Below are 144,179 nucleotides of genomic sequence, written 5' to 3'. Positions count from 1 at the left end.
AGGTGCTCTAGGTTAAGTGCCAATGTGTCAGTCATTACAGTCACACTTTACAGCCTGTGGGTCGTGACCCCTTTGGGTAGAGCAACCCCTTTGGGGAGTCACCTAAGACCATCAGTAAGCACAGCTGCTTACATTTCTGATTACTTTTTGATGACTTTTTAAAAACATTAATATTTTTTTTGTTTATTTAATGTGTGAGTACTCTGCTCTACCATGACAGAAAAGGGATCAAATCCCTTTACTGATGGTCATGTGGTTGCTGGAAATTTTACTCAGGACCTCTGGAAGAGCAGTCAGTGCCATTAACCGCCTGGCTGCATTATGATTCTTAACAGGAGCAAAATTGTGAAGTAGAAACAAAAACAATTTTATGGTTGGGGTACCCACAACATGAGCAACTGTGTTAAAGGGTCACAGCAACAGGGAGGCTGAGAACTACTACTTTATACTGTATAGCATGGCATGACTGTACACACCTGAGTAGAGAACTAAAGTTGAGTTCCAAACCAGGAACTATATAGAAAATATGAGACCAACCAGGGTTATACAGCAAAATACTGTCTCAAAATAATTAAAAATAGCCGGACAGTGGTGGCGCACGCCTTTAATCCCAGCACTTGGGAGGCAGAGGCAGGCAGATTTCTGAGTTCAAGGCCAGCCTGGTCTACAGTGAGTTCCAGGACAGGCAGAACTATGCAGAGAAACCCTGTCTCAAAACAAAACAAAACAACAACAACAACAATAATAAAAAGTTTTCTTCTTCAATTAGAACTGACCAAGGTATTAAGCTAGTATCCAGAAGTGCAGGGAAGACTGAAGAAAGGATAGGACTAAAAGAAAACTATCCACTGGAGTGTGAGAAGAAAAAAAGGTGTTTAAGAGATATTCATCCCTATTTTCTAAGTTGACACGAATATATTCACCTGATTGTTTCGGTTTTCCTGTAGTGGAGAAGTAGCATCATCAGGAAACGAGCTGACATTTCTCCTTTTCAGCATCTGGTCATCTTTTTTAGCTTTCCTAAGTTCCACATTAACTTCTATTCGGCGGCGGCGCATTTCCTGAAGAGAAGAAGACCTCATTATATCTCTCCCATCAGCTTTTTACTACCAAGTGATCTCTCTCCCTCTCACCTTTTTTAGTTTTTCAAGCCAGGGTTTCTCTGTGTAGCCCTGGCTGTCCTGTAACCCATTTTGTAGACTAGGCTGGCTCCAAACTCAGAGATCCACCTGTCTCTGACTCCTAAGTGCTGAGAGCCACTCCATCCAGCTGTGATTTCTTTTTTTAAATCCCAGCAAGAGATGGCTCATCCAATAAAGGTGCATTTGCTACCAAGTCTGAGGCCTTCAATCTTTCAGAGCCATGTAGAAGAGGGAACCAATGTCTGTAAGTTGTCCTCTCCCCTCTACACATGTGCACCAGGTGCACATAACTCCCCCCCCACACACACATACAGAAAAGTAAATAATAAAATGCAATTTTAAGAGTCCAAATACCTAAGAAGAAGCTTGGGCACAGAAAAACCCACCCAGCCTGAGCATGAAGCTCTAGATTCAATCCCCAGTACCTCACAAAGTGTTACACAAACATCTCTCCTTTCCAAGTACACACAGGAAAGCAACAGAAGTACTCACTGTACTGTCCTTCCCCTTGTTCTTGAATCGGTTAAGCCGGGCAGCTGGTGAATTAGCATTCTCGTTGGTGGACATGGTTGCAGGAACAAGGAGGAAAGCTAGTAGACAAGGAGAATAAAAAAAGAAAAAAAGCACTTTTTAATAATACAACAGAAGCTGGGTAGTAATACACGCCTTTAATTATAGCACTTGGGAGGCAGACATAGCCAGATCTCTATGAGTCTGAGGCCAGCCTGGTTTGTAGAGAGTTCTAGGCCAAATAGAGAAACCCCATCTTAATATGAAACAAAAATACACAACAGAATGTTATAATCAACTAAATTTCTACTCCATCTCTATACTGTATGAAACAAACAAAACAAGACGATGACAACGACACACGGCCTGGCGGGGGTGGCAAAGCACCCCAAGCCCTCAGGAGGCAGAAGTGGACAGATCTGAGTTTGTGGCCTGCCTAGTCTACAGAGTGAATTCCAGAACAGCCTGGACTACTCAAGAGAAACCCTGTCTCAAAAAATAAATAAAAATAAAACAAAGATAATGTAAAATTTCCACTAACCACATTTTTAATGGGCAAAAAGAAAGAATACAATTAATTTTAAGAATTTTACCCCATATAGATAAACTATTACCATTTCAGGATGTCATTAGTACAGAAAAATCGAGATGTTTTACTGTTTTCATACACCTTCAAAATCCTATGTGTAGTTTACGCACACAGGGCATCTCCACTCAGATTAGCGGCTTTCCAAGCACTCAATAGCCTTAAGCCTCTAGCCAGCACGGTATAAGTCAGGGATCTAAATTCTAGACTCCATTAGTTAATAGAACACCAAGTAGGAGAACACCGGCCGCCTTATAGTTAACAATCTACGTCCTTAAGGCAATAAACGCAGCTCTGGTTTTCTGTTGACTGATGGCCAAAACGGATCCATACCATCTTCCAGCGAGTCACATCTTTAAAGAATCGGTTTGTTACATTATAGGATCGTCAGCAGTGACATTAACGCCGCATCTTGCACACACTTCCAGCGAATGCATTCAACCAGGATGACATCAGCTGTGGTCACTGGGGCTCGATATAACACAGGTGTGGTCGTCACGGAGTGACAGTAACCACAAGTCCCCCGATAATCTGGCGGCTTTAACTGCTTTATGTCCGTCCTCGACTCTGACACAGGTGACCCGGGTCAGATGCTTAACTGGGGTGTCTAACTGCCACCATCTCCGACCCAAAGCTGCGTCTCCTCCCCAGGCAGAAGCATCAGGAAAGCGGCGGCACAACCAGGTCCGCTCGACTGTGGCCGCCCTCGGGTCCCCTAGGCGGACCCTCATGGCCGCGCCGAACCGAGCCGCGCCGCGCCCGGCACTGCCACCTCTGACCCCCGCATGGCGAAACCAACCCGCCCCGAGGCCTGGTCTGAGCAGGGAAACTCAGCTCCCGCCGGGGCGCGGCCTGCTCCCGCCCTCCGTCCCACAGCCCTCCGTCCCGCCGTTACCGCTCAAGACCGGCCTCCGTTCCCACCTGTACAGCCGGCTCAGACTTCCACGAAAGTCGGTGCGGGGCTCTCAAGCAGCGGGTCGGCGGCTGTCGAAACGTCCACTAGCCCTCAGCCCTCAGACTTTGTGCCTCGTGCTGCCGGCCGGCGCGATTTAAATTTCCCGGTGACGCCGCGTTCCGATTGGCTGGTTTGAGCCTAAGCTGTGCGTTCATTGGTAGGTTTGAAAAACACGTTAGGCGGGGTGGGGGTGGGACGCAGACATAGGGTTTAGGGGGAAAAAGGTGGGGGTGGGGCGGTAAGAAGGGAAGCATCGCGAGATGAGGGAGCGGCCGGGCAATCCCAGAGTGCCTTGCATAAGGGTGACTCCGGATCTCTGCACACTGTGCTCAGACTTGCGTTTCTTCCGTGTTTAGCAGGAACACTGAGCTTTCTCAAACCCTGTTTGCTTTCTCTGGGCCTGTCCCTAAGCAAGCACACGAAATTATTACTACACTTGTAAATTTAAAGTTAAAAAAAGGCTTAGCCTGCCGTGATTGGCGCAGGCTGTTTATCCCAGCACTAGGGAGGCAGAGAGATTCTTGAGTTCAAGGCGACCTGGTTTACACAGCGCGGCCAGCCAGGGTTACATAGTGAGACCCTGTCTCAAAAATTAATAGGCAAATAAAGCATACCATAGATATATTGACATTTGAAAAATTGTTTATGGCAGGAGCAGGTCGCTAGAAGAAAGTAAGGTGGGTCTGTGTGACTGTTAATCATTAGTTGTATTAGTATATATATAGTGTTTGTTGATTAATCTTTAGATAATCATTAGTTGTATCACTATATTATTATTTATGTTATTTACTGGTTATTTAATTTTTATTGTGGGAAGTGGGATTGAGGCAGGGTTTCACAACAGAGCCCAGGCTAGCCTTGAACCTGTTGCAATCTTTCCTCAGTGTCAGTTCTGGGAGTACAGACATGCCTCACTTTGTCCGGTTGTGTGTTAAATTTCTAGATTACTTGGAAAATAAAGACAATGGAAACAGCAAATATGGTAACAAATGACTTATTAATGCCTATTTACTTCAAAAAATTTTTAATTAATTTGTGGGGTTTTTTTGCCCCCCTCCCAAGCATTGTGCCACCACTGCCTGGCTTCAAATACTTTAAAACACAAACCTTTACCTAGACTTGCTAAATGTTAACGTTTTGTCACTTTTTTTTTATATGTAACATTATAGTGTACATACACACACACATATATTTTAGCCTTTTCTCTAATTTTTCTGGTTTTGGGTTTTTTTTTTTTTTTTTTTTTTTTTTTTTTTTTTGGTTTGGTTTGGTTTTGGTTTTGGTTTTCAAAACAAGGTTTCTCTGTATAGCCCTGGCTGTCCTGGAACTCACTCTGTAGCCTCAAACTCAGAGATCCAAAAGCCTCTACCTCCCTCTGTATTAGTCAGGGTTCTCTAGAGTCACAGAGCTTATGAGTAGTCACTATAGAGTAGGGGAATTTGTTGATGATTTACAGTCTGTAGTCCAACTCCCAACAATGGTCACAGCAGCTGTGGATGGAAGTCCAAGGAGATCAGCTCAGTCACATGAGGCAAGCAGGCAAAGGAGAGAGGGAGAGGGGGAGGGGGGGGGAGAGAGAGAGAGAGAGAGAGAGAGAGAGAATCTTCCTTCTTCCGATGTCCTTATGTAGGTCTCCAGCAGAAGGTGTGGCCCAGATTAAAGGTATGTGCCACCAAGCCTGGATCTGGGACTTGCTCTGTCCCAGATGATCTCAGATAACCTTTTACTCAGAGATCTCCCTGTCTTAATCCTCTGGGATTCACAGTCACTAAGCCTCAAGATCTCCAAGCCAAGATCCAGCCATTAAAGGAGTGTGCCACCAAATCGTGCTCTTTTTTTTTCTTTTGATAGCTTCAGAATTATCTCTTTAGCCCTAAATATTCCATAGTATATCTGCTAAGAACAAGGAGACATTTTCTTTTTTTTCCTTGTTGTCTTTTTTAAAAAATATTCTTTAATATTCTTTTGTTGTATTTAAAATATGAATACACTGTAGCTGTCTTCAGACACACCAGAAGAGGGCACTGGATCCTGTTACAGATGGTTGTGAACGACCATGTGATTGCTGGGAATTGAACTCAGGACCTCTGGTAGAGCAGTCAGTTCTCTTAACCACTGAGCCATCTCTCCAACCCCACAAGGAGACATTTTCAAGCTGAACAGCAGTGTCACACACCTTTGATCCCAATGCAAGGGAGGCAGGGGCATCCATAGCTCCGTGAGTTCAAGGCCAACCTGGTCTACAGCACGAGGACTAGGAGAGTCAGATCTATACAGTGAAACCCTCTGTGGGGGGGCACACACTTCACCCCCACCCCCGCCAAGAAAAAGAAAAAAGACATTTCTTATATAAGCACACTGCAAACCCTCAAAGAAAACTTTAACTTCCATTTTATTATCAGTACATATTCATGCTTGTGGTCTAATTATTATTTTCCAACATCAAAGATGTTTATAAGCATCAGGATCCTGAGACATTTCTTGTGCTTTTTCTGCAGTTTTTCTGGGTCCTTTACAGGAGTATTTTGGGAAAGTTGTAGTCATTTATTTTGTACCAAAAAAAAAAATGCAAGTGGGATGCTTTGTGTGCTCTTGCAGGCATTCGTGCCAATTCTCTGGTGTGGCAGAGACGTTCACAGGCAGTTGCTCCCAATCTGACCTGCTAAATGCAAGAATGTGGAAGAAATCTATTCTCAGCCAATCACTGCCAAGCATTCCCTTGGCTCCTGTGAATGGTTCAGGGGCAGACACATGACCTAAATTCATCCACTTGGGAAGCCTATGTCCTTTGTTTAGTAGTTTGAGGTAGGAACTACTTCTGAAAGGAGATTGAATCTTACAACTCTGAATAAGGAACTTGTAGAAAAGACATTGAGGGCTCTGGCCATTACCCTGCCAAATGCGCCAGTGTATCTCTGAAGTTTATGCTTAGCAATGTGTGTTAGCTACATTGTTAAATTGAGCTTCCTTCCCCTTGAAAACAGTGAGTCCTGTCTTCCCACAAGTGTTTTGGTGCTATGCATGTATTAATTGTCACAGAAAGGAAGAAGTCATAAAATCTTAAGTGATTTGCCCCAGGTTTAAAGAGACAACAAAAGACAGATGGGAACCAAGCCCACTGTACTAACCCTTGAAAAGAAACCAAAACACAAGAATAACATCAAAAGTTGCCTTGACAACTAAGGGTGGAGGGGCAGTTAATCCCAGCAATCTAGAGGCAGAGACAAGTGGATCTCTGTGTGTGCCAGGCAAGCCCGAGCTATACAGCGAGCCCCCGAGGAGGAGCCCGAGAGGTGGCTCAGCTGTTAGGCATATAGGCTGCTCTTTCAGGGGACCTGAGTTCAGATCTCAGCCATCTACATCACTGGCTCATAACCACCGCCTGTGACTCTAGCTTCCTTCTTATGCCCGAGGGAACCTGCATGTGTGTGACATACATGACCCTCCCCCACATGGACACACAAATACAAATAAATCTGATTTCCCCCAAACAAATACTTTTATTAATTTTGGGGGGAATTTCATATATCACACTCCCTTCCCATTCCTTCCAGGTCTACACTCCCATCTTTGGGTTCCCACACCCCCCCCCCAATAAATACACCAAGTCCAATTTGCGTTACCCGAATACTCGTTGGAGCATGGTCAAATTCCGAGTGAGGGGCTAGCCTGTGAAAGATATCTGAATTCTTGCTGGGCAATGATGGGGCACGCCTTTAATCCCAGCACTTGGGAGGCAGAGACAGGCAGATTTCTGAGTTCGAGGCCAGCCTGATCTACAGAGTTTGTTCCAGGACAGCCAGGGCTACACAGAGAAACACTGTCTTGAAAAACAAAAAAATAAAATAAAAAGATACCTGAATCCTCCTCCAGCCAGAAGCCACCAACTATGAAGAGCTGTCAGCATCTTTACCACACTTTTTTGTTTGGGCTTTGATTTTTGTTTGTTTGTTTTTTATTTTCAAGACAGGGTCTCTCTGTATAGCCCTGTTTCCTCTCTGTCATAGACTCTGTAAATGGTGGGAATCCTATGCTTCTGCCCAGTACCCACTCCTTCTAAGCATCTGGTAAAGGATGACTCTTAAACTTGAATAGTTAATCAAATATTTTTATGTGTATAAAACTCCCAATTACAGGGCTGGAGAGATGGCTCAGTAGTTAAGAGCACTGACTGCTCTTCCAAAGGTCCTGAGTTCAAATCCCAGCAACCACATGGTGGCTCACAACCATCCATAATGAGATCTAATGCCCTCTACAGGAGTGTCTGAAGACAGACAGCTACAGGGTACTTACATATAATAAATAAATAAATCTTTAAAAAAAAACCCTCCCAATTACATAATGTCAATTTAAAATGATAAAGTCTTATCCCAATATTTCTAACCCCTCCAAAACACCATGTCTGAAGCCATCTGGATATCCACGTCTCCCTTTCTTTCGGCTCCTGTGGTCAACCAAACCTCCCTCCCTTAGCTCCTCCTCCTCTCTCCCCTCCAATCACTGGCCTCTCACTGCCTCAATGGGAATGGATAGGAAATCTTGCAACAAGGCTGGCTCTGACTGGCTGCTTTGGCTGGCTGACTGGGCGCCCAAGTCCTGGGACTAAAGCTGTACACCATCACCACCAGACACTTCTGTCATTCCTAATCATCATGGTTTATGGATTAATCATCATGAGTTTTTAGTATTTGTTTGAGACAAATGGCTTAGCAGGTAAGAGCACTGACTGCTCTTCCAAAGGTCCTGAGTTCAAATCCCAGCAACCATATAGTGGCTCACAACCATCCATAAAGAGATCTGATGCCCTCTTCTGGTACACTTAGATATAATAATACATAAATCTTCTTTAAGCTGGAGAGAGCAGAGGGCCCAGTTGGACCTTAAATTTCTAATCTCTACCTCTATTATACTTTAAACACCATCTGCCTTGTTATGATGAAGCCAAGTAGGCCCTCGCCAGGGCAGAACAGTTGGCAGCGCTGAGTTCTTTGGGCCTCTGGAACTGTATTGTTATAGGGGCACAAAATGAACGGGAACCAAAATGAAGCCATCAGGATGTCTTTATTAGGATGAAGGATGCAAAGGACTGTTTGTTGAGACTTCTGGGTGTTGGGACAGGCATTTACCGCCCCATCCAATTTATTAGAAGTAGGATGTAACGATTTTGTGTGTGTGTGTGTGTGTGTGTGTGTGTGTAACAACCCCATCTCTCAAACTGAATGAAAACATTGGCTTTGGGGCTTAGAAGCTGGCAATCAACTCAGGGAGACTGTTCAGCTGAGCAGCAGAGATGGGGTGGAAAGGTAGGTTGGCTTTATTTAGTATCCCGATGCGGGAGGATGAGCCACACGGAACGCATCTGCTGCAAATGAACGGGTTGACTTACCCACCCAGGGAGAGGGAAACGCTGCCATTGCCACTGGAGCAAGACAAGCAGTGGATCATTTAAAGGGCAAGAAGAGTGCCGGTCTAAGCTGGTGCTGGCGAGCTCTGCTGGTGGAAAGCTGCTTGTGGTAGGCTTTCTGCGCCAAGGTGATCAGGACAGAGAGAAGTGGATGCAGGCGTGAGATACCAACCTGGGTTGGAATTCTGTCAGATGAGCATTAATGGCTCTGTCACCTCTATATGCCTTGGCCTGATGTCAGGGGCTATGGAAAGCCGAGTCAAGTGAATGGTCACCCAAAAGCTCACCCAAATGCTCACCCAAAAGCCTCCACAGTGGTGTAGGCTCCTGAGGTTCAGGTGACAATGATGGCCTCCTTGTGGGATGTCCATCACCTTCTTGCTTAATAGGACCATAAAATACCTGCCCATGGTGACAGAGACAGAAGCTAAACGTAAATTCTACAGCATTGCACTCCTTGCCACTGAGGAGGGACTGACCGCCTCTCCTGCTCGATCCCCAACTGTTGTTGACTTGGTGCCTTGAGAGGAACACTGAATCCAGACGCTAATTTTTGGACTCTTACCATGATGGAGGAGACAAGAAGAGATACTGAGTCTAGAGTGGGACACACTAAGTTTCCGAAAAGCCACTCAACTATCAACATTGCTATCTTGTCACTCTGAAAATCGTGGCTTTAAGAATATGCTTTACTTGGGTTAGTTGGCTCAATAGTTGCACTTCCTGCGTTTGAAGACGACTTGCATTCAGTTCCCAGGACCCACATGACTCAGCTCACAACCATTCCCAACTCCAGTTTCAAAAGATCCGATGCTCTTTTCTGACCTCCATGTGTACCCCACATGATACACAAACATTCATGAGGCCAAAACACTCACACGCAGAAAATAAGTACGTCTAAAAAAATTAACTGCTTATCTACTCATGCATTTGCACATGACTGGAGCCCAGAAGAGGGCGTTGGATGTCTTCCTTTCTCACTCTCTGCTTCTTCTTTTGAGGCAGGGTCTCTTCCTGAATCTGGGCTCCACATTATCTCCGCTAGGCTGGAAGGCAGCAAGTCCCAGCAATCCTCCTGTCTTCACTACCCTCAGAGTTAGGGTTCTTGGCATTTTCAAAGTTGTTCCGATTGTTATTTGGGTACTGGGCCCCAAACTCCAGAACTCACGTGCAGCAAGGGCTCTTGACTGCTGAACCACCTCATGCCTAAACACGGCATCTTTAAGGCCATGAAAATGTCTGCAAATAGAAACTACATAACAGTGTGCATTTGTAACAACTCCAGAATATACACAGAGCTAACCTTAATGCCAGTTATGAACTTCAGTTAACAATGTATTAATGCGAGTTTATCAGTTGGAACAAATTTACCACTTAATGCAAGTTATTTCTGGGAGAATTTCCAGAAGCTGAGAATGTGTGTGAGAATTCTGTACTCTGCTCATTTTTAAGGGTCTATTTATTTATGAGTGCCTGCCTCTATGTCTATGTACTATGGACTGACTGACTGCGCCTTGCAGAGCTAAGAAGAGGGAGTCAGATCTCTTGACAGTGGAGTTACAGACAGTTGGGTAAACTACCATGTGGATGCTGAGAATCAAATCCAGTTTATTCGCAAGAGCAACATGTGCTCTTAGTCACTTAACCATTTTTTTTTTTTTTTTGGTGTTTGGTAGAAGTGAGTTATGCATACTTCCCAGGTTGTCAAAATACTAGCTCAAAAGTTGAGACTTAGGCAGGCAGAATGCTAACCTAACTATTCCACCTAAAAATGGAGCAACAATAAAGACTTGAGACTTAGCCAGGTGTGATGTGATAGGCTTAAAATCCAAGCACTGGGGAGGCAGTGTTGCTGCTAACCACTCGCCTAAAGTTGCCACTGTCTACCTGTTCCAGAGGGTGGGGTTCCTCTCCTGTTCCTGGGATAGGACTCACTTCTCCCCCGACCACCAAGACCTAAGGGTTTCAAATATACTTTCAAATGTAAACCTAAGAAGAAAAAAATTCCTTCTCCCAAACACACTTAACTTTAACTTTATTCTCTACCTATGTGTGTGTGTGTGTGTTTGTGTGTGTGTGTGTGTGTGTGTGTGTGTAGCACATGCGTGCTCCAGCATCTTGTCAAGTCCAGGTAGTCACTCTATCCAGGACAACCCTATTTCTGTTCTACCATCACCTCTTTCTGATTTTTTCCTTTTTTAATTAAACCAAAATGGAGGAATGTTGGCATTTAGTCTAGGTTCCACCCCACGGTTACCTGGCAACAGCCAGGTATGCCTGACTCACTATAAAAGGGGCTGTTCACCCCTGCCTCTCTCTCTCTCTCTCTTGCCTCCTTGCTCTTGCTCTGTCCTCTTGCCCTCTCTCTCCCCATTGCCCTCCCCACCTCTCTCCACATGCTCTTGACTGGCCTCTATTCTCTCTCTCTCTTCCTTTCTCTACTCCCTCAGCTCCCCTCCCCATGCTCCGAATAAACTCTAGTCTACACTATACCATCGCGTGGCTGGTACGCCAGGTGAAGGGACGCCTCAGCACAGACCTGCAGAGGCACCCCCTTCCCCCACAACTGACTGCACATCCACCAAACACGTTCCTTCTCTCTCTTTATCTTTTTATACAACACAACACAGAGTGGGATTGTTAGGTTTGAAGCCACTTTGAGGGCAGTTTGGTCTACACAGTGATCCTCAGGCACCAAGGCCTGAAGTGACGCCAACCCTTCCCCTCTGCTGGTGGCGGGAGAGGACCAGCTCTGTAACTAGGAGACAGTCTCACCCACTACTGCGCACACTCCATCATCAAGGCAAATTAGCAACCCTCCAAATAACACTTGGTGTTTAAGAAGACCCTTTCCGAGATGCACAGGGGCTCACAGGCTACAGGTAATAAAAAAGGGAATGACCATTATTCACTCAAAGTGGGAAAAGCATGACGTTTAATTTACTAATGTGGAGCGGTAAAATGAACAGCACTTCTGACTTTCTGTTGTCTTAGTTACCCTTCCTGTTACTGTGATGAAATACCAGGAGAGAAACAATTCGGGGAGAACGGGTTTGTTTTAGCTCACAGTTCAAAGTACAGTCAGTCGGTCACCGTGGAGAAGTGATGGCATCCACACTGGTAACCAGAGGTGAGGGCGTGCCCCTGCTCCACTCTTGATCCCCTTGCTGGGTTGTTCCTGCACACAGCGGACTCAGGAGGCTCCCACACAGTCGTACGGAATCAAGATAACTTCGGCAGCCATTCTCAGAGGCCCATCTCCCAAATGATTCTAACCGGAGTCGACAAAACTAACCAGCTCATTTGAATTACCCTTATACGTGTATTCTTATATTGCAAAGAACAGGGATTTCCTACCCATGGGGCGGGGAGTTGGGTGGGGGTGGGGGAACTCTGGAACTGTTCTTTTTAAAATCTACAGTACAGTATTTTACATGCAGCAAACACATTTCATGAAACCAGAAAAGTAGACATCCGAGATCTAGCTATAGGGCGGAAAAAATAAATACTATTTTGTATTTAGAGACCCTGTCTTCATTTCCCTGTTTAATCTAGGGGGAGGGGGAGGGCTGGGAGACGGGTGTTGGGAAAGAGGCAGGTTAGACGTTCGTTGGGCAGGAAGAGCCTGTTCACCCTTGACTATGCCAAGAGTCCACAGCACATAATAGGTAACCAAGTCTATGTTTGTAGAAGGGAGAAAGGAGCCTGGAAAGTCCAGGGCGTTTAACAGAAGAGTCCCGGGACGTCGCCAGGAAGGAAAGGAAGAGGAGCGCACAGCAGGGGCTGTTTTCAAGGTTCCCTGTGGAGCCTAACGAGCCAATGTGGAGAGCTTGCTCCACAAAACAAAAAACCCTCTGAGAAGCCGGTCACACTCCCCCAACAAGGCAGCACTGTGCGGCAAAGAACCCCAAGCCCTCCGTCTCCACAGACAGTGAGCCTTGGCTGTGGCGCAGGCGCAGTGAGATTCGGGTCGGGGTGGCGGCGCGAGAGGAAGTGCGCAAGCGCAAAGAACGCAAGGCCATTGCTCAGTGGGTGGGGCTGCGATGATCAAATCACGTAAGGAGAAGGAGTGAGGACCCGGATCCTGTGGTGACCCAGTGGCCTAATGGATAAGGCATCAGCCTCCGGAGCTGGGGATTGTGGGTTCGAGTCCCATCTGGGTCGCACGGCAGTTCCTTTTCTTGAAACGGAAGAAGATTGACAAAAGTCCATTGTTTCCCTTCTCTGCCTTGATTTCGGAATCTTGTTTATATTAATAATGAACCGCTGCTGAGTATTTAAAAAGTACACTCGGTTTCTATGTAAAAAATTTGTCCTTTATTAGCGTGTTCGTTCTTTTAAAATATTTGTCTAGCTTTGAGATATAGTTAACAAAAACTCTGGATGTATATAAACATATAGATACATTTTTATTAGCTGTTTTTTTCTTCTTGATACTGATTTTTAATTATTTTATTTTCTTGCACTTCTGAGGCTTGAATTAAAAAAAAAAAACTAAAAAAAAACGTGGCGTGGTGGCGCGTGCCTTTCATCCCAGCACTCAGGCTTATCTCTGTGAGTTCAAGACCAGCCTGGTCTAAAAAGCCAGTTTCACGGCCACACAGAGAGGACTCAAAAACAAAACAAAATCACTAGCCGATCACCCTAACCCACACCACTGACAGGCCTCTTTGCTTGGAGTTTCCTACAGGCATTTGTGTTCATAACACTCCCTTCCCATCCTGACCCCAGCCAGAGCCACAGAGACCCCCACCCCCCCACCCCGGCTCAAATAAAAACAAAAAAAAGATTTATTTTTATGTGTACCACCTGTGTGCAGTGATCTTGGAAGCCAAAAGCAGCATTTCAGGAACTGGATTTTCAGGCAGTTGTGAGTATAAAAGGCGTATAAAAAGTTGGGAGATTGGTGGCACACGCCTGTAATCCCAGCACTTGGGAGGCAGAGGCAGGCGGATTTCTGAGTTCGAGGCCAGCCTGGTCTACAGAGTGAGTTCCAGGACAGCCAGGGCTACACAAAGAAACCCTGTCTCGAGAAACCCAAATCCAAACAAACAAACAAACAAACAAAAACCAACTTGACATTTCTTTTGTGCCTTCCACTGGTAGACAGCACTGGGGACAATAGTAACACTGTGTCCTGCCTGGTCACTCAAATGTGACGCCTTTAGCTCCCTCCCACTCTGCCTTCTGCAGGCTCCACAGGGCTCACCCCATCGCCTCATTCCTCTCTTTAACCTCCTTAGCCCAGCTCCTCTCTGGCAGCTGTTTGTCAGCTTGTTCACCACAGCTCATTCGGCTGAGTCACTGAGTGCCTGTGATAGCCCGGCTTGTGGTGCCAAGATGCCAGGAAGCTCTCCCCGCTCCTCCGCCACGCCCAACCCTTCCCTCGGTCTCAGAGGACAGGGTCTCCGCCCTTATGGTCAGGGCCTTTGCGATGAACTCTGTCTTCTCAGCAAACCTGGCTAGCAGTTAGCGACCCTCTTGGAAAAAGACTCGTCTTCGTCTCCCCCTCGTGCCTGGGTCTCGAGTCCCAAGCATTCCAGCAGGCATCCCTGGTCCGAACGCTCTTTCCTGACTTTGTGGCAGGCTGGTCCCCACCCCCGGGGCCTGGCACTTGTCACCTGGCCCTCTTATCTGACAGCATTTTCTCTAAATTTGCAAGCGTGTTTTCTCTTCATCCCCAAACACAGGACTCCACCACAGTTTAACTTCAAATTTCTCCTCCTTGGGCTTTAGTTGTTTGTTTATTTTTTCAAACTCATAACTATTGAAACTTAAAATTTAATTTTTTTTTTTTTTTGGTGGGTGTTGTGGTTCAAACTTTTACTTGAAGAACCCGTTAGGCAGAGGCAGGCAGATCTCTGTGAGTTTGAGGCCAGCCTGGTCTATATGATGAGTTCTAGGTCAGCCAGGGCTACATGAGAGACCCTGTCTCGAAACAAAAACAAGTATTCTTTATGTGCATGCATAACTGATTTTCCTGCATGTATATATGTGCACTACACACATCACACACATGCCTGGTGCCCTAGGAAGTCAGAAGAGGACATCAGATCCTCTGGAACTGAAATTGCAGACAGCTGTGAGCGACTATGTGAGTTCTGGGAACTGAACCTGGGTCCTCTGCAAGAGCAGTGAGTGTTCTTAACCACTGCGCCATCTCTCCGGCCCTCAATTTCATATAGAAAGTTAGATAGATGGATGGATGGATGGATGGATAGATGGATGGATGTGAACATGTAAAAGTATATTGTATTCGCCTGATGTAATTGTCATCTTGGAGGCCCACTGCCTCTGTCTGCTAACTTAGGCCTAGTCCTGGAAACTTCTAGCCTCCGTACAATCTTCATAATCCTAGAGTGTTTCCAGCCTCTGAGACTTGGTGCTGAGTAAGCTCACCCTTCCTAGTTCTTTCTGACGTCTGGCTGGCTGGTTCAACCCAGCCGTTTTGGCTCAAGCTCCTCTCCACAGTAACTGATTCCATCTGCTCTCTCTCTCTCTCTCTCTCTCTCTCTCTCTCTCTCTCTCTCTCTCTCTCTCTCTCTCTCTCTCTCTCAACCTTTGACCGAACTGCTCTGCTTGGCCTCAGACTCGCTCCAGCAGTTTGTTCCAATTCCCTCGCTCCTTCTCCTTCCGTCTATGCCTGTGGCTAGCTTGGCCTCTCTTTAGCCTGTCTCTGTAAAACTCTCCTGGTAAAACTACCTCCTTTCCCTTGCTCTCTCCTAAGCAGTCTCCTTTTCCTCTCTCTTCTCATGGAAGGTGGATATACCTTTCTCTGATTCGTCAAATTGTCTGCCACTCAATTAGAAGTCACTTTCACTTTCGCGAGGATGGAGAGATGGTTCAGTGGTTAAGACAACTGACAGTTCTTCCAGAGGCCTTGAGTTCAATTCCCAGCAACCATCTGTAATGGGGTCAGGTGCCCTCTGCTGGTGTGTCTGAAGAGAGCAATGGTGGTATACTCATATGCATAAAAAAACCAAACCAAAACAAAAAACTTTCTTTAAAAAAAACCACAATCTTGGGGTTCACAGTGCAGTCAAATATTCTGCAATGTGTGGGCAGGGGCAGGGCGGGTGCTTGCCTGTGTACATATCATGTGTAAGTAGGTGCTGTGCTTGCATGTGTGTGTGTGTGTGTGTGTGTGTGCAATAACTTTCCCTAAAATATATTTTTGCAAGGATATAATAAGTTTCTGGTGCATGAGGAAGGCATTTCCTTAGCCACTTTATAGCTTCTCTTACACCGAGAATTCATCCGTGGCTGCAACGCCCTCCTACCCCTTACCCCCCCCCCCCCCCGCCCCCAGGCAAAATGCCTGCCCTGAAAAAAAAAAAATGTGATTTCTTATTTTGGTGAGGTGTTTGAACAAAGTGGGGTTTCCTGCGTTTGTCTTTAACCAGCTACAGTCTTTTTGTTGTTGTTGTGTTTGTTTTGTTTTATTTTGTTTTGAGACAGGGGTTCTCTGTATGACTCTGGCTGTCCTGGAACTCACTCTGTAGACCAGGCTGGCCTTGAACTCAGAAATCTGCCTGCCTCTGCCTCCCAAGTGCCGGGATTAAAGGCATGCGCCACCACTGCCCAGCCACTACTGTCTTTTTTTAAACATTCAAATATTCCTTTTGCCTAATTCCTCTTTACCTCTCTGGCACTCTGAATGGATGGACAGCAGATCTATGAGACAAGATGAACGTTATCTTGCTTTGGTGCTTTGAAGCTGGGCCTTGCAATGCTAGGCAGGTTCTCTGTTCCTGAGTCAGTCCATGGCCCAGGCTGGTCCCATTTTAATATCTTCTTAATGTAGTCGGGTACAGTGGTGCACACCTTTAATCCCAGCACTAAGAGGCAAAGGCAGGTAGATCTCTGAGTTAGAGGCTAGCCTGGTGCACCAAGTGAGTTTACAGACAGCCAGAGCTATACAGAGAAACAAAAAAGATTCTCTTACCTCAGGTTGGAATTGCAGACATGATTCATCAAGCCTAGCTTATCAAATAACTGTTTATATATTCCACTTTTTTGTTTCTTTTTACCATGTGCTGAAAAAAAAAACATTTTGAAAAATGAAATTGCCAGACAGTGGTGGCGCACGCCTGTAATCCCAGCACTTGGAAGACAGAGGCAGGCAAATTTCTGAGTTCAAGGCCAGCCTGGTCTCCAGAGTGAGTTCCAGGACAGCCAGGGATACACAGAGAACCCCTGTCTCAAAAAAAAATGAAATTATGCATTTAGAGAATGTAATTAAAACCTTTTTTAAAAAGATTTGTTTTTATTTTATAATGTGCGTTTTGCTTGCATTTATGTCTAGGCCGCAAGATAATGCAGTGCCCTTGGAGGCCAGAAGAGGGCGTCAGATCCTCTTGCGCTCCAGTTAAAGATGGTCGTGAGCTGCTCTGTGGGTACTGTTCATGCTTGGGAAGGTCAGTGTCCTTACTGCCATCTGTCCAGCTCCCTATATAGCTCTGGCTGTCCTGGAGCTATGTAGAACAGGCTGGACTTTAACTCACAGAGATCCTCCTGCCTCTGCCTTCTGATGCTGGGATTAATTGCACCTTTTTTCTTTTTTTGGTGTTTTGGATTTGTTTTTTTCAAGACAGGATTTCTCTGTGTAGCCCTGGCTGTCCTGGAACTCACTCTGTAGACCAGGCTGGCCTCGAACTTAGAAACCCGCCTGCTTCTGCCTCCCAAGCGCTGGGATTACAGGCCTGCGCCACCACTGCCCAGCGTACCTTTTTTTTTTTTTTAGTGCCTTGGGAAGCCTCTCCAACCGGCGCCTCTGCCCAAGAGACCAGTGACTTCACTTGGTTTTTTGACATTTTTAAAAATTGATTGATTTCATGTGTACAGGTGTTTTGTTGGCTGGTGTGCCTGGGCCCATGTATGTGCCCAAGAGTTCAGAAAAGCGTAGGTCACTTAGGACTGAAGTTACAGATGGCTGTGAGCTGCCAACGGGGTGCTGGGAATTGAACAGGGGACCTCTGGAAGAGCAGCTAGTGCTCTTAACCACTGAGCTATCTCTGTAGAGCGCGTGTTTTGTTAGGTTGTATATGTAGTCTTATGTAGTCCAGGCTGGCTACAAGTTCAAGGACAGCCAGGGCTATACAGAGAAACCCTGTCTCACCCCCCCCAAAACAAAAAACAAAAAACAAAAGCAACCAACCAAACAACAACAAAAAACAAAAAACAAACAAAAACCCCAAATGTGCATCACCATACTAAAATAAAATTAATACTAGTTTCCAGATTGTATTTTAAGGGGCTCAGGTTATAACTTGGTTGGTATCATGCTTGCCTAGCATGCACAAAGAAAAGTTCTGTGTTTGAAACCTGCCTGCAGCACTGCATAAAGCAGACACCATTGTGCCACATGCATAAAACCCCAGCACTCAAGAGGCTGAGACAGATGGATTACTGAGAGTATGAGATCAGCCTGGGCTACATAGTGAGTTGCAGGCTAGCCTGGTGTACAGGCTGAACCATTATCTTTAAAAAAAAAAATCTAATCTCTAGCCTTACAATGACAGCAAAAATGAAAAAATGTCATTTAGCCATTTTTTTTCTTTTGCTGGATCTGATTTTCTTTTCTTCTTCAAAATGAATTGTTTTTATTTCATGTGTTTTTCATGTATGCCTGTGTGAGGGTGTCAGATCCCCTGGAACTGGAGTTACAGACAGTTGTGAGCTGCCATGTGGGTGCTGGGAATTGAACTCCGGTTCTCTGGAAGAGCAGCCTCTTAGGGCTGAGCCATCTCTCCAGCCCCCTGGTTAGGACAACAAAGGAGGGTGAAAACCTAACCACAAACATTAAACAGCAAAACATGGAAACACCTGAAAGCCTTCAAACCAAAGGAGAGACTTTGGTTTGAAGTCTTCATGAGAAGGCTTCATGAGAAACCCAGGCAGAAACAGGATTGGAGGAGGCTGGCTCGTGGCTGCAGATCTCAGAAACGAACAGCAGAGGGCGCGCCTCCAAGGTAAAGGTGTCACCGCCATCCCCACCCCTCCTCCACCCCGAACTGGATTCGATCTCCTTTGTCTGCAAGGCTTGGGCTAAATGTAGCCGTTCGTGGCACAGTGGCAAGGTGCTAGGAGATGAGCTGGGCCCACAGGAAGTGTGAATTAGAAAACACTTCCTGTTTAAGGCTGCAGAGTGTTAATATAACTTGCTATGCAGTGATAGGCGACAGAGGAAAGTCTCTAAAGACGAAACAACCCGTAGAAGAAGGTTTTCATTTGCCACTGGAAACGCAGAACTCTGAGGGTCCTGAGGCCTTCGTGTCCAAGGGAGAAATATTAAGAAGAGATAACACTGTTCTGTTAGAATCTGAAGCCATTACTCTGGTCATTCAGAGTTGCTATTGTTGCTAAGCCAACAGGCAAAGAAAGGGAGCTAGCATTGAATAAGGAGTGAACTCCACCCACTCCGGCAATTCAGAGGTGAAGGTCCTAATTCTCCAGGCGACGGCTTTCAGAGGAAGAGACAGACGCGAAGTTTAGATAAGGACTTAACCTTCCTGAAGGTATCTTCATCCGAAGAGACAGACCAGCTGTGGTACACACTTGTAATTTGATAGGCTGAAGGCTGAGGCAGGAGGATCAGAAAGGTAAAGCTGTTGTTAGGAGATACACATAACAAAAAAATTTAGACGTTACGGCTGAGCAAAAAGGAAAACACCGATTATAATGCTATCGTCTAGAACGGAGTAGCACGGATATTTCAGCGTATCGATTTCCAGATTTTTGTTATACATGCTTGTACACACATGCATAACTTATGCAAGTGTGGAACGATGTTAAACACACGTGTTTTATTACATGCTTTAAACGTTTTAAGTATGTTACTCTTTAAATTTCAATAAATACAGGAGCCCATGATCTTCTGTGGTTCGTTTCTCTGGTGCTGGGGATGGAGCCAAGGCCCCGCCCCTTTTAGGTTCTACCCCAGAGCTACATGTTCCCTTCATATTTGTTTTGATATGGGATCGCCCTTAGGAGCCCAGTTAGCCTTGAATGTGTTTTATTCATATTTCTTTATCTTTTTATTGGGGGGGGGTTGCATACACACACTACAACATCCATGTGCGTGCCAGAGTATGATCTCTGCTCCCTTTCCACTGTGTGGCCTGGTGTTTGTGTAATTGCCCTCCCTACCTGAGGTGGTTGGTTGGTCACGGACCCAGCTCTGCAGGCACAGCCCCTACAGTCTGATGCTTACTATTATAGGAGGAAGAGCCTTTTTAAATAGACAAAAAAGGGAGAATTGTTGACGCTTGGTCTATTGTTATGTATTGGAATGCATAGTTACACTGTAATGTAATGTAATCCTGGTTGCCCCAGAGATGAGAGGGTCGGTCGGCAAGAGATGCTAAGTGACCTTGACCCAAGTTATTTCTGATTGGTGAGTAAAGATGCCAACAGCCAATAGCTGGGCAGAATAGACAAAAGTGGGACTTAGGGTTGCTGGGCTTGGAACTTGGAGTCAGAGGAGAGCTTGACAGGGGTGGGGGGGGGGAGGGGTGTGGGGGGGAGGGGGATGGGGAAGTGGGGGCGTAGGGGGTGGGGGAGTGGGTGGGGGGTGGGTGGAGGTATGTGTGTGTGTGTGTGTGTGTAGAGGAGAAGCCATCATGGGGTAAGGACCTTAAAATAATGTCCATGTGAGTTAGTTAATTGGAATCCAGAGCAGCCCAGATGAAACATGGCAAACTATATGGTGAGCTTATCATCTGGAAGATAAAATAGCATAGAGGACAGATAGCTGCCCACCCAGCTCTTGTGCTAAATAAGGTGTATTATAAATATAAAGGTTGCCGGGTGTTGGTGGCTCACACCTGTAATCCCAGCACTCTGGGAGGCAGAGGCAGGCGGATTTCTGAGTTCGAGGCCAGCTTGGACTACAGAGTGAGTTCCAGGACAGTCAGGGCTACACAGAGAAATCCTGTCTTGAAAAAAACCAAATTCAAAAAACCAAAAAATAATAAATAAATAAATAAATAAATAAATAAATAAATAAATAAAGACAGGCCTGGCGGTGGTGGCACACACCTGTAATCCCAGCACTCTGGGAGGCAGAGGCAGGTGGATTTCTGAGTTCGAGGCCAGCCTGGTCTACAGAGTGAGTTCCAGCACAGTCAGGGCTACACAGAGAAATCCTGTCTCGAAAACAAAACAAAACAATAAAATAAAATAAAGACAGAGGAAAAGGAGGGAGGTGATTGGAGAATGAGTGGAGAGAAGAGGGCTTATGGGACATATGGGGAGGGGGGAACCGGGAAAGGGGAAAGCATTTGGAATGTAAACAAAGAATTTAGAAAAAAATATATATAAAGGTGTGTGTGTAGGAAAAAAATGGTCAAATGTTGGGTAGAAACCCTGGGTGGTGATTAGATATTTTTAACGACATCCTAACGCCTCCCAAATCCACCCTCTGCTCCTTGTCCCTCATCCCTGCCTTCATACTCCCTTCCCAGACTTTCCCTTGGAACATCTCCTGGAGCCCAGCTGGCCTCAGACTCACTGTAGAGCCCAAGATGACCTTTAGTTCTTACCCCTCCAGCTCTCAGTCCTCTGCTGTCTTCTGAGTGTGTGTGTGTGTGTGTGTGTGTGTGTGTGTGTGTCTCGTCACTCGTGTTGTGGAGAGTGCTGAGGACTGAATCCAGGGCTTTGTGTACGCTAGGCAAACATTCTCTCCGCTGCCACAAGCTTTTTCCATTCTGTTACCTGTAAGGACTGAGTAGGAAGTCAGTGATTTTTAGCAAAAGTGATTATTATTCTATTTTTCAGGACAGTGGCTTACCCTGTAGACCAGGCTAGCCTCAGACTCACAGAGATACACCTGCCTCTGTCTCCCAAGTGCTGGGACTAAAGGTGTGTATCACTACACCTGATGAGTAAAACTGATTTCTGCATATCAGTCACACGATTAGTTTACCTTTGGGGAGGCTTCACCGGGCTTACTACAGTCTAAAGATTTTATTGCCGTTCCATTTGGAAGGTGTGGTGACCAAGGAAATCACTGACCACGTGCGTGACTGTGCTTAATCTCAGGTTCACTTCTCCCCCTTAGAGATGCAGCCTCATCCTGGAGGTAAGGGGGTGGGTGGGGACCCTCCGAGGGCTGCCTTGTTATCATCCATGCCGGTGTGATCCAGTGAATTCAGGAAGCCTTGATGTTTCTATCTGTTGGCAAATTCTAGCAGATGAGCCACGTTCGATAAATATTTGCTAAGCAGAAGGCACACACACACACATACCAGAATTGTCAAGGGGAAGGAAAACAGGCCCCAGGGTTCTTCCAGCTAAAGGGAATACGGAGTATTATCTCGCCGGTGAAACGCGGGAAGCTTTGAGAAAGCAACAAACACTACCCTACATTCCAAGCACGGGAGTGACCGCACGGGCTCCATTACGAAACACCTTGCCTTTAGACAATGGGAGGGAAAGCTATTTTCTTTTCTTATGAAACAGAGTCTCATTACACATTCCAAGGCTCCCTTATTATGTAGCCCTGGCTGGCTGTGAACATGGGCGATTCCTTCCTCTAGCTCCTGAGCACTGGACTTCCATGCTCGCCCCACCCGTCAGCGTGACTTGTTGATAGACAGGGACTCTGCTCAAGTCAACTTCTCATTGTACATGAAGAAGCTTGATATTTGGGGGCTGGAGAGATGGCCCAGCAGTGGGGCACCTGCTGCTCTTCCAGAGGAGGCAAGGTCAAATCCCAGTTCCTACGGGGCATCTCACGACTGTAACTGGAGTTCTAAGGGGCTCCAGTACCTTGCTCTGCAGGAAGCAGGCATGCGCAAGGCGCACAGGCACTCACTCTCTCGCTCTCTAAGGCCTGCTGCTGATACAGCTGAGGACCAGCTGCCCAGGGGCGGCCCCACCCTCAGTGGGCTGGGCTCTCCTTTATCAGTCATTACTCTCGAAGATGAGCCACAGATGCCCAGAGGTCAGTCTGAAGAAGGTGGTCCTTTGAATCGAAGTTGTTTTATCCGAGGTGACTCCTCATCGTGTCAAGTTGACAAAAACTTAGCAGCACACCGGCCAAGAGCTGGCCTTGGATTGTGGGGCGTTCTCATAGTTGGAGCCATTCTGGGAGGTTCTAGGAACTCTGGAGACAGCCTAACACTTTCTTTGCCTCTATATTTCCGGATGTGGGTTGAGGGCATTCACACGTCTTACGAGGCGGAATTCCAGAAACACCCTTGAACTGGATCTAGATGATTTGAATGTAGTCTTGGGAAGGCGCATCTAAGATGTGATTGTAACCGAAAAAGCGTAAGCCTAAATCCACTCGGCGTGGGGGGAAAATCATGTGGGAGAATTATATCAGCTCCCATCTAGAATCTGGATGTTCAGAACATGAAGCTAACAGTGCTTCCCAGGCTATGTCCCAAGTTGGGAACCACTGAATTATGTACACAGGCTGGTGTGGCTGGAGAGGTTATTTTTTTTAAAATTTGTATGTATACAAGTTTTGCCCACGCCTATCTAGTATGTATCATGTGCATGCAGTACCTGTAGCGGCCATAAGGTGGCGTCAGATTCCCCCGGAACTGGAGTTATAGATGGTTGTCAGCTGACAAGCGAATGCTAGGAACGGAGTGATCTTAACCATTGGGCCATCTCTCCAATATTTCCAACTCTTCTTTCCTTGAAATAAGTGCTTGGCATAAATGTTTATGGAGGGCAGAGGGCAGAGGAGAACTTGGAGAAATCAATGCTTTCTTTTCACCGCGGTGTTCTGGGAATCAAACTGGGATTTCAGTTTGGTGGCACCTTCATCTGCTGAGCCAGATCGGCAACCTTGGGAAAGCTGTTCTCTGCGAGGAAGCAGAATTCACTCTCTACACCTTCTTTTCAGTGAGGGGAGTGTTCTTCCTTCCCTAACCTCCTTCCTTCCGCTGCATTTTCTAGGGTGCCAGGTGGTCTCACTGGTTAATAATTGTCCCCCTGAGATTTATTTATTATTACATGTAAGTACACTGTAGCTGTCCTCAGACACTCCAGAAGAGGGCGTCAGATCTCCTTACAGATGGCTGTGATCCACCATGTGGTTGCTGGGATTTGAACTCATGACCTTAGGAAGAGCAGTCGGTGCTCTTAACCATGGAGCTATCTCTCCAGCCACTCTGGGGTGGAGATTGTCACTTGTTTTTGTTAGAACTTTCCGAGAGTTGTGTCTATTGGACCAGTGCTTCATGACCGGCCTCTCAGGTAAACCTAGCTGTCTTGCTGCCTTCAGACCTCAGTAGAGCCACTTTAGGATTCCCACGTGCAGTTTCCCTTTCTGGGTCCCTCCCTGGCCAGGATCTTTTTTTAAAAATGTTTTTATTTATTCATTTTTTTTTTTTCTCGAGACAGGGTTTCTCTGTATAGCCCTGGCTGTCCTGGAACTCACTCTGTAGACCAGGCTGGCCTTGAACTCAGAAATCCACCTGCCTCTGCCGCCCAAGTGCTGGGATTAAAGGCGTGCACCACCACCGCCCGGCTTAGTCCCTTTGAAAGATGGAGACCTGCCTCTGTCCGCCCGAGTGCTCCCTCTCTGTAGTTTCTCAAGCTTCTGCTCAGTCCACCAGCACCGGCGTGTCAGGCCCCTGGATCAGTGACGCACAATCCCCGGGCTTCTGCAGGAACTCTGTGCACCTCAATGAAGCCGTTCCTATCAGTGCCTTCCAGCATTTGTTTGGGTTTCAAGCTGTGGACGGAGAGTTAGCCCTGGAGGCCTTCGGGCTTGCTCTGAAGAAGTGATACCCTAATCCTTGACAAAAGATGGTTTAATTTATCTGAGGGAAAAGGGCTTTTCGAGGTAAGATACTGTGTCAGGGAGCTCGACATAAGCAGGAAAGGAGTTTGCTTTTCTCAGACACAATAAAAACTCTGCCTGCTCCCAAGCAGTGAGATGCCCCCAGAATCGGAAAGGTGGTTTGCCAATCTTTCTGCATTCAGTATACACTTGGTGAATGTGGTCAACTGAATACTAGTTATCAATGGATGGATGGAGGGAGGAAAGAGGGAAGGAGAAGGGGAGGAGGGGGTCAGAGGAGAGGGTTGTCAAGAAAAAAAAATTTTGCTCACTCTTCCCCCCACACCCCTGTCCGGTTTCTGGTTCTAGAATATCAAGATTGCATATACAGTCAAACAGCTTTGCCAAACTTGGTTTGTCAGGCAATTGCCTCACACGTTCTGGAATGCGTTTTTTTTTTTTTTTTTTTTTTTTTTTTTTTTGTCATCCGGAGTCCCCTCCCCTCCACAAGCCCAAGCTATTCTAAGCACTAATTTATTTGTTGTTGATTTCATCACTCGCGTTCCTTCAGCCCCCTCAAAACCCTCACTCTCCCCCAGCCTGTCACCTCACCCCGAGCACACCACCCACCCAGAGCAAGAGCTCAAGGCGGTGCTTTACGCCTGGCCCCACAGATCCCAGTCCGGACCACACATCCGACCCCCCTCGGAAAGAGGGCGAGATCCCCGCCGCTCCGTTTTGTTTCAATGGTCTGTGCAGCCAGCGATGCCCGTTTCCCCAAAGGCTGCCCCTCATTAGCATGAACGGGGGTGGGGGTGTGGAGAAGGGGGGGAGAGGAAGCGAGCCAAAGCCCTCGCTGCGTTTTCCAGCCTGGGGAACCCTGTCTACAAAAATGACAGCTCGAGCCCTCTGGCTTCTCTGTTTGATCGTCGGATGGTCCCCCGAAGCCCCGGTGGCGGAGAGAAAAGGTGAGGTCGCTAAAATGCAGCGCTCCAAGGGTCGGGGAAGGGGCGAGACGCAGGGCGGGACGAGCCAAGGGTCAGAGCCTGCAGGACAGGCGACTCCGGGTCTGCGTGCGTGCCAGAGAGCAGCGACAAGGGTCTCCCAATATTTCATGTCCCTTGACAGCATTTTCGGAAGGAAAGACGGGTTCAGCTGCTGAAATGATCCCGTGGGAGCCAGGCAGGCTGGAGAAAACTTTGCATGTTAAATAGCTGCATCCCGGAGGAGGGAAAGTGTCACAAGGGGTCGCGGCGCTGTGGACAGACTCCCAGGCTTGGGATGGTGACACAGGCCAGCAATGGTGCGACAACCCTGGCATTCTACACCTCTCTCGCAGCTCTGGTATAGCCTCCGGTATTCCTGAACTGGAATTCTCTCTCTCTCTCTCTCTCTCTCTCTCTCTCTCTCTCTTACACACACACACACACACACACACACACACACACACACAATGCACAAACCAGGCAGTCTTGGCCAGGTGGTGTTTTTGTTTTGCTTCTGTTAGGATGTTTTGTTCATTTCACGGTCTCTGGGAATAATGGCAATTTATTTTAGGTCATTTGTTGTAGTTCCGCATGGAAATTGAATGACTTCAGTGGCATTTAACTCCACATCAGACCTTCTTTTCCATGACAACAGATGGTGGTCTAGTGGGGAAGCAGCCGAGGTCAACAGTTGGCGGGAGTTGGAGAGCCACCAGAACTTTCGTCAGCTGTACACGGTGTGCAGGTTTAACCTAGGGAGTCAGATCCAGAGGCTTTGCAAACACACGGACTGTGTAACTACCCATTCCTGCAGGGAGAAAGCTGATTTTTAAGATTATTCATTTGGCAAGATGCATCATTATGAACAAAGTGCTGTCAAAGCTGCAAGGGGCGGCACAAACTCTTTAATGCAAACGGAAGGAAAGTAGGTTGTGGGCAGTGCTTGGCTGGAGGGGAACTGGGAGGTGGTGAGATTGTGTCCCTGGACATGCAAAATTGCCCAGATTTCAAGCTGTGCACCAACCTGCATGCAGAGTTGAAGAAAACCATTAATAAAACTTTAAAAAATGTCATGATATTTGGGAGATTTTCTAATGGGGAGGGGTAATGGAACTAATGTATGCTTTTATAATTACCCAGGGGCCTTTGCCTCCCAGCCAAGCTTTTAAAACCCCTTCTAAGCCGTTGTTTATTACTAAGTGGTGTCCAAGAAGCCAGATAAAAATCCACTCACAAACTGAGATGACAGTGTAAACACGGATGGGAAAACCAAATAGTTCAGTCGTCAGGGGCGCTTAAACAATTAGGAGAAACCTGTAACTCAAGACGTTTCCCCTCGGGGCTTGCTCTTGATACTTTCTCAACAAACTGTAAATAGCAAAAAGGTGTGTGTGTGTGTGTGTGTATGTAAAGGGCATAGATGTTTAACCAATGTCACCCGAACTATTTAGCTCTAGAATAAATAGAAGACTGTAATTTGAAAAGCTATAGGCAAAGTTTCTTAACAATATAATGCCCTTATGCCTCTTGGTACTAATGTTGGATTTACTTGTTTATTCTTAGGATAGTTTGAGTCCGTAGGCTAGGCTGCCCTCGAACTCTCAGCCAGCCTCGTGCGGAAGCCTTGTGCTACAGGCAGTGGTTCTTCCGTGCAGGGCTCCGGCAGGTGCTCGCTCCTCCGCTGCCCCGCTCCCCTCCTGCCTACCCTGGGCGCTCACGCCTCGCTTGCTCCCGCAGCCCCGCCGCCGCACCGAAAGCCCGACGCCCGGGAGACACCGGGGCCGCGCGCGCAGCCGCTGCCCGAGTTCGCGCGCCGCCCGCGCGCCGCCTACGCAGGACCGCGCGCCTGGCCGGACCCCCGGCGCCGGAAGGCCCCGCCGCCCGCCGACAACCGTGCAGGCTTCCGGGATGCAGTGCGCGCGCCCGCGGGGCTTCCGGGCCCGCGCCTCGCGCAGGCGGAGAACCGCGCGTCCCCGCCTGAGGACTCCCCGCGACGTGCGCGCTCTCGGGCCCCGCGACCCCCGGGCGCGCGCGCCGCCAGTCCCGCCCACCCGAACCGGCCTCGCGCCGCCGCGCAGCCTTCTGGAACCCCGCAGGCGCTGTCGCCCGAGGACGGGGAGCCAGAGACCCAGTCCTGCGCGCGTGCCTGCAGCGCAGACGCGGATGAGCGGGAGGCTTACTGTGCCAGTGAATTCGGTGAGCGCGCTGCACCCTCCCGGGAACCCGCGCGCCCGTCCCCGTTCTGGCGCTTGTTGTAATGCTTTTCCTCCAAACCCTGTTTTTCCAAAGCAGCCGTGAACGGAATCGTGCACGACGTGGACGTGTTGGGCGTGGGCATGCGCCTGGTGACTCTACTGGTAGATCCCGACGGGCTGTACAAGATGAGCCGCCTGTACATCACTCCCGACGGCTTTTTCTTCCGCGTGCATATACTAGCCCTGGGCTCTTCCAGTTGCCATAAGCCGTGTCCAGAATTTAAACCCGGTATCAAAACCCCGCTCCCCGAAAAGGCCAGTTTATCCTGTCCTTTATACTGCTATTGGGGACCTGAGTGCTGCAGCCCAGCTTCTGTTGGTCACCCCAGCACCCAACCCCCTTTTCAAAGACCAGGAATTGAGCAGGGCCCCACATATGCCAGACAAGTACGCCATAAGTTACACTCCCAGAATTTGTCTTTCAGACAGGGTCTTGATAGGGAACCCAGCCTCGAATTTACTGTAACGCATGCTGGGTGGGGCTCAACCCCAGCTCCTTCGTAGGACAGCAGTTTAACCAATAGAGTTTAGATGACAGCAGCACCATTTCAGCTCTCTCAAGGTGACAACATTGATTGGCAAAGAACAGGCCAGCGGTGATGGTGCAACCCCAGCACCCAGGAGCAGTTTGGAAACATGATCAGAAGTTCAAGGTCATCCCCCCAAAAGTCAGCTTTGGCTAAAAGACCTCAAAACAAAACAAATCCCCAAACACCTACACGTTGATACCTAGGTTGACCAGAGAACACTACTTTCAAAAGGGATGCCTAGGGGCATCTATTGTCCAGCACTGAGGTGAGAAAGGCATCCTGGGGCGGTGGTAGTGTTGGGGATACCTATTCTCATTTCTTCCTAGAGACAGTCTCGAAGAACGCTTTGTTCTGAAATGTTGCCTGTCTTCAGGTTACCTGCACAGTTTTCACCTGTTGCTAATAGTTTAGCTAAGTTACCACGAGCACAGCAAGGTAACGTGATTCAAGCTCAGATCTTACTCTTTGTATTTAAATGACACTGTTTCTCTTATGTTTTTTTGTTCAGGAAGCAGGTATATTGTGATGGGCCACATCTACCATAAGAGACGGCAGCTCCCTAGTGCTCTGCTCCAGGTCCTACGGGGGCGCCTGCGGCCAGGAGACGGGCTGATCCGGGGTAGCAGCGGCTATGTGAAGAGGTTTAACCGAAAGCGGGAGTGGCAAGTTCGAGGTGCCACCCACACCCAGTGCTTTTGAACAGGCCAACTTGGCACTTGTGGTCGGTCCACATGGCGGGAGGCTTCTGTGAAACTGGGCCCACAGCTATGGACCGCTTGTGCGGTTTAGCGCCAAAGCTGTCACTTTATCTACAAAGTGCCGACAGGTGTGCTCTAGAGCACAGTGGGAAAGTTCTATAAGGGCACACAACCCAGACACTAGACCCCGAAGGTCAACAGATCACACCACTTTTGCTGTTCTTAAGTTATTTTAATTTAATACATTTCCCCAGTGGAGACAGTTCACAAAACATTTCTCGAATTTAAATATACAACTTTGAATAGTATCTATCATGTGTCAAGCCAGATTTTGTATTTAAAGCATCGAGTTTTAAATTCCAGACACCAGAGTAAGCATCCCAGTCATTTACATATGAAATGTCATGTAGATCAAATGCCAGCCAAGTTCAAAAACTATTACATTTCAAGGGCTAATTCAAGCAAAACATCATTCAAGGTGTGTTCGTGACATAACAAAATGGAAGCCCCTGTGTATTGCCACGCCCCCTTGTTCCTGATAACTCATTTTGTGCCAAACTGGCACCCATTCCAGTTTTCGGGTGTATCTGATGTCATTTTTATGTTACCTGGTAGTATCAGGATGGTGTTTGTAAAGCAGTAAATCTCGCTGTGAAATGCGAAAGTGCCTGGCTTTGCTTCGCTTGTCTTTGCTTCAGCGACCCTAAAGATTTGAAAACTGGCCTTTCTCAAACTTTCTTTCTGAACCTAGGGAGCAGTGTGCACCAGTGACAGCCTACGGGGCCAGTTTAGGGGAACCGGTTTGTTTTGTGTGGAAAATCACCAATTACTAGCTTAATGATTTTATACTGGAGTGGGCAAGGACCTACTGATTTTTCTTTCAGAGGAGCAAGCTGTATTTCTGTTAATCTAAAGTGCTGTGAATAGACATTAGGAAAGCATGACCCTTCAATCCCAGGCCTGGTGAGGTAGAGGCAGGTGGATGTTTGTGAGTTCCAGGCCAGTTAGAGCCACGGGAAGACCGGCATGCGTGCAGGCTGTCAAAGCGCAGACAAAGGAGCACAGCTGCTTGGGAAGGAAGCAGCGACAGCTTAGGACAAAGTATGTAGCCAGGCACTGTGATGTGCCTGGGAGTCTGAGGTGCATGTGTGTCAAGAGTTCAAGGCTAACCTAAGGTACATGAGACAGTCTCAAACAAGATGCTGGGTGAAGAGGCTGTCCCAGCGCTGATTTCCAGGACAGCCTGTGTCTCTCTTGGGGGTGGGTGGGGGTGTGGAGTGCATTGCAGTATGGTGACTGCTGCCTCTTTGGCTTTAGACATGGGACACGTTAGCAGATAAAGCTGAGAGGTTATATTTTGTGGTAAAGCATTACTAAGGGATTTTTTTTTTTTTTTTTTTTTGGTATCTTTTGGTTTGAGAAAAAAAAGTCACACGTAGCCTTTGGCTGCTACTTGCTACGGAGGCCTGACTGTCTCCATACCTTCGAAGCTCCTGGAATGAACTAAGGGTCTTGCAGGTTCTCTGTAACTGTATCACAAATCCCCAGTTTAAGGTCTTAAGAGAAAAATTTTCCAAAGATGAAACCTGTCCAATTTCTTTAATATAGTTTTTCTTTGGAATGCTAATAAGTATGATAGTTTAAGCCTGTAACTGCAGCACGCAGGAGGTAGAGGATGACCAAAGTCAGCCTTGGTTACACAGCTAAGGCCAGCCTGGGCTACATAAGACCCTGTCCCAGAAAGGGGTAATGGGGGCTTGAGTTGTTACGACCCCTGCCTGCTCCTTTTGCCCAGACTGGAGTCTAATTCCCCGTGTTCCCGCCAAGTAGCTCTTACCTCCCTGTACCTCTAGGGCACCTCACACCCTCTTCTGGCTCCCTTAGGGGCACCTGCCCACACACCTCCCTGAAGACAAACACCAGACCCTCAGGTTCAACACGCTCTGAGGTCAGGCCACTTGTGGCAGACAGTGCCTGGATGAAGCCATCATTCAAAGTTGGATCTGCAAGGCAAGGCTAGTGGGGCTTAGTCAAGGTCCCTTAACCATGGGCTAGAGGCTGCAAAAGGAGACAGAAAAGAACTCTGGCCATTCCAGGCTAGCAAAAAGGTGGGAACAATCTTTTTTTACCCCCAGTGTTCACACAGGACCTTTCTACTTTTATAGAAAAATTTAATGAGTAAATCATTGTTATCTCTAATCCCTTTCCCACATGATAGAGTCCCCTAACTCTACCCCCACCCCTTTCATGGGTCAGTGCTGCAAAAGACTGAAGGGCCCGGCCCTCTGTGCTGTGACTACACTCACAGTAGTCCCTCAGCAGGTCACCTTTGAGAGGAATCCAACAGCATCTGTCCTTCAAATAAAGCTGTGACTTCAGGGAGGGAAAAGGACATGTTTTTTCCTTTGGGAGGAAAAGGTCCGTAAGGCAACTCTCTGACCCCCTGTGGTGTAATACTAGCTTTTAAAAACTGTCCCTAGAATATCCTATGGCATTTTTCAAGGTTCTTCGGACATCATTTGAATGTATGTGCAGACTTCTTGCCTGCCACTTTCAGGGCACCCTGTTGACTTGAGCATGGTCTCTTCTACTCTGTAAACACAGCACTGTTAGCTGAAATTTGGTTTTGTTGGGTCAAGAGGTGTGCTGTTCTCAGAAATGCCTTTCTCAGAAGCTCATTCTGTGTACCTAAAAACTCCTCAAACTGCTCCAGATGCCAAGTGTCCTTTATGACCCCTAGCCCCCAAATTAGCCATTACTTCATTCAGGAAAGAACAGCACTTCAAGTTAAAGACACTGCCTGGAAGCCTGTCCCTGTCCCAACCAAGGAAAGAGTGAATTCTAGGAGCTGGAGAGATGGCTCAGCAGTTAAAATCACTAGCCACTCTTGCAGAGGACCTGGGTTTAGTTCCCAGCATCCACAGTATCATTAAGTAAGTATACTAACTCCGTTTCCAAAGGGTCCAGTGTTCCCTTCTGACCTCCCAAGGACTTTCAGGCATACACATGGTGCACATACATACACTCGGGTAAAACACTCACCCATAAAAATAAACAACACTTACAACAACAGCAAACAAAGGTAAGGGACATCAGTCATTCTGAGTGTACAGCCACCAAGCGGGATCCTACGTCAGAACTTCAAGAACCAAGATCTGACCTGACACAGATGGACGGAGACAGGGAAAGAAGTTTTATTTGCAGACTTAAAAGGAAGGTTACAAACAGCAGCACATTGTCAGGGTCCCTACACAGTACTCTAGGCCACTCCAAATAGAAAAAGATCATTTTTACTCTAGAAAACATCTCCAAAAGATCGCAATTTCTTTGACCTAGCATAGGACAGTAAATACAAACCCTGAAGAATTTGCACAGGAGAAAAAAAGCCTTAGCGCTATTATGAAAATATCTCTTAAGAAATGGTCTTAAATTGTGAATTTGGAGATGAGCACAGGAAATGCTAAAAAATACGTTTAGCCAAAGAAATCTGTCAAAGCAAAAAAAATACAACATATAGGCGCAGAGCCTGATCCGTACCCATATCACAAATGCGCATCGGACTACTTGGTCTGTTGAAGCAGACAGCTGAACGCTTTTATTAAGTAGCAGAAGTATGTCAAATGAGATTTGTAGAAAAGCAGCTTTTGAAATAATGTACGTTTTCCAAAAATTCCTTTTGAAAGACTAAAACTCTATAGTCTGATAAAATTATAAAATGTCTTTATATGGTGATAGAAATTGCAAAAGTCTTTATACCATTAAGTACACAAATAAGAAATTAACATCTTCCTGGTCTCAGAAATCCACAGCCCATACCCACCCCCATTCCTGTACAACTTGGCAATGCCAACAGCTTCAGAAAAGATAGCAACCATTGACCCAGTCAGCCACTGTTTCATTAGAAACTGCACAGAATCCAATGTCAAAAACATTACTTTATTTTTTTAGGATGAAATGTCCTATTACGTACAAAAAGGATTATTTAGAATTTGCTACAATTTGTTAAAAACATAGCAATCTATTGCCTACAGGTAGGAAAGCTCTTGCTGCAACAAGCTTAAGAGGTTGAGCCCATATATGCTTAGATATATGACTAGATAGAACAGGATACTGGATGTGGAGAGATGCAGAATCACTCTGTATCATTAGGATGTAGAATTCTTGCATCAGCACAGTGCTTACAACGTGGAACTTTTTTTTGAAAGGACAAAATAGCCTGAATTTATTAACTACGTCCAACTTAATAGTTTAAGCAAAAACTTTGTTATGATATTGAGCAGTTAAGTCTCTTTAGCTGTAAGCAGAGGCTAAAGTGACATTTTTATGTACAGAGCATGTGAACCCCAAGTGACCTGTACACCTGAGCCTGTCATAAGAAAGAATTGCCAACTGCTGCCACAGTTTCCTTTCCAGAAACTATGGGCTGGGGAAGGCTTTGCATAGCAGGGCGACACCAAATGCACAGAGAAGGCTTTTAAAAAACAAAAACTAGGTAGATTCTAGAACCCAGCAGGACAAGGCTAATGTGGACTAGTGCAAAATCTAGGAGAACACCTGTGAGGCGGCCTGATCAACTCTGGCTGGTGTTCACCACACAGCAGGCAGCTCCAAGGGGAGGTGAGAGCGCCCACAGGAGGAACACACAGGGCAGGGCAAGCCTGTCTGCTACCCTCCAGCCTGCTCTACTGCAACAAACAAAACCCAAAGGAGCCCAGGCAGCACACAGCCTCCGTCCCACACAAGGAGCTGCCTGTGACTGCGAGTCTGCCTACAGTTGCGGGGGAGTGAATCACAGGGGTGACCAAGTGATGCACGGGCCAGCTCCCTGGAGATTTTCTCTGATGTGGTGACAAGGGACTTGGAAAGGAAGGGCCTCTGCTATTCTGGAGAAATCCAGGTCTGCCTCTCATTCCTGGTCTCTCCCCGCCCTGTCCCCACAAAGGCTTACAGGTAATCATAGCGCACATTCAAAGAGACCTCCATCTGTGGGAGAAAAATTATCTCCATTTATTTCGATTCATATACATCCATAGTTGAATTTTAATACAAAAAGAAAAAAATTAGAATCTGACAATGTTTACAAACAAGATACCTTCAAATAGATTTTGCTCATTTAGCCTGGTGCAGAGTAAATGACAATTTGTACTGGTGGATTCAAGGCAACGAAGTCTGTAGTCCAGGACCACTCAGCCCAACCTTTCTGCAAGCTTCACTGGTGTCTCCCGTGAACAATAAACTCATTGTTGATTCCCAGTTGTGTGTGCACATGTGTACATAGCAGCTCCTTTCATAGAAAGAAAAGACACCTAGAGGTCGCCTTGTACTTCACCTAAGGAATCATGATAGGATACAGGGTGGATACACGGAACCAGGGCTGGATTCTTATAAGAAAAAATAATTAGCTCACAAATGAGGGCAGCAATAAAAAAGCGTCTTTTTTTTTTTTTTGCAACAATAAATAAATACAGTCAAAAAGTTTTCTGTGAGACTCTAAGCAGCTTCTTCACTGAAGAGCAGATGTGGCATTTCCACGGAGTTACACTTGACCCCATAGTATCTTTTTTTTTCTTGCTTTTTCTTTTTTTTTTTTTCAATAAACAAAGTTTCCTGCTTCTGCCACAATAGTAAAGCCATTTGCTCTCGACAAGACAACGGTGCTGTTGACTTTGCTTTTCCTTTGTCCGTTGGACAAAATTGGCCAAGAATACAACTGGACCGTTGTGACCAATATGAACGAGGTTACGGTCTTGTCAGGATAGCCTGACTGAAAACATCTGGCACTTTAATTTAAATAGTTCAGAGCGCCAGAGTTGCTGTGTCTAGTTTAGGCGACACGCTGAGTTCTAAGGAGCTGTAGATTGCAGCTTGTTGTTATGAGACCTACAGAATACAGAGAAAAGGGGACAATTAAGCACCCTTCGTTTGTGAAGCAATGAGACTGTGTGGATGCCAAGGCCAGCCTAGGGGAGCAGCTGTCACCCCCTCATCCTTGGCAAGCAAATAGAAGAAAGTTAACATTTAAGAAATCTTTATAGTAGTAAAACTTTTCACTGTACAGTAAACATGGTAGCTCACTGGAAAAAGCCAATGTTTAAAAATATATGTATATATAAGCAAATATATATTGTTTATTAAGATTATACCATTTTCAACAAATAGGACAAATAAGACATTTACAGAAGCAGTACTGCAGTAAAAAAGGTGTGTGCCTCTCTATTTACAACGCTGTGGAGAGGGGAGCTCTATCAGAGACAATAGTAATATTAACATTACATTTTCTGTTCAGGTCCAGAAAGTCTTCCTCCTTCACAGCTTTATTCACAGCTTTATTCTGCTGGTAACCACACTACTGTAGGGGAGCAGGCCTACTCAGCACTTTCCACGGCAGAGCGGGAAGGACAACATCCCGGGCACTCACAATTCTTTAAACATTGCCCAACACGGCTGCCAGAATAAAACTTTTATGTATCTACACATCTGTATTTAACATTAAAAAATTATATTAGCTACTTTCAACTTTTGGGAGGGGGATTTTGAATTAGGCAATCACGTGGTACAACAGTGACCCCAACATCCAGTTCTGATTCCAGTTAAAAATTCAGACTAAAGATATCACAATCTGTAAGAAAAGAAAGAACACGGATGGTATAAATGATGAATCAGAATAAAGGCATGAGAATAATGTGCACACAATCTTAAGAGATCAAAAATTAAAATGGAGGCGTGGCTAGGGTGACTGCAGGACCGAAGGAGGGCTTAAGGGTCACCTGTGCTACACTAGCCTTAACCAGGAGAGACAGAGCATAGCTCTTCAAAACTCATCACACTGAATGTACCGGGCACAGCTGAGCCAGCTTCCAAATCCAGCTCTGGTGGTCGTAATGCACACCTAGGCTACACTATACTGAGAGCCACAGGAAACTTGTTGACAAGAGGTGGTCCCTTACTCTTGGAGGTCAGTGTTACCAAGTGAGCATAGTGAAGCCCTGGGTTTGATCTCTCTCTCTCCTCTCTCTCTCTCTCTCTCTCTCTCTCTCTCTCTCTCTCTCTCTCTCTCTCTCTCTCTCTCTCTCTCTCTCTCTCACACACACACACAGCTACAAGCTCCAGGGTTGCCTTTTCTTCTCCCCCGCCCCCCACTTGGGATTCTGTCTATACTCAAAGCACCCAGATTTTCCAATTTTAAAAGGGATTTTGAAAAATCTGATCAGAGGACTAGCTGTGCAAGATGTGATGGGAAGGCACTCCTGTGAAGGGGGTGTGGCTCTGAATGGCTCCTGCGGAAGTTCCCTCCTTCTGTCACAGTAGCACTTCTTCAGGGCTCTTTCTCCATCAACTGCTTGGCTCACTGGAGCACCCCTGCTCCCCTCTTTGAGCCCCTTTATTTCCCAGGACCGAGCAGGTCAGTCTCCAGTTCCTCCTCAGGCTGCTCTGAGAAGCCAAAGCCCTTTCTCTGCAGCACCTAGGCATTTGCTGAGAAAGGGTATCTCATGCTCACTCGGTTTTTTCTGTAAGTTCACAGTGTTAGGCTTTTGGACTCTGACATCATCTAACGGCGAACCCTTTCTTTTCCCGGGCATCACTGTCTTGGGCACACCTTATTGTCTTCTGACCTGGGCCCTTGTTGCACACACTGGCTCTATAAATGTCCCTTAGGTTTCAGCCATTCTCAGTTGCTGGGACCTCCTGTTTCCTGGACCAAAGGCCTGTTTTTCCTTTTCTTCCTCGTTTGCTTTCTGAGACAAGGTCTCGCTCTGTGGCTGAGATGAAGGATGTGTGCTAGCGAGGTAGGGGCTGCCAGGCCAGGTACCCAGGCTCGTCTCTACTAAAGCAGTAGAGCAACTCCTGAAGGCCTTTCCTTGAGTCACTAAATGTCCTGTGTTCACTCTGAACTGTTTTACATCTGTACACACGGAAGCTGCCAACCATGTGTCCTGAAAAACTGGGATGTAGTCTCCCTTCCACTCAGAGTGGTCATTAGTGTGATTCTTGCTCCTCCTAGGTGTCCATTTCACCTTCCTCCCGGAAGCCTCTTTTCTTTCAGCCTTGGCACCTAGGTCTGTGTGGTGCTTGGTTCCCCTGCCCCTGACTTGGCCGGCTGCTCAGTGTCCTTTCTCCACAGGATGCGAGCTGCAGACTGGAGGCCCCCTCTCCACTGAGCAGCATCACGGCTACACAGAGGGCTTCATGCTGGCCCCGCACGGTGCACTTCCTGACAGGAACCTCATCATAAAGTCTTCTCTGCTCTTCTGGACATCTCACCAAGGACCAGGCCCAGCAATGATTGTCCTGATGTAAACGTTCAGTGCTTGCAGTTTTTCTTTCCTGATCTTTCTACCTTAGTGAGTATTGCTTATTCTTATAAGTAACATGTTCACGGGATGCAGACGCAGTGCACTCGACAGTTTCTTGGGACAAGATTCAGGGGCGAGCGCGTTGTCTGTAAAAGGTTCTTGTTCTTTCTGGTCCACCCTGGACCTCTCCTTTGCCGATGCAGACTCTCCTGCAGGCTGTGCTTGGGTATCAGCTAATCTTCAGAAGAACAGGTTACAGACTGGAGGTCCACATGGCAGGTACTGTGATGGATCCACAGCTACCTGACGGGCCGCTATTTCTCTATTTCTGAGTTCCAGATACTCTTGCTTTAGATGAAGAATGCGTTTTTTAGTGTACCGAGTGACTTTCTGGGAATGGCTCATTCTGTATCAGCAGAGGCCGGCCTGCCCGCTGTAGTAAGGCAGGCAGCCTCTTTGGCTTCCACATGCTACACGCCACCTCTATCTACAACACAGATGTCAGGATCTTAGGTTGCTTTTCTCTGGGGTTTTCTATTAAACTTTGGAATTATAAACTGTGAAGTTCTCTGGGATTAGGTCTGCACTGGCCATGTGAAATGATCTGTCCCACTGCTGATGAGATTTCAGTGTGCTCTTCACTACTATGAGCTTATCTTTTAAAAACCTGACTGTGTGTGTTCCTACACTGTGTCTAAAATACAACTCTTGCTATGGGAGAAGAAATATAATACAGACCTAAGACTTTGCTCAGAGGGGGAGTATGAGGCACAATACCGTGCCGGTGCATGTGCCCAGTCTTGAGCACATGCTAGTGCTGCCCCAAGCCTCACCTGGGCTCACACACTGGGTCTAATACTCAGTATGGAATCTTTTAAGAAATCCTTAAATGATGCGCAGAGGCCCAGGTCCCTAGCACATCAAGGTCTATGTGATCTGACTGAGCGTCTAGGGCTGACTGAGTGGGTGGGGACGTGGAGATGGTGAATGATGACGCTCAAGGCTACAAAACAGAGCACTGTTACCACCCGAGAGGCACTGAGCTCTACAAAAGGAAGAACTGGGCTTGAGATGGGAACTGAAGCTGAGAAACAGAAGGGAATGAAGGTCACAATAACAAAAGATCATGCAGAGGTGCTCAATGTTTTTATGGTTTAGAAAAACTGAGGACTTACCATCCAGCACAGCCTAGAAAAACACCTAGAAAGCCAGAATTTGAAGATTTCTAAGCTACAGACTAAATAATTCAGGAGAACACGCAAACCCTCGTGCTGCAGTTCCCCCGGGTGGCTGAGGAGAGCAGGAGCTCTCCTGCACATCACAGTCCTGCAGACAGACTCCATGGACAGCACTTCACCAAGGGACATCATTTTAACCACATTAACAGACACAAGCCTTTCTCATTACTGTCTGCTCCCATCCTCAATGCCATAGTCTGCTTGTCTTTTGTTGTGACAGAGTCTCATACTGCTGCGCTGGGATTCAAGTTGTGTACCGCCCTGCCTGGCGTATGCTGTGCTCTCCACTTTGTAGGAACAGTATCTTTTATGTGAAGAACAACTTACTATCAGTACTTCACTGGTCGATCCTTCAGGAGGATGGTGTAGAGTTTGAAGAGTGACTTAGTTCAGGGTACTGAATACTGTGCTTACCTGCTGGCCTTGAATCCTTTTAGTTTCTGTACAAAGAATGATTCAAGAACTTCTGCACACTGGTAAAAAGGGGAGTCACTGGGATTGTAGTAACGGCAGTTATCAAAAATTTTGGTCATATCTGCCACGAACTCGGTCAGCTTTTCATAATACCGTTTCTGTATTCTTTCTTCCATCGTGGCAAGGTCTTAAAAACACAAAACATAAAATATTTTCAAAGCTTAAAGTTTTCCCCATGAGATCACGGCCTGCAGCTCTCATGAAATCAACATGTGTTTGTGTTGAGTCTTTCTGAGCTGCTCCTCCGAGCCTGGAGCCTGCCGTTCATGAGGAACGCCCTGATATGGGTTCTAAGACAGTAATCCTGGCTGCTGCCAAGAAGGCTTTCATCTTTAGTTAACTACACAGAACAAAATCTAGTCATTCAGCTGCTTTACAGTAAAGAAAACCATGCCAATTGGTTCTATGCATATGAAAGTAATTTTTTATTGTTTTGTTTTGTTGTTTGTTTGTTCTGAGATACAAGGTCTCTCTATGTAGCTCTGGCTATCCTAGAACTCACTCTGTAGACCAGGCTGGCCTAGAACTCACAGAGTTCTGTCTACCAAGTGCTGGGATTAAAGGCGTGCACCACCACCGCCCGGCTGATATTTCTTAAATACCATGACTGTATACTGAGCAGGAGGCAGTGGGGAGAAAGGAGTCAGATCCTTTGTGTTACAGTGTTAACCACCATGTATCCATCTGGGTGCTAGGAAGGGAAGCCTGGTCTGTGGGCAGAGCAGCCGGCTGTCCTACCTGTTAGGCCATCTCCCCAGCTCCAGGAAACTCAACTTCTAGACCACACCAAGTCATCAGAATCATTATTCTGAAGAGACCAAGGCATCGACTATCCTGGGTCTCAAGTGTGTAAGGCACCGCAACTGTGGGGCTACTGTTCAGCCCTTAGACGGATCTAACCGAGTCTTCCCTTCCGCCTTCTCTATGTTCTCTCCTCTTTAAGAATGCTTTGCTGGCTTTAAAAATACAATTCTTCTATCAGCTAAAGAGACTGCCTCACACGTTTGGAAGGTTTTTTTGCTTTAGTTTTGGAACTTCCCCAGCTGGTACAGTATCTGAAATATGACCTCATGTAGCTACCCTCTTGGCACCTTCAGCGATAGCTGCTCTGCTGGTGTTTTTTCTCCTGAGGGAGTGAGGGCTCCACTGCCGGCCACTGGATCTGCTTGTCATCAGGCTGGCTTCACTGACTGCACTCACTGTCTGTATAGCTGCACAGCTCTCTGCTTAGACAAGGTCTGGTGCAGAGGCTCCTGGGCCGACAGCTTGTTCATTTCCAGTTTGGCCAAGACAAACACTGCTGAGGAATACACACGAGCCCCTGCGTTAAGCTCGTGGCTCACAGGCATGCACATGCTAACTTTAACAGATAGTCCCAGACGGTGGCGCCTTCCTCTAGCCTCAGCACTTGGGAGGTGTACTCCATGGTTGAGCCAGCTGGACTAAGAGGACTTAGAAAACCCAGCTTCAAAAGATACCTCAAGTAAGCATCCAAAGTGACCGACACAGTCATACTGGTGCCTGCACGTCTGAGATACTTTCATGGGCCTCATGGATGACAGAGCATTGGCGACACGTGGGAAACTTGCCTTCCCAGTCAGTTCAAGCACTTACCCATTGGCTCTTTAATAACACCGTAATAATCTGGTGCATCATTGGGATCTACTGGTTCAAGGAAAGGCCATGCCATCTTATGGGCCTACAAGAAAGAACAAGTGTATCACGGCTAACAATGGAAGCACTAAGACACACACACACACACACACACACACACACACACACACACACACACGAGAGAGAGAGACAGACACACACACACACACACACACACACACACACACACGAGAGACAGACACACACACACACACACACACACACACACGCACGCACACTGTTCCACAGAGTGTGTGTATATATATGTGTATATATGTATGTATGTATATATTTTATATAATATATATTGCTGTGTGTATATATGTATATATGTATGTATGTATATATTTTATATAATATATATTGCTGTGTGTATATATGTATATATGTATGTATATATATATTTTATATAATATATATTGCTGTGTGTGTATATATGTATATATGTATGTATTTTATATAATATATATTGCTGTGTGTGTATATATGTATGTATATATTTTATATAATATATTGCTGTGTGTGTATATATGTATATATGTATTATATATTTTATATATAATTATATATATTGCTGTTATTCAGCTGCCCCACTAGATCAACAAACCTTGAAAATTCAAGTGAGCTTTACATCTGAGAAGTGAAACTATCCATGTAAGGTGATTTGGGTGATAGTCACAGATTTTTGTAAGTGAGCATGATTTATAGTTCCAATCCTCCAAGGTAGCTCTGAGACCTTGGTGACAGGAGTGGCCCGAGCAGGAGGGTTCCCCTGTGATGGCCTGCCAGCTGGTACGGCAATCCCTTGGGCATGCTGGGAGTCCTCCCTGCTGGGTGCTGCTGCCCTGCAGGCACTGATTGGGGTTTCCTTTCCGGTTCTCCTGACTCTGAGACTGGCAACAGCACAGATTCAACATAATGTCCTATCTTGACACCCATCTCCAATACTCCCAATCTCCCCTATTCTTTCATTTCTAGTGAGAAAATAACCAGACTTGAATCAAACAGCTTTCTCATTTATTATGATACGGTTTTCTTCAAGAGCTTCAAAAGTAAAGCTGAAGTGAAAGCAATGTGTCACCTGTCTGTCAATGTGTGACAGTGTCAGATGAGCCACAGGAGGTAGCATCTTCAGTGAGCTCCCTGTCACTGGCTCGTGCCAGAGTGGACTTTGTCTGGCCTTACAGTGAGGCAGGCTGGGCCACACTGCAGACGCGGCAGTCAGCAGCCGCTCACCTGTAAGGAACGCAGCACCCGCTTTAAGCCCTCATAATCCTTCTCTGTCAGTGGCGTGAGCACTGTCATTGCGTCCTCGGTTGACTGGCACTGTGGACACACATACTCATCAATGAGCTCAGCCTCGCTCTGGAGGATGCCAACACAGCGCCCGTGGTACCAGTTCTGACACCGATCACAGCCAATATAAAATCTGCAAGATCCAAAATGGAAATGTGAGGCCGAAGAACTGGCTGCTTCTGCTCAGACTTTGTTTTTACCCATCATGCAACTGAACATAGGCTAGCCCCTGGGGTTTAAAGTAATTTTAGCATTATGGTTGTTTTCCTATTCTTGAGAGTGACATCCCAATGTATTAACCAAGTACTTTAGATGGTAAGAACAGTTGTAAACGTATTAAAAAGTACTGTGTGCTAATGGGGAACCAATCTGAAGAAAAGTGTGAAACATTTGATTGATTTTAAAGCTCAAAATAAGGCCCCAAACATCTTTCAACTAGTCCCATATTAAATGAGTGCTCAAAATCGGTGAGCTACGAACAGCCCCAGTTCTTCCCAAAGGGTGCGTCTCGAGCTGTACAGAGCACCGCTTCAGACACACAGGCTGTTTTCCTCACATTACTTTGTGTGACATATTGAAGAATCAAATCTACCATTTATAACCCATTTCCCCCAATGCAACTAGATCATTCACTAGGAAGCAACATACATTTTGAAGGAGAGGGAAAGAGGGAAAAGAGGAGAAAACCGGAAAGGCTTTGTAATGTAGGTGTATAGATACAGCAGAGAGACCCTGCTTTTCATTTTTAGGTAAGTGACCAAATGAACAATGCGGCTTCCTGAATTGTCAAACAGATGCTCTTATCAACTCACTGTGACTCATCATAAGGTGTCCTGCAGATACAGTACAATTCCTCACTGCTGCCCTCTTGTGCCCGCTTACAATCATTACAGATGTACACATCCATTTTCTTAGCCTCCTTTTCTGTGATGCCAACACATTCTCCATGATACCAGTTAGTACAAAGATCACAGCCAATATAGAACCTAAAAGCATTCACAATGAAAATGACACTGTAGTTGTCATTTTGAGCTGCATGGTACGTAACTCTGTCTTCTCTACCCTGATTCACTTCTTACAGTAGAGTTTCTGCCATGGGTCAGTGAACACCCTGAAAGCCACCAGTCTACCAGTGGCAAACAGCATCTGACACTGCACAAGGGTGGACAGTCGTCACTCACAGTCACTTCAACAAACACACTGTTTAGTGAAATATGGGTCTTAAAACATACTGGAATTTAAAAAAATAAAAATAACAACACACAGATGGTAATGGCTTCCTTTTAATGAATGTGTGTGAAATTGTAACAGGCACAGAAACCAAAGCCAAAGAATCAAAGACTTACATCTGTCAAACCTATTCTATAGAAGCCAGTTCAATACCAGGGCTATTTCTTAGATAGGTTTGAAAATGTATCTCACAAACTGAAAAAGCAGAGCGCGAACACTGAGGAGAAGTCACAGTAGAGGAGCATGCAGGCTGGCCATGGAGAGGACAATGACACGTGCTAGGAGGGAAACTAGGAGAGGTCCATGTATGTAGTCATTCCTGGTTACAGAGCTGGCGAGGGGAGTGTGTGTGGGGGGGAGGAGCACAGGCTCTGACACAGGGTCCCAGGGAAAAGCCCCAGCATTTCTCTAAAGCGTCCCTTCCCTGCTGGTGAGAGCTGTGCAGGCCTGAGTCACTCACAGACAACCAGGATGGCCTAGCCACCACTGGTACCTTCCTTCCCTTTACCAAGATGCCTCTGTTTGTTTGTTTGTTTCTTTCTTTCTTTCTTTCCTCCCTCCCTCCCCTCTTTCTTTGAGACAGGGTTTCTCTGTATAGCCCTGGCTGTCCTGGAACTCACTCTGTAGACCAGGCTGGCCTCGAACTCAGAAAGCCACCTGCCTCTGCCTCCCCAGTGCTGGGATTAAAGGCGTGCACCACCACCTTTGGTGGTGCCTCTGGTACTTTAACCTTGGGGACTGCTTCATGACTGTGAGGACATACAGTGAGGTGCTTCAACCGACTCCCGGCGACCCTTTCTTCTGAACTGTGACACCCACTCCCTGACTCAGGTGAGGACGTGTTGAGGTACTTTAAATGTTGCCTCTTTAAAGTGCTATGTGCACTGGAAGGAACTTCAGGACCAGTTTCCAATTTTTAGTAACTTCCAGTAGAAGCTAGCAACACAATGCTCAAACCAGGATGGTTTGCTCTGAGATGTCAGCAAACACCACGACAGGGGGTGAATGAACCTGCGGTGTGGAAATGTCAATGGAAAACCAAAAAAAAAAAAAAAAAAAAAAGTGAATAGCTATAAAATCATGGGCAGTTTCAGCAGTAGGAGCACATGTGTGCCTCAGTTTAAGTCATGCCAGGATCCAAAGAAGCCTGTATCATTGTTTGTGTCAGCTCAACACTGACCTTCATATAAAGTCCCTGCCCTTGGTGTGACTCCTGTGTTTCAGGAATATTCTAGGGTATTTTACTTAAAGTGAGGCACAATTATTGTACAGACTACAGGGGGATATTAGGTCATGGGGTGTCACTCTTTACACGATGGATAATCACCAATGAGGGACAAATGGAGGAACATGAAGATGGCCATGCCCTGCTGAGCTCGGTGGGGAGTTGAGTGTGTCTCCCAACAGAGCCTCTGTATGACATTAAAAAACCCCATGGTGACTTAGGACCCAGGGAGTGGTTGCCACAGAACCACATGCACAGACAGTAAGAATTTCTTTCTAACTCTCTTAAAAGCACAGTTAAACTGTTTGGCACTGTGAAATGAACTGTGACTCTCGGCAGCTTACAAATACCGACCTATATCTGCATACCCCAGACAGAAGGTAAATACATCACTGAATAATAGTAATGACTTAAAAAAAGGAAGAAAAACAAGAAAGTATCTTTATGAACTAATATCTCTAAAAATCTCATTCATGTCACCAAATACAAGTCATGACTGTCAAAAACAGCTTCCAGTTGCTATTCTCATCAAGGTTTAAGTGTGAAACGCATTAAGTGGTTAAAAGGAATACTTCATGGTTTTGTTTTTTTTTCTTTCGATTACAGATCGTGGAAATGCAGACTTAACAATACTAAGCTACAATTTCTTTCTTTCTTTCCTTTTCTTTTTTTTATTACAGGGAACTGATGATGCCGCCTGGGCCATCCATTTTAGGCCGGACTCTAGGCTCTGGCCAGGGAGAGCTGGGATGGCAGCCTTCTGCATGATGCAGTGCTGGTAGATTAGCAAAGAGGCCACAGCAAGCTTGTTTTTGACAGAAAAGGACACGGCTGAGGACAAGCAGACCCGCGAGCACATGGACCAGCACCCTTACTGCCCTCATGTCAAGCGTCAGATGGAGCCCAGCCCCACACCTGCTCGCCCTCCCGCTGCTGCCAACTGCTCCCTGACCAACGAAGCTGTGCGGGCACGTACTTGGACTCGTCGTATGGCGTCTTGCAGATGCAGTACAGCCTGGTGTCCTTCTTGGCCTCCTTGGAGGTGGTGGAGATCATTTTCTTCTTCTTGGACCTAGAGTCCTTCTCCTCCTCCCGCTTCCTCTTCTGCGAAGAGGCAGGCAGTGGTGCTGTAGGGTGGCCTGCAGATGGCAGACTGTGCGTAGAGGGAGGCGGAGAAGGAGGAGGAGCTGGAGGGGCTGCCGGTGCAGGCACTGGCACTGACGCTGGCACAGAGGGTGTGGGCACTGTGGCAGCATTGGCCTGTGCCACCTGTGCCATCTCCCTCTCTCGCTTCATTTTCAGGTCTCTCTTCAGCTCTTCCTGTGGTCAATTGAAGACAAATGAATGATCACCAGGTGATGGGGCAACCTGGACAGGACCTGGACATTACCTCCACTTGCCATATAGCTCTTTTTGTATGCTTTTTGTTTCTCAAGACCGGGTTTCTTTGTGCAGCCCTGGCTGTCTTTGAACTCAAGAGATCTGCCTGGTTCTGGACAGCAGTAAACAGAAAAAGAGACATCGTCCATGTTTACCACGCTTTGTTTAGATTTAAGACAGGAGACCGAGGCACCAAAATATATTACTTTCTAACTGGGTTCGCAGTCCCAGCACTCAAGAGATGGAAACAGGAGGATTAGAAATTAAAGTTCTTCCTCTGTAACACAATGAGTTTTAGGCTAGCCTAGTCTTCTTGAGACCCTATCTCAAAACAACTCCCCACCCCACCCCCAACACGCAACCCATCCCAAAGACACTATTTTCTTTATACAGCTTTGGCTATAACTTGAAATCCTGGGTTCGTGAGATGGTTCAGTGAGTCCACTGCTTGTGACAAAAGCCTGAGGTCAATAACCAGAACATGGCAGATGCAGCAGCTAGTCAGTGACCAAGCATCCCAGACCCACAGAACCACCAGGATCTATCCACCCTGGATGGACATGGACACATACTCACACAGACACTCTCTTACACACACACACATACACACACACACACACACACACACACACACACACACACACACTTTCTAGAGTACAGTTAACTATATTTCTCCTTAAAATAACTGAAGAAGCCAGTTGCTCTGGCACACAACTTTGGTCCCAGCACTTGGGAGGCAGAGGTTGGAGGATCCCTGTGAATTCAAGGCCAGGCTGGACTACATGGTGCGGTAATTCTCATCCTGTGGGTTGCAACCCCTTTTCACAGGGGTTGAATAGCAGATATTTACATTGTGATTCACAACAGTAGTAAGATTACAGTTATGAAGTAGCAACAAAAATAATATTATGGTTAAGGGTTACCACAAAGTAAGGAACTGTATTAAAGGGTCACAGCATTGGGAAGACTGGAACCACTGAGTTCTAAGACAATCAGGTGGGACCTATCTCCAAACCAACCAACCAACCAACCAACCAACCAACCAACCAGCCAACCATCCATCCATCCATCCATCCATCCATCCATCCATCCATCCATCCATCCAACCCACCCACCCACCCACCAACCAGCCAGCCAGCCAGCCAGCCAACTAAGCCAGCTAGCCAACCAACCAAGCCAAGCCAGTCAGCCAGCCACCCACCCACCAACCAGCCAGTCAGCCAGCCAGTCACCCACCAACCAACCCACCAGCCAGCCACCCACCTACCAACCAACCAGCCAGCCAGCCACCCAGCCACCAACCAACCAGCCAACCAACCCAACCCAACCAACCCACCCACCACCAACCAAAAGACAAAAGGACTGCTGGCTCAGTATGATTCTCTTGTGAATTCAAGGCCAGCCTGGTCCACACGGAGAGTTCCAGAACAGCTAGGACTACATAGAGAAACCCTGTCACAAAAAACCCAAAGGAAAAGACAAGAAAGCTGCTGAGTGACCACACCCTCGCTGCACATCCTATGGTGATGTGGCTGACTACCTGTTTCAGTTAGTGCTGCTTTTTACATCTCGGCCTGGACAAGCTTAAGTAAAATAGGCCCCTTCTCCCCCAACAAACACTCCGATGTGCTCCTGACCGCAGAGCCGTACTGAGCTAGACCCACTCCTTTTTTTTGTTTTGTTTTTTTGTTTGTTTGTTTTTTGGATTTGGTTTTTTGAGAGACAGGGTTTCTCTGCATAGCCCTGACTATCCTGGAACTCACTCTGTAGACCAGGCTGGCCTCGAACTCAGAAATCAGCCTGCCTCTGCCTCCCAGAGTGCTGGGATTACAGGCGCGCTACCACGCCTATGGGATGCTTTCAATACTCGGCTTCCTTTTTCAGAAAGCTGTGTAAATATGCATGAATGTATTAGCAGTGGCTACTGGATCATGTTAGGTTAGGAAAAATTGTCTTTATAAATGGATGCTTGTTTGCCTACATTCACACACAATCTTCCTCCCCCGGCACAGAAGGACAGCTCAGGCCTCTGGACTTGACGCAGGAAGACACAAAGAACTGCCCCACTCAAAGCCACGCACGTCCTTTACTCTCCAAGCTACAAGCACAAATGTAAACTCTAGAAAGCAAGCTGGAACTTAGCACTAGGCGAGGATGGCGGGGAGGGGTGTGTCGGGTGTGTTGGGCGTGTCGCACCTGCACTTGGATCTGGAGCTCCTTGTCCAGGAGCGCTCGCTTTCTCAGGATCTCGGCCTTCAGCTGCTCCTTGTGTTTGAACAGCAGAGCAGAGAGCTTGCTGGCATTCTGCTTGCTCCGCTTCTGCTCCACGCTCTCCTCCCGCTTGCGTTTCTTGGCCGCCTGTTTTTCTTCTTTATCTATCTTATCCAGAATATACTTCATCACCTGGTTACAGACAATCATTCTAGAGAAAAACACACAACCTCTGTAACGCCGTCTCCTCCACCCTGAAAAGTAAGGCTCGGTCTGTCTACGTCCCTAGATGGTGTACAAACTGAGTGCAGAATTTGAGAAAGCAAAGGGCTGTGAGCTACTTTTGGCACTGAACGTGGGCAAGACCAAAGCAAAACCAAACTTTGCAGACTCTCAAGTGTGCCTGGGACTCTCCTACCTTTGATTTTCTTCTCTTTCAGCTGGAGTCATGGTCTTTTTCTGTCTTAAATGTTCTATTACAGCGTTATGTTTCATCACCACCTTAAGAACAGAACAAATCCATAAATGCACATTTGATAACAGGTACAGGTAAGTTAGCACACAGCAACAAATTACAACACATGCTGTTTGAACTGGTGAGACAGCTAACTAATACGACCATAATACAAGCTGCTAGGTGGTCCCAGGGTCTCACCAAGCACCAAATACTCAACTAAGCCAAATCTGGACGCTGCTTATTCTCTAAGCTAACACTGAAATATAAGAATGGTTTTTCAAACAATCACCAAGACACAAAGAAATCAAAAAAGTTGTCTGTGATTAAATGGTAAATAACAGAGCCCCAGATTTCACCCAGTGCAGGTGCTCTGTAGACCTTCACCACTATGCCAGCACCAAGTACAGACTTTGAAGGGTGCCATGCCCCATACACAGCTGTGGGAGAGAGGTATCCTGGGTTACAGCGTAAACAAGGCGAAAGAGCTGGACTTTGAACATGTCAGAGAAATAGAAATATTAACGTACACCTTCACCATCACCATCACCATCACATGCATGGCACAATCTAGTCTGAACAACGCCACACAGCCAGAAAGAGACAAGCTTTAACTCAGCTCAGGGGCAAACAGTGCTCCAGGCTCAGTAAGACCTCTGCCTGGTGCTGACTGGGGCACATGGCTGCTAACAGGACTGTCCTTAGTAAGGCTACAGGTCACCAGCTTTGTTTTGGCAAAGCTCTGGCTGTCTGAAGAGACTTACAGCACTCAGACACCACTCCAGGATGCCTCTACTATACAACGCCACCTTACATGGAACTGCAGACAAAACACCCGGATTTAAGACATTTTTACAAAGGTGTGGCACGTAATGCAAATAAACTGTCTGCTACAATTTGCTTAGTCGATACGCAAATAGAGGAATGGCACTTGCAAATCAAATGACTTCAAATGAATCGCTACACTGTGATGGTGGCCTCAGCACTCAGTTTTCTATCAGGGAAACATGGTTTCTAATAAGCACTGATGCTACACGTCTAATAAGGAGTCCCAAACCAGAATTTCTGGTTTCTGCTCTTTTAAGGTTAGCCAGCAGTGACTCTGTCTCATTCAGGAAACCTAACACAACCAAATCACTAAGTCTACTGAACAGCACAATAATTCACGCTACTGAACATGCTGCTTTGACTTAATAACTTTACCTGTTTCTGAATGATTTCACTTTGGTTAGAAGCTTGGAGGGTGTGTTCACGCTCAATTTCTATCTGCTGCTTCTTCTTTTGCTGCTGATCCCTGAGTTGCTGAACCCTCTGCAACTGCTCTTGCACACTGGCTGCCTGCACTGGGAGCACACTCTGAGTGTGCTGAGTCTGTGCAGCACTGTTTGGCTGAACTTGAATGGGCAACTGCAGTTTGATTTGCTGGGGCACAACACCTTGCTGAGCCTGTATCTGAGCCACAACCTGTGACTGGATCTGAGAGAGGACCTGGACTTGCTGGAGCGGAGGCACAGCAAGGACTTGGGGCTGTGGCTGCTGTGTCTGTAGCTGAGGACCGGATGGGGATGGAACAGTAACTTGATTTAATGTCTGTCCTGATGAAAGAGTTTGAGTTGAAGACTGTACCTGGGGCTGTGACTGAGGCTGGCCTTGGGAAGGTGCCTGCAGAGATGTGGGGGGCGGAATTGGAATCGGCTGTGAGGCTGTAGTCTGAACCTGGGGTTGCTGTCCAGGAGTCACTTGGGATGGAGTTGACGGACGTATTCGAGTCAGTGGTGGGCTCTGGACACGAACAGGAGACTGTCCTTGTACACTGCTCTGAGGCTGACACTGTGTGGCAACCAGGGGTTTAGATGACTGTGCTTGTGCGGGCTGTGTTTCAGAAGGGACATGGGATGAGACAGCTGGCTGGGGCTGGACGTCAGGCTGAGCTGGGGGCTGGGGCTGGGGCTGGGGCTGGACTGCAGGCTGAGGCTGGCCTTCTGCAGGACTCACACCAGATGACTGAGTTGGTGCCAGGGCTGTAGCTGGCTGTAGCTGGGTCTGGGGAGATAATTTACTCTGTTTTTGTTCCCCTGAGCCTGTAAAAAAAAAAAAAAAGACAAAATGGTTTCCGGATGTGACAATGGGAGACTATGGTGAAAACAGACTTTCAAAAGAACTTCCTGAAGCTGGGAATACTGCATTTCAGTAGAGATGTAAGCCTTGCATTCAGGTGCGCTTTGCTCAGCTGCAGAGCTAGGACCGTTTCCTACATGTCTTTCTCTCTCTCTCTCTCTCTCTCTCTCTCTCTCTCTCTCTCTCTCTCTCTCTCTGTGTGTGTGTGTGTGTGAGAGAGAGAGAGCGAGAGCGCGCTGAATACTTGGAAGCCCCTGTCAAGTGTCACTCTTCTGCTAGGGCACAGCTGCAGGCACTGAGAGCTTGGAGGAGGTTGATGAAGAGGTGTAGACCACAGCTCTCAAGCACAGTCTCCCTGAGGAGCCCTCATCCCCAGGGCACCACCAAGGATGGAGCAGGAATGCAGGCACAGGGACCATGGCATCCATCATTCTGCTCCTCCCACCTTCTCATTATTTTTGTTTTGTTTTGATTGGAAAGCGAATCTAGAAGTGAGGTGTAAAGCACAGAGGCTGACTCTGCCGCTATCATGCTGGCTGGAGGCAGAATGCAAACCCAGCAAGTGCTGACCCAGTGTTTCTACCTGCTGCTGTGGCATTAGTGGTAGTTGTGCTGCTGCTGCTGCTGCTGCTGGCAGCCGTGGCTGATGTTGACAATGGGGTGAAGAGGAAACGCTGAACAGTGCCATTCGGCATGGCGGCTTGCATGAGCTGCTGCCCAGGGCCTGGAAGGACCGTCATCCCCTGAGGTATCAACTGCAACTGGCCAGTAGTCTGCCCTTGCCCTTGAATCACTACAGTTAATCCTTGGTTGCCGCCCTGTGGGAAAAGCAAATGGAAATGCAGTGTTCAAATCAACAAATCTGTAAAGCACCCTTACCTGCAAGAAACCTAGGGGGAAATCTCACTCCTGCTTCCCAAGTTGGGAATAGAGAGCTACCATATTCAGGTCAAAACTCTAATTTCAATCAACCAATTAACTAGTTAACTAAACTTTCTGAATTTGGTTCTCACTGGTATCCAGGATAACCTGGAACTCACCAACACCTGAGCCATCACACCTTTTCCAAGCATCTTTACATGTAGTCTCATTCCAAGTTTACAAAGCAAGACTCAGGCTTAGCAGAGCAAATCTTACCATACTCCTAATCATTCCTTCTCGCAAGCTCAGAAGCAGCAAGGCGCAACGAGGTATGGTGGCCCACATATTAAGCCCCTGCCTCAAAAACACAAGGGCTGGGACAGTGTCTCTGCAGCAGAGAACCAGTCTGCCATCCTCATGGCCCTAAACTCAATCCTCAGAACCACAAAAAGACAAAGAGTGAACAGATGTTCTGTGGTTTGAGTTTGTTCTTGCATATTATGAACATGTCAAACATCCTATGCACTCTGTTAACTGCTCCAAACCAGCGGAATGAGGGATCTTCACTGGGAAGGCACGCTACCACCAAACTCTATCTGTTTCTTCACGGTTCAGAAACAGAATGTGAGACACAAGAGTCAGGGAAAGCACTAATGTCTAGGACTTATGAAAATGGGAAACAGAAGCCAAGGGTTCTACATGTACAGGTACTTCTGTTTAAAACCTAGTGGTCAGGCAAGCACAGGGTGGGGAAGCATAGACAGCTCTGCATGCTACAAGTCTGCACAGGCTCCATAAGTTCTGGCTTCCTTCCTACAGTATATTTTCCCTAAAAAATACATATTCTGTGCATAGCTAAATCTATATCAATGCCACATTTGAGTATTAGTTACAAAACAATGCCGTGAGGACCGTCCTGTGCCCAAGAATGTGCTATGCTCTGGCTGCATTCTTTTCCCTAGAGGAAAGGGAAAGGAAAGGGCTCTCCTTACGGTTGAAATATTCTCTTTAGACTATTACTACCTTTAGAACTATTACAATATGCTTTGTTTTGCCAGTTTCTGAATCCTATACACATGTAACCATACTTTATGTACTTGTTTTAAAATCCTGACTGTGGGGCTAGAGAGATTAGTGGTTAAGAGCACTGGATGATCGTCCAGAGGTCATGGGTTCAATTCCCATCTGTAATGGGATCTGATGCCCTTTTCTGGTATGTCTGAAGACAGCTACAGTGTATACATAAATGTATACATAAATAAAAGTTAAAAAAATAAAATAGAGAGTAACAAAAAAATCCAGACAGCAGCATTTTAATTGTGAGCCCCTTCTGTAAAGCTGTATTTAGCTCACTTCCATCCTGTAGTAATTACCACACAGACATTCGGGGGCTCTAAGTTACCGATTCTTACAAACCTACTGCTGTGCCTGCTCCAGTGCACACTGTCACTCACAGCAACAGGTTACACGCCAATCCCTAATGCACACTTCATCCCGCATAGCATCAAGGTTGCTAGAAATGGCTTAAATGACGTGGTTACTCTTTTGCTAGATATGCAAGAGCCTTCCCCATGAAGGTAATTCCTCCTTCAGATGAACATTCAGTTTAGACCAATCTCTTAGGTAGATTATATATATAATAATATAGATTATATATATATATATATATATATATATATATATATATATATATATATGTATTTATATATGTGTATTATATATAATATGTATGTATGTATGTATGTATGTATGTATATATCTTTATATATATACACACAATAAAGATTTCCTTCAAGGCCCAGTGGGATTTTCTGAGTTTTGAACACTTAAATTTCTTCCCTCTTCTTCAAGCTAACTTATCTTTTTGCTCCTGGCTTCTTCCTTTTCATGGATGTGTTTACATGTGCACTTGGCTGGAATCTGAATGAATGGCCTCATGCATGCAGGCAAATTCTCCACCACTGAGCTATATATGTTCCCAGCCTTGGACTTATCTTTTGTTGTGTTTTGTCCTTCTTGGGAAAGGGCCTGGCACAGCCCAGGCTGGCTTTGAACTTGCTACCTTTCTACTTCCTAAGTGCTGGGATTATGGGCACATGCCCGCACACATGATTTACGCAGTGATTCAGGTTTAACCCAGAGCTCCATGGCGCTACCCGCCTGTACTAGAGAACAATAGCAGCCCTCTATCAAACAAGGTGGCAGGCAGGGACTGGAACCTGAGGTTCTCACCTGAATTCCATGTGTAGGTAACCCCCTCCAGACACATGCACACTAGATTTCTTTTTTTGTTTGTTTTTTCGAGACAGGGTTTCTCTGTGTAACCCTGGCTGTCCTGGAACTCAGTCTATAAACCAGGCTGGCCTCGAGCTCAGAAATCCACCTTCCTCTGCCTCCCAAGGGCTAGGATTAAAGGCATGCGCCATCACGCTAGATTTTTTTTTTTTTAAATGCAGATCAACAAAAGATAAGTCCAAGGCTGGAAACATATATAGCTCAGTGGTGGAAAATTTTCCACCACTGAGCTATATGCCATGTGTGAGGCCATGTGTGAGGCTGTTCGTTCAGATTCCAGCTAAGTGCACGTGTAAACACATCCATGAAAAGGAAGAAGCCAGGAGCAAAAAGATAAGTGAGCTTGAAGAAGAGGGAAGAAATTTAAGTGTTCAAAACTCAGAAAATCTCACTGGATCTTGAAGGAAATCTTTATTGTATAATATATATATATATATATATATATATATATATATATATATATATATATATAATATTGTACTATATTATTATATATATAAAATCTACCTAAGAGATTGGTCTAAACTGAATGTTCATCTGAAGGAGGAATTACCTTCGTGGGAAATAAAAAGCCACAGTGCATTTTGAGGACACTGAACTGACCGCTTGTATCATTCCATATTGTTGGCTAGACTTTTCCTACCAAAACCCTAAGTTCCCAACATTCTCTTCCTATAAAAACTGCCCACAACATTTTGGAAATGGAAAGGCTTATCCCTTTCATAGTACAACATCTAACCCAAGGAGACTAAGAGCTGGACATTATGCTGTCCATGACAAGTTCAGCTCTAAGAGGCAGCCATCTCTTCTCTCTGTAGTTTTAGATTTTCTACATGTGTGGGCGTTTGCCTGAATGCACGTCTGTCCTCCATGCACAGGTCTGGCGTACATGCTATCAGAATGGGGCTTTGACAGGCTGCTGTGGGTGCTGGAACCTCAACCTGGATCCTCAGCAGGGGCAGCCAGGACTTCAGCCCCTGAGCCATCTTCTCAGCCCCACCAGCCATTTCTTAAAGTAGGTATACTTCAAATTTTACCTAAGGTCAACATCAGCAAAAATAAGGCTCCTTCTCAAGATTCAGGCTAAGTCACTTACGTGGCCCTGCGTCAGCTGCGTGAGCTGCGCCATGGTGAGCTTCACCTGCCCTTGCTGAGGGCGAGGGCTATGGGGGGCCGGAGGCTGCAGAGTCCCCGTGGCTCCTGGAGTTACGCTCTTTTGCACAGGTGCTGAAGAAGCTGTAGTTGGAGCAGAGATGGCAGTGGACACAGGCTGCCCTCGGATGATCTGAGTCACCACTTGTTGGGGTGCACCTGCACAAACAACAAGACAGCCCCATCACTCTCACACTGCTAGCATATGGAAGACAGTTTGACACTCTGGATGAACGTAGCTCACATCAATCTTCAAATAAACATTTGGATGTCGATAAACCAAGATGAGTTCAAACATAGGACCACAGCTAGACCACAGTTAAAGTTAAACAGAGACAGTGTGGCTCATGCCTATAATCACAGCACTCAGGAGGCAGAGCAGGCAGATCTCTGTGAATTCAAGGCCACCTTGGTCAACACAGTGAGTTCTAGGGCAGTTGGAGCTACACAGAGAAACTCTGTCTCAAATTTCTTTTTATCTTTTTCTTTTTTTCTAAAAAAAAAAAATATATATATTTATTTATTTGTTTGTTTGTTTGTTTGTTTATTATATGTGGGTAAGCTGTAGCTGTCTTCAGAGACTCCAGAAGAGGGCATCAGATCTTGTTACGGATGGTTGTGAGCCACCATGTGGTTGCTGGGATTTGAACTCAGGACCTTTGGAAGAGCAGTTAGTGCTCTTACCCGCTGAGCCCCTCTTTCTTTTTAAAAAAGACTTATTTATATTATGTACGTAAGTACATTCTAGCTGTCTTCAGACATGCCAGAAGAGGGCATCAGATTCCATTACAGATGGTTGTGAGCCACCATGTGGGTGCTTGGAATTGAACTCAGGACCTCTGGAAGAGCAGTCAGGACTCTTAATCTCTGAGGCATCTCTCCAGCCGAGACCCTGTCTTGAAACAAAATGCATTCTTTTGGATGTAAATTCTCTAACTGTAATGTCTTTTGGGCTGCATGCATTTGTGTGTTTTCTTGGGAACAATGTTCTTAAGGTGGTCGTCTCAGGAGACGATATAATAGCTGTAAAGGTTTTGCATTATTGCCCTTATGCCCATCTGTTCACTCCAGATGACCCACAAGACTCACTGTGAGAGCTTCAGGGGCTCAGGACCATGGCCTGTGGACTATAGCTTGGGAATTTACCATTTTAGCACAATACTGATAATTGGCGGACATAGAAAAGAGAGGAGTCCTGGCGGTGCAGGGACAGCCCCGTGGCTAAGAAGACAGCTCCTCTTGTAGAAGGTCTTAGTTCAATGCCCAGCTCCCCCGTGGTGGCTCACAACTGTACACACCTCCAACTCCAGCCATGCACATGATGCAGAACCATTTATTCAATGAAAGCACTCATACAAGTAAAATGAAATAAACCTAATAAGAGTCTGGCTCTGGTCAGTTACATGAGCACGCATGTTCTCTTTGAAATACCACTAAACTGCACATTTAAGGCATGTGTCCTTAACTTGATGAGCCATCTCTGTTTTTGGATTTTCCCTCAATCTTTTTATCTTCAACTCATTTTCCCCCTTGGTGCCAGGCCCCAGTCCATCTTTGATTTTATTGTGGTGGTCTGAAGCAGCTTACATTAACTGTGACTGACTTAGGGCCTGGCTCTGCCTTTGTAACGTACATGACAAGAGCTTGCTCTTCTCTTTAATGCGTGAATGCTTTGCTTACATTTATTAGTGGTTGAATTTACTCGCTCTGCTAGTTAACTGGAATTTATTTTGTCTTTTTTTCTCAGGGGAGAGAACACACAGTATCTATCTGTGACCCCACCTCACCATGCACATGGACTCATTCAAATCGGTATTCTCTCACACAGAGAGGCTTGCCACAGCTTCCTAGCTGTGTTGTCCGAGCTGAAGCAGTCTCACCGCATGCGCAAGAAAGTACCTGGCTGCACCACCACTGGCGTTCGAATGATTGTCTTTCCCAGTGCCGGCTGCTGGAGTGGTGTTCTAATCACGGTCATGCCAGGGCGAATCTGAGGCCCTGTGATCACCTGTTCATGAACAAAGGGCAAGGAATTAAAACCACCTCAGCAGGGCGGTGGCACTCATTTTTAATGCCAGCACTCGGGAGGCAGAGGCAGGCAGATCTCTGAGTTCCAGGCCAGCCTGGTTTACAGAGTGAGTTCCAGGATAGTGAGGGCTAAATAGAGAAACCCTGTCTTAAAAGACCAAAAAACAAAACAAAACAAAACAACAATGATAACAAAAAAATTAAATCTGCTTGAAAATTAGAACTCCAGGATTTCTCTCTTATAGTAATGGCTGTCCTGAAACTCCCAAAGATCCACTTGCCTTTTGAAATTGCATTCAGTGTTGGGATAAAGGTGGAATTTTGAAGACAGAAACTTAAGAGGTTGAGTCCTAGAACCTGGAGACTGTAGTAAGTAAACAAAAACCCAGTATCCTGGTTTAAAAAGCAGCAACAGGCACATTATACTTCAGTTTTATAATTAGAGCCAGAACATTTGGACTTTTTCCATGAAACTAGTACCAAAGAAATGCTTATCTAATGCACGCACATCGCAGCTGAAATACAGTGTATTTCAATGTTTCTTTCTTGATCAGAAAGAACACAGGTGACCTAAAAGTACAGCTGAGAGAGAACGGCTTGCCGCGGAAAGGGCTCTGAATGTCTGCGTGAGAGAGTGCAGCACATTCCTCTGCTGGCTGATAAGTCCCACACAATCTTCTCAAGGAAATATTGGCAAATAACAGTTACTTACTAACAATACCAATATGCAACTAAACCAATGCCAAAATTAATACATCATGTATCCTTTGAGTTCATTAAAAATATAAAAGAATATATGTGTGTGTGTATCCATCCATCCATATCGGCACTTCATCACAGATTAAGTCGTAGTTAAGGAAGAAGAGCTGAACTGATAGAGGAAGAGGATCCAGGAATGTCAAATGTTACCCTGACATCGACATTTCTCAACAGACAAATCCTGTTGTAAATGGAGAATGCTAACCTGTGATGTGGTAGTGGTTCCTGCAGAGGCTGAGGTACTGGGCCTAATGGTGACAGTTGCAGTCCTGGGCTGGAATGAAGTGAAGGTTTGCTGGCTTGGACCTGTGGTCGATGGAATGATTCCCAGGACCTTCTGCTGTACCTGGACCACGCCTTAAATAGAAACAAAGACATGAACCACTACCCTTCAAGGAAAGGCATTAGGTGCTGCTGGTGTCTGAGGAGGAACTACGTGTGGTGGGTTGCAGAGTGGGCTACACAGAATGTGACACCTGACGACTGAAACCAGTGAGGAGGAGATGGAGGATGGCGACAGCATGATCTGGCGAAGGTGAACTCAAACTCTGCGCGGTTGCTTCCCTTACCTCCTTGTGTTGCCGGCACATTTACAGCGACAATCTTGCTGTTTGCAGGAAGTGGCAGTTTGGTAATTACTTTTCCTGCCATACTGACGGGACTGCCTGTAATTTGGAACGTCTGACCTGTGCTGGCAATGGCGGAGGCAGAGGTGGCAGCTGTGCTGGTAGCTAATGGGGTATAAGACATTTAATAAGCTTTAGATTTTAAATAACCAGCAGCGACGTGACGCCTAGGACGGGCACCAGTGCATGAACTGCGCTCATTCTGTGGTTTAGAAGGCACTCTGCTGCGTGCACTGGCTATGTGGGTCCTGATAGTGAGGGCTGCAGAGGAGCCACAAGGAGCAGCTGCGACAAAGACTGTGCAGCCGTCTGCCTGCGCCTGCGCGCGCGGCAGCACCACTCTGTCAGCAAATGAAGGTTAGAAATGCTTTCCCCCGCAGAATACAAGCAATGCTCCGCTCATTCACCCCGCTCTACCTGAACTGGACTGGCCTTGCTTCACCCACGTGGCAAAGGTTTGATGGAAGTTCTTGTTTTGCTGGAATGTGACTGTGGCGGGAGAGCCAACTTTTGTGGCCAGCACCATCTTCGTGCCAGGGGTGACCGAGCCACTTAAGGGAGCCACCATCACCTTCTGAGCTGGAGAGACCGTGCTGCTTGTGCTGTTTGCTGGGGATGTGGTAGACGCCGCAATGACTGCAGGCTTCTGCTGCTCCAAACGTTTCTGAAAGTCAAAGAGAGGAAATGTGAACTCCAGTTCTCCATGGCAAACCCCATGCAGCAGGATTTCCCAGATGTCGAACTTCCAAAAGGAAAACATGCCTGTCGAAATTTACCCCAAATCCTCCATGAAGGCTCTAATCCCAGTATCTACATCATTATAAATTGATCATAAATAAGAAATTTAAATGATGAAAATGTTCTATCCAGTATCCAGTATTCAGAGTGAGAAGGGTACGGGAAATCTTAGTGGAGACAGGACACCTGTGAGCAGGAAGAAAGGCGCGGCCTGACAGCGCTACACGCTTAGATTATTGAGCCATAAACATCGTGAGGGTAGTTTTTATTATCACTATTCAGGTCAGCAAACTTGTCATTAAGCTAAATGGAAAACTTGAAGTAGTTCTGCTACTTTGTTACTGTTATTTATTATAGTCAGGGTCTCACTTTGTAGCCCAAGTCGGCCTGGAACTAACACCATGTGGTCTTAAACTTGGAGCAATCCTGCTTCAGCCTCCTTAGTACTGGGAATACTGCATGTACTCTGTAATTAAAAGGTAGTTTAAATGCTTTCTACAGAAAGGGAAAACCTCATCACCAGACAGACACCAGCTTACTAGGGACACCACTCAGTTGGTGGAGTGCCTGCCTGGCAAGCACAAGGCCCTGGGGTCATTACTCTGCACTGTAAAAAAATGAAAATGAAAATAAATAAAAATACAGGGTCAAACTGGGTGTGGTCGACACATGAGTAATCCCAACTCTGGGATCAGCCTAAGTTTTAGAGTAGGATCAACTCTAAAAACCAGGCCTGGCCCCGTGGTACATGCCTTTAATCCCATACTGTGATGCAGAGGGAGGGCAGCTCTATGTACAGAGCTCTGGGACAGCCAGGACTAGACAAAGAGCCACCATCTCGAACCAAATCAAACAGGTAGAAAAGACACCGTGCATGTTTTAAATAAAGACTGCTGGAATTTACCCACAGTGGTCTATAAGCTCCAGCACAGGCTTCTACACGGGAAGCACTGGAGAAGACTGGGGCCTGGGCAGTGCATCTCATTTAGCAATATTTGTAACCAAATCAGTTAGCTGGCTTTGTAAATGCTAAACATGAAGAAACTCAGGCTCAGACAGACAAGCTATGCAAGGGGCCCAAGGACACAGCACCGGCCCACAATGGAGCTGGGATTAAGCCCATTTATATCCACTCAAAAGTATGAGGCAGGAGGATTGCCTTGGATCTGAGCTGAGGATGCCTGAGTGACAGAGCACCACTGTGCCTCAAGACCACTAACAAGAGCTGGCCATGGTGGCTCATGTCTGTAACTGAAGACATGAGAGACAGAGGCAGGAGGACTACCATGAGAGTGAGGCCAGCTTGAGCTACCCACTGCGGTGTGGGAGAGCCTGAGCTACTGTGAGACCCTGTCCAGACTCTACTGCATCACCGCTCTCTCCTGGACTGCTTCTGCAGCCTGCCCATACACTTGAACAGAACTTGAAGGATTGCTTATCAATGCTTAGTTCTCAAAAGAAAAGCAGCTTTGTTCTGTGTACTTAGAACCATCATCTGATCCAATTAGTTCAAAGGAAAACAGAGGCAAAGAAATAGAATGTATAATTAGTGTATTTCACTAGGAGAAAATGCATTGAAAATGTGAAGAGCTACTTGAAAACAAATTAAGAAGTGCTGCGTTGAGCTGTGTTGAAGAGAGGACAAACCACCCATAAAAGGGGAGGGCAGAACAACTAGCCAGTTGCTATAGGATCAGATGCTTATGCTTTTCTGTACGTTTCCACAGTTGAATTCAGCACATCATCCAATAGTACTATTTCCCCAAATTTCAAGTGAATAGACAGATACATAGTAAACTGAAAGACACATCAGAGTTTATAAAACCTTAAAGCCTAAAATGTCAGTGTTTTTAAAATACATGCAGCTGGGGCTGGAGAGCTGCTTAGTCCAGGGCCTCTCTCAAAGGGACCAGGGCTTGTTCCTAGCACCTGCATAGTGGTGCAGTCATCAGTAACTCCAGTTCCAGGCATCTGACACCCTCTTCTGGACATCATCCATACCAAGAATGCACCACGGTGCTCAGACATATGCAGGAGAAACAACCATACCCATGAAATAAAAAATAAATATGTCAACAGTTCTGTCCTTAAAAGCCCTCGCTATTTTATCTATGTTCTCTAGATTTACTCTTTCAGGAGGACCAAGCACTGCCCTCCGATTTGTGGATACAGTGCACTGGTCCCCATACAGTACAGGATGTTGAAAAACCAGCAAACGAGTTTGTGACCATTGATTCCAACCAACTCAGAGCTTTGGCGAAGCTTACTTCTTCACAGGCTGCACTGGAGCTCAGCAGGAAAAGATTCTTTTTAGAAACTACTCAGGGAACTGGAACAGCAGTCATGAGGAGGACTCAACTGCCTGCAACAGTATGCTTGGTTTGTAGAACTGCAGGTTCATGTATTACTGAGATATTTTCAAGAATGAAACATGAGGCATGCTTTAATATCCCATGTGTATCCCATGTGAATACACAGTCCCTGGGCTTTTCGTGCCCCTGAATGTGCTGCACTGCCTCTCCCGAAAGCCCGCCGGCCGACCACTGACCTTGGTCTGCTGCTCCGCTGCCTGAGCCTTTTCCTTCTCTACTCTGTAGGGAAGAGGACAACTTATTAGAAACTGTTTACAAATAAAATCTGGTTAACTGGATATCACACAGAGGCATGGACTATTTCTCCTTTAAATGAATGTTTAAGATACTTTAAAAATAACAAATATATAATACTAACACACTAACAAGGCTTAAATCAACTAAGCAGAGTTATCATATACAATTAAAGGGTAGAGGGAAACTAATTAGATGGATGCAGAAGCTACACTGTGACAAGGTGTTAACTGTTACCTCTCAGCAAAAGCCCTGATCTCCCAGAGCTCCAGCTCCTCTTCTGCCACCCAGCTTTCAATGATAACAGGGCCCGTTTGCTTGGGTGTCTCTGGTCTCTTTGGCCGCAGTGCACTTGATCGAAGGCCTTTCCGCTGAGGTGTGGGTGTTTCTTAGTGAAAGAAATCACAATGTTTTCAGCAATATTGTGTCTATGGCATTCTTCTGACAACTATCTTATGAGGCATGGTGGTTGGCAAACAACATCTTTTAACTTGAGATGCACTGTTACATAGCCCAGGATGTCACCACCAGCCAAATTTTTCCCTTTAAAGTGCCAGATATTGGCAAATCCTTGAGACTACACAGGCCAGACGGTCTACACTGCAAATCTGGACCAAAGTGCCTGCAGCAGGAGCGATTAAGAGCACTGACTGGCTGCTCAAAAACCAGGGGACCCAGGTTTCAGGCAGCTCACAACTGTGACCTCAGTTTCAGAGATCTGAACAGACATACATGCAGGTAAAACACCAATGCTCATAAAATAAAGATAATCAAATCATTTAAAAAAAAAAAAGAATCAATGGAAAAAGAAACCATGTCTGAGCTCCACGTTGCCATGCTCCATCAAACTGCCTGTGAAAGCGGACAGTGGCTGCGGCTCCTGGGATGTGGCTTCCTAACCCTCGTGAACGCCCGCGAGCCTCACACAGCCTTCCTCTGTCTGGAACTCTGTTCCATATCCTCTCTGCACACATGACTAAGAGCAATTCACTGTTGAGTCTCTAACACCAATAAAATTTCTGCCAAAGATTTAGCATGTTGTCATTTTTCTAGCTGGCATTGGGGAAGAGAAGAGAGTAGCAGATCCCTGGCTATGACCCTCTCCAGGGGCCCCGGGGAAGCTGCTTCCTTGCTTCACAAGGAAGCATGGCCAGTAACCACGCGGGTGCTGGGAACTGAACCCAGGTCCTCAGCAAGAACACTAAGCGTTCTTAACTGCTGAGCCATCTCTCCAGCTCTTAGTATGTCTGTTTTTTGAAACAAGTCTCACTCTGTAGGCCAGACCAGCCTAGGATTCACAGCAATCTCTTGTCCTGGTGGTTGATCTTTATGTTCCTTACTATAGGAGCAGTCTGCAGTGTCAGGTAGGCAGCCAGACCGCAGTCAACAGAGCCCATGGCCAGTAGCCCAGCCATGGTGCATTTTCTTCCATTTCTTACCTTTGGGGGCTTCTGGAACGCCAATGGGGCAAATGATCTTCCTGATACAGTACTCAGAACGAATGCCGTAAGGGCCCACATCACGCCTCTTAATGATCTCTGTGGTTGTGATTTCAGTCTCAGACGTTTCTGTGGGAATATGATTTATACACTGTTAATAAGCACCCGAGGTCTGAGGATGTTAGGGAGATGTAGAGTTTGGTGCTTCTTTAACGACGTGAGTCTGCAATGACCGTTTGGGTCACCTGGGTCATGAGTGACCACAGGTCGCTGCCTCAGTAGAGCAGGTGAGTGAGCATCTTTGGTTCTCCGGTGGGTTACATCACGTGAGGGCTCTCTCTCACTGTGCTGCTCAGGCAGGCCATGCCTTTCCTTTTGGACACCCAACCAAGGTGGCCTAGAACTCAATATGTAAGCTCAGGCTGCCATCGAGTTTGTGGTAATCCTTCTGCCTCAGCATAAGTAGCAGGAAGAAAAACAATGGTAACTCCCAGAGGCAGCACTCCCTCAGAGCAAGGTCTGGGACTCCGGGGCTCCTGGTACCCAGCTGGGCACTCTGGATAATGACTAGCACTTGAAACTCTAGTTGGGGTATGTGAGCTGACTTACTTACAATCTGAACCTTGCCCCTTAACCTTGATTTTATGACACCCAAGGGTAAACTTCTATAAAATGAGACAAGTATTTAATAAGTCCAGGGAACAGCACGTGATTTTATTTTATTACACTGCTAGGGGTCAGATCCAGAGTCTTGCATATGCTAGGCAAGCACGACAGACACAGACACAACCCATTTTGAGTTTGTTTGTTTTTTTGAGACAGTTACTCTAGCTGGCCTTGAGCTAAGTAGCTCAAATGGGTCATTAATTAGATCCTCCTGCCTCAGCCTTCTAAGCAGACAGCATGTGCTGCCAGGTCTGCCTACCTTTTTGGCTACTCAAGTCTCATATAATCTAAGTCGGCCTTGAACTTAAGGTCACACAGCACTAGTAACCTACCCAGGTCCTTGTGTAGGAGATATGTATGCCCTTTAGCAACTAAGCTACATCCTTAGCCCAACCCTTACCTGTCCGCGTGGAGCCTCCTCCTGGAGGAGCCTTGGCCGCCATGTCATCCCACCGCAGGCTGGCCCAAAGCAGCCGCAGCATCAGGCTCACTCCCGCTAAGGACTTCACCGTCTGAAGTCTATACCTGAAAGAACAACCCAGATCAACTACATACACACACACACACACACACACACACACACACACACACACACACACACTCTCTCACTCTCTCTCTCTCTCTCTCTCTCTCTCTCTCTCTCTCTCTCTCTGACATTTTCTTCTCTTTCTCTCTGTGATACTGAAGGACACGTTTCTGGCACTAACTACGACCTCAGTACTTGTAACATGGTTTGTAAGACTGTGGCATTAACACTTTTGAGTTTCCAGGAAAATGTGCACTTAACAATTTTAAATCAATGAGACTTCCAATGCCACAGAAATAATATCTAAGGTTTATAGAGATTTATATTATTCTATAAAACATCTGCATGAAAAATACAGAGAAAACAAAATCAACTGTGTTACTAAATTTGATAGGAGTCTTGAAAAAATCATGATAAAACAGTTTTTGCTAAAATGAAACAAAAATCTGGAAATGTTTATATTTTTTCAAAGAGTAAAACAAAATTAAAACACTCTGCAAGACCTTTTCCAACTGAACAGAATTCTGAAGTTCAAGGTAGTTTTTCCAAATATGAACCACTGCTCACGAGTACCACAAATACTATGAGCCAATGCTGGCTAAGTTTGGAAACCTACGAAGAAATCCATTATCAGAAATATCCAGTCTCGTGTCAGCTACTCAGAAGAGAAGGAAACCTGGACTCGTGCTCCCCTTCAAGCAAACTGTGAAGTTGCTGAACATACTTTTCTTTTTTAAACTAACACTAAAAATGCATCTGAAAATTAATTTACTCAATTCCAATGACTATTTTATCTTCAAACAGAATTCACTGTAACATCTCTTTACAGCAGCCAGCAACTGTCAATTCCCTATTGGGGGAATTAAGTGCTCTAAAATCAAGAATAACATACATTTTTACCCATGAAACCTTCATAATCAGGTTTCAGTGAACGTTGACTGAATGCAGTGCAGAGGAAGCTTACATACTGAAAACCATCTCCCCCACTATCAGGCAGACAGTTAAATCCTGGGACAATTCTGTATGGGAAAGATGATGCTTTCTCTGTTACTATCATGTGAGAAAACAAACAACAGGAAAAGGTCAAGCTTTAGCCAAATGGTTGCTGCACCTCTGCCAACTCCTAAGTGTACCTGGGCGATGTTTGCTTCACCTTAACACCCTGTGCATCCTTGACTCTGCAGAGCCTTTAAAGTAGTGACAAGATGCTGACCAGTTAGGGATAACCCAGAAGAGAGGAAGTGTCTGTCACTCTCAGGCCACGCCCCACAGAGTCTTGTGGAAGTTTGGTATAGCAGAAGAAAAGCGAACACTTCTTTTCTTTCTTTTCCCCAAAACAAGAGTTTCTCTGTGTAGCCCTGACTGTCCTGGATTTGTAGACCAGGCTGGCCTTGAACTCTGGCCTTGGTCTGCCTGCCTCTGCCTCCCCAGTGCTGGGACTAAAGGTGTCACCACCACCCCCGGCAAGAGCAACCATCTCTTCTTCTCTCCTCCTCCTCCTCTACTTGTTCTCCAGGGTCAAATCCTCTCCCTGCCTGCCCTACCTCACACAGAAGACCCTCTTACCCACACTGCACTGCACTGAGGAGAGAACCAAGAGTCCTAATAGACATCAACAGCCTCCAAAGTCATTCTATTTTAAAATGCAGGTAATTTCAGTGGATAAACAAGTCTCACTAATTAACAGTCTGCTGATTCATTCACTACTCATTCATACAAACAAAAATGGAGTGCAACAGCGTGTCAAGACTGTGAAGGAAGCTGGGATACATACAAAGGTGTGTGTTAGAATCTACCTGCTAAGCGCTGTAAGAGAGACTTAGAGTACTTAGAGATCTAAGAGTACTTAGATCTGCCACGGGAAGGGGGTACAAAGGGCGATGCATGGAGAAGAAGACGGATGTCAGAGGGAGCCATGCCAATGGGAAGGCTTAAAGAAAAGCAGGGCAAGCTAGATATGAAGGCTTCCCGCTCTCTTAGGTTCCTCAGGCACTGCCCACTTTCCTCCCTTCCCTGCAGCAGTCACTCAGACTCAGGAGAGCCCAGCACAGACAGGCACGGTAGTGGATTATGGAAAACAACCGACAGCTCAGAATGACAGGAAAACAAGGATAAGGAATTGTATGTACAGAGGTCAGAACGTTTTTACTGGTATCAATTTTCCTTTAACAGTACATCCAAAAACATAGATCATACATGCAGCTGGGCATCCGTGTAGTCTTAACTGCTTAAAAGGCTGAGATGGGAGGGCAGGAGTTTGAGACCAGCCTGGGCTACAGAGCTAGACCCCTAAGAACTACCCCTCAACAAACAAACAAACAAACAAACAAACAAACACGAAGTCAACACAGGAAATTCAAGGGTTAGTACAAAAGTGCATTTTACATGAATCGATTTTGTAACAGCGCTTTTAAAGTGCTCTGAAATCAAGAATAACATACATTTTTACCCATGATTCCATTAATCAGAAGTAATAAATAACTTATTTCAACTTCAACAAATTAAGAATGACCAGGGAGGTATTTCTTTCCATTAAAAAATGAGAGACTGACCAAACAAACAGATCTGATGCACGCCAGCACGTCAGCACGCCAGCAAGGTGTGAGGCAAGGCACCGCAGTGGGGCCATACTCACAGGGCTCTGGGGCCCAGCTGGCCAAACTACCTCTCGCTTCAGAACACAAGGAGCAGAAAGGCCAGCCCCCCTGCCTACTGAGGGATCTTAAGTTCAGCCACTTGTATTTATACAGTAACTTTTCCAGTGGGAAAGAAGTTACCTGCAGGACTGCCAAGGATGCACTTTGGGACCGCTCTCAATGAAGAAAGCAGAAAAGTGCAGAGCAATCCTACAATTCCATGAACTGCAATGAAGAGTTCCTTGATTCCCTGCAGGATTCTGCAAATCCTTCATTGCAGGCCCTGCAGAGAAAGTGCACTTTTCAGCTGTCTCTAGTGCATGTGCATGGAGTGATGACATCTTACTTCAAACCAACGAGGAGGTATAAAAACGTGCTCATACAATGAGTGGTCACTGGACAGAATGAACTCCTTCAGGGAAAACTCGCATTTACACAGGGTATTGTGGTCTTTTCTGACCCTAGCTAGCTGACGGTAATATAAAGGACATAAAGAAGGATGATGTGAACAGAAGCTGGAAATATCAAGACATTGAAATGAAGTCTGGAGAGAGAAACGGGGTTCAATAACTTGCTGGAACCATCATGTAAAACCACCTTCAGCCAACGCCGCCCACCACAGGCCTTCGACTCGTACCGCTTACGCTCATCCCAGTCACCAGGGTCAAAGATAGAACAGAGGCACCAAAGGGACAGAACACGGACATGCAGGTGAGACGCAAACAGCACTTGAAGTGCTTGGCTGGGGTCAGGAAAAATTGGCCTCTACAGCCATAGGCAAGTTACTCCAGCCATAGAAAACCTCTGACCCCCGTCCTAGTAACCAGTGAACACAGGCTAACAACTATCAATACTATAAACTTATCGCTTGCTCCCCAAACACAGAGGGCCCAGAGCATTCTAAATAAAATTAATTCTAAATGAGACACTCCTAAGGAAATTATAGTCTATCTTTCTTTCATAAATAACCAAGAACTCAACAACATATAAATGAATGCCACCAGGAAGGTTTGACATGATGGGCTTTATGAAGTTACAGGCATGCTTTTATAACTCCCAGAAATGATAACCCATGGTTATCACGGTGCTGGGCAAACAGCATGCCATAATTGGAAGGTTAGACTTTAAAACAAGGTTGGCATGTTCCTTTGGTCTCATGGAAGTTAAAATGGACATGCATGTTAAAAAAAGAATCCCTTACATTTTTGGTAAGGCTGTGGCTGCTGGGTAATTTCAGTCCCACCCGCCGGCCAAGCTAGCAGCTTCCTGTATCTCATGCTCATCACTATCCCTGGCCATTACAGAAGTGAGTCCTTACCTGCTGACATCTCATTTTGCTTAAAGCAAACAAAGGAACAAACAAACAACTCTTTAAAAAGCTCCCCCCCATAAGATTCTAAAGTACATACCTCCACGTGATACCAAAGGTCGGTCTAGGAGAAGGATATGGCCATATATCCAAGGCAGGTTTTGCATTATAATTAAAGTAAGGGACTTCCCGGATCCCTCCTTTTCTGGCCAGCTTTTTCAAGTCATCATTAGGTAACACGAATATGCTCTTTTTGCTGCTCTTGGTAACGAACTTCCTGTAGGACGGCAGGGCTGTTCCCGAACGGGTCTTCTTGGGCCTTGAGAACTTCATCAGCTTCACTCTGTCTCTTGTGGAGTACTCTTTGCTCACTGTCATCGATGTCACCAGTGTGCTTCCTGCAGTGGTCAGGGAGTCCGTCACTGTCGTGGTGACCACGGTTTTACTCTGCTCCTTTACAGAGATGGTATCCACACCGCTGTCTGCAGAGGGGGTGGAGAGCTTTGTCACAGTGGTAGTGGTAGTTGTGACAGTGGATCTGGCACAATTTTCTGTGGAAGAAACCACAGTTTGCTTGTCCCCTTTTGCTACCTTAATGACAGTTTTTGACTCTGTGGCAACAGTGGATGTCATTGTGGTGACTTCTGTGATGACTGTCTTTCTTTGGGATTCTCCATTGACATTCTCTTCTTTGCTGGAAGGTAGACCATTTTCATCCACGAAGTCCTTGCTAAGGCTAGAGTCCTCTCCAGTCATAACAGGAGATGGGATAACTTTCTTAACCTCTGGACTTTCAGTTTCCATATCTTCTACCTGATTAAGTGAGTTCCGGTCTGGACAAGGGGCTGGGGGTATGATTACCTGGGTACTGGCAGACTCTTTGGTGGATGGTAGGGTATGGAGGCCATCTTGGTGATTACCTTTGGCATCTGAAGAACTCAGTGAATACGAGTTGCTTTCTGAAGTGTTTTGCTCACTGAACTCTTCCATAATGATGTCACCATTAACAAATGGCTTCACAGCGGATTCCTTTCCAGCCAGTGACTTGATATTGCCCGAGATGACTTTATTGATATTATTGACCTTTGGTTCAACAGTACCACTCGCAACTTTTCCATCAGCGCCATCCTTCATGCCTGGCCCCTTCAGATACCCCTTAGCTTTACTATCTTTGCCATTTATTTGAAATTTATTTGCTTTCTGTCCTTTCTTTTCAGACTCTCGCGCATCACTGTTCTTTCTGTCAGTGCTGTGTCTTCGGCTGACTTGGTCAATGCATCTGTTAACAGCTCTCTCCTCTGGCTTTGGATGCTGGCCCAGTTTCTTACCATTTGCTTCAGTTATCTTACCCTGTAGTTTGTCTTCACAATTTTCAGTGGTCTTAGAAGAAACTAACTGACATTTTGCTGGCTCCACACTTTCCACGCCTTGGTCTGGAGTTACGAGCCGTTTAGAGGTGGCTTCACTGATCTGAACTAGCATCTCTTCTTCAGCACTCTCCCGAACAGACATGGTATCAGAGCTATTTTCCAAAGTGCTACTATATTCAGAGTCACCACCTAGTCTCCCATCAGAGTCCATTGCTTTTGGGAAGGCCCGGGCATCTCTGTCACAGGGACTCTTAGGGACCGACGCAGGTGAAGTACTCTTGGAAGAAGACACAAAGGTGCTGCTATCGTCCTGTGGAAGCAGCTTCTTGCTCTTACAGGTCAAAGTGCCAGCATCGTCTGCACTGGTGGGTTTAGAGTTGTCAGTCAAAGAGTCAGTCACTTTTGTTTTAGTCTGACTTAGTTCCAGTCCCTTACTTGCAGGTTCGGAAATCCTGGCATCTAGGTCGAGTTCAACAGAGTTCTGCCTCTGACAGTTTGGCCCTGGACTCTGAACGGAGACATCATCTAACACTTGATCTTTTGGATCAGGTTTGTGCATGCTGAGACTAGGAGGACTGATGCCCCCCAGCCCCAAATCCGCAGGGCTGGCCTGACTCTGACTGGGGCTGTGTTCCTGCCTAAGCAAGTCCCCATGATGCACTTCGTTTGCTTTTGTGGACCCTGGAGCCTCGGAGGAACCTGTCAGAGCGCCTGTGGAGGGCATGCCCACCCCCTTTGCCCCACCCTCCAGCTTTAACTTCTCCAGGCGCTGTTTCTCCTCCAGTGTGAATTGTCGGATCCTGCGTTCCAGAAGCCCATCTAGCTTAGAGGACCTGGCTTTCTTTTTGTAACTAGTCCTTAGGTGGAAGCCCTCGCTGACATTGACCACGTCCACCTGCTCACTTTCCAGACTGTTCTCGTGGGGCTCTGTTTTCACGTTGTCATCGATCTCCATTGGTTCTTCCTTGAAGGATTTGTCATTATCAGAATCTAAAAGTTCTTTTAAATCTGTAAATTAAAGACATTGACATTGATAAAAATGTAATTTTTACTCTGAAATGAAGAATTCATGAAGACTATTTTTATTTCCAAAAGTATCTACTTTGTGTTATGTTCATACTTGCATCACGGACACTGCTAAACTTTAAATGTGACTAAAAAATAGATACATTTCAAATACTGTTTTGGTTCCTAAAATGATGGGTTGTTATAGTGAGAACTGACAGCCTATGACAGGCCACTGAGCACATTATGCCTGTAGGTGCGGTCAGTTTATCAATTATGTTGAACTTGAGGCGTGTCACCCAGGCTGAGGAAACAGAGGCAATAGTAGTATGAGTTTGGCATCCTGGGCTGCAACAGCAAAACCAATCTCAACAAACAAGCTGTGAAATGACTCTATCTTATTCTGTAGGACTAGGTGTCTCAGTTGAACCCAAAACTCACCAGTACAGCTAGCTAGTCTAGCTAACAAGGCTATGGCTTTAGGTGCTGGAATTACAGGCAGGCCACCAAATCCCAACCAGAATGCACAGGCATTCTGGGAATATAAACACTCAGTCTTCATATTTAAACATCACATTATCCAGTATGCTATCTCTCTAGTTTACTTATGTGCTTAAAAAAAAAAGTTTAAAACTATTTTTATTTCTATATCTTACTGGCCCTAAAGTTTCTCAAAAGCTTAGATACAGTGTTCTGCAAGATCTAGCAGTTCCATTCCTTGGTGTAGCACTGAGAAGTGAAAATCTGTTTCTCAGGATGGAGAGATGGCTCAACAGTTAAGAGCACGGTCTGCTCTTCCAAAGGTCCTGAGTTCAAATCCCAGCAACTATGTGGTGGCTCAAAACCATCCTTAATAAGATCTGACGCCCTCTCCTGAAGTGTGTGAAGGTAGCTACAGTGTACCCACATATAATAAAAGAATGAATGAATGAATGAATGAATAAATAGATCTTTTTTGGGGGGCAGGGGGAAGAAAATCTGTTTCTCCAGGATTCTGTACTCAGAGTTGTCCAGCACATAAAGCTCTGAGTTTGATCTCTGGAACCCACAAGACAAATAAACTGAATGCTTTTATAACATGCAGAAGAGAAGCTGGTTATGGTGGCATTGTTATCCCAGTATTCAAGAGGTACAAGCAGATCGCTGTATACTCCAAACCAGGCTGGCCCATACAATGGGTTTCAGGCCATTCAGACCTAAAAACTTAGTGTTAATGTTCATAACAGCTAAAAAGCAGAAAAGCTGAATTATTCACTGGCTAATGACTGGACAGGTGAACTGTGGCCGACCAAACGACACAGTGGAGTACTCTTTGGAACATGCCACGATGTGGAGGAACCTCGAGAACATGGTGTTGGATAAAGGAGGGTAGCAGACTGCCTCTGCTCAGTGAAATCAACTGTCTAAAACAGACAGATCCACAGAGAACAGACCAACAGGGAGGGGCAGGACCAGAAAGCAACTGCCTTCAGCATGACGAAAATGCTGTCACTTGTCATAATGCTGAGCAAGTCCGTGACCATCTACAGCACTGCAGCTTGGCAGGTGAGGTGCGCTGTGGTGAGAGGCTGTGTGAGAGGCTGTGGTGCTCTCCAGTGGGAGCCCGACCCTGGCACTCACCCCTGCCTGCCCCTGCCCCTGCCCCTGCCACTGCATACCTTGGTCCTTCCTCTCAGGCACCTTGGACAGCTCCACTGCCCCTGCAGCGGCTCCAGCTGTGGCGTCTGCATCTCTCACCTCACCTTTCTCAGAATCACATTCTGTCTTCATTTTTTTTGGACTTCGTGGACTTTTTCTTTTATCTGACTCATCCTTATTTTCATCCACATTATTTTTGGCTAAAAAAGAATCACATGTATGGCCACAGATATTTAATATCAGAATTTTAAAAAAATTTTGAAATGCATGTGTCTTGTGTCTATATACATAATATATAGTTGTGCAGGTGTCCTGAGAGGTGAGAAAGGACAAAGTCCCCACAGTTAACAGGGTTTTGAGCTCCTGAATGTGGGAGCTAAGAACTAAACTATGGTCTCTACAAAATGCTCTTAATGCCACCACTATTAGTATTTTGAAAATAATATTGTAATTACACAGCTTAATATTTTTAAAAACTATTTTTTCTCATCTTTCTTTAACTAAAATCCTATCTATTGAAGACGTATAAATAAAGGTAATTGAAAAATCTTTAGAGTTCATGGGACTGAAGAACTTGCTAGACTGGTTAAGGGCACCTGTGGGTTTTGCAGAAGAGCTGGGCTCAGTTGCCAACACTCATAACTAACAGTGGCTTAAAGTCCTTTCTAACTCAAAGGCCAGGAGATTCAATGTCCCTTTTCTGGTCTCTGAGGGCACCAGGTATAAACATGAAGGGAAAACACTCACATACACAAAATATAAATCATCTTAAATTTAAAAAAATTAGAACATCTAACTAGTAAATCAAAACAGTAATTTTCTACATACTATTAAAAACATCATAAGAATATACTTATCTAAAATAAGGCCAATATACTATGAAATCTTAAGAAGTGACCATATTAATAATAAATAAATAAATATCCCACTGGGTGGTGGTGGTGACACCTTTAACGACAGCACTGGGGAGGCAGAGGCAGGTGGATCTCTATGAGTTTGAGGCCAGCCAGGTCTACAGAACAAGTGCTACAACAGGGCTACATGGAAAAACCGCTTTGAAAAAACAAAAACAAATAAAAGTCCCCCAAACCATAAGAATTGGAAATAGTAAAGATTTCATATTAGCTGTATGTATTAAAATAGTTGATTACTAACCCCCATCAAAGGGCTTTCTGTAGTTTACATTCGTATTGCCTGGTAATTTGGGAAGAAACCTGTAAACGTGTGTCTTGCTAATCCAGCTCCAGCCACCATACCCCGTCACTCTGTACTCCTCGCCTTTCTGTTTCCAAACCTGGTAACAATGAAAATACAACGGTTAAAGAAATACATGGAGTATGAGAAGAATCTGTCAAACACAAGCTACGGATCAGGCACACTGGCCCAAAGAAGTGCAGTGGGGAAGGACAAACGGGCACAATATGCCTGACCCTCATGGACCCACATGGAGGAAGCAGGAGAACCAAGTCCTATGAACTCTGCTGTGACGTGTGTGTGTGTGTGTGTGTGTGTGTGTGTGTGTGTGTGTGTGCGCGCGCACTTTCTCCCTCCCTCACACATACAATCTCACATAAATAAAATTATAATAAAAGGGGTCTGGAGAGATGGCTCAGCAGTTAAGAGCACTGACTGTTCTTCCAGAGGTCCTGAGTTCAATTCCCAGCAACCACATGGTGGCTCACAACCATCTGTACTGGGAGCTTATGCCCTCTTCTGGGGTGTCTGAAGACAGTGCAGTGTAAACACTCACATACATAAAATAAATAATTCAAAAAATTATAATAAAAGATTCGTGCAAATTAATTAAATTTATCAAATAATTATTTTTATTAGTAATCTAAAGATCTGTGAAAGAACTTAACACTCTTATTAAATTTAACAATGATTTTATTTTTATTACTAATTTCGACAAATTGGTCTCAAATTCTGAGATAAACAGGATTACATGTGTTCATATCCTCTCATTAATTCAAGATCATGACAAAGTAATTGAACACATTCAGAACCCCATGTGCACCTCGGGCGACCACAGTGACAGTTACCTGGTGTTTCACTGGAAATGTGTATTTTACCCATGTGGCCTGCTGCATTGTCTCCTCCTCCTCTTGTTTTTTCTCCTTTTTTTTAACTTTCTCCTTTTCTTCCCTTTCAATTGATGTCATCCTATGTAACCTGAGAATACACAGATTAAAAAAACTAATCACATTTAATTTTGAAAAATAAACAAAAAAAAGATATGAAAACTGAAAATTAGGAAGAAAACCAGATTACTTAGTTACAACCCTACACCCAAGACGCTCCCGACAGACAGAAACAAGCAGATTACCATCCCCTGAGAGGAGTGGCCTTTCCAAGCACCTCACCAAACAAGTGCTAGTGCTTCACTCTTGGAAAGACCCACGCACAAGCCCATACTCACGGCCCACAAGGGCCTGCCATAAACAGGACTGATGCCGCACAAGCGACTCCTGCGGCCGAGGGGCCACCAACCAGAGTCATCCTACTGCCTCAGACCTTCTCTGATCATGAGTTATCACACTTCCAAACTGTTAGCCAAACTGGGAGGGAATACGGTCCCTAGTGGAAGAATCCACCACTGTCTGTCTGCCAGCCTTTCACATCTCTTCCCCAGCACAGCCACCTGTCTGGGTCTTTTCACTTAGAAAAGGTCTTTGCCAATTAAGCAAAGTTTCCATTTGTGGAACAAATGCTCCCCCAGCTTGCTATCTATCTTTTGAGTTTGATTACAATAATGGTTTTCCACTCAGAATTTTAAATACGTATAACCAATTTCCTTCTCTATGGCACCTGGGTTTTATATCTGTTTACAAGGAAAGTATCAGAACAAAACTATAAATTAATTCACCCTTTGCCTTTCTTCCATTAGCATGGGGGTTTGTCCCTCAGTTTCTGAGTTCTCTTCCTGACACATGCCCTCTTTTGTTAATGATGTGGTGTTGCATGACCAGCTTGCATGGATTCCAGGCCAATTTACGGACTGCCAAGAGCATTGGTCACTTCTTCAGACCAGGAGGTATGTGGACAACTTTAGACATGTTTTTATATTTGTTGAAACAAGGTTTATGTATACATGGCTATATGTAGCTCGGAATGGCCTCAATCTTAATTGTCCAAACTCTACTACATAAAGATGAAAGTAAAGGTTGTATACCTTAACTTCATACCTATTCTTTAAATGAATAATTACTATTTAATGTGTAGATGTAAGAGACTACATGGAAGACAGAAAAAAATACATCAGATCCTCTGGGACTGGAGTCACAGACAGTTACCACGTGCGTGCTAGGAGCTGAGCTCAGGTCTTCTGAGGAGCAACGAGTGCTCTTTCCACTGAGCGGGCTCTCTCACACACTGCTTTACTGTTGGTTATTTCCTCAGACATGACCTCGTGTATCCCATGATTGCCGAACGCCTTGCTCCCATGTCCTAAGCACTGGGATTGAACGCACATGCCACCATGTCTGGCTTGTTACTTTCTGAGATAGGACCTTACCAAGCTCAGATCCGCAGGCTTGGCAGCAGGAGCCTCTACCTACCAGACCCAAGACCCAATGTCAGTGCCTGGGTGTAGGTGAAAGGTGAGCTCTCAGACCCCATCAAGGAAGCATCTTTGTGCTCTACATGAGGGTGTCTAACTCAGACATTCACAGCGGTCACAGACAGAAAGCAGTCTGTGGATTACTCAGTCACAAATGGAACATCTGCATCCCTTCACTTCCTCTGAGGCTCAGGACCTATCTCAAAAAGGCTTTTCACTTGTAATATCGCTTGTAAGATGGCTCAAGGGGCAAAGACACCTGTCAAGAATAAACCATCTGCTCACACCCATGGCACGCACAAGTAAAAACACACACACACTTTAAAACAACAAAACCATATTTGGTCACTTCTCATCTTCAATACAGTTCTGCACCCTATGAATTACTGTAGAGCAGGAAGAGACAGTCTTGACTGCACTCACCTGGTATGTCCTAAAGACTCCCGCCATATTGGCAGCATCACAACCGGCTTAACTGCACACTCCAAAATTGCGAGAGCCAATGCAAACTCTCTGGGTTTACTACACATCTGAACGGCCTTGATCCAATTAGCCCTGTATTTCAGAAGGAAGAAATCACGTCACTCGGTTGTTCATAAGAAGATTTTATACGCTCTTCAGAAGACCTGAGATTTTATATGAAGTGAGACAGACTGAGCAGCACCAGGCATCACTCAGTCTTCTCAATTCCTCGACCTATACCCTCGGGATGAAATTCTGATACTTGAAGTTATCCAGATGTGAGCGCTGCACTGGAACTTCTGACCCACACGCATCTTCAGCTTCCTGCCCACTGTGAACTCACTGAACTCATTGGTGCTAACATTTTAAGGGGCACACCTCTAAGGATCAATTTATAGGTAGTCCACATTCTTTTTTTTTTTTTTTTTTTGGATTTGGTTTTTTCGAGACAGGGTTTCTCTGTATGGCCCTGGCTGTCCTCGAACTCAGAAATGCGTCTGCATCTGCCTTCCCAGAGTGCTGGGATTATAGGCGTGCACCATCACTGCCTGGCTGATAGTCCACATTCTTAAAGCACCCCTACCTGTGTGAAGCCCAGTTGGGGTGGAGAAAGGACGAAGGGATGTTGCTTTCCAGTTGCGTGATGGTGAGTCTCAGTGTCGAGATGGTAAGGACTTTGGAGCCGTGAACAGACCCATTCCATTTGAACTCCCCAGCTGGAGTCAGACAGAATTTATGTGCAAGGTGCCTCCTCTTATCATGGTCTTCTCTGTGCTGGTGCTTATTGAGAGCAAATGAATTGGTCGAGTACTGATTGTGGTAGACTCGATACTTCCCTTCTTGTCCCAGCTTAAAATAATTGTTGATGTTCCCTTTCATGACCACCTCCTTTTTGGTGCTCAGCCGGGACACCTCTCCTTGGGAGTTAACCACCAGCACCTGAGGAGGAAAATAAGACATCATTACTTGTGTCAAGGATGCAAATGTTGTCTGGCCAACTGTCTTTCAATAACTGTAATCGACCATTCCAAATAGGTGACATCTTATGACTAAGAGATTGAAGTTTAAAAGCTAAATCTGGGGGAGTATGAGGTTATTAAAAAAAAGAAGCAGTAGCTACATTCCGTGAGGTTGGAGCTGGCCTGGTGGTCAGCCTATAGTCGGGACACTCAGAAGGCTGAGGTGGGAGGTGCACGGACTCGAGCCTAGTCAGAGCTTCAGAGCAAAACTGTCTTAGGGTGGGGACCACAAAGGGCCTGTGAAATAGCTCAGTGGGTACAGGTACTTGACACATAAGTCTGGTGACCAACTTTAATCCCTAGATACCACAAGAAGGTGGAAAGAAAGACTAACCCCACAAAACTGTCTGGATAGCCCCTCATAAATCTGGTGCTTGTGTGCACGCCCGCACACTAATGAAATATAAGTTAAACAAACAAAAAGGCAACGGCATGCACCTTTAATCCTGGCACTCGGGAGGCAGAGGCTGGCCTGGTCAACAGCCTGAGTTCCAGGACAGGTGTCTGTCTGTTTGTCTGCTGTCTCTCTCTCTCTCTCTCTCTCTCTCTCTCTCTCTCTCTCTCTCTCACACACACACACACACACACACACACACACACACACACACACTCTCTCACACTAGCTAATGATTTACACACACAAGGAAAGCACGGCTGCAGAAGGAAAGCGGAGGTCTTGGTGATGTGATGATCAGGCTGTACAATCACTGTGCATTTCATGGTTCTCAGAAATGAGACCATCTGCCACCCTGGAAAGATTCTAACACATAGCTCAGTGAAATAGGAAAGCATTACACACAGTAACCCCTAAAAAATAAATAAACGACTATGAAAATCCTTTCCTGCTGCTCTGCTCATTGTTCCAAGTTCAGCTGCCACAGGCCCCGGGGTCTTTAAAATGTTTCCAAAAACTTGGGTTCTGTCTTTCAGAGGACCATAAAATCAGTACTTGCTCATTCTCCCCTCCCTCAGTGTGGAGGTGCCAGGGAGGTGGTCAGTCAGGGGTTTGGACAGGGCCTTGCCATCCAGCCCGAGTCGGCCTGGTACTCAACAGTAGTCCAGGCTTTCCTCAAGCTGGCTACATTCTTGCTCCAGCCTTCTAAGAGTTCTGTCCTGCTTACAGCCCCGTATATAATCATCTAAGATGATGGTTCTGTGCCCACAGCCAGGCACGAGTACAGACATTCAATGTTGGTTCTGAGAGTGCTCATCAGGCAGGGCTACTGCAGACAGCTCCCTCTGCCCCACCAAGAACGACAAGTTAGGGTTCTGAAGTGGTCACAGAAAATGGTGACAGACAGGCATGGTGACATGTCTTTAATCTGAACACTCATGAGGCAGAGGTCCATGAATCTGAGTTTGAGGCCAGCCTATTCTACATACCAAGTGCCCCAGGTTAGCCAGGCTACACAGTAAAAGAGTAGCTTAAAAAATAAGACAAAACAAAAACCTAACAAAGGAGAAATGTATGCAATCAAAGCAGACTCTGTAATATCTCCTGCTCACTGAATTTCTAATAAATGGACTAAATTCGGGTGTATAAATGTATTTATCATAACATAAGCCTGACAATGTTGCTTTTGGAACTCACTACAAGAAAGAAAATACAATTCAAACAAGATCTATAAATTTCCTATCTATTTTAAAGACTCAAGGGTCCAGTCCACATGTTTGTGCCCGTGGGAACTGACACGTAGGTACATGTGCCCCTGAAGGCCCCAGGCTTCAGGTCCCTTGGAGCTGGAGTTGGGAGTTGACCATTGGAAGAACAGTCAGTCTCTCCAGGCCATCTCTCCAATGCACAATTGTAACCATTCACAGTGCACAGAATTTTGTTTTAAACAGAACATACCTCTTTGCCCTCCTTAAACAATTTATTTGCTTCATGGGCTGCAGCTGCCACCTGCTGACTCTTCAGCTGACTGAGTTTGCTTTCTGGGTTCCTCAGTCTGGTGATGATGCGAGTGGACCCAGACGTTCCTTTCCCAGCTCCAGGGGACTCAGAAACTTCTCCGTTGGACTTCTCCGATCTGAAATCACCTATTATCAAATGAAAAGGTCACGAAGTGATGTGGACAGGAAGTGAGTAACTGTGATCGCTGCATTTAACCAACACTCATGCCATCTGTATTTAAAGTCCAAGAAGCAGGCAGATGATGTCCTTCCACAGGCAAGGCAAATGTCACCAATCCTTGGTTTCCTCCACAGCAAACACCAAAAGCAAAAATACCATGACTTGTTTATCATTTTACTGAAAACAGAGGTACCTGTTTTGAAACTCATCTACTGGAAAAGAGGGGCCCCCAGAAACTTGCAAATAACAAACATAACAACTTAAATGCATAGAAAGACGTTGCCTTGCATATCTAATATAATAGGATTTGCATGTTAAAAGGAGAGTTAATTTTAGAAAGATTCCCCACTGAGCTTAAATAGTAATAATCTTGAATTTTAAAGGTTAGTGACAACTTAATTTTTCTCGAGAAGTTATACAATTATCTATGAAAACTCATTACAACAACTTTTCTTTTAACATAATAAGGATCTCTCAACATCTGCTTTGATGGTGAAAGACTAAAATGCCCAGAAGCAATTTCTGCTTTCTATATGCACAGATCTCATGTTGGGTAATGAACATACATATCCAGCTATTCATCACAGTACATTTCCCATTGGACAGAAAACTGAACAAGACCTGATTTTTAATTTAAAGCTTAAAAAAAGAAATTAAACAGTATAGCATTGGTAAATCTAAGGATGGGAATTTACCACATTTGTAGATGGTGTTATTTTAGGCAAGCAAAGACAGATGCAAATGGGGAACTGTTTGCCATCAGTAGGCTCAGCACTCCCTTCCAGCCTGCCCTCTAGAGGGGCTCGCCTATGCATTTTAACTGTGTAGAAGGACCATGGGTCCTGCCTGTGGAAACAACTACAGCACCCAGACAGCACTGAACAGAGCAGCCCCCACCTCACAAGGTCACTCCCCCAGGCAGGCAGCACCCTATTCCACGGTTCAGTTTTTAATTCTGGCGTCTCCTCTCGGCCCCTCTCCCTTTTCCTTTCTCTCGGGGACTGAACAGAGCACCTCCATGATGCACAAGCGCTCTAGCCCCAGCTGAGGCCCAGTTTCTGTTATTGAGGATATAAATTAGAGGCTGGTTGGTCACTTACACCTCTATGGGAGAAAAACTGTAGCTTGCAGGAAACAATACTCCATAATACCCTGATGCAGAAGAAAAAATCCTGGGTAAGATGCTGATAATCTTGCTTAGCTTCCTGAACCTGACAATTCACCTGAGGCTGTAGACAGTCCTTGATGTTCCTGTCACCTCCACTAATAACATTTCATTTATGTTTTAAACATGGTATATTTCTATTGACAGCAATAAATCCTAAATAATCCAGAAAGTATTTTTAAGTCTTTGTCGACAAAATATGCCACTGATTAAATCAAGCTAGAGCAGAGGGTAAATATCTTGCCATGCTAGGCCGGACAGCCAGTAATCCTGGACACATTAGCTTCTCTTTGACTCTGTGTGTTGGAGCTAAGCTCTTGGGACCACTTATAACATCCTACAATCAACTTTATGTTATATTTATGTTATAATCAACTTAATGCTGTCTGGGTTTAGGCTGGACTTCCTAAAAACAGAAGGAATAGCAAAGGCTTTTTGGACAAAGCCTCTCAGTATACAGCTACAATTCAATGCTGCTCAAAATTAACCACCTGATAGTTAGCTAGTTTAAGGATCAGAGTTGAAGACACGGAGAGAGGAGAGGCCTTCACAGGAATACATATTACTCAAGGGCCACATTTCTGCTACTAAGAAGCCAATCTCTGCTTGGTGGCAAAGCAGATACCTGTTCTACTGCAGCCTCTCTGGCAGGCAAAGGCAAAGGGCAGAGACTACTGACCCACCAAACAAAGTCAGGAAGTAGAGGGCTCATATCCATGGAGCCTGGGGCCAGTTACTAAGCATTAGGTACCAGTCAGAATTTCTACAAATCTATAAGGAGAGATCATACTGGCACGGGGAGTGAAGGTGGGGGACTCTCTGAATCTGCCTAACTGTATGCATGATCTGTCGTTCACCCAACAGCAATTCCCAATAGTCCATATTGTGTATAGCAGCAAAACTAGGTTGCCAAAAAAGAATGGCCCTAGAAGAACCTTTCTCACACGCTTCTCACTTCTCACCCATTGTTATCATCCCAAGTCTACCAAAGTAGACCCTCCGCTATCAGGACAGCATATTACACACACACACACACACACACACACAACTTCGCTTGGGTTATAAGATAAGCCATATCCTACCAAACATAATGCACAGCATACAGAGATCTGAGCAGGGGGCCTAGATATAATTACAGTTATTGGATGCAATTGTGACCCAAGGGTTTTCGGAATTCCTCAGGTGAGAGTGAGGTCTATGCTATGCAACCTATTAGCCAGAGTTGCTGTGAGCTGGATGTTGTGAACAGACATGTGTGACATGTGTGACCCTGCTATACTAAACTATCAAAGGATGGAACGGCAGTTACTGCTGGGGCCTACCTTCGAAGCAGCCCTTGCTCTTTGCAAAAGCATTCCAACCCCATTTTAATCAGAGTTTTGGTGGAGCCATTGATAATACCTTGCCTGCCCTGGCCACAGGTGTGGGACAATATGGTCCAAGATAAGCCACTCAAATTCCTTCCTCAAAGACTTTTGATATGGAGCAGGAGGAGGGCCTTTGCCTTTGGGCCACAGACCTTGGAAAGACATGAAAACAAATTGCTGGCGCCATCTTACCTGACTTAGAAAAGGCCTGTCTGTATTAGGAGAGAACGAAATTATCACACAAATATAAGGCAGTTCAAAAAGGAGGGGGAGGTAGAGAAGGGAGGGAGAGGGGTTGGCGCAGGGCTTGGGGAGAAGACAGAAGCAGCTGTTAGCGGATACCGCTAGGTACACCTACACCCAAGAGTGCTTGGGCTCCTCAGTTATACGAGCTAACCAAATATCCTCTGCATTTGCACTATTTTAAGTCTGGTAACTTGCAATAGAAAAAAAAACAAAAAAAAACAAAAAACAACAACAAAAAAACAACCTTAAGTCATATATCAAATTATATTCAAGATAAACTTAAAACAGTACTACAGACTTGTTATGAGAAATTACTTCAACTATATGTATATTTGTGAGATTATCTTCCTTAATAAGACACAATGTAACATACAGAGAAACCCTGCAGAAAAAGATGAATAAATTTAAGGACATAAAAATGTAAACATTTCAGACACAGAGAACTGAACACAAGAAAATAATATATAAGAACTTATGTAAAGCAGAAATTAATGACCATAATACATAAGGCAATCCTAAATATCCAAATTCCTATAGGAAAAAGTAAGCAGAAACAAGAATCATCAAACACAGGATATTAAACACATAAAAACAGCAGCCACATTCATAAGCAAGGATATGCAAAATTTCCCATGAATACCTTCTTACCAGTGGCAAAAAGATAAATGGTGCTAAATGTAGGTGTGTGACCAGGGACCATGCAAGTCTGGAGCTGAGCAGGCAGGACTGTTAGGCAGGGCCCTCTGCTCTCTGTAAAAGGCACCTACCGTTTAACCAGCCGGGCTTTCCAGTCACTGCTTCCTACCCTGCCAGAATACTTGCAGAATACAGAGAGATGTGGGGGCTGGAAGGAAGAACCACCATGGTAATGGCCAAACACTATGCAGCAGCCAAAGAAAAAAATGTGTTTACCTCTCACACGAAGAGTCCCTACCATGTGTCACTGAGTGGAAAAACAGAAAACCAAAACAAGATGGAGACTAACACATGCAGAATGATCCCATGTATATATTCAAAACAAACAAACAAAAAAGTAAAAAAAAAAAAAAAAAACAAAAACAAAAAAAACAAAAAAACCTGTAAACATACATATATGAATGTAATAGAAAATACAAAATACTGATGGTGGTTATGCTTCAGGAGAGTAAAAAGGGGCTCCATTCTCTCCTCTTATAGGATTTTATTTATGTGAAACAAAAGCAGTGAGCGCATGTTAATTAAAAAACAAAAAACCAAAACAAAACACTAATTCTTCCCAACCTACTGAACTACTGTTTAAAAAAATTGAAAATGTTTGAAGAAAAAAGAAAAAAAGAAAAAAAATCTCCTCGAATGGCTGAGAGCGCTCTTACCTATCTCTTCGTGAACAGAGACAGGTGTGTGGGAGTCTCCTTCTCCAATGTCAGGATCATCCGCTGCCTTAGCAGAGTCACTCTGGGAGGAAGTGAGCTCGCTGCTGCTGCTGCAGTTCTCCAGATTAGGCTGGCTGGAGGCAGTGGTGGCACTAGTGTTACTGCTGTCACATGTCTTGTTAGAGTCTTCTAGAAAAATAAAATACCTGATTTTTACACTGAAAATCACATCAACATCTAAATGTCAGAAAAGCACTCAATGGCTGTAGGACTCCGCCCCCGACACTCCGTGAGGAAGCCAAGCCAACCACTGCGGGACAGTGACACACAGTCAGTCTCCTATCAGCTCACAGGCTCATTACCATCTAGCACAAGGCAGACAATCTTTCAACATTCTAGAGTTGAAGAAAAAGCAACCAACACAACTACGGCACACAACGCAGAGCAAGCACATCAGATATGGAGGAAGGGGTCTCGCCGAGAAAAGCACCCACAGCAGGAAGTTTATATCCTCACATTTCTAAAGTGTTCAAATATCTCTACTAGAAATAGATTTGGGGCGAATTCTCTAGCTCTGAAGCCCCCCACCTAGGTGTGGTCACCTTTTCTGGGTGATTTTACAGCATCACCAGCAATCTATTCCTCACCAGTAACAGAAAGTAGTACTGGGAAAAACCAACAGCCACAGGAGTTCAGAAACTCCCTGTCTGCATTTCTCAGTCACTGAAAAGGTACTATTCCCAACGCTAAGCAATGCCGGATGCGGTGTGGCGAAGAGCGAACAGTGCCCACAGGAAGTGGTTTAGATCTCTGACTGCACCCAGCATGATGGCTACCACAGCATACAGAATACACAACGATACAGGAGTAATCACAAAAGGAATGAAGACCACCTTGAAACACATGGAAAGATGACCACTTAACTCAAGCCAAGAGAAATGCCAACTTAGGTCTACAGAGAGAGCACGGTGGCACACACCTGTGATCCCTAAGACAGGAAGACTGTCGAGTTTGACACTAACTTAGGCTCAAATAGACAATAAAACAAAACAGAAAGGGCCTTACAGAAATGACATCAATGCTACCTACTACTCGCACTTGCCAAGTTCCAGGCATACAGTAAATAAAATAAATGCTGTCTTTCAAAATAACCCCCCACCCCCGTACCATCCTGCAGTCCAACCTTCTGTCATCTGAGCCACGGGAAACATTCTGGATCCCTGGCTGCACCTACTATGATGGCTGCCTAAGATCTGTCCAGTTTAGTATTTGAATCCTTCATTTTTGGGAATAACACTGTCATTTATCAAACCCCCTCAAAGTGATAGTGCTTGCTGTTGGAACATTATTTATGTTATTTTAACATTATTTAGTAAATTTTGAAAATGGATGCATTTTTAGATTTTAAATTTTCATAGATGGGCAGTGGTGGCGCACGCCTTTAATCCCAGCACTTGGGAGGCAGAGGCAGGCGGATTTCTGAGTTCGAGGCCAGCCTGGTCTACAGAGTGAGTTTCAGGACTCTACAGAGAAACCCCGTCTCAAAAAACAAAAACAAAACAAAAATTTGACTTGACTGTCTGATACTGTACCCAACAAATGTGTGTGTGTGTGTGTGTTGTTTATGCTCATCAGAGCATGAGACATTTACTAAAGTCAAACTGGTGCTGGGGCTATCACTCCATGGTAGAGTACTTGCTGCTTCTTCTTTTTTTTTTTTTTTTAAAGATTTATTTATTATATGTAAGTACACTGTATAGCTGTCTTCAGACACGGCAGAAAAGGGCGTCAGATCTCATTAGGGATGGTTGTGAGCCACCATGTGGTTGCTGGGATTTGAACTCAGGACCTTAGGAAGAGCAGCCAGTGCTCTTATCCAACCTGAGTGCTTGCTTCTTGACCATGGGCCCTGGGTCCCACACCCAGCATCACCCAAAAATAATCAATTATAAAGGTAACATGTCAGCCAAAACAAATTGTAAGCTGCAGCTACAGTAGTGCGGAGGAAAACTGGCAGCAAACCTAGGAGAAAGCTGACATGAAAGGTCTTCAGAAGCTGGGCCATGGGGAACAAAAAGCAAAGGAAATCTAAGGGAAAAAATAAGAAAGGTCAGGATGCAATGGTTGGGTGTGGAGACCAGAGGAAGGTGCTGGAGGCAGGTCTCTCCTCTGCTTCTATGTGACTTCTGCAGCCTCAACTCACATGTCAGCCTTGTCCATCAAGAGCCACTGAGCCATCTCACCAGCCCCAACATGATCTGAGACAAGCTCCTCACTGGCGTGGGACTCGGTAAGTAGGCTAGACTGACTTACCAGTCTTCCCAGTACTGAAATTATCCATCATCACACGTGACTTACACAGATTCTGGGGCAAGAACTTGGAATCAATGGCTGAACTATCGCCCCAGCTCAAGGCCACTGCTACTGTTTAAAGTGTATTACTATCAGTGTGGGGAGGGTGCGTGTGCAGGCATGCATGTGCCACAGCATACATGTGCAGTAGATGACAGCCCTCAGGAGCTAGCTATCGAGTTCCACCATGGCTGAGTTCCCAGGCCTGAACTCAGCCTTGTATGGAAAGTGCTTTACACACTGAGCCATCTTTCCAGCCCCGAGATTATGCTTATAAAGATAAAACAATCTCATTTCGAGAAACAGATAAGGACATCAGAAGAAAATATAAGCTAATCTCACTTATGAATGTATGTGTGAAGTCCTAACCAAAATACTAAGAAATCTGATGCAGTGATGTACGAGGACAATGATCACACCCGAACTGCGCTCAATCAAGTATCATGAGATTGGAACATTCAAAACAGTACAGGAATTTCTTTAGTGAAGACAGCCTTAGGGGAAAAAGATTTATGCTCTCTAGCAAAACAAACAAAAACAGAAAGTATATAAAGAAAAGGACAGACACTTCACAGAAAAGGAAAACCACACACACACACCACACTTGTGTGTATCTATTTGGTACAGGTTACGTATGAAGGTAAGCACAGATAATATTAAAGACCATGGGACCCATGATTAGGTTGATGCCTCTAAAAATATATGTGCATATGTAAAAGATAAAGGAATAACCATTGTTCACGATGGCTCCACACCGAAACTATTTTTTTGACAACTGTCATTGGAAGCTGGGGAGATGACAGCACACAAGTGTGCTTGTTCTTGCAGAGGACCCAGGTTCAGTTCTCGCTACTCCCATGATGGCTGACAACAGCCTGTAACTCCAGCTCCAGAGGATCCATCTAATACTGTCTTCTGGCCTCTTATTACACACACACAGTATACATACACACTTGGAAGCACTTACAGAGACACAGAAAAGTACATAAATGGTTAGATGAGCATCAATCAAACTACATCTACATAGTGGGGGTCAGCAGAGGATGATGTTCTACATGACACTGGACATTACTGTCCTTACTGGTATTTTATTAAGTATAAAAGAATTGTTAAAATCAGATACCAGCTATACATGGTGACCCATACCTTTAATCCTAGCTCTTGGGAAGCAGAGGTGAATAGATATCTGTGAGTTCAAGACCAGCCTGGTATACACATAGCAAGTTCCAGGCCAATGAAGGCTATATAGTAAGACCCTGTTCTCAAAGGAAAAAAAAACAAAAAACAAAAATTTAAAACCAGACATTAAGGCTGGGCAGTGGTGGTGCACGCCTTTAATCCCAGCACTTGGGAGGCAGAGGCAGGCAGGGTCTCTGAGTTTGAGGGCAGCCTGGGCTACAGAGTGAGTTTTAGGATAAGCAGGATTACATAGAAGGATCCTGCCTAATAATAATAATAATAATAATAACAAGAACAACAACAGCAACAGCAACAACAACAACAACAACAAAACAAAACAAAACACATACGCACATGGTATTATGATTCACTTTTCCCCCCCTCTTTTTAAAGCAAAATCAGAGGCTGGAGAGGTGGCTCAGCAGTCAAAAGCACTTGCCTATAGTTTCAGATCTTTTCAAATCCTACTTTTAATATCAGTTCTTAAATACTTTAACCTCCCTTCTAGCCCACCACCCAGCCCACCACCCACCAGAGGTAGTGGAAAAGAAAGGTTATTAGGATAAGGATTAAGAAACTGTTCTTTGCCCCGGTCCTGGGCACACGGCCCGGTGGGGCTGGGAATGTCCCAGGCGGAGGCTATCAGACTAGATCATAGCACAACCCTGCACAGCTGTGTTGCAGGGTCCAGAAGCTCACTGTTCTGAGATGGCCGGGCAGTCAGACAAGGATGTGAAGTACTACACCCTGGAAGAGATTCAGAAGCACAAAGACAGTAAGAGCACCTGGGTGATCCTGCATCATAAGGTGTACAATCTGACCAAGTTTCTCCTTGGTGGGGAAGAAGTCCTAACAGAGCAAGCTGGGGGCGATGCTACCGAGAACTTTGAGGACGTTGGGCACTCTACGGATGCGCGAGATCGGGGAACTCCATCCGGATGACAGAGCAAAGATAGCCAAGCCTTCGGATACTCTTAACACTACTGTGGAGTCCAATTCCAGTTGGGTGGACCCCCGCCATCTCAGCCCTGGCTGTAGCTCTGATATACCGTCTCTACATGGCAGAAGATTAACTTGTCTCTCCACAGCCGAGGAAGGAAAAGACTGCCCCAGAGAGGGGAGAAAGAAGCCAGTGTTAATCACGTCCACTGACAGAAGCCTCCCCCCCCAACCCCCAAGAACGTAATTATAATATATGTTTCCCTTTCCTCCTGTGCTAGCAGAACAAACAAGGGACTCTTTGTATTCTTCAACTTTTCAAATGTGCCTTTTTACTCAACTTCATTTTGATGTTTTTTCACTACATAATTTACTTATTGTAAACATGATCTTTTAAAATATATCTGGCTTGTAAAGTAAAAAAAAAAAAAAAAACTGTTCTTTGCAATAAATCCCGTATGTTGTCAGGAAATCAACAGTTCCGTTCACATGATTCAAGAGCAGCAGCTTGATCCGCGAATATACCAGCAGTCCAGTTCAGCAGTGTCAAGACAGCAAACATAAACCAGCAGCAGGGGCCCGGCCTGACCTAACAGAATCAGCCAGGCCTCAGCAGACTCGGCATGAGTCAGCAGCAGGAAAGCAGGGACACCAGGAGAAGTTCTTCCCTGTGCCTCTCTCAATCAAGCGAAGACAGTAAAGACCAAGAAGCGTGGCACAGCTAGCTATTCGAGGCCCCTCACTGTCCAGGAGGTCCTATTCATACTCCCTCCCAACATGGCGTGTCCTCCATGGTCTTGCCTCACTACATGTCTTGCCTCAGCACTTGAGTCTGTATCAGCTGACATCACTCTGCCAACTGTCCCAAGTCCACAGAGACAGCAAGAAGCCCCCAGCACACCACCAGAAGTTTTTTTGTGCATTTCCTCTCTATGGAGTCATGACAAATGGAGCTCAACAACGCAATGCAAAGAGAACCAATACAAGCAGGTTGTTGGCAAAGAATGCTCATCAGGTGCCCCTTTCACATGCTTACTTTAGAAAACATCCCTTCACCCCTGTCCGCCTCAGGAAAATATTCCTTCACATGTTTGCCCCAGCAAAATACCATCCAACACAACTGACTTTCTAAAGAAACCATAACTTCACTTGTCCCTTTTGCAGAGGTCTCACGTTTGATTCCCACGCCCACATGATGGCAAACAACCAACAGTAACTCCAGTTCCAGGGATCTGTGCTCTCCTCTGACCTCCTCAGGCACCGGGCATGCTCATGACACACAGATAAACATGCAAGCAAAGCACTCATACATTCATACATATGAAGGAAAATAAATCTAAAAATTATAAAAACAAAAGGACAAAAAAGGCAAAGTGCTCTGTGGCACTGGAAGACATTCTCGGCGGGCAGCTGTGCGACTGGTTCCACTTCCTAATCATCCATCATCTACACTTAAGAAAATGTAACCAACCCGGAACATCTCTTCACCCAATCTGACAGTATTATCCTATCAAAAGGCTTTATTTGGTAAATATTATGTCTAAACATATTCCGTAAGTCTAAGGAAATAAAACAAGTGAGCAGTTCCATACCAGGGCCGCCATTTTTAATCTGTTGGGACAATTCTCCCACCCCAAATCCCAACAGCCAGCTCACCCACTGACCAGAGCAGGTGCCAGCAGTGAGATTGGTTCAGGCAATCACAAAGCACACAGCGCCCTCCCCAGGCACAGAAAAGCAACGGTTACTTGCTGGATAGTAAGAACACAGAGAAGCAGAGCTTTGGAAAACACAGGAACCTCCTCCCTCAGGGAGAACGGTTATTACCTATGTCTGATATCCACCAAAGTGCAGTTGGCAAGGACTGGCACTCTACTTTGGTCAGGGATGTATATTTAGACTACTGAGTCTAAAACATATTAACTACTTGATAAAAATACAAAATGCAGGCTGGCAAGATGGCTTATGAGGGAAAGGTTCAGGCCCCAGGAAGGAGCAAACTGACTCCAGCAAGCTGTCTGTGGATCTCTGCCTACATTTGCTGTCACATGGGCACAGGCATACATGTGCATGTGTTTGCCATACCCACTCAAAATAAATACATGTAAAATAACAGCATACAAAGACTAGAATAGAGGGATCTAAGTGATCAAACTCAATCAAATTTGGTTTAAAAACAGGTCACTCTTTAGGTCATATTTAAAGCCACCAGTACATCTAAGATTTACATTAATTATTGATCAATCCAAAAGGATGAAAATTATATTTAAAAAGTAACAAACACGGAAGGGTTTTTTTTTTTTTAACATTATTTCATCAACAGTTCTCCACCTTCAAAACTTTTAGTCCCAAATATTTGAAATGAGAATAAAACTGACCAAAACCCTAGAACTCAGTCAGCTCTAGAGCCAACGCCCTGTCTTTGACAAGCCCCTTGAGAAAACAGTCCCTGGGAAATACTACCCTCTCACTGACAGTCCTATCTTCTAAACAATTCTAATTTTAAGAAAGTTAATATTCAGTCAATATTCCACTATAGTCCACATCTCAGCAAGAATAATCTCTATTGTCTTCCTGGCTGAGTGCCCCAAATACTAACCAACTGCCAAACCTAGTTTCCTTTTTATGTTTTGACATAGGGTCTCCCCATATAACCCTGAGGAGCTTGGAGCTCACTGTGCAAGGCTTGACTTTCTGGCTGCCTCACCGGCACCAACACTGCATACGGCTAAGGCACCACACCAGCCAAATGCTCTGTGCTTCACTGATTATAGCTTCCAGATTTTCTACACTTTAATGAGCACACTGCCCTCAATGTCAACTGTTTGTAGACATTCTGCTGACAGCTGGGGCTCACGTGGAACCTATAGGTAACCTAAGCTTCCCCTGTGGTTTTCAGCAACGCTCAAAGCTGGTTGCCAAATCGCCTTCCCATGCCAATCACACAGAGGCCCTTACAAGCTTGGACAGCGTGAGCTCAGGGGCTGAAGCAGCCCAGACAGCACCTTTCCTATACAACAGTGCTTCCAGCACACCGGGCACATCCCAGTATCATTGACACACAGCAATACACCAAACTCAAAGCTTGCAAACAGGAATCTGTTTATATTCACAACAAGGACCTTTAAGAATTCCCTCCAGCTATGACTTTGAGATTGTTGATGCTTATTTTCTGACTTTTAGTCACCTGAATAACATATGTATAATTATATATGCTATGATAAAAATACCATTGGACTTTTTGAAAAGCAAAAGGTCATAATCACATTCTTAGTATGATAACTTACTCCAAGTCAAATGTCAAGGTTATGAAGGTTAAAATGGAATTATTGGTTAACATATCAATGCACCTTGCAAAAATGTTGGTGATGATGGATTATCTACTAATATTATGATCTGACATGTAGCACTACATGAGCATGCAAACAGAAAATTAATATGTTAGTATAACTAGAGCCACAAGGGCCAAGTCACTCAACATGGAGACACACATTACCATGTGAGTAACTCAGATCAAAATCTCCGTCAGGATGTCTAGTGACCAGGCATACAAACCATCTAATAAACACAAGCATGACGACTACGAGGGAGTTCCAGGCACTAACTGCGGGATATCTGCCAAACATCAAATGTTAGGTGACAGTTTAGCAATCAGGAATGGCACTGTGAGCAAGCGGCATGAATGAATGCAGACTGTCAGGTGACATGCAGGTCTGACTGCAAAGGGAAGGGTCCCCATTACAGAGGCATTAATATGTGCCCTCTGTACCTGCTACATCCGGGGGGAGCTCAGATGCCACCTTCTTCTCTGCCATGCTGCTGCTATCATGGGTTTCTGAGAGACCGCCCTCGGGGCTCCTCCCTTCACAGGGACTAGTCTCTTCTGAAGAAGCATTGCTTGTGTTGTCGCCAAGATTTGCTGGCACAGAGTTACCTTTATCCCCAACTTCTGTTGGCTCTACAGCAAAACGCACAACAAAACTTTAAAGATATGCTTTAAAATTGCTTTCGGACAAGTGGCCACAACTACTAAAAACCATCAATCACCAAAAACCCTGCTCCTCTTTGATGGCCATTTTAAAAAAAGTCAGGCTCTGGAAGAGCTTTGTAATGAGCCATCCAAAAATACAGAGTAAGATATTAAGAATGTTTTAGAATTAATTTTTTAAAAGAACATATTTTGGCATATGCCATATATAATCTGGTATAAAAACAGTAAATTTTCATCAACACATTTTATAGGGATGTCAATTTCCAACTTCTTAGAATATAGTATTGCATTATTGCAAATCCATCAATTCATAAAACTCATTACAACAGTTGTGATGTTACATGGGAGAGACTCTCTTAAACATCTTTAGGAATCAAAAATAGCTGTTTGAAGTAAAAATTCTTACTTTCATTTGGCAAGTAAAATTGGAGATCACGAATAGCATTAACAAACTATTTCTTTTGAACCAAGTAATTCTTTACCCTCAGGTTTTCCTGGCCCGGGCTCTTCCTCCAGAACTTTGCTGTCAGCGTCCTTGTCCTTGTCTGGGGACGGGTCCTCCGCCTCCTCCCTGCTTTTCTCAGCATCCCTGGAGCCGTCACTCTCGCCCTCACGCTTGTCCTTTTCTGTGTCTTCTGGGCTCTGATCACAGTCAATATCTTCCCCTCGTTTGATTCTTAAGGAGTCCAAAATTTCCTCTGTAATAAACAACAAATGTAATTGTTCTCTTTCCATATCTAAATATAAAATTACTAACAAATGCCACTTAGGAATTTTACTGTTTGCTGGGCTTGTTGGTACACACCTTTAACCTAAGCACTCAGAGCAAGGGCAAGGGAACCCTCGAGTACAAGGCCAGCATGGTCTACATAGCATGTTCCAGGATAGCCAAGGGCTACACAGTGAGACCTTGTCCCAAAGAGGGCTGTGGGGAGGAAGAGGTAGGGAGGGAAGGAGGGAGGGAGGGAGTGGGTTACTATCCAATATTTTTAAGTTTTTAAGAAAGAAAAATACACCAGCTGAATTCAGTTTCCAGCACTCATGTCACGAGGCTCTCAGATCGCCCGTAACTCCAGCAGATCTAATTCTGGTCTCCAGAGGCACTCATGCACACATAGATAATACATGCTCAAGCGCGCACACAAACACTTACATTAATTAAATAATTTTAAGATCTTTAAGGCTCCATGCAGTGGTGCAGCCCTTTAAACTCAGCACTCGGAAAGGAGATGCAAGTAAATAAGCTATGAATTTGACACCAGCCTGATCTACACATTGAGTTCCAGGCCAGCCAGGGCTACATAGTAAGATAAGACCTAACCGAAGGGGGTGAGGGTAGGAGGAGAACATATAAAACATACTTCATTTACAATTAGCCTATAGTGATTTAGAGAATATGTCCTAGTTATAAAACTCAACTTTCTGTTAAAGATAAAATGGCAAAAGCAGAGTACAGCTATCACACCTACGAGCCAGGCACACCCATGCTATATATACAGCAGTACCCAGCCCCAGTGAAAGACTTTAAATGAAAGTGGATGTATATATCACTGTCATATGCCCTGCTATGAGCACACTCCAAACTGACCTAGACTCAGCCTATACGTGCAACCCAGTAAAGACCCGCGGTGACTCTGCTCACTGGGCCTGAGGAAGCTCCCAGACCCGCAAACCTCTGCTTCCCCTGTACAGAGACACGCCCACATGGAAACATTTCCTTCTGAAGCTCTGTAACCATTCTGAAAGCCACTAGGGCCGAGCTAAGGGCGTCCTCTTTCAACCTGGGTTGGGTGCCACCATGGAATGGAAACAACATAAGAGAAACGGCCATGGACACACGGTACTAAACAGACTCTTTGGGTTATAATAAAATACATCCTTAGAGATGAGTTCTTGTTATGAGGCCCAGGCTGGGCTGAAATTTGTAATCCTCCTGCCTCAGCATCCTAAGTAGCTGGGATATGCTACCACGACAAAATTAAGCATCTTTTCTTGTTAGTTCGTCTGTTTGGTTGTTTGCTTGGGGTGGAATGCCATGAGGCTCAGACAGGACAGAGGGGGCAGGCGGTAGTGGCATGTGCCTTTAATTCTAGTACTTGAGGGGCAGAGGCAGGAGGATCTCTGTGGGCAGAGGCAGGAGGATCTCTGTGCCTAATCTGCAGTGCGAGTTCTAGGCCAGCCAGGATCACACACAGAAACCCTGTCTTGAAAAACAAATAAAACAAAACATTCATTTTAGTGTGTGTGTGTGTGTGGCCTGCATATATTTAATGTGTGCTACATGTATGCTTGGAGGCCAGAAGACAGCATTAGAAGTAGAGCTATGAATAGTTGTAAGCCACCACGTGGTTTCTGGGAACTGAACCTGGGTCATCTGTAAGCATGTGCTCCGGTGGCTGAGCCACCTCTCTAGCCCCTAGCCTTCATCTCTTCCCACCGTGCTCTCACCAAGGCCAGGCCTACAGGCATGCGCACCATCTGACTCTCAAACCTTAAGTTATTGCTCAAGCTGTGCCATCTCTGACCTTTGAGAACTTTTTCAAAGTTCCTTGTCCTCTGCATGTGTCTAATCCATACACCAATTCAACTCACCCTTACAATCCAACTCTTTGGTTTTCTGATACAGAGTCTGTGAAGCCCTAGCCGTGAACTCCCTCTATAGACCAGGCTGGCCTCAAACTCAGAGGTCCACTTGCCTCTGCCTCCTGAGTGCCGGGTCTAAAGGTGTGTGTTACTATACCTGGCTGAATTTTGGTTCTTTTATGATTAGAAAATGTTTGGCAGCTGTACAATCTGGGTCATGGGAATGTCTGCAAGTGATTGACTGGCTCTGCTCCCTCCTCAGCATGCCCCGGGTTCATTTTGGTTTTATTTCTTAAATTATAGTTATCTTGTCCATTTGTCCAGAATTAGAAAAACTGCAAGGGACTGAGAGCAAGTCTCAGTAATAGAGTACTTGTCGAGCCTGTGATCCCTAACATTAGTGAGACAAACAATACAAAACACCTTTTGGGGAGTTGTCTAAAACAAGATACACTGAAAGCTGAGGACACGGGAAACAAGAACTGTGTCCCGTGTGACGGCGTGTAGGTGGCAGTAATCTGGCTGAAATAAACCTAGTGTCCTCTCCAGGTGTCCACAGTGTGGAAGGGACAGAGTGAGGACACAGATGAGCTAGACAAGGTGGACTACCCCTCGCAGTCCCAATCCCCTGATGGCCGACACAGGAGGACCGTGAGGAGTTCAAGGCCCACCTAGGCTATAGAATAACTTGAACTCAGCCTGAGCTACACAGACCCTGTCATTAAACAGACAAGAACCATATGACTCGTGGGTGCAGGGCCCCATCAGGGACTCACACAGTCCTGACTTACTATGGCTACGATCCCTGCAGAGAGACAATGAGAGAGTCAAAGCAAGCATCAAAGCATCAGCCTGGCCATCTCCAAGCTTTAGAGCACTCCCACTGAGGGCTTGCCTCACCATTAGCTGCCGCTAGGAAGGACTTGTTGCTGCCACGAGCCTTGTTGGTCAGGTCTTCAGTTACATCCATATGCTGCTGCATCTCCTCCCGAATGTCCTCCAGAACTCTGCACAGTTCTGCTTCCCAGTAATCTTTGTCTAGACAGTCTATTAATTCTGCAAGCTGGACCTTTGTACTGTAGTACCAAACTTTCTTCTCGTTTTCATTTTCTGTGTCTTCTTCTCTGTTGTGAAATCAGGGAAGGAAAATATCAGACACAAGAGCGCTCGCGCAACAAACATCTACCCACCAAGTTCAGCTGTGTAACATCAAGACTACGCTAACATCCACTTACTGTTCATCTAGCCAAACCTAAACAACCTCTAATAACTTGGATTTCTGAGCCCACAATTCTTAGGTCAAAATAATTTTCAGTGTTAATGAATAGAAGAGGTTACTTGCAAATACCTAAACATATAACAATAATAACATGGCTCCAGAGTCGTGATCAGAAAGTTCCATGAAGAACAGCCCAGACCTCAAGCAACTCCACTGCAGCAGCAGGGTGAGGGAGAGCCTTAAGCCCTGAGCCTCAGAAAGTCTTCCAGCTTAGGACACCACAAGCAGAGAGCACATTCACACTAACCTAAGCCCAGACACACACACACACACACACACACACACACACACACACACACACACAGAGGCTCTGAATGGCTTGGTGCCCTGATGTGGACCAATGGCCACGACAAGCTCCCTCCAAGCCACTTATGCAGCTCACTTGGGCAGTGAGGACACTGGCCCCTGCCGTCAGGCCGCTGCAAGCTGTTAAGATATTAGACAAGAGTGCCTATCAGAGTGGATAGGAACATCATTAGTGATTAACATACACATAAACTATTATTATTAAGACAGTGAAAAGTTAGAGGAATTCCAGGAATGCATTACTCAGTAATTCTGAGGGGATATATTAATGATGTATTAATTACCAAAAATTTAGAAAACATTTACGCGGTATTTTTTCTTTTTCAGCATATGTGTAAACATGGGTGCAAGTATGTACACCCCATGTATACAGAGGCCAGAGGTGAATGCTAAGTTCTGTATGCTATACCTCGTCTGAGGAGACAGGAGGTGAATGCTAAGCTCTGTATGCTATACCTCATCTGAGGAGACAGGAGGTGAATGCTAAGCTCTGTATGCTATACCTCGTCTGAGAAGACAGGAGCTCTCAGCTGGATCTGAAAGCTCAGCGATCCTGTGGCTGCCCACAGTTCACTGGCTGCAGCACAGCTCTTGGTGCTGGGATCCAGAGCCTCGGGGCTGTGTAAATGTGTTCTTCCACACTGAGCCATCTCCCCGGCTCCCACCTACACTGGTTTTTCTTTTGGTTTTTGTCATAAATATAAAACTTTTTAAAACATTTTTTAAAAATCTGCTCTACATGTCACGCTAACAGATACTTCTAAGTTCTTGTTCTTTCTCTTTTCTCTCTCCTCGACTTCCTCCCTCCCTTCCTTCCAATGAGTCCTGGTGAAGTTTCATGAACGACAACCTCCCCTGCTTTCCTTTCCCCGGTCTGCTCTGGCGTGCTCTGATATCAGTATACCCAAGTCAGCGACGGGCAGTATTTTCCACACGCTTTACCCACTTCGGTGTGACTGCCGTGGAAATGATAGACACCAGTTTCGGCCAACACAGCAAAACGTCCTATTTCAGACAGCGTCCAGGCTAAGCCCTTGTTGGCAAGGATAACTGATTTGCTTTGCACTGTCAGATCATCTTCAGAGTATGTTTTTCCCGGAGCATAACTTTCCATTTTTCATAACAAGCAAGTCTAAAACTGACCAGCTCCAGAGGCCTCTTCATCTTTGTAGCCATCATCTTCCTGCCTTAGATGCAGGACAGCGTCCAACCAGGAGCAGCTGCTGAGCTGATGACCAGGAGCGAGTGTACTGAGCTCTTATGACTAGCATGACAATGATCTTACTAATCTAATTTCCAAAGCTAATGACGTCAGTCTTCTCAGCAAAAAGATTGATTAAAAGCTCTTAAACACAATGCTGTGTGAAAACTTGACAGTTTCAAGTGCTTAGTGGGTTCTGACTTAAGCTAAGTGCCAAGAAGTTATCCATAACCCCGCCTGTCCCGTGACCTGTGACCTGGCTGACCCTGAACTCCTTTTCACTTCCAGCTGGAAGTGCTGGAATTCAGCTATGCACCACTATGCCTGCCCCAGGACACTCTGAGGAGAGACCCAGGGCTTCATTCTAGACAGGCATGCGGGCCCTTTACCAACTGAGTTACACCCTTGTAGTTATTTAAGTGTTTCATTCTTCTTTATTCAGAAACATGGTCATACACCACACGATGGCATTTCGAGTCCACTGGTGGAACCCGGACGGTGGAGGTCTTACACAGTGGCATTAGCTTAGTAAGTACATTCTATAAGGTTCACACTAATGAAGACAAGCTTACCTATGATGCTTTTGTCGAAACATATCCCCACTGACAAGTAATATGTGGCTTGCAGCTACACATTTCAAGTGAAAAACAACAAAAATATGCATAACACCTGTTATAGGGGTGGTGCTGGAGAGAGGGCTCAGAGGCTAACTGCTCATGTGGAGCACCCACCTGCCAGCACCTACACCAGACAGCTCACACCGCCACCTGCAGCTCCAGTTCCAAGGGAGCTGATGGCCTCCATGAGCACTGTACTCCTGTGTACACACACACACACACACACACACACACACACACAATGGAGGAGGCAATTAGATAGTACAGACACTTGTCCCCAAGCATGGTACCTGAGTCTGAGCCTCTGAATCTATGGTGATAACTCTCCCAAGTTATCTTCTGAGTACAGAAGACATATACACAGACAAACTCATAAAAAGAATGAAAGCACATGAGTGTAAGAGTTGATTGTGTTGGTGGAGCACCATTCAAGAACGAAACTCAAGAAAATGAAAGGAGTTTTATGACCTCAGTTTCTTCAAAAGTGGAATTGTCCTTGGGATACACTCCCGTGTCCTTGCAGGGGTAGCAGATGGGGGGGGCGTGCGAGGGGGGGGAGTGTACTTCAGATTAGTCATCATAACTAGTTATTGTTATTTGTTTATATTCCTCTATGGAAAAGCATGTGCACAATGCCCACCACACAAGGCTTATGCCTGTGATTGGACACTTTACTCCTGTGACTCTAACACTCTGGATAATGCAGGCTTTAGTCTGTGTCAACTTTAGGCTCCATGCACCCAGGTTCACACTGCTAACTAGTGGTAAACAATTATGAAATATGATATTATAAAAATAAGATAGTACAATAGGAACAAATTCAACTAAATGGATGGTCTGCTGATTTCTTAGGTTATTTTTATTATTTATGGCGCGCGCATGTGTGTGTGTGTGTGTGTGTGTGTGTGTGTGTGTTGTTTTGGGTTTTGTTTTTTTTTTTTTTGTGAAGGCCAGAGGGTGTGTGTGTGTGTGTGTGTGTGTATGTGTTTTGTTTTGTTGGTGAAGGCCAGAAGACAGGACTGCATCCTGGAGCTTGAGTGACAAGAGCTCTGAGCACCTAGAACGGGTGCTCAGAACCAAATCAGGGCCCTTTTTAGTCGGCAGCAAACTCTAAACCAATGTGCCATCTCTCCAGCTCCCCATTCTGACAACTTCCTCAAGCAACCCACAAACTACTGAACGTGTCCCTAACAGCTACAGATCTATTCTGGCCTCTGAGGAATTTCTCCTCGACAACAAACTCAATGCTTCAGGCAGAAGTCCATTCCACACTCAGATGCTTTCAGTAAGTTTTTAACTTATAATGAAATTACTCAAACCTGTAGTAGCTGCACCACTTGGCTCTGGTTCTGTCTGCTGGCAGGATGTGGCTATCTGTGACACCTCCTCCCTCACGCCCTCCAATCTGCTCACAGCAGCCATAGTTCTCTCAGTTCTCCTCTCAGGCACAAGTGCTCACACGCCTGCACCACGCCTCACCCAAGTGCTCTGCGCCCCTCACTCCCTATTAAAACTCCTCTAAAAACAGGGGGACAACTACCTCTTATTCTGCTCATCAACAATACGTACTATTCACACTGACGTTTTTTTTTTTCTGGAAGTAGAATAAATTCATTACTAACATAGTAGCAAAATAATAAGCACACTGGCTGGGGCTGTCAGAACAGATTACCTTCCACACTGATGTAACGGGGTCGTTACAGTTCATCTAAGCAAAACCTCGGCCGAGCTCTAAGAGCGGCAGCTCCTCTCTCCTGCATCAACCCACGCCCACCACGAAAACTCTTCTCTGGTTCCAGAGGAAGCTCTGGTTCTCCAAGGCCTGTGAGTTCTCCTGGCTCACTGCCAAGTGTCCCTGCCACTTCAGAGTGACAGGAGAAGACAGTAGGAAGAAAAACTTCTTGCCTAAGTACAGCTGTGAGCAAACACACACATTACAGGGTGCGCTTTACAGCCTGACTTTGACCAGACTCCATGTTAAGGGGGACTGACTTCCCAGTAAACCTCAAAGTGACCCACAGGAAGTTTCAACACCTTCACAGAAGAGCAAGAAGGCCTGCAATGGGCTGAAGACTGGCCCCCAAATTCAGGTCCACCTGTACCTTGTCTGGAAGTATTCACCTACAGGTTTTGAAATGAAATCATCCAGACGGCAATGACCTCACAAGAGGAGAGGAGGTGGGGAGAGAATTGCACTGTCTGCCAGGCCTGTCCGAGCTGGAGAGGACATGGCAGTCTGCAAGAGCCTTCAGGAGGAGCCTGGCCAGTCAATCAAGTCCTGTTTGTAGTGTTTTGTCAGAGCAGCCCCAGCAGATGCCCCAGCCTTAGCACCAAGAAGTGGACTGCTGCTGTAAACACTAAGAGGGAAAAGGCTAAAAAAAATCTTGATAGAAAAGGCTGGGACTGCCGGCTGGTGGTGGCGCACGCCTTTAATCCCAGCACTTGGGAGGCAGAGGCAGGCGGATTTCTGAATTCTGAGGCCAGCCTTATCTACAGAGTGAGTTCCAGGACAGCCAGGGCTACACAGAGAAACCCTGTCTCAAAAAAAAAATAAATAAATAAATAAATAAAAAAATAAAAAACAAAACAAAAACACCAAAACCAAAAAAAAAAAAAAAAAAAAAAAAAAAAAAGGCCGGGACTGCCTTGAAGCAAAGAAGTCGGCCGAGGAGAAAGGACTGTCTCACCCAGAGCCTTGCTGACACCCTAAGATTTGACTTCATCCCTGCCAGCATTGTGTCATGGTGACCCTCCTCTAACAGAACTAGCACCTGCCAGGTCAGGAGCACTTATCCTACAGGCTGACTATCGTGATTCCTTCCTGACTCCACCACAGGCCGTGTGATCTTGGGAAAAACTGACCTCCCTCTGCCTTCCCCACTGAAAACACTGGCAGTTCTTACAACAATGTACTGCTGTAGGATTAAAATATGCAAGGGGGGGCCAGAGATAGCTCAGAAGCTAACAGCCAGTCTGTCCTTGCAGAGGGTCTGAGTTTGTTTCCCAGCACCCATAGTGGATAGTGGATATAGGTAACTGTCTATACATCCAGCTCCAGGCATTCAGACACCTCTGGCTTCCATGGGCACCTGCAGACAGACAGACAGACAGACAGACACACACACACACACACACACAAAATAATAAAAATAAGGGATCTGAAAGACTGTTCAGTGGTTAAGAACACTGACTATATTTTCAGGACCCCAATTTCACTTCTAGCATCCACATCTGTAATTCCTCTTCTGACCTCTGAAGTTATCAAGAACAAAGTGCACACTCAAAAATATAGGGAAAACACCCACACACATAAAATAAATCTTTAAAAACTAAAGCACAAATAAATCTTTAAAATATGTAATGGGTGTAGAATCTGGAAGGTATGACACCCACAGCTGTTGCCGGTATCTCACATTAGAAATTACAGGCTGTATTTAACAGCACTGTGGCTGTGCTGGGCTAGCACAGGGCGAGAGGTTGGGACTTCACAGCAGCTGTGCTGATTGTTATTACAGATTATCTAACTTTCATAAATGATGCAAAGACCTTTTAGATTTACTTCTAATTATTGACAAACACTTGGTATCATATCACTATAATGTTTATTGATTCTTCACTGATGTTACACAAAAAATGTGCAAAACACCAGAGCATTAAAAACTTACTATTTATCAGATCAGTGGTCCTGGGACCTTAACCCCAGACAGCATTTGGAAGGGAGAGGCAGGCCGATCTCTGTGAGCTCACAGGCAACCTGGTCTACCTAGGAAAATCGTGTTTCAAAGCTACAAAACGAGAGCTAAGTGGTAACTCAGTAGGTTAAGAGCACTGGCTGCGCGTCCAGGCCCAGGGTCCCATCCCCAGCATCCACATGAAAGCTCGCAACTCTAACTCTAGTACCAGGAGATGGGGCAACTTCTAGCCTACTCAGGCACCAGGCACACACCTGACGACAGATAAACTGGCGAACACCCATACGCAGAAAAAAAAGTAAATCTAGTTTTTCAAATACAAAACAAAATACCAAAAGAGAAATCCATATTTGTTCGAGTGATCATTAAGTTCTGTGTTCTTTCCTATATACCAAGAACTGAAATTAGATATTAGAACTGATAAAAACTAACATTTAAACCCAATGTTATAAAACATTCTTTCCTAAAGTTAGATGAAAAAATTTGCTGTTCCACTAAGAGCCTATTTATTTAAGTTCACCAGTAATGAATGACTGGTTGACCCACAAGCACTTAAAAGTGTAATGCAAGTCCTTCGGGCCACTCGATTGCCACAGTCCATGCACATTCACCTTCAAATTGATGAGACCAATCCTTTCGTCTTATTTTATCTTCTTTATCTGAGTAGATCTGCTTAAGCTGCTTACTAAATAAAAGCAATAATGCTAAATTTTAGTTGATGTGTTCTAAAAGTGTCTTTATTTCTAAATAAGAATTCTTGGATCCACTCTGTGCACACAGAATGAAAATCATCAGAGAGGCTTTCCTCCAGGTTATATAGGTTATATGCATTCGTTTTGTTTGTATATATATCTATATACATACATACACATATATACATACATACATATATACACACACATATATATTAAATATGCGAGGGTGTTTTTTCTAAATATTGGTCTTTATATCACATGTATGCAGTACCCAAAGAGGCCAGAAGAGGGCGTCAGACACCTTGGAACTAGAGCGTCAGGCAATTAGGGGGAGGTGGGCGCTGGTCTTCTGAAGAGCAGTCAGTGCTAGCACCTTAACTGCTGAGCAGTCCATCTCTCTTGGCCCCACAGCACAGGTTTTAAAAGCTACAACAACTCAAGTTTCAGACTTTCAAAGTGATGTTTAAAAGCTAGACTGCGCCATTCAATAAAATTAAAAACATTTCTTTTTGAAACTATATTTTACTTTTAACTTTCTGTATGTGTGTGAAAAAGAGAAAACTCTCTCTGTGTGTCTCTCTTTCTCTGTCTCTTTCTCTGTGTGTGTGTGTGTGTGTGTGTGTGTGTGTGTGTGTGTGTGTGTTTTCAGTGTCTGTGGATCCCTGGAGCTGCTATCCAGATTGGGTTCACTTTAACTACTATTAGAAACATTCTTACAAACAACTTCAGGTCCGAACTGCAAACAGATATATATATAGATATATATCTGTATATATCTGTATGTGTGTGTGTGTATATATATATATATATATATATATATATATATATATATATATATATGATTGAGAGCAAGTTATTTAACCCCCTTAGCTTTAATCTCACCATCCATAAATTACAGACAGGTATAAAAACCTATACTACAGCACTGTTGTAAAGATTAATTTAAAAACTGTATGCAAGTGCTCAGGGCACCCGACGTGAACAGTAACTAGGCACTGTTCACAGGCTAAAGACCTCCCAGATCAGACAGGCCAGAGGCATCACACTGTATGTGCACGTGAGCCAAGCACCTTTGGTCTCAATGCAGAACCAACAGTTCAAGAAAAGACAGAGGCTACAGGAACCGACATCTAAGAGGCCAAGGAAGGGGCTGTTAAAGGACTCAAGGACCCAAGGACCCAAACAGAGCAAAAAAACAACTCCCAAAAAGATGTTCTCTAACCTCCACACAGGCATTGCGTGGCGCGCACGCTCCCTGCCCTGCACACAAAGGAGTGAGTGTGTGGCGCTCACAAAAAGCCACGCTAAAGAATGGCTGCCTCCGAACCCCATCGCTGAGTCCGGAGGCTGAGGCAGGAGAATCTCAAGTTCCAGCCAGCCTGCCAGAAACAGCTATAGCTTATTTCAACTAACAAAACAACTAAAACCAACTTTTTAAAAAGGAATTTTTTAAAGACATAAATTCAGGATAGAGGAAAGGTAATTCAAAAAGCTGAAAGCGGTGGTCACGTGATCGCTGCCAATGTGAAAAGTCAAACCGCCCAAGGCCAGCTGCAGAGAACCCTCACTCCACTCCAGCAGCGATCTGGGCTGTGGTGGGGGCTGTCCATCAAACAGAACTGGCTACAGGTCTGGTCTCTAGAGAGTACAGTAGAGCTAAAATTCTCTGGATCAAAAGTCTCCATGCCTGGTGTGGACAAATCCAGAATTGAGACTTTCCGTGACATAAGACATGCTTCAAGTACAATACACGCAGCCTGCTTCTAAGACCCTGCCAACCAGGCCTGTGTGCTCCAAGCGGGATGCCAGAAAAGGCACGTCGTTCCGCGAACCAGATGCAGGAGATGGCCCTAAGGAGGGCTCCAGACAGCGGGGCTTCCTGGCGGACGGGACTGTTGCCCCATAGCTAAGCTGAGCCTCACTGAGATGGCCCGCCCACCCACTTGCTTAGTGCTTCCAATCAGCAGGCAGTTGTACAGTATTAACCAGCGGCTTAAACTAAGGATCACAGACAGCTGACCTTAAAGACCAAAACACATAATGCCAGGGCTACACAGAGAAACCCTGACTCAAAAAACAAAAACAAAACAAAACAAAGTATGAGGAATGGTTAGACATCTCAGAGATGAAAAGCACTGGCTACTCTTGAAGAGGACCCAGGATTGCTCCTCGCCCCACAAGGTGGCACCCCAGGGATAGGTGCACCCACACTGGCCTCCCCAGGCACTGTAAGCATATGCTGCACGGGCACTAATGCAGGCAAAAAGTTAAATACATGGTAGCAGCTAAGAAAAAGTAAATAGTAGGGTTTAGAGATCAATATTTTAAAAAACAACCTAAGGGAGACAGAAGCACTTGGATCTCTGAGTTCAAGGCTGAGCTACATGGTAAGTTCCAGGCCAGCCAGAACTAATTCCTCATATGCACACGAACACACACACCTCAAAGGAAAACAGCAAAGGAAAGACAAGAAAAATGAAAGGCAAAAATCCCCCAATATGCAATAAAGTGAGGGCACGTGACACGTACAGAGGAGCTCAGGAGAGGCTGCTGGCACACTGCCAGTGCCACAGGACCCAACTACCATGATGGATGCCAAGAAAATACTCAACGGGTGACAACAGATTGTGCAAATGCCTATCACTGTACACCTACACACTGCCAGAGACAGCAGATTCCACAGGCTTCCGGCAAAGGAAATCAATAAATTACACAACAAAGCAAGTGTCGGATCTCAGACAGTGACGGCACTGATGGAGCCACACCCCTCCACCCCACACTGAAGTTCATGGATCAGGCATCAAGTTTTCTCTTGGCCTAATTCTAAGAACTGGAAGAGAGCCTCAAAATACCAAGTGGTCCCTCCACTTGGTGAGCCATACCAGGGCTCAGAGGACACTCAGTTCTCAGTGCAGATCTCAACGCTGCCCCATGTCCTAAGGAGGTGAAGCACTGTGACCCTTGACCCCACTTGCCTGATACCAGCTTCTTTTACACATCTGTTCACTGTTGTACTGGGACTGAACACACTACAACCACAACCTCTTCTTTTATTTTGACACAGGACCTGTCTAATCTACCCAGGCTAACCTTGAAACTCACTCTGTAGAGCAAAGCAGGCCTTGCACTTGTGACCCTCCTGCCCCACAGGCCGAATTCCGAATTGGTTCTTGAAAGCCCATGACTCAGACTATGGTCCCACAAGTGTCAAAACTACAATTCCTTATTAAACCTCAGGTTCAATAATCGCATTAATATGGCACCACTCCATCATATCAACCTTGGAGGAAATAGGCTTCCCCCCTCTAAATATGTACAAAAATTATGGCCAGGTTTACTTACATTATGAGTCTTCGGTTTAAAAACCAGTATTTCCTACGGCTTCTGTCATACCCAATCGGTTCATGTCGAACGTACGGTTTATTCTTTTGGACTTCAGCGACACAGTCAGTCACACCAGGCACCTTGTGTGCCACGCAGACTTCACACTGCCACTCGTCCTCCGGCACCTCTTCAAGAGGCGGCTTCACACACTCTAAATGGTACACAGCTGAGCACGTCTCACAGCAGAGCAGATCCCCCAGTTTGTGACAGACCCTACAGTGGTCGTCGTACTGGATTACCCCTTCAGACATCAGCTCCTCACGAGCAATATTGGTCGTAAGGAACTGATCGACTAGAAACTGTAGAACTTTAATTTTGTTCTCCACTGGTCCGTATGGATAGTCCTCGGCCTCCTGGTAAGGAAGAACATGGTGGTACTCCTTATCGCTCTCACAGTAGACCCTCAGGACCTCCGGCCATGTCATCCCGTCGATGAAATACAGGGTGGAATTCACACTGTCTTTCAAGTCTGCGGGGCCGAAGGTGGTGTTAGACGTGTCCTCTTCCCGAAGAACTGCTTTCAGCAGCGCCACATGCATCTCCGCCAGGAGTGTGCACTGCTCCTGGCTCACCAGAGCGGCACAGAAGTCCTCAAAGCAAAAAGGGGACAACCTTAAAACGCTGCCAAAGTTCCGCACGACCTCATAAATGGCAATGACATTCATTATATGCTCCTTAGGCACCATTAAGTCCTCAGAGGACTTCGGAAATTCAAGGGGTGGGATGTCTTTTTCTTCTAATATTGGAGACCGAGGCCGATGCACTCTTGGTTTCCGCCTACCTGTAATAAAGGACACGACAGGTTAACATGGAACCGTGCCCCCACAACCACGCCAGCCAGTTTTCTACCACAAGATCAGAGGCTATGGGTGTAGCTTAGTGGCAGGCCACTCACCTAGAGTACCTAGACCTTGCGCTCAGACACCAAATTGTGACATAGCAAAAATACCATCAGCTGGGTGTGGGCACATGCTCCCTTTAATCCCAACACCTAGGTAAATCTACCTGGCAGGGAAATCTATGCGTTCCAGGGCAGCCTGGTCTAAATAGTGAGATAGTTTTCAATAATAATAACGTAGCAGTAGCAGCAGCAACTGCTGTTCAATGACTGAGTTCTTCAGTGTCTATGGCACAGTCCCATTCACTCTGTAGCCCAGGCTAGCTTGGAGCTAGCTCTACAGGCCATTTATAAATGGGATTACAAGCGCAATGCCTAATGCAGTGATTTAGTTCTGATTTAGTTATGTCTACCAAAAAAAAAAACCCCTAAATTCAACGTTTCTCATTCAATTCTTTGATTTATCTATTTATCTAATCATCTGGTTTCGAGACAAGGTTTGTTTCTCTATGTAGCTCTAGCTGTCCTGGAACTGAAATATAAGGTGTGTGCCACTGCTCCTGGCTAAGCATCCAATTACAAACCAGAAGGGTTAAAAAAAAATTTTAAATATAGTCAATTGCCTCCTCATTACCTGAGAATAACTCTCAGTACCTGGTCTTTTTGAATGTGTTGGTAAGAGCTTGACAAGATAGCTCTGTATATGGCCCAGCACTGCAGTGGGGCAGCACAGCTCATACGCTGCCAGACACTAACAGTTGACCAGGGTGCCCCACCCCCCCAGAGGTGCTGCCTGCACAGAGCAGGTGTAGCCCGGGCTCAGGAGAGGCGGGGAAGGAGGCCAGCAAGCAGGGACGTCCCAGCACTGCAGAGCAGAGCAGAACAGCGTCTCATCTGGGAAACCAGGGAAGGCCTGGGGGTTAACCAAGAAAGTGCACACAGGCCATGCATCCGTCCATCCATCCGTCCATTCATCCATCTGCGCACTATCTAGCTACACACAGAGAGACCATGTACTACATCTAGCTGTCTGTCTATGTACAAACACATGTTCTGTGTATACACACGGACCACGCACTACATCTGTCCATATATATACACATACACCCAAAAACTTAAGTCTGTAACATGCCCACATATAGCATCTATGCTATATATGAACAAGTTTGAGGTATAATACTCAGCCCTGTTTAAGCCTTACTTGCATGCAAGAGAGGGCTCAGTTTGTAAAGATACTTTTCAAACAAGCCTGGGGAAAACTCTAAAGTTGTCCTCGGACCACAAAATGCACACACTGTGGCATGCCCCCCCCACTCCACACATATGTGTATGTGTGTGTATAAAATAAATTAGATTGATGCTTTAAAAAAGAAAGACTTGGTAAAAAGAACAAGTTACTCCTCAACTGCTTTTATTACACATGATTTCTGGTATCTGTAGAGTGTAAGTTTCTAATTTTCAAAAGTAGCCTATATTAATGGGATCAATTAAATTCATTCATATATAACTAAGTTTTATTAGCCATGACACCTTTCCTGGGTTTCTACCTGCAAACGAAGTGGTGCATGAAACTAGAGAAAAACAAGCACCGGAATCTACAAACACAAAGGACTCTTGGATGTACACAACATAAACCTAACCTCTGGAGAACAAGATAAAAACATAGTCATTGCTTTCTGTGAAAGAGATTGGTCACACCGTTGGCCAGACAACACTGTTGTAGAACACAGTGAGAAAGGTAACTATTCCTCGAGCCCAACACACCTAGCAAAAATGACACAAAAATCCAAGTGGCACCAATGCCACATTACAGAAGCAGCCCGCCTGCTAGCTGGTTCAGTGTGACAGTCAGTCTTCTCTCTAACACATGACTTGGGACTCATCACTTCCTCCATGGAAGTTACCAAATCAAAGGAATGGCTTATGGAACAAGTCCCTGTGTCCTCAGCTGCTTACTGAACATACCAGTTAGGAAGGTCCTGAAAGGGACTGGAGAGATGGCTCAGGGGTGAAGAACACTGGCTGCCTGCTCTTCCAGAGGACCCAGGTTCAATTTCTAGCACCCATGTGGTGGCTCACAACCATCTGTAACTCCAGTTCTAGGGGATCTGACACCCTCTTTCTGGACTCTGTGGGCACCAGGCATATATATGGTGAACAGATATGCTTGCAAACGCTCACATACATAAAATAGATAAATAAAATCCCAGAAAATAAGAACAAAGCAGAAGAAATGAAAGTCCTTGAAGTGGGGCTGGCAGGCTGTGTGAAGCACCTGCTGCCAAGCCTGGCCCCAGCTCCAGCCCAGGACCTACAAGCTGGGGCTGGCCTACAACTTCCTCTGCTGTTCGCACATCCTCTGCTCTTCACAAGGTGAGCACAGAGCAAAAAGACGTTACAACCAGCAATCACACAGCAGCAGGGCAGGGCGAGAGAAGAGGCTCTAAAGAAAGACTGACCTAGCTCAAGCAATTAACTGTTTTCACTTGCAAAGTTTTAGGAATGCAGGAATCTGACACTTCCAGTGCCTTTCCTAGGCAAGAAAAGCTTCAACCCTCCACCTATCAGGGCGGAACAGGATGAAGGCCTCAGCCAATGAGAGACCCACCTGGTGGGTGCTCCCACAGAACAGTTTCTTTTCTCTTTCAAAATGGAGACTTTTAAGACCCTGTTTTGAAAGAGATTTAAATAAAGCCTTCGTTGACTGTAGGAGACCGGGTTCCCTCCCCCCAGGAAAAAACAGATCCTCAAAACCCACAATTACATTTACATATGGCCTGCCTCAGTTTGCTAGCTTTCTATAAATTCTGAATAAGCCACTGGCACAGTGGGAAAGGGTATTAGGTTTCTTTCCCCAACTCCTGCATTTGGCCCAAACTGTAAACTGCCTCATTGTGTCCCACCTGATGGACAGGGGAACTTAGGCAGGAGGTCTGGGCGTTTAAGTACCCAAGTAACAAATACTGTTGACTAGAGAAGTAAAACAAGAAAGCCTCCAGACTCGGCCTGGAAGCCCAGGCTATGCGTATACACATACTGAACCACCTGAACACACTTCCCAGCCCTAAAAAGGGGCCCACAAGGTTGAGGGGGGGGGGTCTCTTGATACAGGCCAGGCTGCCTGGGAACTCTGTAGACCATGCTGGCCTTGAATTCACAGAGATCTACCTGCTTCTGCCTTCCAAGTGGGCCACCACTCCTGACTTGGGTTCAATTTTTTTCCCCCAAGACAGGGTTCCTTCTGTGTAGCCATGGCCATCCTGGAACTCTGTAGACATGGCTAGCCTTGAACTTAAGACATCGCCTGCCAGGAAATGTGCCACCATGGGTTCAATTTTTTTACAGAATGTGGCAAAATCAAGAAATTCCCTTTGCCTCCTGAATCAATCCCACAGACCACTCGACTGTGATTATTTTTTCTTTTTAACCTCAATATGTATGTATCAGCAGCTCAATTAAGAAGCATGCACAAGCTGGGCACGGTGGCGGCAAGCCTGTAATCCCAGCACTTGGGAGGCAGACGCAGGTGGATTTCTGAGTTCGAGGCCAGCCTGGTCTACAGAGTGAGTTCCAGGACAGCCAGGACTACACAGAGAAACCCTGGAGGGGGGGGGGGGGACTCACAAGCATCTAAGTACTGAAATGAACCAGGTAGCTAGATATGTGGTGCCGTGGTGGAGCCCTTACCTGGAAGGCAAGAACGAACGAAAGGAAGGGAGGGAGGGAGGGAAGGGAAGGGAAGAAAAGAAAAAAGAAAAGGAAAAGAAAAAGAAAAGAAAAAAAAGTAAGGTAGGTAGGTAGGTAGGTACATCTTTTACCCCCGGTTTTGGTACACAGGGGTGGAACCCGGGGCCTCCTGCTGTTTTCTTTTACCCTAGTTGCTTTACCTTAATTGCTCAGAGAGGAAGCAGCCTCGGAACAATGAGCTGCACTGGCGGAAAGGATTCCGGGACCTGGAGGTCAGGGAGGCTTCTAAAGGAATTACTTCTGGGGAGAGTAGAGGAGCCAAAAAAAATAAATAAATAAAAAAATAAAAAAATAAAAAAAAAGCTCCATTTTTAGCACTTTTTTAAAAAAGATTTATTCTTTGGATTGGGTTCTTTTTCGAGACAGGGTTTCTCTGTGTAGCCCTGGCTGTCCTGGAACTCACTCTGTAGACCAGGCTGGCCTTGAACTCGAAAATCCTGCCTGCCTCTGCCTCCCAGAGTGCTGGGATTACAGGCGTGCGCCACCACTGCCCAGCTAAAAAGATTTATTCTTATTTATGAGTACACTGTAGCTGTCTTCAGACACACCGGCAGAGGGCATCGGATTCCATTACAGAAGGTTGTGAGCCACCATGTGGTTGCTGGGAACTGAACTCAGAACCTCTGGCAGAGCAGGAGTCAGTGCTCTTAATCTCTGAGCCATCTGACCAGTCCCAATTTTTAGCACTTTTATACTTCTGAGATACCACACTCATTTTCCTATTGTTTTCAAGAAAAAAGTGGGTGTTGAGTGTGTCAGTTCATAGGTAATCCTAGCACTCAGAAGGCTTGGGTAAAACATCACTGCAACTCTTTAGAGGCCAGCCTTTTCTTTTAAAAAAAAAAAAAAAAAAAAAAAGGAAGAGGTGGGAGGGGGGAACGAATCAGGAAACGTGGCTACTAATGACCAATGTGAGCTTCCATAAATGAGATTATGCTGTGGTGATGCAACCTGTGGTCTGGGCTGGGGTGTGCCCATAGCAGTAGCAGCAGCACACACCATTAGTGCTTGGTAGGCATGGTCTAGTAGTGAATTTCAGGACAGCCTGGGCTACACAGAGACCCTCCCCACGCCCCAAAAAAAGAAAGAAAAAAAAAAAAGAAATGAAACTGGTATCTGTGATGTGTCCAGTTCACAATCTCTTGCCCTATTCCCACCTAGGAAATTAGGTTTTCACGGGTCAGATTTCAAACCCAGCACCCCTAACCCTACTAATACACAGGCAATCTCCACCCCCCCTGTACTCCTCTTCTCAGGCATGCCTGTGCGCACCTAGGAAATTAGGTTTTCACGGGTCAGATTTCAAACCCAGCACCCCTAACCCTACTAATACACAGGCAATCTCCACCCCCTCCGTACTCCTCTTCTCAGGCAAGCCTGTGCGCACGTGCCTGTGCTCACTCTCCACACCCCTTCCACAGTTGTAGTCCCAGTCCCTTGCCCCACCCCACCCCACCACTCCCATCCACATTCCCCGTTCCCTGGCCCTGTTCTTTAGGGCCAGTGAACCTGCCCCATAAACTTGATTTTATGCTTTTAATTCAGGTTGAATTGCTTATTTTGTCCACACAGAACCTACTACCACTAGACTCCTACACATGTAAGCTGCCTTCAAACACTCCTTCCTAAAACTGAGGGGAGATGGGACAAGTCACCCAGGCCAGCCTACAGTGTGGACCACAAGTGCATAGAAGCCCAGGAAAAAGAAGTTTGGTACTCTGTATGTTACCCTCTGCTCAGTTCATTCTGAGGTACAGCCAACATTTAAAAACTACTAGAGAAGCAAGCAGAAAGGAGGGCTTTCTAGAAACTGCAGAAAAAAGCAAAAGGCTGCCTCAGGAGGAATCAACAGAAGAGACCTTGCAAAGAAAGCAGACACTGAAGACAGACAGACAGCACACAGAACAACGGTGCTTCCAGAGTTTTCATTTTATTACTCCTGAAAGGATATTTGTGGTCTTTTCAGCTTCTATATTTCACAGAAACCATTCTGAGTATGTGAAGAAAACAGAGGGATACTCCCTGAGTAACATCTGACAGGGAGGAAGTGTCAGCCCTGGAACAGCAAGAGGGGAGTACATTTCCTGCATACCGGTGCTCCCCCATCAACAAACTCCAATTCCTTTCCTATTATTTTATGGGTATAGCTAGCTGTTTTGCCTGTGAGTACATCTGTGCACCACATTCATGCCTGCTGCCCCCAGAAGAGGGTGTTTGTTGATATTTTGTCTAAGCTCCACCCCACACCTACCTGGCAATAGCCAGGTATGCCCCGCCCCAGAGATTTGGCCCACTATAAGAGGGGCTATTTGCCCCTCCTCTCCCTCTTTGCTCTCCAGCTCTCCCACACTCTCTCACCTCTCTGCCCCTTGGGCTTCCCCCCACCCCACGTGGTCATGGCCGGCCTCCACTTCTCTCTCTCTCTCTCTCTCTCTCTCTCTCTCTCTCTCTCTCTCTCTCTCTCTCTCTCTCTCTCTCCCTCCCTCCCTCCCTCCCTCCCTCCCTCCCTCCCTCCCACTAACTCCCATCCCCTACCTTGAATAAACTCTTCTATACTATGCCTGTGTGTGTGTGTGTGTGGTCCCTCAGGGGCAGAGGTGCCCAGGCAAGGGCCGGCCTGGACACCTTCCCCCACGCTGCTGAGCCACACACCCCTAATCCCCAATCCTCCTCCTTTTTAAGCCCCCTTCAGTGTTGATGTTGGATGCCCTGGAACTGGCCCTACAGTTTTAAAACTATGATCTACTTATCAGTCATCTTTTAAAATTTAAGACACAACTGGCTGTGGTGGCTCATGCCTGTAATCCCAGCACTCAGGAGGCAGAGGCAGGCAGGTTCCTGTGAACTTAGACATAGAATTCTAGGCCAACCAGGACTACATAGAGAGACCCTGTTTTTAAAAAAAAAAAAAAAACAAATTCACAAGAATGTGCAGGGACTCAGTGTCCCAATCTAGAATAGGCTGTCTCGCTCGCAAGAAGATGTGCACGGGCACACCACTGTCTTCTCAGGCCAGGAGTGACAGAAAAGGCAGCAGCTAGCGGTTTGGGTTTCTTTGTTTTGTTGTTGTTGTTTTGTGGAGCCCTGTGTACCTCTGGCTGTCCTGGAATTCACTCTGCACCCCAGGCCTGGCCTCTAGCTCAGAGGCCCGCCTTGCCTCTGCCTTGCCTCCGTGGCTGGGCTTAGAGGCGTGCATCCACCCCAGGCCTGGCCTGAGCTGGGCACTTTTTAACTCACGATCTCATTCCATCCTCACGCCCACTCCACACACAGTCAGAGACGCACATACAGGCACAACATTTTGTGAGTTTTCAGCCAGTACCAAAGCTATGCTAACACCTAACCCCATGGTATTTAAGGTCTTTAATACTTAGGTCAAATCCAACCACCTGAGTTGATCTGTCAATGAATTTGCCTTTGAGAAATAACACACACATTCTGTGAACACTAGAAAGGATTAAGAAGTATGAGATATGAACTAAGATATGAACCAAGAGTTGTCGTGTTATGTCCCTGACAGCTGCATGTGGCTAGTGGCTACCACAGAGCATTCCTACAATCACAAGAAGGTCTGTTGGACAGTTCTGATCTAGAAATAAATCTAGAGACCACTACACAGTAATTGGAGCTCAACAACAAGCTCGAAACAAGGCTAAAAAACTTCTAAAACACTTTTAAAAACAACAAAAACAGGCTCTATACTATTTAACTACAACAGCCAGCCCTCACTCTGTATTCCTCTTCAAAACAGTTGTAAAATAAAAATATACACTCAATGGATTTCCAACAATTTTTTTTTTCTGAAACTGGGCAGTGGTAGCACATACACATCTTTAATCCCAACACTTGAGAGGAAGAGGCAGGCAGATCTCTGAATTCAGTTCACCGCCAGCCTGGTCTACAGAGTGCATTCCAGGACAGCCCGGGCTACACAGAGAAACCCTGTCTCTAAAAAAAAAACAAAAACAAACAAAATCTGCCTAAACTGAAATGAAGACATGTAATCATCAAATCTTAAACCCCTCCCACCTACCCGTAACAAGACCTATGCCTAAATGCTGGTGCACACATGGATACACACACACACACACACACACACACAGAATGTATGTGTTACATATACTAAGAGAAACCTGGAAAGAACTTACTGAGGTTCATTGGCTGGAAGTAAGCAAAGAAACAGGAAATACTAATATGGATTTAAAATGTAAAATGCTAAATAAGCCGGGCAGTGGTGGCATATGCCAGTAATCCCAGCACTCTGGGAGGCAGAGGCAGGCGAATTTCTGAGGCTAACCTGGTCTGCAGAGTGAGTTCCGGGGCTGCACAGAGAAACCCAGTCTTGAAAAAACCAAATCCAAACAAAACAAAACAAAAAACAAAAAAATGCTAAATAAAGGCTGGGTGTGTCAGACAGCCTTTAATTCGTCCTTTAATCCCGGGATTCAGGAGGCAGAGGCAGGTGTATCTGTGAGTCTGTGGTAAATCAGAGCTACACAGTGAGATCCTGTCTGAGATGGGCATGCCTGGTAGGGAGCAAGGCCCAGTCAAACATATGCTCTGCATATAAAGGAGGAGGCCCTGTGTTCCAATCCATGACACCCTGCCCAGGGGACTGGATGAATCAGGTCAGGTCTGTTCATATTTAAGGAACAATTTGTGTAAAAGCTGAAAAAGCTAAACATTAATACAATAGGCCATCCATGCTAATATAAGAAACATGAAACACTAATATACACACTATACCACAAGTAAAGAACAGTGATAGGAAAAACATATGCCAACTTCACAAGGATTTTTTTACCTCAAAGAAGCAAAGAGAGGAAAATCTGTAATTTACTTCACCCTTAAAATAACAAAGGGCACTGGAGAGGCAGCCTGGCTGTTTAGAGCACTTCCTGAAGACCCAGGTTCAATTCCTGGCACCACATTGCAGCTCACAACTTAACTCCAGTTCCACGAGATTCAACACTCTCACACACACATACAGGTAAAACATACCAATGCACATAAAAATATAAATAACTAATGAAATGTCAGTATTTACTAGATTTGGAAGTGTGGGCAAAAGCCTACAGTACCAGTTCTCAGGAGGCAGAAGCAAGAGGATCCTGTGTTTAAAGCCAGCGACAAGTGACAGGGCCTAAGGATCTAAACCCAGGGGCAGAGCACCTACATGGCAAAAAATCTTGCCATCCCAAAATAACACATTTCAAAAGAATGCTTGCTGTAATTTCAGATATGATTTGAATGTTGATTCAGCATTTCCAGGTGAACCTAGGTAACCTCAGGCCTTAATGGCCTGAATAGTTTGAGTTGTGATTCCGCTCTGTCTCCGGTAGCCTAACAGCGGAGACAGGAGCAAGGATCACAGGGTGACATGTGCATAGGGTCCTGGAATGTAGTGAGGACAGGAAGCACTTCTTATCTTTACTGGTACATAGTGGTATTTGCTATTAATACTTAGTTGTCTTTTACAAAAGCAATTTTGAGAGAATCCCAGACATGGTTCAGGGGGTAAAGGCGGTGCTACCAAACCCCATGGCCTGAGTTAGAGCCCTGGAATCTACAGAGCAGAAAGACAAACACCCACAAATTGTCTTCCAGTGTCCATATGCGTGTGTGTGTGTGTGTGTGTGTGTGTGTGTGTGTGTGTGTGTGTTGTGTGTGTATGCGCTGAGGATTAAGCCAAAGTCCTTGATGACCACACTCAGGACGCTAACTAGAACCCGAAGGGTAGACAAGGCTGACTCTGACATGCAGCACTCAAATCTCACACTTGAGATATATGGAATGCGCACACACATATAAATTAATGCTTAAAAACTCTAAGCACAGCCTGGAGAGATGGCTCAGCAGTTAAGAGCACTGACTGCTCTTCCAAAGGTCCTGAGTTCAAATCCCAGCACCCACACAGTGGCTGCTCACAACCATCTGTAATGAGATCCGATGCCCTCTTCTGGTGTGTCTAAAGACAACTACAATGTACTTACATATAATAATAAATAAATCTTGAAAAAACAAACTCTATACACAAAACCAAAATTTAAAAATGTCATTAAATAATACTTTGAAAGTTGAACATGGTCAAGTTAGCTTGTTTCTTCAAACAAATCTGTATGTGGTGTGCACGTACCAGAAGGGAGAAGGAGAAAAGAAATCCCACACCAATTAATATGTGTGGTTCCATAATCAATACACCGCCAACAGACCTGGCAGGAGGCAATGTGAACACGCAGGCACTGAACAGGAAGCTGCACTTGCAGGCACACAGAGCTGCATCTACTAGATAAGAGTACCAAGGCATGCGCCACTTGGCTAGGCTGTCTGTCTCTCAGGCCTGTGACTCACAGGACATAGTCATGGCCAGGGAGAAGCCGGACAGGAACTCTCCTAGCAGATTCAAGGAGCCACTTCATCACTAGGGCAGAAAGAAGCCTACCATGACACCAGGGAATGAAGTGGCTCCGAAGAGGTTTTATATGTCAAGTGCCCAGGGGACACCTAGTAGTTCACAATTCAATTTGCATATAACTTCTACAACACAGGACATCTGAGTTATCAAGTCAACTTTTCAACAAAGTATGAATTTTACGTGTATGAATATAACAGCTTTATTTTATCAAGACTTGATAAAGTTTGTACCAGATTTTCTAACACTGTTAACTGGTTGCCTCTTCCCTGGCCACCCAGAACCATTAGTAATTTGTAAGTAGCCTAAAGATGACCCCAAAGTCTTACTGCATACTATCATCTTAATAAACAATGCTCAGCCAACACCCTCAATGAAGGGGAACCGGAGCTAAACTACCAAGACCACAAGGCAGCAGATATGGGGGCAAATAAAAGGCCAGAGACAGAGGTGTTAAGTAAACTGTCACTGACCCCACAGAGTGGTAAGAACTCCCTGCATCAATAACAGCAACGACCCAAATGGCTCTGGATCACCTGCAAGGTACCTACTTGAGAACTGGAGTCCCAATTTTAGATCATTTTAATGAATTTACATTTAAACAGCTACCACATTGAATAGCTTAGAACTAGAAAGTGAAGGACTCCACTGCAAGCTAGACTCGAGTCAGGCATTAAAGAGATCCTCCCTCCCTCCCTATGGGTGGTAGACAGAGACAGGGGCAATGCTGGGAACTGAACTCGGTGTTTTGTACATTCCAGGGAAACACTCTACCAACTGAGCAACATCCCAGCTCTACCAAGTGGGGAGGGGTGGGGAGGGGTGGAGTGGGTGGAGAGATGCCTCCCTGCACTGGTTGGTTAAGAGGACCTCCGTTCAATTCCCAGCTTCCACACGGTGGCTCACATTCACCTGTGTAACTCCAGGATCTGACAGCCTCCACCAGGCATGCATAGACATACATGTAAGCAAAACATGCATATACGTAAAGTTAAAGAAAACACACCATTGTGGCTAACTGCATGGTCAAGGAGATAGTGAGTAAAGAGCACTTGCCAATTAAGCCTGATGACTCTCAAGTTCAGTTCCCCAGGACACATGGTACAGGAGAAAACCAACTCCTACAAGTTGTCCTTTCACCTCTACACACACACACACACACACACACACACACACACACACACACACACACACACACGAAAGTGATTTTAAACATGCAAACTGGCACACCTTCAGTCCCAGCACCCAGGAGACAGAGCCAGGTGGATCTTTGAGTTCTACAGCCTGGGCTACAGATTGGAGACAGCCAAGGCTACAATTCAAGCCAAGGCCTTGAAACCCACTGCTTTACACATCCAGTCCAAAGAAGTCAAGATTTTTTGTTGTTTTGTCGAGACAGGGTCTCACTATGTAGCCCTGGTTGTCCTGGAACTCACTATGCAGATCAGGCTGGCCTCAAACTCACAGAGATCCACCTACCTCCGCCTCTAGGCATATACACCCAAAAGAAATGAAGATATATGCCAAACACACATCACATAAATTCCACAACGAATTATTTAAAACCAAATGGAAATAATTCAAATGCCATCATGAAATAATCAGGCAAAGTTTGAGAAACTCATACAAAACACAGTACCACTCAAATACTGCACATGGTATAAAATATGAATTTCTAAAACATTATGCTAAAGCAGAGAAGTGGTAGTACTTGTCTTTAATCCCAGCATTAGGGAGGCAGAGGCAGACTGATGTCTGTGAGTTCAAGGACAGCTTGGTCTACAGATCAAAATAACCAGGGCCATAGAGAAACCCTGTCCCAGAAAAAAATGCAAAATGAAAATGGTCATATAATACAGGACTGCGTCTTTTTGCTTTATGACACTGGTTCACTAGGTAATCCATGCTGGCTTTGAACTCACCCTCCTCCTGCTTTAAGTCTCCCAAGTGCTGGATATATGCTTCCCTGTTCAAAGCCAACCTGGGGGTACATCATGAATAAATCTGATCTCAGGGGTTTGGGGGGGAATAAGGTTAGGGCTGGTGGTCAAAGAACACTTACCCAACATTCATAAAAAAGAAAACATAAAATAGTTCCTAAATATTGCTTAAAATCATTCATCAGATTAGTCAAGGTCCATTAGATGATAGTTATTACTATTACTGCGCACCATTAGGAAATCAGAAATATTGAAATGCTGCAGCAAAACAAAATAACATTAGACATAGGCTAGCAAAGAAAACAAGACAGTTCTGCGGATAAAAGGAGCTTGCAGCCAAGCCTGATGCTCTAAGGATTTGAACTTACATAATGGATAGACAGATAGATGGACAACTTGTCCTCTGACCCTAATAAAAACCTGTGGCACATTTGCCAGCTAGCTACCCCACCCTTGCAAAATAAATAAATAAATAAATGTAAAACAACACAATTTAATAATGTATTTTCTTCCCTTCCTTTTGATATCTCTGTGTCCACCTCCTAAGTAATAGGATTTTTTGTTTGTTGAGACAGGGTCTCACTATGGAGCCTGGCTGTCCTGGAACTCACTCTGTAGGCCAGACTGGACTCACATTTATAGAGATCTGCCTGCCTCTGCCTCCCAAATTAAAGGCATGTGCCACCAGGCCTGGCTTCCAAATACTAGGCCAATCATTCCTTGCTTCTTTTTTCTTTCTGTGCCCAGGCTAGCCTTGAACTCATGACCTTCCTGCCTCAGCCTTCAAGCATGGTGTAGAGTGGCAGGAACCCTGAGTGTACAGTGACATGGGTTCTGCCTGTGAAGGACTCCAAGGCCAACAGACTCACAGGAAATCGGCAAAGCCATTACCCATATGAACCAGACTCAAGAGCTCTCCTCAGGAATTCAAATGAGTTGTATAAAGATTGGTCAGTGTGTATAAACGACGGCAAACATTTCCCCCACACGGATGCCTACAGTCTGGACTGCTCACACTTCCTCGGGATAGGAACCCTGTCTCTGTGCTGTACACGATGAGCATGCTGAGGGGCCTTCCAGGTTACCTCAGCTACAAACCCCACCCAACCCTGACTTCCCTGGCTTCCCTGTACCCATGCCCATGTGTATCTTTTTCTCATTCCTTTCCAGCCCCTCTGGCCTGGGTCCCAAGAACCAAGCCACGTGGATCATGGCAGCCTGGGATTATGGGAATGCCCCCCGCCCCCGCCCCCCACCCCCACCCCCCATCCCTACCCCCCCCACCCCACCCCACCCACCCCCCCACCCCCGGTATTGGGCATCATTCTTCCCACAGGATTTCAGCTCCACACTGGGTGTGGTAGCAGTAGGAAGGCTGAGGTGGGCAAATTGCTGTGAGTTCCAGGCCAGAACTGGGTTATAAAAGGGACTCTGTCTCAATAATAATGGCGGCTGGTGGGAGAGCTCAGAAGCTCAGGGTTCCTGGTGTTACAGAGGACGAACCGTGTTCAGTTCTCAGCTCAGCGTCCACACGGGGGCTCACAATCATCCACATTGCCAGTTCCACGGGGCCTAACGCCCCCTTCTGACCTATTGGAGCACCAGGCATGTACCTGATACACGTGTATACATGCAGGCAAAACACTCAACACCTAAATAAATCTTTTTTTTTTTTAATTACAAAAACCAAACAGCATGCCAGGCAGTGGTGGTGCACACCTGTAATCCCAGCACTGGGAGGCAGAAGCAGGCGGATTTCGAGTTTGAGGCCAGCCTGGTCTACAGAGTGAGTTCCAGAACAAGCCAGAGCTATACAGAGAAACCCTGTCTCAAAGAGAAAAAAAAAACAAAAACAAAAAAATCAAAAACAAAAACAAAAAAAAAACCCCACCAAATACTTAGGTGTAGTGAGCCATGATTGGCCTTTGGTCCTGGCACTGGGGAGGCAGAGGGAGGTAGAGACATGAGGATCTCTGTGAGTCCCAGAATATACAGTCCCAGAATAGCCAAAGCTACAGTGAGACCTGGTCTGGGATCATAGTGAGGTGGAAGGGACTCAAAGAACAGAAATCTGCATCCTAAGGCATCTCTTCAAATAACCAAAAACATTTTTAAAAATTAGAATGGGTCACTGTAAAACTATGAAGCTGATAAAACTGGAGACCTCTCTCCAGTTAAGAGGATGCTGGAGAGATGGCTCAGCAGTTAACAGCACTGACTGCTCTTCTGAAGGTCCTGAGTTCAAATCCCTGCAACCACATGGTGGCTCACAACCATCCATACTGAGATCTGATGCCCTCTTCTGGTGTGTATGAAGACAGCAAGAATGTACTCACATATTATAATAAATAAATAAATAAATAAATCTTTAAAAAAAAAGAGAGAAGAGAGCAGGGTGGTGGTGGCACACACCTGTAATCCCAGCCCTTGGAAGGCAGAGGCAGGTGGATTTCTGAGTTCAAGGCCAGCCTGGTCTACAGAGTGAGTTCGAGGACAGTCAGAGCTACATAGAGAAACCCTGTCTCGAAAAAACCAAATCCAAAAAACAAACAAAAAACAAAAAACAAAAAAACAAAAAAAGAAGAGGATGCAGGTTCATTTCTCGATATCAAGATGGTGTCTCATATCTATAACACCCAGCCTCATGGGACCTGACATCCTCTTCCGGCTTCTGAGGATACCCAACACTCATGACAAGCAGACAAACATGTGGACAAAACGCCCACATGTACACAGTATTCTCTGTATAGCCCTGTCCTGGAACTCACTCTGTAGACCAGGCTGGCCTCGAACTCAGAAATCCACCTGCCTCTGCCTCCCAGAGTGCTGGGATTACAGGCGTGCGCCACCACCGCCCGGCTTGAGATTTTCAACTACTCTACACAGATGAAGAAAATGGAGCAAGAAGAACAAGAGGACTCTAAGTAATAAATCCCAGCAAGGGTTAGGAGTTGAAGCGGAGCGGACCAAGGTGTCCCTGATCTCTGACCAGATCACTGCTGCCCTGGCGACAGCCTGTCAGTCTGTGCTACCCCCTGCCAGTTACAGTCACAGGGAGAAAGAACAGGGTCTCAAGAGTGAGAAAGGACAGCCTAACAAAAGGGACCAGAGCTCTGACGTCATCCTCCTCGCTGCACTTGCCCCATTTTCCAAATGTGCCAAGGAGCAGGTGAGGCTGAACCTTAGACAAGCCTGCGTCCTCTCACAAACACAGGACATGCCTCACTAATACTCACAGACCATGTCGCCTGACTGCAGTAGCGCTCCTGGTCCTCATTTAATTCTCAAGTTTAACCTCCACAGGTGCTGGTGGTCAAAAGTGATCTCCCCTCCTCTCTGGTCACACAGCCTCCCTTCTCACAGAGGCCTTGGTGGTGCTTTTTCTCCATGCTTAGGGGGTCAAGGCCAGGAAACTCCTGGAACTGAGCTGCCAAGCAGCACTAAAACTTCATCCAGATCCCAGCAGCTAGCTCCCCCTTCCTCCCTAGCCATCCTGCTGAATCCTGGAGAGCAGGAGTCTAGTTTTTCACTGGGACCATATCCCACTGTTCCCAGATCTTCTGATTCCAGGAACCAGAATAAAGCATGCAACACAAATCCGTGAGAGACAGAGGAAAGGCTTCAGGCCACCTCTCAGTGCAGGGGAGGCACAGCACATCTCTGTGGCCTATCGTGGAGTAGGAGGCCAAGCTTCCACACAGGGAGGGAAAGCTGATGAGAATACCACACCTCCATTCAGGGTTCCTGATGGGGACTAACACTTGGGACCACCCAACTGCCCTATCCTTAATTCAGCAGGCAAGGGAAGGAAGAAAGGGCATGGCCACAGCCTGCTTCCCAGGGAACTGCCCAGCACAGGGCAGCAGATGCAGCTCCACAGCTGACTTCCGATTCACTCCAACTCTTGCTAAACATCGCTGGCCTCTGCCCACACTTGACTATCAGCGCTAAGATCATGCTGCTCCCTCCCCTGCTTCCCTCCCTCCAAGCTTGTGCCCACACCCAACAGCCACCAAACCAGAGTGAAGATGCTGCCTTCCTTCCACAGTCCGTAAGTCTCCACAGTTACCTCCCTTGAAGCAATATGGAATCGTGTGTGTATACTAAAAAAGACACACTTTGTTGTCACTGAAGGAGGAAATACTGCCAGTGGAGCACTGCTCTCTATTTCTGGGGAACCTACAGTTCATTCAGAATATCTCTGCCACCAACCTCTGCTGTCATCATCCTTAGAGGACATAAATCATTAAGGCTCCCAGGATACCAAGATTTTGTTTTGAAGTAGTAAAAGATGCCAAATTTTAAAATCATAGCTAAATATTCCCAGAAGTCTCATGCAAGGGCCGTTCTGTCTCAAACATAACATAAATCTTTTCCATTTTTATCAGAAATGCTAAGTTTCAAAGTGCTGTCAGAATTCTGTCCAATGTCTACTAAAAAATGGGCTTTCTGAGCAGCACACGGTGGTACATGCCTGTTATCCCAGCACTGAGGAAGCTGACAGAGAGGAGCAGCACAAGTTCAAGGCCAGCCTGGGCACACACTGAGTTCATTCTAGACCAGCCAGGAATACAGAGCGAGATCCTTTTTGAGAAGGAAGGAGGAAAAAAAAACTGATTTTTTTGTTTGGCCTGGTAGTATGCACTACTTGGTAAGCTAAGGCAGAAAGACTATCAAATTCAAGGCAACTTAACAAGATTCTACCTTAAAAAAATAAACAGGCTGAGCATATAGAACACCTGTCTACCTAACACCTGTCTACCTAAGTTCAAACTCCAGTACACAAAGCAGGTGAGGGGGTGGAGAGATAGAACAGATTTTTCTACACAGTCCTTCTTACTATACCAGCAAATAATGCCTACCAGATAAACTAACTCTGAGGGTTTTCTCTCTCTCTTTTTTTTTTTTTTTTTTTGGTTTTTTTTTTGAGACAGGGTTTCTCTGTGTGGCCCTGGCTGTCCTGGAACTCACTCTGTAGACCAGGCTGGCCTCGAACTCAGAGAAATCCGCCTGCCTCTGCCTCCCAAGTGCTACACAGACATACACACACCAATTAATAAGTAAATAACGAACTTTTAAAGTCTGTGACTTTAATAATATCTGTGTGCTGGTTAGTTTTATATCAATTTGACACAAGCTGGAGAGATGGCTCAGCGGTTAAGAGCACTGACTGCTCTTCCAGAGGTACTGAGTTCAATTCCTGACAACCACATGGTAGTTCACAACCATCTATAATGGGATCCGATGCCCTCTTCTGGTGTGTCTGAAAACAGCTACAGTATATTCATATACATAAGTAAACTTTTAAAAAAATAAAAGAAAACCCAGCTGTAAGCTAACAAAGAGGTAGAAGGGTAGAACTCTTTTTTAATTAGTGATGGAGGGGGGTAGGCAACTGTGAGTGGTGCCATCCCTGGCCTGGTGCTCCTGGGTGCTATAAGAAAGCAGGTTGAGGGCTGGAGAGATGACTCAGTGGTTAATAGCACCGACTGCTCTTCCAGAGGTCCTGAGTTCAAATTCCAGCAACCACATGGTGGTTCACAGCCATCTGTAATGAGATCTGACGCCCTCTTCTGGTGTGTATGAAGTTAGCTACAGTGTATTTATATATAATAAATAAACCTTTTAAAAAAACAGGAAGAAAAAGAAAAGAAATCAGGTTAAAGCCAGGCAGTGGTGGAGCACACCTTTAATTCCAGCACTTGGGAGGCAGAGGCAGGCGGATTTCTGAGTTCAAGGCCAGCCTGGTCTACAGAGTGAGTTCCAGGACAGCCAGGGCTACACAGAGAAACCCTGCCTCGAAAAACCAAAAAATAAAAATAAAGCAAGCAAGAGAAAGAAAGAAAGAAGGAAAGAAAGAAAGAAAGAAGGTTGGTTGAGCAAGCTCTGGGCAAGCAAGCCTCATCAGCCTAGGCCTCCGCATCAGCTGCTGCCTCCAGGTCCCAGACAGATCTGTGTCCCCGCCTTGGATTACCTCAGTGGAAGATGACTTAGGATATGTGAGCCAAAAAAACCTGCTTCATTCCCCAAGTTACGTCTGGTCTTAGTATTTATCAGAGTAACAGTAACACTAAGACAGTCTGCACCAACGGTTACATTATCTCAGAGGACTCAAAAAATAGGTCGGTGATATTTGTGATACTAGAAACATATTTTTTAAGTATCTTATTTAACAATATCAACTTGTTGGGCAGTGGTGGCACATGCCTGTAATCCCAGCACTCTGGGAGGCAGAGGCAGGCGGATTTCTGAGTTCGAGGCCAGCCTGGTCTACAGAGTGAGTTCCAGGACAGCCAGGGCTATACAGAGAAACCCTGTCTTGAAAAAAGCAAATCCAAAAAAAAAAAAGAAAGAAAAGAAAAACAAAACAAACAAACACACACAAAAAAATAGTATCTACTTGTATACTAGATAGCTAAGGTACTGGGTCCAAGAGTGACCCAAGCACCCAAGCTGTGTATGTCACTGTCACTATGTAGCTAAAGATGACTGTGAATGCTAGGCAGTGGTGGCACACACCAAGTCCTGGCACTTGGGAGGCAGAGGCAGGCAGTTTCTTTTTCTTTTTTTAAAGATTTATTTTATTTATTATACCTAATTACACTGTAGCTGTCTTCAGACACTCCAGAAGAGGGCATCAGATCTCATTACAGATGGTTGTGAGCCATCATGTGGTTGCTGGGATTTGAACTCAGGACCTTCAGAAGAGCAGTCGGTTCTCTTAACCGCTGAGCCCAGCAGGCAGATTTCTGAGTTCAAGACCAGCTTGGTCTACAGAGTGAGTTCCAGGACAACCAGGGCTACACAGAGAAACCCCGCCTGGGGGAGTGGGGGTGGTGACTGTCCCTCCTGTCTCCACATCCACAGGCCTGGGATTAGAATCATGCCCTACCAAACCGAGCTTATGTGCTGAAAATTGAAGCCAGGGCTTCATGGATGCTAAGCAAACAGTGTACCAGGTGAACTACAGGTGAACCACAGGTGAACACAGCTCTTAGACTAGGGATTTAATATGCCAGTAATATTGGAGGCAGAGGCAGGCGGATTTCTAAGTTTGAGGCCAACCTGGTCTACAGAGTGAGCTCCAGGTACATACAGTGAGCCAGGGCTATACAGAGAAGAGAAACCCTGTCTCGGAAAAAACCAAATCCAAAAAAAAAAAAAAATATGCCAGTAATACTCAAGCCAATTTTCTAAACTACAAAAACTAATCAAATTAGTCTACATTCCCTAAAGCACAGTCCTCTCTAGCCTTGACAGTACAGCATACACCCCTCATCCCCCAACTTTCCTCTTCTGACCTGCCTTTCTTTTCATTTCTTCTTCTTTTTTGGTTTTTCCAGACAGGGTTTCTCTGTGTAGCCCTGGCTGTCCTGGACCTCACTCTGCAGACCAGGCTGGCCTTGAATTCAGAAATCCGCCTGCCTCTGCCTCCCAAGTGCTGGGATTAAAGGTGTGCGCCACCAACGCCCCGCCTGCCTTTCTTTCACGACAAGGTGTCTCGGTAGTTAGTCCTGGCTGTACTGGAGCTTGTTGCATAGGCCAGACTACAGACTATATTCAAAGTCATAATAAGATCTTCCTGCCTCTGCCTCCAGAGTTCTAGGACAAAAGGTGTGGACCACCACACCCAGCTGGGCCTGCTCTAAAGTGTATCTTTTTTTTTTTTTTAATTTTTTATTTTTTTGTCTTTTGGCTTTTTGAGACAAGGTTTCTCTGTGTAGCCCTACTGTTCTAGAGCAGCTTAAGTGTACCTTAATCTACACTTTACAAGCATACACACTGACCTCAAGTCTCCTCCCAGAAGGATCAACAAGAAAGCCAATGGCACAATTTCCCTGGCACAACTCACATGAATACTCACTAAAAACAAGTGGACAAACCCTAAAAGTCAAAACCACAAAATCTAACATCCTTTTACCATCATCTGAAGATGTTATTTGTTTCAAAAAACCAAATGCTCAAGTTAATAAAGCCAGTAAATAAAGGAAGAGGCCTGGCAGGCCCCATGAGCTGCTCTTCCAGAAGACCTGAGTTTGAGTCCCCAGCACCCACGTCACATGGCTCTCAGACGCTCTGAGACATCTGACACCTCACCTCGGTCCCTGCAGACACCTCTACCAGGTGCACATACTCACACTCACATAGACATACACACAATTTTTAAAAATAACAATAAAAATACAACTTTTTAAAAACTATTTTTTTTTTAAAGTATACTGTCTGCTATTAGGAAGAGTTACTGGAAGAGTTTATCAAATCTAGTTACACCAACTTGAGTTTCTTAAAACCTGAATATTGGGCTGGAGAGATGGCGCAGTGGTTAAGAGCACTGACTGCTCTCCCGAAGGTCCTGAGTTCAAACCCCAGCAACCACATGGTGGCTCACAACCATCTGACCCCTCTTCTGGTGTGTCTGAAGACAGCTACTGTGTACTTACATATAATAAATAAATAAATAGATTTGGGGGGGGGTTGTTTTTTGTTTTTCTCCGAGACAGGGTTTCTCTGTATAGCCCCGGCTGTCCTGGAACTCACTCTTGTAGACCAGGTTGGCCTCGAACTCAGAAATTCACCTGCCTCTGCCTCCCTTAGTGCTAGGATTACAGGCATGTGCCACCACCGCCCGGCTAATAAATAAATAAATAAATCTTTAAAAAAAAAACCTGAATATTTAAGTTATGCCACCTACTAGAGAATTATCAAACTTTTCACCTAACAGCAAGTTATCCAATCAGTCTTTGTATGCATATCTGCAGTGCATATGTCTGTTAGGAGCTAACTGAATATTTAAGAGCAAAACTTACTCCTAATGTTATTAATTCACATAATCATAGGACAAGTGTACACAGAGATAGACTGTGTCATTCAAGAAGAAAAATGGCATTGAAGAATCTTATGTATACAAGTTTGCCAAGTACTCTAGAGACAGAGATGCAGGTGGATCTCTGTGAGTTCAAGGCCAGCCTGATCTATCTATATAGTGAGCACCACAACAGCCAGGGGTATGTAGTGAGACCCTGTCTCATAAGGAAAAAAAAAAAAACTATAAGAAAAAGCACCCAAATTTTACATGGTTGTTTAAAAAGGATCCCTAACCACAAATTACAATTTAATTCACCATTTACATGGCCTTCAATTCATCAGTGCTGTTGGCCAGGTCTTCAAGGAGTTAAAAGTTAGCTGAACTGCCCTGCCAAAATGCCTCAGTGCTAACTCAACTACTAACTTCCTCTACTACCACAGTCTACAGTTCAATTCTGAGCTCTTGATTCAGATGCCCGACGCATAATTTCTTAAAGTAAAACCTAGTACTATAAAAGACACACTAAACTAAGTTGTCAAGAAATTAAACTTGCTAAAAGCTAGCCTCCCTCCAAGCCCCATAAACTAGGCAACCTTCTTACAGTCAGGCAGAGGAAATCTGCTTTTTTCACATGGTGTTAAATCAATCTAATCTGGCTTAATTCTCATCCTTGCAGTAGTTAGGAACTTAAGCAGTTATAAAAAATGAAAACACTTCAATTTAGCCACTCCTAGCACCCTCATCTTCTCTGAAAACGGTATGACAGGCTCTCAGAAGAAAGACCCTCAGATGTCCTCATTTACTTTGTAAATGTCCTTACAATTAGATCTTAATTTTATCAATACAACCAGGGCTACACAGAGAAACCCTTTCTGGGGGGGGGGGAACCCCAATAAATAAATAAATAAATAAAATTATCAATCCAGGCTAATAGAAACATAAAGGACATATCTGTTGCTACACGTTAAGGTTCTTTCATTTCATAACTATTCGTTAATACAAAGCAGCAATTGCATGTGTGCCTTTAACTTGAACAAGACACACATCGCATCTCAGGGCCCACCTCAAGAAATTAAGCTAGAAAACATCTGAGAATTCACCACCACTGATGAAGCCCACTGCTGACCCAGGAAGGGCTTTTTCCTCAGAAACAGAATAACAAGAAAAAGTCCTGTCAGGTCCAAGCTGACACTTCTATACTGTGACTTCAAAAAGTTCATCTACAGCAATTGCACCTCGATGATCAACCACACATCTTCCGCAACAGGTGCCACGAAACTGCATCTCCCACGCAAAGCCAAGATCAAACTGGTTAGGACACACGGCCCCGTGGTGTTATACTTTTATTTGGAACTTAACCAAAGTAATTTTTAAATCGGAAGGATTGCCAAACTTCGTTTGGTCTCGTTTTCTGCTTTGCTCTTTAATGAGCCATTTATTTACCAGCAACTGTTGCACGCGACCAAGAGAACTCACTCTAAGAACACAAACAAATGCTCAGGACCCCATGAAGCTCCCTGCTCCCCAACAACAACCCTTCCTCCAAAACAACTGCCAAACTATATAACTAGAGGGTAGGAAAGGGAACACGTCTATATGTATTTCCACGACCTAAATTCTCTCTTTTTAAGGAACAGATAATTTTTCCCTCAAATCTACAACAATACGTTTTAGATATGCGACGCTTTGCAAGAGCAGGAGGCTTCTTTCATTGCAAAATAAATAAATAAGATACCCATACCAAAACTGGAGGAGAAAGACTAACTCAATGGCTACGTGTGTGCCAAAGTTTCAATCCTGCCTGGTGGAGACACCGCACTTGGCACAAATTTTGAAGAGGAAAGGGGGGGGAGAGAAGAGCGAACCAGTGTGTGGCCTGCAAACTGCAACAATGCAATCTCCATTTTGAACAATGCGCCTCTTTCCTCTTGCAAATCTAGTTTTGTTGTCTTTTTTGTCACTAGACGCGCCGTGGCCTCCGCGTGGGGGACAGGCCGGGAGGGGGGGGGGAGCTAGGAAGCAGGATGCACTGCACTAGAGAGGGAGCAAGTCAGGGGGAGGGGAGGAGGTGGGGAAGGAGTCTCCAGGCGGCCTGGGTGGGTACCTGGAGTGCTGCTGTATGTACTATGGCTCCTGAAGCTGCTTTCCGTGCAGTAACTAGCGTCGTCGTCGTCGTCTTCCATCTCCTCCGGATAATCGGAGTCATCGTCGTCTTCTTCCATGTCATCTTCCTCATCGTCCTCGGAATCCTGGGTCTCCTCGGCGTCGCCATCCTCCTCCTCCTCCTCGTCCTCTTCCGAGACCATGTCCTCCTCCTCGTCGTCGTCCTCACTCTCGTGGTCATCGTACACCACTTTGTTGACGGCGCGGCGGGCCGGGGTGGTCCGGGCCAGGTGGCCGCCCCCGCCCCCCGTCCTGCCGCCCCCGCCTCCTCGGCCCCCCCCGGCCCGGGCCGCTGGCGCTGCTGGCGGAGGCCGGCGGCGGCGGCTGTTTCCTGCGGCCGCCCCCCCTGGGTGAGCTCAGCCGGGTCTTGGGCGCCACCTCAGCCTGGGCGGCGGCCCACCTGCCCCGACTGCTGCCGCGGTGCCGCGAGCGCAGCCCCCCGATGGGTCCGGAGGCGGGCGGCGGCGGCGGCGGTGGCGGTGGCGGCGGTGGTGGCGGCGGTGGTGGCGGCGGCGGGGCCGGGGCGCAGCGCTCCGCAGCAGGAGCCGCGGGCTGCTTGGGAGGCCTGCCCCGCCGGCCCCTCATGTTGGAGCCGCGGCTGGGGGGGGGGAAGCCGAAGGGGTGGGGGGAGGGGCGCCGGGGGGCGCCGGGGCCGAGGGGGAGGGGAGGACGCCGGGGCCCGGGCGGGAGGGGCGCGGCCCGGCAGCGGCGGGGTGGAGAGAGAAGGCTCAGTCCGAATTGCCGGGGCCCCGCTCTGGATCGCCTGCAGCCGCCATCTTGTTTCTTCCCTCTCGCTCGGTGACTGGGGGAACCGACAGCGGCCGCAGGCCCGGAGCGCGGTCACGTGAGCTGCGCCGCCCGAAGAGCCTGGGACAGAGCGAGGCATCGCGGCGGCCGCTAGGGGGAGCGCGGGAGCGGCACGGCGGGGGCGGGGAGGTCCCGGAGCGCCCCTGCGCGGCTGGACGGCGGCGGTGCAGGAGCAAGATGGGTGGCGTGGGGTGTCCCGCAGTCTGGGGGTCTCCTCCTGGGAGACCACCCCCCAGCTGAGGTCTCGGGGAGACCTCAAAGCGCGTCTCCAAACCGGGGTGAGAAACAGGGAGTTTCCCCCGAGTCGCCGGGCCTTTTGGAGAAATTGGTGCAGAAAAAGCGGAGAGAGGAGGGTCTCGCGGAGAGTCACGACCTAGAGACTGAGAGCGATCGATCGCTACGCAAAGCTACCCACGCAGGGACTAGAGCTGGAGAGAAGTCCGTCCCAATAGAGAGCTCCCAAAGGCTTGCTTGGATCCAGAGGATTGGTTCCAGGATTGCACGCCCGGGAGCCACACCCCCAGGGTGCTTTCTCAGACTTTCTTGGAGTCCCCACCCTAAGAGCCAGGGTTAAATTTCAGAGCTAGGTTCCAGGCGGCGGCCTCCAGGCACCTTTCCCACTTCCCAACTATGAACTTCCACACCTCAGCCAGAACTCACGATAGGAAGGATGGCGTCCTGTCTATAATTGGCTTCACAAAGTTATGTATTTGTGTTACCTGGAAATAATGTCTACTTGACAAATTACCAGTCTTGATTTGGCCTAGGGAGTTAGTCACTAAGATGAAATTTCAGGCGCATGCACAAAATGTCATCAAATTGAGGTAGTTCAATAGAGTGTCCTCCAGGTGAGCTCTGGAAAGAAAAAAAAAGGTTTTAGGAACCTGTATGGATGCTTATTAATAGATTTGAGAACAGAAAAAATAATTTGAAGAAAAATAGTTAATAGGATTCAGCCCACTAAATGGCTTATTACAATATAGTTTTCACTTCAATATAGAAATGAAGTGAAAATTTAAAAGCAAGTACTAATTGCCAACTAATTTATTATGTATTCACTTTACTTTGGTTGAGCTCTGAGAGTGGTAAACTTACCCATAGGGACCTCATAAGGCACCAACAAAGTAAAGAGAGAGCCACAGGAATTCTTTGGTAAACAAAAGCAGCCGGGTCTACAGAGTGAGTTCCAGGACAGCCAGGGCTACAAACAAACATAAAAAAAATCCAGAGCCGGGCGGTGGTGGCGCACGCCTGTAATCCCAGCACTCTGGGAGGCAGAGGCAGGCGGATTTCCGAGTTCAAGGCCAGCCTGGTCTACAGAGTGAGTTCCAGGATAGCCAGGGCTATACAGAGTTATACAGAGAAACCCTGTCTCGAAAAAACCAAATCCAAAAAAAAAAAAAAATCCAGAGCCGGGCAGCGGTGGCCCACGCCTGTAATCACAGCACTCTGAGAGGCAGAGGCAAACAGATTTCTGAGTTCTAGGCCAGCCTGGTCTACAGAGTGAGTTCCAGGACAGCAGAGCTACACAGAGAAACCCTGTCTCGAAATAACCAAATCCAAAAAACCAAAAATAAATGAATAAAATAAAAACAAAGGCTAGAGTTTTGTTCAAAGAGTACAGCTATTGTATAGAAACTCAGGGCCAAAATAGGCAGAGGTTCAGATCTTCCTTGGTGATAGTGGGTGGGGTTTTTGTTGTTTTGTTTTTGTTTTCTTTTTCAGTTTTTTGAGACAAGGTTTCTCTATGTAGCGCTGGCTGTCCTGGAACTCACTCTGTAGACCAGGCTGGCCTCGAATTCAGAAATCTGCCTGCTTCTGTCTCCCAAGTGTGTGTTGGGATTAAAGGTGTGTGCCACCACTGCCCAACTTGGGTGGATTTTTTTTTTTAAGATTTATTTATTATTATATCTAAGCACACGGTAGCTGTCTTCAGAGTAAAGTTATTTGACAGACAGGCAATCAGGATGCCTCATGGGTAAAGATCATTGCCACCACACCTTTTGACCTGTGTTCAATCCCTGGAACCCACAGGAAGACAACCTGGTGGGTAGATTGGCAAACCCTTAATCCTAGCACTCAGGAGGCAACAGGCAGCATAGAGAGATCCTGTCTCTAAAATAAAAATAAAAGAGAGGGCGGGCGGTGGTAGCGCACGCCTTTAATCCCAGCACTTGGGAGGTAGAGGCAGGCAGATTTCTGAGTTTGAGGCCAGCCTGGTCTACAGAGTGAGTTCCAGGACAGCCAGGGCTACACAGAGAAACCCTGTCTGGGGGGAAAAAAAAGAGAGAGAGAAGAAAGAGAGATCGAGCTCCCAAAAGTTTCTCTCTGACTTCTACACACAAGTTGTGACATATATGACAACACACACACACACACAAATAAATATATGCCAAAAGGTCTCTTTTTTTTTTTTCCGAAACAGGGTTTCTCTGTATAACCCTGGCTGTCCTGGAACTCACTCTGTAGACCAGGCTGGCCTCAAACTCAGAAATCCACCAGCCTCTGCCTCCTAAGTGCTGGGATTCAAGGTGTGTGCCACCACCGCCCAGCCCAAAAGATCTCTTTAAAGGTAAGAGAGATATAGTCTTAAATGTTGACTTGTTTTGAGACAGGATATTATGCTGGCCTCAAATTGGCTATGTAACTGAGGCTGTCCTTGAACTCCTGACCCTTCTCTCTACTTCCCAGGCATATGACACCTGGTATAGCTCTTATCTTTTTTGTTTTGTTTTGTTTGAAGTAGTATCACTATGTAGTACAAGCTGGCCTGAAACTGCTATTCCTCCTGCCTTAACCTCTTCAATGCTTGGACATAGATGTGCGCCAGTATTGGGTTTTGGTGTTTGCTTGCTTGCTTGCTTGCTTTTTAAATCATGCAGTACTGTGCAGTGTGGTGCAAATTCCTGGCCTCAATTGGTTCTCTGACCTCAGCATCCTGAGCTGTAAGACTAGTGGCCCGTGCTGAGTAAGACAAAGACAGAAGAACCCTGATCCTCCAGATTGATCCAAACATAAGCTTTCTGGTTACTGCCCAACTTCTTTGTAGCCTGTGACCTATACAGTGTATCACATGGAACAGTGAGAGATGCTTTTGGCATTACATAGACTTTTTAGTTGCCGGCCTTGGCAAAGTGACTCTGGATCATTTAATCAGGAAAGGAATTTTTTTTTAAGATTTTACATTTTATATATGTGAGTACACTGTCGCTGTCTTCAGACACATCAGAGGAGTGCATCAGAGCCCATTACAGATGGTTGTGAGCCACCATGGGTTGCTGGGATTTGAACTCAGGACCTCTAGAAGAGCGGTCAGTGCTCTTAACCCTGAGCCATCTTTCCAGCCCAGGAAAGGAATTCCCAAGAAGGAAACAATTAGAATTTTAGGAACTTTAGAACTGTGGGTTCTGAATCTAAAAAGAATGCAACCTCTGAAGCCATTGCCTTGCATCTACCTAAGGACCCTAAGGTTCCAGAGAAAAAGCAGGCCACCAGTCTAAATCTGAGTCCCAGCACAAAGAAAGAAAGCTAAGCACTTATACTCAGTGGCATAGATGATAAAGTCAGTGGGTCTCATGCCAGGCCACTATAAGGTCAGGTTCTTAGGCAGATGCTCCACTGTATAATGCACTGTTATGGCGTTGAGTTCTCAGGGCCGGGGAGATGGCCAGAGAGTAAAAGCATTTGCTACTCTTACAGAAGACCAGAGTCAGTTCCCAGCACCCACAGCAAGGGACTCACAGCCACCTAAGCCCTAGCTCCAGGGGATTCAATGCCCTCTTCTACTTGTACTCAAATGCATATACCATACACACAGATTTGGGGGGGAAAAAAACGTTTTTTTTTTAAGTTTCCCGGCATGGTACCACACGCCTGTAATCTCAGCACTTTGGAGGCAGAGGCAGGCCGGTTTCTGAGTTCAAGGCCAGCCTGGTCTACAGAGTGAGTTCCAGGACAGCCAGAGCTACACAGAGAAACCCTGTCTTGAAAAAAAAAAAAGTGTATGTGAGTGTTTTGCCTGCATGTATGTTTGCACACCAAATGCATGTGCAGGCAGTGCCCAGTGAAGGCAATAAAAGGAGGTAGAGTCCCTTGGGATTGGAGTTCCAGACATTTCTTAACTACCATGTGGGTGCTGAGAATTGAACCCAGGTCCTGTGGAAGAGCAACTAGCACTCTTAACTGTTTAGCCATCTCTCCAGCTCGCACACACCTTCAAGCCCAACACCTGGGAGACTAAAACCCTGTTTCAAAGAAAGAGTTAAAGAAGTCACAATATTGTTGAAGTAGACAGGGGTTCAGTTGGTAGAGGAAACCTCTTCACAAACTATCATAGTGATTTTTTCTTTTTTTTTTTTCTTTTTTTTTTTTTAAATTTTTTTTTTAAATATTTATTTATTATATGTAAGTACACTGTAGCTGTCTTCAGACATCCCAGAAGGAGTCAGATCTTGTTACGGATGGTTGTGAACCACCATGTAGTTGCTGGGATTTGAACTCAGGACCTTCGGAAGAGCAGACAGTGCTCTTAACCGCTGAGCCATCTCTCCAGCCCTCATAGTGATTTTTCTAAAGCCAGCTCACCATGGGCAACAGGTGAGTCCTTCTGAAAACAAACTCCGGACCTGATTATTTCTTTGTGTACTTTGTTCATGACCTCAGATCCACAGGTCAGCCTCGGTTCCCTCTTCCTTCATGAAGCACAAGTTGGTGTCAAAGTCACTATGCAGCCCAGGATGACCTTGAATACCTGCTCCTGCTGCGGCCACCTGCTGAGAGCCGAGGTTACAAGTGTGATTCACCATCCCCAGATTCTGTGTTGCTGGGGGTGGAGGCCAGGGCTGCCTGCATATTCTACCAGTATTCTACTAATCAGACTCCATCTTGGCCCGGGTAAGAGTTGTCTGCTTGCTTGCTTGCTTGGTGGGTTTTTCGAGACATGGTTTCTCTGTGTAGCCTTGGCTGTCTTGGAACTCACACAGTAGACCAGGTATTAAAGCTTCCTCCTCCTCTGCACTGAAACCATATTTAATGTTTTTCCTTGGGGTGTGTGTGTGTGTGTGTGTGTGTGTGTGTGTTTTGCCTGTGTGCCTATGCACCATGCCTGCAGAAATCAAAAGGGTATTGGATCCCCTTGAATTGGAGTTACAGATACTTGTGAGCCACCATGTAGATGCTGGAAATCAAATCAAGTCCTGTGAAAGAGCAGCCAGTGTTCCTTTTTTCCCATTAATTAATTTATTTATTCACTTTACATCCCACTATCAGCACCAACCCACCAGCAGCAGCCAGTGTTTTTAATACAGCACGATCCTTTCAGTCCCTTGATAAGTTGTTTGTGCATTTTGTTTTGTGTTTTTCTTTCCTTTTCTTTTTTGTCTGTCTGTTTGTTTGTTTTTTCAAGACAGGGTTTCTCTGTGTAGCCCTGGCTGCCCTGGAACTCACTCTGTAGACCAGGCTGACCTCAAACTCAGAAATCTGCCTGCCTCTGCCTCCTAAGTGCTGAGATTACAGGCATGCGCCACCACCACCCGGCCTTTGTTTTGTGTTTTTCGAAGCAGAGTTTCTTTGTGTAAAAGTCCTGGCTGACTGGAACTCACTTTATAGACCAGGCTGTCCTCAAACTCAGAGATCCACCTACCTCTGCCTCCTCAGTGTTGGGGTTAAAGAAGTGCACCCTCATAGCCCAGCCAGATAAATATTTGTATAAGACACAAATGCTTTCACTTTCTAGGTTTATTCCTTGATGTTCCCCTACATCCTTTCTTACACTCCTAAGTTTATGGCCACCTGGCTTGTGAATTTCCAGAGGCTGTCTTGTGGCTACTGGAACCAGAAGAACACAACTTGTGTGCTGGGAAGCTTCCTTCCTGCCTGTCTGTTAAGACCGTGGAAAGAGAGCTCATCAGGTAAGAGTGCTTCCTGCTCTTCCAGATAAATCCGGATGAGTCAGGTTCCAAAAACCAATGTTTGGCAGCTCACTACTGCTTCTAAGTGTAACTCCTGGAGAGATCTGATGCCCTCTTCTGGCCTCTGCAGACACACACACACACAGCTTACAGTCACATGAACACATATACACATAAACCTTTTTTAAAATCCCCTTCTCCGTAGTCGCCTGCTCATGGGAAGTGCTTCATGAGGCTGTGGCCATGCCTGGAGGGAGTTGGGTGACATGGCAGTGACACAGCTTGGACTCGCACCTTTCTCTGCTTCTCGGGGACATGTTGAGGCCCGTTCTAGTTCTATTACACACGGGCTCCTGGGGAAGGAGGTAGTCGCTTCGTGGCTAAACGGAACACCTCCTTGGTTTAAAATTAAACTGCACAGTTGCATGAATACCGGACTTTCAAACTATGTTAGGGTCCAGAAAAAAGCGTTCTGCAAGCAAAGTGAGCGTCCCCTCTTCCCCTAAAAGCATCCAGACATTCCTTTGAGACCTGCAGCAGACTCTGCACTACCTCTCTACACTTAGCTGCGTGTGGGATGCAGGGATTTCGGAGTAATGGCATCCAGTCCTCAGAGTTCCTTGTGCTGTGCTCCTGCTCTCTCATCTACACTAGGGCTCAACATTAGGAGGCCTCAGATCACTCTGAGGATGGAACAGAGCAGCACACAGAGACGGGAATCTTTTTTTTTTTTTTTTTTTTGGTTTTTTTCGAGACAGGGTTTCTCTGTATAGCCCTGGCTGTCCTGGAACTCACTCTGTAGACCAGGCTGGCCTCGAACTCAGAAATCCGCCTGCCTTCCAGAGTGCTGGGATTACAGGCATGCGCCACCACCACCCGGCTTAGAGACTGGATTCTTAAAAAAAAAAAAAAAGATTTACTCATTTTATGTATGAGTACACTGTCGATGTATGTCTTCAGACACACCAGAAGAGGGCATCAGATCCCATTCCAGATGGTTGTGAGCCACCGTGACCGTGTGGTTGCTGGGAATTGAACTCAGGTCCCCTGATGCTCTAAAACACTGAGCCATCTCACCAGCCTGAGATGAGATCCTTTTCAAATGTTTTATTGATGATTGATTGATTGATTGATTTTTCGTGTATGGGTCTTTGCCTACATAGATGCCTGTGCACTATATGCATGCCCCACACCAGTGAAAACAATACAGTGCTTTGAATCCTCTGCAACTGGAGTTGCAGTTATGATCCACTGTGTGGGTGCTTAGAATTGAACTTGAGCGTTCTGGGAGAGAAAGAAGCCAGTGCTCTTAACCAGTGTACTATCTAGCCAGTCCCAAGATATGGTCTCTATAGCCAGGCAGTGGTGGCACACACCTTTAATCCCAACACTTGGGAGGCAGAGGCAAGTGGATTTCTGAGTTCGAGGCCAGCCTGGTCTACAGAGTGACTTCCAGGACAGCCAGGGTTACACAGAGAAACCCTGTCTGGGGGGTGGGGGGGAGGGGATATGATCTTTATAAATCCAAGGAGACAGTCAGGTGGTGAGTGCTCATGTCTTGAATCCCATCACTTGGGAGGCAGAGTCAGCTCTCTGAGTTCAAGGACAGCTTGGTCTACAGAACAAGTTCTAGGACAGCTAGGGATACACAAATAAAACCCATGTGGGTGGGGGTGGGGAAAGATGTTGAAAGTAGCCAGGTGGCTTGCCTGGGAAAGCCACTTGATGCAAAACCTGTTGAATGAGTTCAATCCCGGGGAGCCACCTGGTTGAACAAAAGAACTGAGGATTGTTCTGAAAGCTGGGCCAAGCTCGGTGCATACCTTCCATACCAGTACTGCAGAGGCAGAGGCAGGCATCTCTGCTCTACAGAGAATTCCAGAACACCCAGAGCTACACACACACACAAAAAAAAAACAGTCTCAAAAAAGCAAAAACCAGAGGCTGGAGAGATGGCTCAATGGTTAAGAGCACCAGCTGCTCTTCCAGGGGTCCTGAGTTCAATTCCTAGCAACCACATGGTGGCTCACAATCATCTGCAATGGGATGCTCTCTTCCGGTGTGTCTGAAAACAGCTGCAATGTACTCATACATAAAATAAAGAAATCTTTAAAAAAACAAAACAAGAGAGAAAAACTGAAAAGTCGTTCTCTAATGCCTTCAGGTTTTTTTGTTTGTTTGGTTGGTTTTTGGTTTTTTTCAAGACAGGGTTTCTCTGTGTAGCCCTGGCTGTTCTGGAACTCACTGTGTAGACCCAGCTCTCTAATGCCTTTAATCTCAGTACTGATGAGATAAAAGTCAGGGTGAAGTCCAGGCCAGCCTGGTCTACATAGAGAATTCCAGAGCTACATAATGAGACTCTGTCTTTAAAAAAAAGATAAATATAAAATAGAGATCAGGTAGACTAATTGAACCATTATTCACTTATTTATTTCATCTTTTTGGTTCAGTTTGGTTTTTTGAGACAAGGTTTCTCTGTATGGTTCTGGCTATCCTAGAATTCACTCTGTAGTCCAGGCTGGCCTCGAACTCACAGAGATCCACTTGCCTCTCCCTCCTGAGGCTGGGATTAAAGGCATGCACCACCACCTGGCTAATGGAACCATTTTTAAAGATTTGCTTATATTATTATTTTGAATTATGTACATGTGTTTACATATGGGTATGTTTGTGTGATACCCATAGGAGGCCAGAGGCATTAGATCCTCCTGGGTCTGAAAAGAGACAGTGACCAGCCACCTAACTTGGGTGCTAGGGATCGGACTCAGTTCCTCTACCAGAGCAGCATATACTCTTGTTAAGCACTGGGGCATCTCAGTGCTGGGTCAGACCATTATAGTAGAGAAGATGGGAAGGGGTTGGGGGTGGGAAAGAACACCTCAAGTGGAACCACCTGCATTTCAGACCCACATAAAGGGGAAGTGGCTGGGGGACTGGCTCAGTGGTAGAGAGCTCACCCAGCGTCAAAACAAATGCAGAGAAGAAGAGGAAGAAGGCTGGGGATGCAGCTCAGCTGATACAGAGCCTGCTCAGCATGCGGAAAGCTGTGGCCCAGTCCCAGCACCACAGGAGCCAGGCATGGTGTGGAGGAGGCACACACACACACACACACACACACACACACACACACACACACCTGTAATCCCGGCACCGGGAGGTGGAGGCAGAAGGATCTGGAAGTTCAAAGCCATTTTCAGTTTTGTTTGTGGGTTGGTTTTGTTTTGTTTTGAGACAGGGTTTCTCTGTGTAGCCCTGGCTGTCCTGGAACTCACTCTGCAGACCAGGCTGGCCTCGAACTCAGAGATCTGCCTGCCTCTGCCCACAGGTGCTGGGATTAAAGGTGTGCGCCACCACTGCCTGGCCCGTTTTCAGTTATACAGCAAGGCCGAGGCTAGTCTGGATTACAGGAGACTCTATTTCGGAAAGACAGAAACAAAGCTTATAAAGCCCAAATCCTTCACTTCCTTCGGTGTCTTGGGCCACTGGCCTGGCCTTGCTTTGTGGACTCCTTTACTTCTGCCGGTCGTTGCCTCCACGGGGGAGGAGAGGAGAGCCCAAGGGGCAGAGAGGTGAGAGTGGGATGGAAGAGAGGGAAGAGAGAGAGCCAAGAGGGAGAGGAGGAGCAAGTAGCCCCTTTTATAGTGGGCCAGGGCATACCTGGCTAATGCCAGGTAAGTGTGGGGTGGAGCTTAGACAGAATACCAACACCGGGGTCCCCTCGTCCACTCTCAGGACTGCTTCAGTCACCGCAGAACACGCTCACATTTCCCAAGCCGGCATCTCACATCGCACCCGGCGCTCCTCCAAGTCTGATTTGTTTTCTTACCTCTCTGTCACAGGGATTAAAAAAAGGTTCCCTGATTCAAACCGCCACACCCAGCTCCCTCTGTTCTCTTAGCAATCCGCAGCTCCTGTCTATGTGAGGAATATAGTTTGGCTTCATCTGAGAACACAAACCCCCACTTGAGCATCTACAAATGGTACAGTACCAGGCATGCTGTGTGGCACAGTGCTTCTTCAGTCTTGTTTTGCTAAGGACTTTCTCAGTTTCAGGGAACTGCTCAGTCCCTGGTGAACCAAGTGGATGGATCACCTCACAGGGAGGCTTTGCAAGAGTAAAGGTTTAACAGTGACCCTGAACATCAAGTGCAAATGTGTGTGTGTGTGTGTGCACGCGCACGCTTTTTACTTATATGCTAAGAATCAGACAGAGGTCCTGCCTCTGTGCTAACTTTGCCCACCGACCTACCTGCCCAATCACAAACACAGACATTTGACAAATATTTGGAAGCTCTCAAGGCCTTTGCAGAAGACTGTATGAACAGGTGGGGGCAGTGAAGCAGGGAAATTTGGGTACAAGGTTAACGTGACCTCATTTAAACCCAAGGGCTGGAGAGGCCCAGGGTCTCTTGTGGTTTATTTACATAGCCAAGATTACAACAGATACCTAGTTTTGCCCAATGCTTTGTGTTTGTGCCTCTACCAAACACCTTTGTAATCTAATCTAATCCTTGCCTAGAATTCCATCAAGATTTTTGCCAGACATGGTGTGTAATCAGAACTCTTTCGATTTGACACAACTTGGAATCATCAGAGAGGAGGAAGCATGAGTTGAGACAATTCCTCCAGAAGCGTGGGTTGTAGGCAAGCTTGTAGGGCTTTTTCTTAACTAGTGATTACTGTGGGAGGGGCCCAGCCCATTGTGGGTGGTGCCATCCCTGGGCTGGTGGCCCCAGGTTCTATAAGAAAGCAGACTGAGGGGCTGGGGGAGAAGGCTCTGCGGTTTAGAGCACTGACTGCTCTTCCAGAGGTCCTGAGTTCAATTCCCAGCAACCACAGGGTGGCTCCCAAATCATCTATAATGGAATCTGAGGCCCTCCATTAGTGTGTGTGAAGACAGTGACAGTGTGCTCGCATAAACAAAATAAATAAATCTTTAAGGAAGAAAGAGGCTGAGCAAGCCAGTAAGCATCCCTCCATGGCCTCCACTTCAGCTCTGGCCTCCAGGTTCCAGTCAGGTTTCCCTCATTGGACTGGGATTCTGGAAATGGAAACCCTTTTGTTCCCCAAGTTGCTTTTGGGGAACTGTGCTTTTGGGATCACAGCAACGGTGACACAAAGACACTGTGTAGAGAAGAAGAACCTACTTCTCCTATCTCACAAAATATCTACAAGTGGTAGAATGGTTATCTTTTTGTTTGATTTTTCCGGACCAACCTGAGCACTGGGATTAAAGGCGAGCTCTGCCCCACCCAGCTCTTTTGTCTTTCTTCGGGGTTGGGCCTTGAGTACTGAACCTTGCCCAGTGAGGTAGGAGCTTCACACCTGTAATCCGGGGGAGGGGGAGGGGAGGGGGAGGGGAGCTGCAGCAAGAGTTCCAGGCCAGCTGAGGCCACAGAGGAAGCCCTTAATTCAAAAACAAACCAAGCAGCTCGGACCTCGGAGCCACGGCTCCAGCCCCAGCGCAGGCCTCTTGGCTTGTTTTTTTTTTCTCCTGTGGAAAGTAGCAAAGTGGTGTGGTTTGAGGCGTAAATAAAAGAGGAGAGAAGGAAGCAGCAGGGTCCTGGAAACCTAGTGACCATTTACCAAGGTTAGTGGATACTTAGTAACAATGACTACAATGTTTGATTTTTGTGTATTTGTTTAGTACACCTCAGAAAACCATGGGAGACAAGGACAGGACTCATTCCCAAAGCGGCTATAGGATGACATGATTTTTCAGCACTCTGACAGCTAGGTTTCTTTCAGTTAAGTACAAAAAAAAAAAAAAAAACAGGTAGTGGTGCCACCACTTTTAATCTCAGCACTCAGGGAGTGGGCTACACAGAAAAAACCTGTCTCAAAGATAAACAAACAAACAAAATATATTTAAAAACCAAGCCAAAGCCGGGCGTGGTGGCGCACCCCTGTAAACCCAGTACTTGGGAGGCAGAGGCAGGCAGATTTCTGAGTGGTGGCGCACCCCTGTAAACCCAGTACTTGGGAGGCAGAGGCAGGCAGATTTCTGAGTTCGAGGCCAGCCTGGTCTACAGAGTGAGTTCCAGGACAACCAGGACTACACAGAGAAACCCTGTCTCAAAAAACCAAACCAAACAAACAAACAAACAAAAAAGCAAGCCAAAAAAATCCCCCAAAACCAACAAAACAAAACGAACAAAAAAAAGAAGTAAAGATTAAAAATAGAATTTAAAGACTGGGGGCTGGAGAGATGGCTCCTCAGTGGTTAAGAGCACTGACTGTTCTTCTCAGAAGTCCTGAGTTCAAATCCCAGCAACCACATGGTGGCTCACAACCATCTGTAATGAGATCTGATGCCCTCTTCTGGTGTGTCTGAAGACAGCGACTGTGTACTTAGGTATAATAAATAAATAAATCTTAAAAAAATTTCAGGACTGCAGAGCTGACTCTCTGGGTAGCAATGGTATATAACATTACTGCCTGCACAAAGGACCTGCATCCTATTTAGAGTATCCACAACAAGTGCTTTTCAAATAAGGTTCCAGTCCTAGCATTTGCACATTAATTGCACCATGCACAAATCTTAGCCAGGCAGTGGTGGCGCACACCTGTAATCCCAGCACTTGCGAGGCTGAGGCGGGTAGATTTCTGAGTTCAAGGCCACCCTGGCCTACACAGTGAGTTCCAGGATAGCCAGGGCTACACAAAGAAACCCTGTTGGGGTGGGGGGAATCTTAAGCCAGGCATGCTAATACATGTCTTTAATCCCAGAATCCAAGAGACAGAGACAGGAGAATTTCTATGAGTTTGAAGCCAACCTGGTTTACATAGTGAGTTCCAGGACAGCTGGGGCTTAATAGAGAGACTTTGTCTCAAACATAAAATAAATAAATAAATAAATAAATAAAAATATATCTTACAGTCTGGAGAAATGGCTCAGTGGTTAAGAGCACTGACTGCTCTTTCGAAAGTCTTAAGTTCAATTCCCAGCAACCACATGGTGGCTCACAACCATCTGTAATGGGATCTGATGCCCTCTTCTGAAGACACAGTGTACTCACATATAATAAATAAATCTTTTAAAAAAATATATATCTTCCAAATAAGAATTTTTTGTAAGATTTATTTATTATTATATGTAAGTACACTATAAATGTCTTTAGATACTCCAGAAGAGGGCGTCATATCACAGATGGTTGTGAGCCACCCTGTGGTCAGGACCTTTGGAAGAGCAGTCAGCAGTCAGTGCTCTTAACCTCTGAGCCATCTTTCCAGCCCACAAAAAAAAAAAAAAAATTGATTGGGGCTGGAAAGATGGCCCAGAGTTTAAGAATACTTGCTGCTCTTCCAGAGGACTATGTTTTGGCTTCACTATCATATTGTAAGACCCCCAAAAACCGAGGGTGCCCCAGCACCCCATGTCCCGGAAGGCGACACCCAAATCACTCGCGAGAAACGGTCTTGATGCAATAACAAGAGGGTTTCTTTATTCCAGAATTCTGGGTTCCACAGCCGTACACCGAACAGGATTAGAGGACTGTGGACTACGAGTGCCAAATTGCGACAACTTTTATAAGTTTACAACAAAGCAAACCAATCATTTCTTAGCATGGAGAGCCCGCTCAGTGGACCAATTAGTTTCCTATTTTCTTGAATGTCTATAGCTGTATGAACTCCTTCTGCATAGGGATAATGGCTTAAGCAATTTACAGAAGCAAGATAAGCTTAGCCCATTTCCAGTTACCTTCTGGGGCCAGGGTCACCTATTCAAGGCCTTTCTGCTAGCTCTACACAAAAGGGCGGGCTCTGGAATGTGACCTTTTACCTAGTTTCTAACAAAGGGAGATAGCATTTTAAACTTCTGACTTCTTGGGGTCATTAGAGTTAGGCTGTCTTATTTTCTATCCTTTCAATATAACTCGGGTTCTCAAGAATCTGACACTCTCTTCCCGCCTCCAAGGGCACCAGGCATCTACTTAGATACATGCAAACAAAACACTAATACACATAAACTAAAAATAATCACCAGGACTGGTGGTGGCCAAGGCGGTGGCACATGCCTTTAATCCCGGCACTGTGGAGGGAGGCAGAGGCAGGTAGAT

The 144,179-nt window shown here is 45.8% G+C and overlaps 3 protein-coding genes, 1 non-coding gene and 1 pseudogene across 7 annotated transcripts in view; 3 read left to right on the top strand and 2 right to left on the bottom strand.

Annotated features, from left to right (window-relative positions):
- Kpna2 (karyopherin subunit alpha 2) overlaps positions 1 to 3,287 on the bottom strand; it is an 11,358-nt gene extending 8,071 nt beyond the window's left edge. The window contains exons 1-3 of one of the 2 annotated variants that reach the window (XM_052195531.1): positions 3,134 to 3,287; positions 1,635 to 1,732; positions 924 to 1,061 (exon numbers count right to left, since the gene is read on the bottom strand). In XM_052195531.1, the coding sequence (XP_052051491.1) occupies positions 924 to 1,061; positions 1,635 to 1,709 (213 nt within the window). In that variant the 5' untranslated portion in view covers positions 1,710 to 1,732; positions 3,134 to 3,287. The remainder of the gene's footprint in view (positions 1 to 923; positions 1,062 to 1,634; positions 1,733 to 3,133) is intronic. The other variant, XM_052195529.1, reaches the window with a different exon arrangement.
- A 9,401-nt stretch (positions 3,288 to 12,688) lies between these two features.
- Trnar-ccg (transfer RNA arginine (anticodon CCG)) lies at positions 12,689 to 12,761 on the top strand. The gene has a single exon. It is a non-coding gene; the product is annotated as a tRNA-Arg (tRNA).
- Positions 12,762 to 24,943: 12,182 nt separating this feature from the next.
- On the top strand, positions 24,944 to 29,564 carry C10H17orf58 (chromosome 10 C17orf58 homolog). Of its 3 annotated transcripts, XM_052195908.1 has the most exons (5): positions 24,944 to 25,088; positions 25,209 to 25,307; positions 27,063 to 27,521; positions 27,615 to 27,809; positions 28,619 to 29,564. In XM_052195908.1, the coding sequence occupies exons 2-5, from the start codon at positions 25,232 to 25,234 to the stop codon at positions 28,807 to 28,809; spliced, it is 921 nt and encodes a 306-aa protein (XP_052051868.1). In that variant the 5' UTR covers positions 24,944 to 25,088; positions 25,209 to 25,231; the 3' UTR covers positions 28,810 to 29,564. The 3 variants fall into 3 exon arrangements, with proteins under 3 accessions (XP_052051868.1, XP_052051867.1, XP_052051866.1); XM_052195907.1 differs by having other exon boundaries at positions 24,944 to 25,307; positions 27,618 to 27,809; XM_052195906.1 differs by having other exon boundaries at positions 24,944 to 25,307.
- Positions 29,565 to 33,792: 4,228 nt separating this feature from the next.
- On the bottom strand, positions 33,793 to 130,213 carry Bptf (bromodomain PHD finger transcription factor). The gene is given in 29 exon segments (XM_052195905.1): positions 33,793 to 34,688; positions 38,755 to 38,941; positions 40,429 to 40,513; positions 41,704 to 41,896; positions 45,195 to 45,538; positions 47,795 to 48,020; positions 48,228 to 48,310; positions 49,467 to 50,344; positions 50,965 to 51,199; positions 54,634 to 54,848; positions 56,589 to 56,697; positions 57,682 to 57,833; positions 58,520 to 58,766; positions 61,389 to 61,431; positions 61,684 to 61,834; positions 62,886 to 63,014; positions 63,952 to 64,076; positions 68,123 to 70,400; positions 72,056 to 72,235; positions 73,191 to 73,329; positions 74,078 to 74,207; positions 76,018 to 76,149; positions 76,640 to 76,995; positions 78,928 to 79,115; positions 92,223 to 92,438; positions 95,224 to 95,447; positions 105,456 to 106,278; positions 129,345 to 129,681; positions 129,683 to 130,213. Coding segments are annotated over 29 exon segments (8,748 nt in total). The 5' UTR covers positions 129,989 to 130,213; the 3' UTR covers positions 33,793 to 34,651.
- On the top strand, positions 87,434 to 87,973 carry LOC127694344 (cytochrome b5-like; annotated as a pseudogene).
- Positions 130,214 to 144,179: the final 13,966 nt, after the last annotated feature.

This window comes from Apodemus sylvaticus, chromosome 10, assembly GCF_947179515.1.
Source record: "Apodemus sylvaticus chromosome 10, mApoSyl1.1, whole genome shotgun sequence".
Classification (NCBI taxonomy): domain Eukaryota; kingdom Metazoa; phylum Chordata; class Mammalia; order Rodentia; family Muridae; genus Apodemus; species Apodemus sylvaticus.
Note: the sequence above shows the minus strand (reverse complement) of the source record. Positions and strands in the feature narration are given on the sequence as shown.

Bases quoted from the DNA above. Each gene is read 5' to 3' on its own strand.
- C10H17orf58 (XM_052195906.1), top strand. From the start codon at position 25,139: ATGAACGGGGGTGGGGGTGTGGAGAAGGGGGGGAGAGGAAGCGAGCCA. The intron at 25,308-27,062 runs GTGAGGTCGCTA...TTGCTCCCGCAG, and splicing joins CCCGGTGGCGGAGAGAAAAG to CCCCGCCGCCGCACCGAAAG. The intron at 27,810-28,618 runs GTATCAAAACCC...TTTTTTGTTCAG, and splicing joins GTGTCCAGAATTTAAACCCG to GAAGCAGGTATATTGTGATG.